The sequence below is a fragment of the Tursiops truncatus genome, chromosome 8 (genome assembly GCF_011762595.2).
Source record: "Tursiops truncatus isolate mTurTru1 chromosome 8, mTurTru1.mat.Y, whole genome shotgun sequence".
Taxonomy (NCBI): Eukaryota; Metazoa; Chordata; class Mammalia; order Artiodactyla; family Delphinidae; genus Tursiops; species Tursiops truncatus.
Window position 1 is genome coordinate 6,904,492 of NC_047041.1, and position 144,179 is coordinate 7,048,670.

A 144,179-nucleotide genomic window follows, 5' to 3' on the forward strand; every position below is an offset into this window, starting at 1 on the left:
GGGCTCAGATCCTGTTCCTGCCACTTGCAGGCGGTGGGAACTTGGACAAATGGCTTAACCTCTTGGAACCTGTTTCTCTTCGGTCACCTGGAGGTGTTGACAGTGTCTGTCTTACAGAGCTGTTGTTTTGAGTTTGCCCATAACAATACTTCCTACAGGGCATGGTACCTGGTAACTGCTGACTACACATCATCCCTCTCATATCATCGTCATCTTCATCTTCATCCTTAAAAACACTCATCCCTTTTCCCCTCCTCTCAGCATGACTAGGTGGCAGATCAGAACCTACCATCCTCCCCTGGCAATAATGTGGTGGCTCACCCTTCACTGCCTTTCCCTCCCCACCCTGATGTGGGCTCCTACCAGCTATTGCCTGGATTAGACACTAGCTCTCAGGCTGGCCAGTGGCCTCCAGAACGTCTCCACCCCAAATTCCTCCTACTCGCCACTTCCTTTTTTAAATAAACTCTGGTCACTCTACTAAATGAATCTTTACTGTTGTGGCCAGTTTGGGTGTCTCATTGCCCCCATTTAGCTTATACCCATCACTGGCTCCTTGCTTAGCCCTTTTTAACTACCTAGTTTGTCTTCCCTCACATTTCCGCTTCCTCTATATAATAAATTCAGTTTAACGACACTTTCTCCATGAAGCTTTCCCTGATTATTAGCTCCAATATCTAATCCTGAATTTCTCTAACATTTTATAGCCTATTTCTCTATTTCAGGGGCATGGCTAATCAGACACTACCTTATTCATGATTAATGTATTATCCATACTAGAAAGCTAACAAGCCTTGGTTCTGTCTGTGTGATGGGGGAAGTTATTGAAATTCTCTGGGACAGTAGAACACATAAAATGGAAGTGATTGTATACACCTTGACTGGCTATATAAAGGAGCAAATCTAAGAGAAGTCACGTTAACACAGGGCCAGATTCATTTTAGGCATTTAGTAAGCAGCAGGTGCCTTGTGTTGAGCTTATGCATGTCTGGAGCCCCTTCAAAGACAGGACTTTGTATTTCTTTGCCTGCTCATGTTGCCTAGAAAAATGCCATACTTGTTATATACCCTTAGTTTATGATGATTAATACCTACTTATTGAATGAATGAATGAATGAAATATACTTGTATCCACAAATCTTTTCTATCTCAATTAATGTGTTTGCCATCCAGCTATTTTGGTGCTGTGTGTGTGTGTGCAATTCCTCTAATAAACCCAGTCTCTAAAATAATTAGAACTCTCTGGAGATATTCAAATAGACTTCCAATACCAGGTTGTCACGAAGACTGAAATTTCACCATTAGAGAGATTTTCATGTGGGTTAAGCATGGGGCTCACCCCGTAGTCTTTTTTTGTAATGCAAAAACCCCATTTCAAGGTCTATATCCATCAGCTCAAGCTGCCATAACAAAATACCACAGCTTGGGAGGCTAAAACAACAGAAATTTGTTTTCTCACAGTTCTGGAGGCTGTAAAGTCAAGGATCAAGGTGCTAGCAGGGTTACTGTCTGGTGAGAGTTCTCTCTGTGGGCTGCAGATGGCCGCCTTCTCACTGTCTTCACATGGCCTTTTCTCAGTGCATGTGTGCAGAGAGTGGGAGCTCTCTCCCTCTCTCTCTCTCTCTCTCTCTCTCTCTCTCTCTCTCTCTCTCTCTCTCTCTCCCTTCTTATAAGGACACCGAGCCTATCCAATCAGGACCCTTAATTACCTCCTAAAATACAATCACACTGGGGGTTAGGGCTTCAATATATGAATTTGCAGGGGACACAATTGGGTCCATAGAAAAGTGACTCATATCTTTTTTTTAACTTTTTATTTTATATTAGCATTGATTAACAATGTTGTGTTAGTTTCAGGTGTACAGCAATGTGATTCAGTTATACACATACAAGTATCTATCCTTTTTCAAATTATTTTCCCATTTAGGTTGTTACATAATATTGAGCAGATTTCCCTGTGCTACACAGCAGGTCCTTGTTGGTTATCCATTTAAAATATAGCAGTGTGTGCATGTCCCTGGTGGTCCAGTGGTTAAAACTCTGTGCTTCCACTGCAGGGAGCATGGGTTCCATCCCTGGTCGGGGAACTAAGATCCCTCCACATACAGCACAGTAAGGCCAAAAAAAAAAAAAAAAGTCATTCATATCTTAATGTAAATTCCATTTTCAGGTACTTTTTCCTCCCTGAAAAAGACAGCAGGCTAAGTGGGGAGTAGGGTCCTGTAAGTGGGGAAATGACTGCAGACAAACTTGATCTGGGGCTTCCTGAGCACACATTCCTTGTTGCAAAAATAGTGTCCTTATCCAAATATATTGTGCCATCACCATAAATTTGTTGAAGCAGCTCAGACCCCCACCTGCCAAACCTTCAGAGCTGTGGGAGAGGAGGATGAGAGAGGGCCACTTACATTTCTTCTCATGACCCCACCACTGCCATTAAATCCCAGCCCTCCAGCAGCTGCTGGAGATGGAGGTCACCTATCTACAGCTAATGGACAGTATAATCAGTTTCAAGTAACTGTCCCCATGCGTGATGGGATACTGTGAAGATCAAAGCCATAAGCTCTAACCTCTGCTCAAAACACAGAGTAGAGAGCTCTATAAGGAAAAGGACGTTCAAAACGAAGGAAAACAAAAAGCGAGTTCCCAAAACTCAGTGTGAATAAACTTCCATAAATCACTGCCAGCCCAGAGGGGTTTCTTTATTATTGTTGTTCTTTGTTGTTCTTTGTTTGTTCTCTAGTTGCTCTTAAACTAGAATCCTCCCCCTACCTTTATGTCTGCTGCTTTTTAGGATAATGATTTTTTGAAGGGTACCAGCTTGTTGCCTTGTAAAATGTTCCTTGTATTAGTTTCTTGTTGACATGAAAAAAATTACCATAAATTTAGCAGCTTAAAAATAATACCTTCCCTGCCTTCCAGTTTCCATGGGTCAAGTGTCTGGGCTTAGTTACTTGGTTTTCTGCTCAGAGCTTCACCAGGATGAGACAGAGGTGTTGTCTGGGGCTGAGATCTCATCTGAGGCTCAGGTTTTTCTTTTTAGCTCACTGGTTGTTAGAAGATTTCAGTTCCTTGCAGTTGTTGGTCTGAGGCTCTCAGGTCCTAAAGGCCACCATCTGCTTCTTGTCCTCTCTACAGTTTCCTTCTTCAAGGCTAAAAGGAGAAGGTCTGCTGCTGCTTCTCTCCCCAGGGAGAGGGCTAAGCCCTTATTTAAGCTTTTCCTACTGATTGAGTAAGGTCCACCGAGCAGAATCTTCTTCCAAGTAATTGTCTAAAAGTCAACTGATTAGGTACTTCAATTACATCAGCAAAATTCTTTCACTTTTGCCATATACAGTGGGCCTTCAGTATTCAAGGGGGATTGGTTCTAGGACACCCCCAAATTCACAAATGCTTAAGTACCTTATAAATGGGCTTACACAAAATTGTCTAGTGCAGTTGGCCCTTCATATCCACCGGTTCCACATCTGAAACCCATGGGTACCAAGGGCCAACTGTATGTAAATAATCAAGGGAAGGACTGTCCATCATCCACAGGCCCTGCCCCTCCAATGCAGGTGGTTACACAGGGAATGCACAACAGAAGGATCTGGGATCCACCTTAGGAATATGTCCATCACGTCCTCCATTCTGGATTTGCCAGATTTGTCTGTTTCCTCATAATTAAAGTCAGGTTATAGTTTTTTGGAAAGGACACTGATAAAATGGTTTAAACAGGTTTTCCTACCTCTAGTATCTCTGGTTCTCCTCTCACCACATTCCCTCTCATGAACACACTCTACTCACCTACCAGAGGCCTCAGAGGACATTCCACTTCTCCTGAAACATGGCAGGAGAGGAAGGCTGACAATGTTTGTCTAATGGCTCTAATCCCATCAGGATATTAGTGGACTTGGCACTTCCCCAGGGTGCCCACCCCCCAAGAGGAAGAACCAGATATTGGTTGAGTGCATAGACCCTGAAGTAAGGCTGCCTGGATCGAAATTCTGACTTCAGCACTTACTAGCAAGTGACTAAACTCTCCATTTTCCATTCAAAAAATATGGATATTCACATCCCTACATAGAGCCCACCCCTAACATTTTTAGGGTCCAGAGGAAAAGTACAAATGGCGACTTCTAAACCAGACGTCAAAATATTCAAAAGTAAAAACTAAGCTAATAAATCTCTAAAGAAAACATGTTTTATCCTCCTACCTTGACAAATGCATGTTTACAATGACCTGGAAGCACAAGGTCTAAGTTCAGAATTCTCAGATTCCAAAGAGGTCCTTGCTGAAGTGAGATGCTGTAGGGGAGACCGTGAACCGTGCTTCTGCTCTTGGCGCACTCTCCTCCCCTTCCTGTCCCACCCCTGGCTCTGTCCACACTGCAGGTCACATGAAAGTAAGTTTGCTGATGTCCCAGCCCACACAAAATGCTCCCTGTGTCCATCAGCCACACAGAGGCCAGCCCTGGATTCGGCACCCGGATCACACTGTGAACACAGCCTGACAGCAGGGACAGACCCAGGTATAAGACCTGCTTGGAAACTCAGTTTAACTCGGGGATATTAGGGAAGGAAACCAGGGTCCCAGGTGCCTGGTAGATATGTCCCCTTGTCCTCATAGAGCAGCTTCTTACCCTCTTGGGACGGACACACCTGGAGGAGAGCCAAAAGAGGTGCACTAAAGCAGGGAGTCCAGGTAGAGGCCTCTCTTCTCTGCATCTAAAGGTGAACCTGACCTATCTCATAAAATTAGAGGAGAAACGGATGAGAAAATGTGTGTTGAGTGCTTAGACCAGGGTCTGGTATGAAGCAAGTTTCAATATAGGCTAACTCATTATTCTCAGATGCACTATAGATTGAGAGAGGGAGAAATTCCCAGCTTCACCAGCATCTGGCACTGGATTCTCTTGCACTCTTGCATTTTTTAGCATCTTCTCAAACCTAAAGGCAAACAGAGGGGAAAAGCTGCAGGCAAGTTGTATTATCAAATCAATTTCTGCAGCCAGAGATGACATCGTGTTCTAAGCCACGTGTGTCAAATTAAATTCCCTACATATTCCTGGACCTCAAATAGAGCCTGCCTGACCAAACCACTGATCACAGACAGGGACAAAACACACATCTCACCGTGTCTGACAACCCGATTCCTTCTTCATTTGGACAGTATTAATTTGCCGTCTCTCTGAATCCTCATTCCGTTTATGAGTTATCCTTCATTACAGAATAAATCACGAATACATGATAATCTGGAAGATCTTGTATTTGAAAGGCTTCTTCCTGCCTTCCAAGTTTTCAGAGAGCTGTGTTGGGAAGGCAAATGCATCCCCGGCTGGCAGGCTTTGTCTTCCTTAGAATTTAGGTGTGATCTATATTCAAATGACAGTTTAATGAGCCTTTTCCTATTTCTAGAAACCTTATCACATCATTAAAGCGTAGAAATGAATAATACATCTAGCAGTTGGATTAAGCTGAACTTGAGACCTGATGCATCTTCAAAGAGAAAAAAAAAATGGAACAGAGGCAAAATGGAGGGATGCTGAGCCTAGGAGAAGGGGTTAAGCGAGGGGTTCAAGAAGGAATATTTTTATTCTCATGCACCAACATAGGTAAATGTCACCAGCATTTTTCTAAGTCTTAATGTGTCACTCCTATTTCTCTGGGCATGGACTAGAAGAGGATTTTGGAATATGATCTGTTGCCAGGCTTCGTGGCTGAGGATGAATGGTTTACCTGCTATGACGTCATTGTGAGCAAGACGTAAGCCGCCTGCATTAGTGTCCACACCATTCCCACCCTCCCTCTCAGAGGTAGGAGAGCTCACAGCGATTTCAATCCTGAGCCCTGGGGTTAGAACTCCTCCCCTGTCTCCAGCTGTGTAACCTTGGGTTGAAGAGCTTGACCTCTTTCAGCTTTAGTGTTTTTCATCTGCAAAATGAAAATAAGTGCACTCACTTTGATGGGTTGGAGAGAGGATCCAATGAGTAAGCCTAGATCCAATTCTTAGCACAGGGCTTGGTAAGCAGGAAGAGCACAATACCTTGTGGCCATTGTTTTTCATTCCTTGGCGTCTTCGCATATGCTATTTCCTCTGCTGGGAATGACCTTCTACCTCCCTGACCATCACCCAAGTCCGCTCTCCAGCCTCAATTCCCCAGCTCTTTCTCTTCTTGAGAACGCCTACTCATCTCTCAAAACCCAGTTGAAATGTTCCCCACCACCATCTTCCCTGACACCCTGGTCAGATCAAGTGCTTCTTTCTGCAGACCGCCCTAATACCCTTACACTCATGATCAAAATAACACTTGGTTGAGATTTTAGAGTGAGTTCTTCAATGTTGGTTGAATGAATCTAGATTCACTTTTCTCTCCTTCCTGATGTGTAAAAATACAGAGGTGAGGGCACCTTTCCAGGTGGCCTCAGGGCTCTCTGTCCAATGCTGACAGAGGCACAGGTTGGTGATAAGAAATTTTCATTGGCCCAGAGCAAAGCCGTATGACAAATTCAGCCAAGACAGCACACATTTTAACCCAAACACACCCCACCCAGAGTGTAGGCATGAAAATGGCAAGTTAAGTCCACCCTAGTACCACTGCTCCGGACACAGTCTCCTAGAGATATTGGAAATAAGTAAGTCATCATTGACAAACTCCCTTTCTCCCACAAACCACATTCAGGAACTGCCAGGGTCGGTAGTCACCACTCTTGGTTCTCTCCTCCACCCCCTCTGCATCCCTCTCATCACTGGGAAACTGTTTGGCCGTTCTACCAAAGCTGATCATTGCATAACCTGTGACCTAGCAATATCTCTCCTGAGTATATACCCAACATAAATCCATATATAAGCTCACCTAAAAAGATGTACAAAGATGTCAGAGCAGTGTTATTTGGAATAGCACCAAAGAAAACTACCTAAATACCTGTAACGATGTAATGGATAAATTATGTTATATTCACATGAGGAAATACTATACAGCAATGATAATACATTTTCTACAGCTGTATGCAATAATATGAAGGAATCTCACAAGTATAATTTCGAGAAAAAAAAGCCAAGTACAAATAGTACAAATTCTATGATTCCTTTTATGTAAAGTAAAAAACAAACAAAAAAAGGTAACACTATTAAGAACCAGGACAGTGTTAACAGTGTTGCCCATGGGGAAGGTGTGACTAAAAGGGGACTGAAGTGGGTTAAACGGTGCCTCCCAGAAAAGCATGTCCACGGCCTGACCCCTGACACTTGTGAATTCGAGCTTATTTGGAAATGGGGTCTCTGGAGATGTAATCTAGTTAAGGATCTCAACATGAGATCATCCTGGATTGGGGGGCCCTAACTCCAATGGCTGGTGTCCTTAGAAAGGAGAGGGGGATTTGAGACACACAGAAGAGAAGGCCACGTGAAGGTGGAGGAGAGGTTGGAGTGATGCATCTATACACCAAGCAATGCCAGGGATTGCTGACCAGCACCAGAAACCAGGAGAGAGGCATGGAACGGATTCCCCCTTGGAGCCTCAGAAGAAACTAACCATGCTGATACCTTGATTTCAGCCTCCAGAACCATGAGGGAATAAATTATTGTTGTTTCAAGCCAGCCAGGTTTTGGTAATCTGTTACAGCAGCCCTGAGAAACTAATATAAGGCATTAGAGAGGTTACGGGGATGCAGGTACAACTCTGTTTCTTGTCCTGTGTTCAGTTTATGAAGATTCATTTAGCTGTACATCTTGCTATATGCACTATGCAATGTGTATATTATACTTCAAAAAAGTTAAAAGTATATAAAATTGCTCTTTATTACACTTTGAAAGAAGCCTTCTTATCACAGTTCAGCAGTAAGAATAAGATAGGTTGTTGTCTAGTAACAAATCATCCCAAATGACCATGACAACAAAGGCCTACATCACACCCATGCGACACATCTTTTGGGGATCAGCTGTGGCTTTACTTCACATCATCTTTATGAACCAGATCAAATTTTCACTCCTACGTGAGGCTTTTCCAGAGATCTCTAGGCAGATAAGTCATACCACAGAAGTGTCTTTCTCCAACGTTATTACTTTTATTTTGACTACTTGCTCGCACATTTATTTCTGTCGCTAGGTGTGAATACCCAGATTGCAGGAATATCATCTTTATAGAGCCTAATGATTGGGAGCACAATTTTGTATAAGACTTGATGTCAGACAGGTTTGGATTTTCATTCCATCTCTAGTGACCTCGAGCAACTTAATCCTGTTTGGTTTCAGTTTCCTCATCTGGAAAGTAGGGAGAGTACTACTACTGGCCTTATATTATTGTGAGGATTAAAAACTATAACATATGTAAAGATCTTAAAATAATCTAAGGCATATATGAGGTGTTCATTAAACATTCCCTGTATAGTTAATATGATTGCATAACTACTGCAGGTCAGGATCCTGATCTAGGGTTCTAGGATTAGTTGTAAACAAGACAAAATCCTGACCCTTAGTGGGGTAGGCTGCTACTGTTACTATTATTAGCTGTTATTTGTATGCCTAGTAGCTAGGGTGGTGCTTGACCCATAGTAGGTCCACGATATATTGTTGAGTAATTCATATTCATCCTCTGACTCCAAAATGCCAAGCTTAATCCTAACTTTTCACCCTTTCAGGCTTCTCCCTTAATATTTATTCTCTCTTGATTTTCATTCTCATTTTTTTATGAGTCATTCCTTTTAAAAAGTTAGCTTTTTGGGTGAGTGTTTGAGCCTAATCACTTTAGCATTGCATACATAATAATCCATGTTAACAGATGCCCTATTTATGGGGAAATGTAAAGCCATGATGTGGGGAAATTATTCATCTCATGTTTTTGTTGAAGAAGCAAAACACACAGTAAATTAAGTCTGGTCTTCCTGAAATTCTGCATTTTCAAAAAAAATGTGATAGGAACTGGGGAGCACACTTGGTACAAGGTGGCATTAATTATTTAGTCATTCTGAACAGGTTTCAACTGCATTACATGGAAAAATGTAAGAGCCCTCCAGTGGCCAAATAATCCCTCTCAAATCCCAAGGGTTGTTTGCCACAGACGGCATCTCCAGCTGAATGAAATGCCTGCTTCATCTTCTGTAGGGAAAGAAAGAGGGTGAGACCCTCTTTTCTTTTTTAATAGGACTTATTAAAGTCTTATTTTCCCATTTTAGAAAGGACTCTTGTCTGATTCCAAACACTGAGACAAGTTTGAAGCAAATTGTTTTATCCCTTAAAGCAGAGATAATACCTTCTCTCTGATAGCTAAGCATTGCAATCAAATAACACTTTTTTATTGAGCAGCTACTGTAGGCCCAGCACTCTGCTGGACTTTGTGGAAGGAACTAGCCTATGGAGGGAGAGGGAAAGATGAATAGAACACACAGTTTCTGTCCTCAAGGGTCTTATGGTCTGTTGAGGAGACAAGACTAACTCCTTTGGACAAGAGGGGGATCATGTATAGTGATAAACTTGACTGTTCTTGTCTGAAACCATGCTTGGCATGGTTTAGGGCAGGGGAAAGAAAGTGCCTCATAAGAATAAATAAAAAGGTATTTGCAATTTACTGATGGTAAGTACTTGTCTAGGTACTGGAGGGGCCAGAATCAATACAGACATGGTCCCTTGCTTTCTTGGCCCTTACAGTCTACTGGGTGAGAATAACCCTGAAGAAACAATTGTAAAGAGACCTAACAAACTATTCAATATCCCGTGATAAACCATAATGGAAAAGAATATGAAAAAGAATGTATATAGATGTATAACTGAATCACTTTGCTGTACAGCAGAAATCAACACTACATTATAAATCAACTATCCTTCAATAAAATAAATTAAAAAAAGAGAGAGATCTGACAAGTGCTGGAACGGAAAAGGTATAGGAGTTAGGAGGGCACACGAAGGACACGTCTAACTAAAACTGAGGAGGGAATAGTGGTCAGGGAAGCTTCTAGAGGAAGTGACAGTTAGGCCAGTGACTGAAATGAGCCAAGTCATGAGGTTGGGGTTAGAATGTTCTAGGAGGAGAGAAGAGAGGATGTGAAGAGCTGACAGGGGTGGGGGTGATGGGCTGTAAGGCAGAAAGACCTTCAGTATGGCTGGAGCTGAGGAAGGGGGTGTGGGGAGAGAAGGGATGGCAGCCGCGTTTCACCAGTGGGAGCTACGCTGAATCATGCAGCCATCAGATCTCGGTCTAGGCTCCAAAGATGCCCCTTCCTCCATTATCTCCCTCCCAATCACCATTCTATCTCAGCAGAACTTATTTTTCCTGGTTCTCAAATGGACACCCAATTTTATTCTGGGCCAGACTTATCTTCCAAATCTGCTCCTTGGCACCAACCTGTCTCCGGTTCCTGGTCTTTACTCTCTCATCCTATCAAGAAAATGCAATTCTTTCATGTGGCCATTTTTCAATCACTGTTCCCAATGCTATTTCCTCCTGCCTTGCAGTCCACATCCTGGTTGAGCCCCTGTGCTGGGTTCAGTCAGTTCCCAGAGGGAGTCATCAGCCAGGCTTGGGTCAGGCAGGAAGATGCTGGAACACCTGGGAAGCCATCCTATTGCTGCCTCAGGTATTTGAGGGGCCTCTTGCTGCTTTCACTCTCACCTGCAAGAATCGCCAAACAAGGAGGTGGGCGGGGGTGGTCCAACATCCAAGTCTGGACAAGAGAAAACCAGGGGTGGTGTGGGTGTGTAATTTGCTGATGGGGTGAACAGAAAATCTGTGCTGAGCCTGGGACTTGGCTGTGAAATGATATTGTATCTAATGTCACTGTGCATAAGCCCCTCAGAATGAATCCATCCATACAGACAACAAGAGAGGGTGACACCCTGTTCTGAATCTGACCCAGTGCACATGAAGCCTTGTCCCAGTAGCCTGGCAGGACTCTTCCTGGTGGCCATTCAACCTTCCCATGCTTCACTGTCACCCTGCAAATGACCCCTGGACTTCAATACGGGAAAAGAATGATTCTCAAAGGGAAGTAAACACATTTTCTTTTATCATCACAGAAAACACTTTGCAAGGGTGATAAGGAAGTTTTAGACCTTTTAGACCTTACATTAGCCTGAAGGGCCAGGATGACAGGCTCATTGTTTATACTTGTGCAGAAACTAATTTGAGCCCAGCAGATTTTTGCACAGTAGAGGGCAAAGCCACAGTTTCCATCAGCCAGGATCGTATTGTTACCTGCTGGCGGGTTACCTACTCAGGTGGTCACAGATCCCAGTGAGGTGAACGCGCAAGAGGAGATGCATGCAAATTTTGAAACTGAGGATGATCTTGAAACCATTAACAACATCCCCAGAATGTGTGCATCTTCATACCGAGATCACCTAGAGTTCTATGCAAATCCAGCTATTGTTAAACTTCCTGCACTTGCAACTCATTTCTTTCAGGACACATCTTCTTCAACATCAGGACTTGTTCAATCTTTGATAACAAGATGGAGAAGGGTAAAATATATAGAGATTCCAGTTCAAACAATTCTAGGTTTTTGTTTCCTGTCTGAGGATCCTGAGAAACAAACGCAGTGTAAATTCCATCATCCTCCTATTGTGCCCATCTCCTCCCCCCTTACTTTCTTCTTATCCTCTTCTTTACAATTTTTATTTTTTATTATTATGGCAAGAACACTTAACTTGTGATCTCCCTCTTAACACATTTTTAAGGACATATTTCATTGTTAACTTCAGGCACATGTTGCATCTCTAGAATTTATTCATCTCCCATGACTAAAACTTTATACCCATTCAACAGTAACCCTCTTCTCTCCCCACCAACCCCTACCAACCACCATTCCACTCTGTTTCTTGAATTTGGAGGAATTCCTACAACTCAATAGCAAAAAACCCCAAAAAAACAGAAATCCTAATTTAAAAATGGAATTGAATGGACATTTCTCCAAAGACAGCATAAAAATGGTCAACAGGTATTTGAAAAGATGCTCAACATCACTAGTTATCAGAGATGCAAATATTCCCCCTTAGTTTCTGAATCATCTTTAGGCCTAAGGAGAAGGAAGAACAATGTCCTAGTGTATCTCCAGGTCCAAGGGTGCCAACACAGCCTGTGTGTGTGTTTGTGGGGGGAGGGGGTGTAGAAGAGGGTCAGGGGAAAGAGAGTGGGACATTGCGGTGGGGAGGGCAATGGCATCCCAGAGATTTTATTATGTGTGGGTGGAGAGAGTAAAGGCTTTTCCATCTGCTAGTCCGAGGTTTGAGTCCTGCATCTGACACTGACCATCTATGAAACGTCAGTCAAATCAGCATTCTGTCAGAGCCTCAGCTTCTTCACCTGTAAAAGGAGGAATACTAACCATGCCTCCCCAACAGTCATTGTGTGGGTTCACAAATGCAGCAGAGTGAGAAAACTCATGGGCACTAAGGCCCAGGATATAAAGGGCAATATCATAAAAGCTAAACTCAGCTGGGTGTAATAGCATAGGAAGCCAGGGACCAGAGCACACTGGCAAGTGAACATCCCATATAAAGCATTTTCATTTCAATTTAAAACAAACCGATCCATGTGTTCCTGGCAGTCAGATACGACCCATAGCCCACCTACCTTTATTCCACAGGAAAATATCTGGCCCTGAAATGAGACTGTGGTTGTATTCTTACGGTTATTTCCTCCAGGGGAAACCCTGGCTCGGACATTCCAGATCCCTCCAAAGATACCTGGCCCGCTCTGGAGCCGGCTTTCTATTTCCAGTGGAGCCAGAGGCTCCCTCACCGAGACCGAGGAAAAACTGCTGATTCACAGCTGGAAACAATCTCTGTTTCCAGATGCTTCCATAGCTTCCTTCTACTGAGGTGGCCCTTCTTCCTCCCTGCCCTCCCCCACTTCTGCTGCCAGCCCCAATCCAGGCACCCCAATCCGGGCACCGACAGGATGGCTGGGAAGGACCCTGGCTGAGGAGGCACCGCAGGAGACAAGCGTCTGTCTGCTCTGTCCCCTTTGGCATCCTCTCCCCTGCGTTTCTGCAGGTAGGAGCCTAACCACAGCATGATTAGGCTTTCAGGAGAGAAGCTTGCCCTATTCTAGCTGTTCAGAAGCTGGACTGGAGTCTCGTAACAGCAGACTGCTGGCCTGTGGCCCAGATCAGGAGCAAATTAGGTGGAATTTTACCTTTCTCCATGGGAGAGCCTTTTATCCTAGAGGTTAGAAACTGCAAATAGCCTTTGACTCATGCTGACCGTCTCTGCATGAGAGCCACGGGCTGCCTCCAACTCAGATTTATCTTCCAATGTTAGGTCTGAAACACAAAGTAGAGAATCAAGTAGGATGCTTTAGGATGCATTCACCTTTTGACATGAATCACAGCATTATGGTTCATGCTTGGGGAGAGATCCAAGCATCATGTGACTGGTCTTCCCCTGTCATTTTCCCTGGAAGCCCTGAGGGCCAAGAGACGAGACCAGCTGGAATGGATGATTTTTCATATAGTAGACGTCCTGGTCTCACATCCCTACAGGCAGATGTCAAGCAGGATATCTCCCAGGTCAGATTAGGAAAGAGAGTAATATGAGGTCCTCTTCTGTCCCGGAGATTTCCTCCAGACAACCATAGAAACTCACTCTCTCTACCTCCCTCTCACCAGCCAGACTTCATTCCTTTTTCTGACCATCCTGGTCAATCATCAGACTGTGGTAGAGCTGGGACTCTGAACAATTGGCTTCCTCAAATCCCCCTGTGGAGGGTGAACAGAATGCTCAGGCCTCAGTCTTCCCCACAGAAATTCTTATTCAGGTGCTGGGGGTTCATTTTTTAAAATGTCCTCTGGTGGCTACGTGGAAGCTCCTGGCTCAGAATCCCTACTTTAGAGAGTAGAGGGAGAGCAAGTGTGAGGCGTGAGGCCTCTTATCTTCTGGGCACCAGGAAGCGGGGGCCATGTCTTCTAACTGCTGTGGTCATTAGACCCTAGCCCACCCAGTGCACATCAAGGGATTGTCTGCGTAGCTATTGCCTAACAGATGCACAACCCAAATACCCAAATATGCCCATTGAATCTCTGTTGCCTGTGGAAATCATGAGTCCAGGGAGAGGGGAGGCCAGAGCACCACGCTGAGATATCTGAGTCCCAGGCTTCATCCTGTCACCACCCGTGCAGATGACCTTGTGCTAGACAGACACTCTTCTAATCTGTTTCTTTACCAGTAGTAAGATGGGGTTGGAATAAATAATAAGTTCCCCACAAGCACCAAAACTATGTAAACAATTATGTGATGGACCTTTCATGAATTCAATATTTTTTTCCTTTGGAGCCTCCATCCTCGTTTCATGGTCTAATAGTTAAACCTAAAGTGATAAGAATCAAGAATCATAAGAGTCAAATCAAACGATAAGAATGTTAACTCTGTCATCAATTCCTATACGACTATGGCTTAGTCTCTCCTTTTCTCAGTGCTCACATGTCAAGGGTATTAAGGAAAGAAACAGGTGCTGGTGAAGTACCCAAGCCCCAGCATTAGGGATGGGACTGGCAGCTCTGAAGTTCATGCCCCGACATTATCGACAGGGCCCAAGCCCAAACCTGGTGACTACGGTTAAGGATAAAAGAAAACACTGCTGAAACTCTTAGCTACACAAGGGCCTTTTCCCTTGCAAAGGTCTTGTAAAAAAATAAGGGAGGGGAAGGAGGGGAGCAAATGGCTGTATTTGAAGTAGAATCATGAATCTATAAAGAATGTTTCCAAGGTTTCTATGATGCATCAGCAGCTTCTTAAAATAACAGCAAACAGTTTAGATCCATTATTTAGATTCCCTGGAAAATAAACAACAGGGTCGTATAGAATAGGAATGGTGGATTTAGCCCTCAGTCCCCATTCATGTTCTGTGTCCATGCATTTTTTTTTTCCCTGCGGTACGCGGGCCTCTCACTGTTGTGGCCTCTCCCGTTGCAGAGCACAGGCTCTGGACGCGCAGGCTCAGAGGCCATGGCTCACAGGCCCAGCCACTCCGCGGCATATGGGATCTTCCCAGACCGGGGCACGAACTCGTGTCCCCTGCATCGGCAGGCGGACTCTCAACCACTGAGCCACCAGGGAAGCCCGTGTGCCCATGCATTTTTAAGACAGGAAACATTTTCCCAATTATAGCAGGAGCAGGAAGGAGGAGAGCGAAGTGGGCCGGCTTGGGCTTGCAGGATGCCTTGCTTGTGTGTCTGGGGTGTGCGGTTAGAACGGATGTGCTATTGGGGGGACAGTAGCTGAGCAGTCTGTAGGGTCAGGGAGACCAATCCCTGTCCAGGCAGAGGTTCTAGAGCTTCACGAGCCCACGCGGGCTGTGCTATAGCAGCAGAGATGTTCAGAACCGGAGTGCCTTGTCCCCCAGGCTTTGTGCCTCATGCCTCAGAGTACCTCCCTGACACCAGGGCAGGGGGCTTGAGGGGTGCTGATGTGCCCTATTCAGAAAGTCTGCAAAATGGGCCCACAGCCCAGCACAAAGGCCTCACCCTACCCTGTCATAGCTCCCCCTGCAAACCAGCACAGTCGCCTCCTGGAAAGCAAGGTGGGGGGACTGGGCAAGCTGTGTGTGTCCCGTGCGCCAGAAGAGCCACTAGAGCTCCTGAATGCGGGCTCTCGTGTCTCACCACACTGCCTCACTTCAGAAATGACTTCACAAACCCAAAATAGCAGCAGCCACGAAACAAAACACAGCGAGGTTCCGGCAATAAGAGACAAATCCAGAAATGAAACTGTACAGCAGAAATGAGCACAACACTGCAAATCAACCATGCTTCAACTTAAAAAAAATGAAAACAGAAATTAAAATGAAACATACCCACCAGGTATCCAAGGTGGGGTTAGGGTCTTCTCGTGGGGCTGGGACAGGGTGAGTTGAAGATCTAGGACTGGGACCCCCAACATGGCTCTGTTCTAATGAGGCAGCAGAGAAATCAGATGGAATTTGTCTCATAGCCGGCTTGGCGGTTTTGTAAAAGCATTTGGAATATGTCAGTGTTAGTACTGGACGGAGTTGTTTGAGACTTTTCACCCATCAGGACACAAGGCACCTAGAATTCCAAAATGCATCCCATTCCTTTAGGTCCCAAGGGATGCACCATATTCTGTCCATGACATTAACCATGGGAGAGAGAACCAAAGTATGTCAGCTCCAATCTCTCTCATCTCACTTTTCAGACTAAATTCCTGTCTAGTAATTACTGCCTGTGATTCTGAGCGGTAATACATAGTTATCAGCAAGCACTCATCAGAGAGGTTAGCAGAGCAGGGCTTCCCACTGTAGCCTCGGAGAAGAGGTTTCATTATGTTTTTGCTGAGTTACTTCACCCTGTGGCTGTTTACAGTTATCTCCTCTCTGCAGAGCTCTTCTGCTATTCCAGGCCTGGATTACAGACCATTTCCCCTTCCTCCACTGGAAGCAGGGAGAATTCACAGGCCAGACTCTCCCCTCGAAGCGGTAAGACAGAGACCTCTGGCACATTCTTGGAGTAAGTCCTTCACTCGGGTTTCCCCTCCCAGACACACGGATCTGTGCAGCCTGAATCCTTACTTTCTAACTTTGGAGCTGAATGACCTTAAGCCGTATATGGAATCCCTTTAGGTCCCGATGTCCCCTTCTATACAATGGGGATCAATAATACCTACCTCATACTGCTTTTGTGAAGATGAAATTAAATGATATAGAGAAAATAAATAGGTCACCTAGTTAAATTTGATTGAGCGTAGCATCTTGGGTCTTGTTGAAGCTCGGGAAATGGTAATGAGATTATTATTGTTTTCTATTGAGGTTTTGTTGTGAAATTTGAAAGTAACTGGTATTATGACTGAAACAATACTCAGCGAACCTGTTAGCTGCCCTCCTTCCTCCCTGGACCACTCCTCCCATCTCCAGCACACATGCCCCACCCCTCCTCCCACCCTGGGGAGGGAAGGCCTGAGTCCGGGTACCACACCCATCTCTGCCCTCGGTCCTCTACGTCATCTCTCTCACTTCACCCACAGCATCAGTACCTTCCATACTGTGATTTCTGAGTGCAGAGGAGAGAGTACTTTTTCTCTCCTCAGCTTGTCTCTTTCTCAGCTCTCACCACACGTACCTCCAAGGAGAGTAGTTGGTTGGTGAGAACCTACACATTCACTCAGCCCTGTTTATCAGCCCATGGACTCCCACACTGACAGACACAGAAGCCTCTCCTGTTTCTGTGTTTAACCTTCTTACCAGCCCTGAGAGGCAGATAATATTATGCCCATTTTACTATGATGTCTAAAAGCCTGGTCTGGTTTAGCAATCTGTCCTAGATGACCTATGTGTGGTGGGAAGGATCAGAGAGGGTCAGGCAAGGTGAGGTAACGTATGTGGAGGGCCCAGCACAATGCTGATATATAATCTCAGTAAGCTGATCTTTTCCCTTCCCGTTGTCACCTTCCAGAGTAAACCACGGGGTAGAGGTGGTCCTGCCAAAATTTCACCTACCTCACCTCCTACCTCTGCATGCCTCACAGCCCACGCTGCAGCCATGATGAGCTTCTTGCCAGTACGTAAGCGTGGTCATTTTACACCTGTGCATGTTGTGCGGAAGCCACCCTCTCCTCCCTCCAGGTGCATTCACAACTTGCCATATTTTTAAATTCCTCTGATAAGAAACGTGCCCTGCAGAAGACCTAAATAGACATTTCTCCAAAGAAGACATACATGTGGCCAACTGACACATGAAAAGATGTGTCTAATTATTAGAGAAATGCAAATCAAAACTAATGAGTTATCACTTCACACAAGTCAGAATGGCTATCATCAAAAAGTCTACAGATAATAAGTGCTGGAGAAGGTGTGGAGAAAATGGAACCCTCCTACACTGTTGGTGGGAATGTAAATTGGTGCAGTCACTATGGAAAACAGTATGGAAGTTCCTTAAAAAACTAAAAATAGACTTACCAAATGATCTAGCAATCCCATTCCTGGGCATATATCTGGAGAAGAACATGATCCAAAAGGATACATGCACCCAATATTCACTGCAGCACTATTTACAAGATCCAAGACATGGAAGCAACCTAAATGCCCATCAATCAACAGATGAATGGATAAAGAAGATGTGGGGTGTGTGTGTGTGTGTGTGTGTGTGTGTGTGTGTGTGTGTGTGTGTGTATGTAATGGAATATTACTCAGCCATAAAAGAATAAAATAATGCCATTTGCAGCAACATGGATGGACCTAGAGATTATCATACTAAGTGAGGTAAGTCAGAGAGAGAAAGACAAATATTACTTGACAGCATTTATATGCGGATTCTGAAAAATAGTACAAATGAACTTACTTACAAAACAGAAACAGACTCACAGACATAGAAAACAAACTTTTGGTTACCAAATGGGAAGGGTGGGGAAGGGATAAATTAGGAGTATGGGATTAATAGATACACACCCATCTATAAAACAGATACACAACAAGGACTTACTGTAGAGCAAAGGGAACTATATTGAATGTCTTGTGATAACCTATAATGGAAAATGATTGAAAAAGGATATATATATTCAGAATATATGATTCTGAATCACTTTGCCATACACCTGAAATTAACACAACATTGTAAATCATCTATACTTCAATTTAAAAAAACCTACTCTATTTCCCCAAGAACAGGTGGGCATTATCTTCCTTTGCTCCAACAGCAACTCACTACTCCATACCTCTGATTATAAATTCCATCTTTGTTTGACTCTCTCTCTTACTAGATTCAGAATCTTGAGTGCCAGAGTTTATAGCTTATTCTTTTTTGTATTCCTGGCATCTAGCAGAAGGGCTGGCATATAGTCGGGATTTAATAAATAGTTGTTAAATGAATTAAAGCTATTGGATAAAACCCATGGAATCCCATTATGTGCTGGTACCCTGCTGACTCCCTTGAACACAGATGATGAAGGCTGAGGTTAGAGGGACAGCAACTGAGAATCTGGAAAGAAGCACACGTAAAATGAAAACCCTGCTTAGACAGTCACCAATTCAGTGCCTTGTCTCTCTGGGAGCAGGAGGGATTTCAGGTCTTTCCAGCCCCTGAAAACTCTGGCCTCCTCTGTGTAGCTAAAAAGAATGGAAGGTGTTCCCATTGGCTGAGGCAGCCTGAAGACAGGAGGACAGAGCCCTGTGTGCAGAGCTCCTCTAGGTCTCACTCTGTGATGGGAAAACCTCCACAGGCACTTCCAGGAGGCACTTTGGATGGTGATTCTGGTCCAGTTTGTGCACCGCTGCAGAGAGCTGTGTGGGTTCCATGAAGCTGCACTGGCATAAATGTACTGGATTTCCATTTTTCTTCTTCTCCTCTCTACATATTCTGTGACAGGACAGGCAATCGTCTGACTAGTTGTTCACAACTGCCCAGGAGCATGGCAAAAAGCCAGACCAAGAAAGCAGGGATTCTTCAAAGGCCAGGAGAAGGAAGATAACAGAGTTTCAGCCAAGTAAACAACACATGGTGGGTGGGAGGGAGCATATGGACATAACCAACCCAGGCTGAGTCTAAAAAGAAGAGGGTGGTCTAAACCCGTAGCCTGGGAGATGGTGTACCTGTAGATGTGCCAGGGTCTGACTCACCCTCTCTGGATGAACTTGGACTTAGCAGAACTCTCATCTGCAGAATCAGGAGAATCCCATTTCATAGTCACACTATAAGAAGGATCTCTAGAGACGTTAGTCCAAAATCCCTCATTTTAAGGATGAGAGGACAGAGGCTGGGAGAAGCCAAGCGATTTGCAGGGGATCACGTGGCCACTTTGCCTTAGAGCTGGGGTGAGGACCCAAATCTCTTTCTCCAGCTCGCGATCACCCTGTTTCTTCTGAACAGCATTTCAGATTCTCAGAAGACAACTCTCTGTGCCAGACAGACTTCTAGGCTTGCTCTATGTTGAACCTGGTGACCAGGAGTTATGTACCTGCTCTGGAAGGCTAATGGCTGCTGAGATCATTTGTCTAAGGTTTGTGTCTACGAATTTGTGTTTGTGTCTTGATGCTGCATTGAATTTTAAAGTCAGGGAGTCTAAGGAAAGTGTAACAGTCAGATATGTCTTCCCTTTTTCATGCTTTCTAACCCCAAACTTGATGAGATCCCCAGGGATTTTTTCCACTATGCTTTCATTCCTGAAGCCTCCACAATTTGACTTCCTATCAGCTCCTGTCCCTTGACTGCCCTGGTTCCCCATGCCCGCATGCCCACTCACACTTACCAAACAGAAATAATTTTATCAAGTGGCCATGCTGCGGATTGCTTCTAAACAGCTGGGCTCAGGAAAAGCTCTGGGGATGAGTTGGGATCAGGAGTTATCTGCCCTGGCACGTTGTATCTGGATTTGTATTCACGTGGGCTGAACGTTTTAATTAGTGCGGGCAGCCAGTCTGGTCAGAGCTCCCCACCAAATGCTTTGCTTCTTAGGTGAGTGGTCGAAAGCTGTTCTTCAGACGCTGAGTGCTCTGGTTGCTAGAAAAGGAAAACAACACCTAGGTGTCTGCATCTTATTTGTTCATTCATGTTCAACAACTCTTCATGGAGGATCTATTAAGTGTCAGGCATTGAGCTAGAATGTGGGGATTCTAAGAGCAACAGGACATAGCTCCTGCTCGTAAAGAGAGCACAGATAATGGACGTTAAATGAACATGCTGTACAGCCAGTGGCTGGTGAACGAGAACATGTGATGATACCGAGATGCACAGGTTGTCAGGAAGACCAGAGGAGGAGCGCTTTATCCAGCCTTGGGTATGTGGCGGGAGGGAGCCAGGGAATGGTTTCTATTGCTGAAAATCAGGGAAGTCTTACTGGAGGAGATGTTCAAAATGAGTCTCAAAGGATCCACAGGAGCTAATAAGACACAAGATGATGTTGGCAAGGCTTTCTTAGCAAAGGGAACAGCACAAAGAAATGAAGATCAGCAGCATGGAGGGGGGTGGATACGCAATACAGGTGGCTTCGTTTTCTAGAAGGGGTTGGCAGCTGAAAATCGTGTTTGGGAGTGTGTGATGGGTGGAGAAAGGAAAGGAGGAGAGATGCAGGCAGGGAGCACATACTTGATATTTGTCCAACATTTCACAGTCTACTGTTGTCACATGTGTTGGTTCATCAGCTGACAGAGCAGCCTCATAACGTGCATAGGGGAGATGCTAGTTCTTTGTGAGTCTCCATCCCGTTCTGTCACTCACTGCCCATCCTGTCAACCTCCAGGATCTTACTCATTCTTGATCTTCCTTAGAGCTCTCTGGTCTTCCCCTTCAGTCTCCTCCACAGCTAATCCACTTCACTGTAACCCCCAGATGTTCCATTCCCTCATATCCTTGGTCCTCCTTTCTCATCCTTCCCGTCACTACAGGTGCAGCCACATCTTTGTGATTACCAAATCCAAACCTCCAGCTCCAACCTTTCTCTTGAGATCTGGTCGTGGATCCCCACCTGACCAAGTGGACAGCTCCGCCTGAGTAATAGGCACCTCACTGAACATGTCCAGATGTGAACTCAGGAGTTCTCCATCAGACCTTCTCTTCTTTGGAAAACTAGAACCCATTCTGCCTTTCCCCTGAGTCCTTCTTTTATCCCCAAACCTCATCAACCTGTAAACCGCGTCTTCTATCAGAGCCATATCCTGCGTCAGCTCTTCTCACTCTGCCAACTCACCTGCTGTTCCCATTGCAAGAACTTCCTGTATGGATGTCCTACTACCCACACTCTCTCCCCTGGGCTGTTACTTCCAGTTTCAAAGGAAATAGATCCTCTTCCCCACCAAAAGCTCTCATTTGGTCTGTTTCCCTGATTAAAGTTCTCCATCACAACAGGGTAAAATTCTAACTTAACTAAGCATGCGTGACCCTTTACTGGCCACCCCTTAGGTGGTTCTTCAGCCTTACCGTCTACTTTTTCACCCAGCAACACAGCACTGGTGCCCTCTCTGCATCTATCACCTTGACACAGCCATTCCCTCTGCTTGAAATTCTCCTCCTGCCCCAGATGAGTTGGAGGTGCTCCTGTGTAAGCTCAGTGTAGTTTTTAATGTTTCACATTGTAGTGACTTCACTCTCTAATCAGACTAAACATCTTAGAGACAGGATATTTGTCTTATTAACAGTTGCACCCAAAAGCTAGCACAGTAACTGGTACATAATAGAAACATACCCACACATACAAACACGCACACACACAAACACACCAATTAAACTGAATTGAACTCCACATCTGGTCCATTTGTAGGTCTTCAAAAGTTGATTCAAATGTCACCTCTTCTGTGAAGCCTTCCTTGATTCCACTAGGCATCCAAAAATGTTTTCAGTCCATATTATTCCACTTGTTTCAGTGAATTATTATTCCCTTTTTAATTCATCTGTCACTGGATTGAGTTCCTAAAGGGTAGAGAACAGCCACCCACCACTGAACTAGTCTAAGGTTGAGACTCAGACAATTGTCTGGTGACGGAATGAATCACCAATTTACAGAAAGGAGAACTGAGGTTTGTAGAAGCCGAGCACCTTGTGAAAAGTCAAACACTGGTACATCTGGGACTAAAACTTGGCTCTGGGTTCACAGATTTTTCGTTTAAAGCCAAAACTAGCATCTCTGATTCTACCACGTGGTGCCACGTCTGGGAAATCTCTCCATAAGGGAAAACTCTCCATCACCTCTTTCCTTGGGGAGCCGAACCTCCAGTGGTTCACATCCCAGTGCCCATGGAGCAGCCAGCCATCCACCGTGAGCAACGCCAGCAGTGACAGCCCTCGTGGCTGTGCAGCAAGCTGCTTTTCCAATGATGCTTAGGAGCAAGTGAGCCGCTAACAGAACAGAAACACTCAGCCACAGCCTGAGCTTCTCATCCTGAGTCAAACCTGCACTTGACTCCAGCTTTGCCATTTCCCAGTTTTGTGGCCTTGAGCAAGTCACACTGCACAGAGCTTTATTCTCAACAATTGGAATAAAGATAACCACCCTCCACAACTGTTGTGCAGAAAACAACAGTAGCAGTGATATACACATTTTTCATATGCCTTGTTACTGTATCTCTGTGAAGATACTGACGTAGCAGGGGCTCCATAAATGCTCCCCATGATGACATCAAGCTACATTTGGTCTCTACAACAGTCCGTTCTTTTTTCAATAATTTCTCTGAGCCCTGGATCCTCCTTAGCCTTCTTGGTTGGCCTTTTAGACCTTGATAGTGCAGAGAAAGAAGAATTCAAATTCAAATAATAATTTAGAGCCTCTCCGATACACAGTAGGCCCATCATGGTCCTCTTTTGCATGGTTTTTGTAATCCTTTTTGTTGTTACTTTTAACCAAATGTTTTGATATCCCCAGTGGGGGGAAAAAGACACTCCAGAGAAATCCAAGATACATGAGAGGCAGAAGAAACCTACGGAAGAGGTGTTCCTGAGGGCTCAAGCTGTTTTCCCAAATGGTCCTGTGTGGATTCCACAGTTTCCATGCTTCTCTTAAAGAAAAAAATGGTGCACTCCTGGAATTAGAAATTCAGACAAATGGTCCAAGCATCCCAGAAAGTGTTAGGTCTATTTCTGAGAATTTTCACAGGTTTAGTCACCCAAACTTTTATTTGCCTATATAAATCAAAAGTTTCTAACCTGCAAGCCAAGGGCCCTTGAAGGATATAAAGTTGCTGCAAGCAGTTTCAAATTTGTGCATTAAGGGTTATCTCTCACCTAAAAAACAAAACAAACAAACAAACAAAAAAAACAGTGCTTTGCAAAAACATCCACACTTATTTTATTTTCAAGTGCATTTCATATTGTCATAAATAAAATATGTATCTGTATAAGATCATTACTGAATTTATAATAGCTGTTTGTCACTATGCATTTCCCTACAAAATACGTATTAAAAGGGTTAATAATACCTTAACATTTTGTTGTGGGGAAATTGGCAAGAGCTGTGTTCTGCAAAATGTTTGACATAAAAAGCAATGCCAATACTAGCAAAGTTTAGGAATCACTCTTATAAGTCAGAACCCTAGGGTCTGAGCGGACCTGGCAGTTGGCTTCCCAGAGCAACTCAGAAACATATGTGTGTTGCAGAGTGACCTTGAAAAACCTTCCTGCTCCCAAAGATGAAGCTATTCGGATCTGTCTGCCAACCTAATCCACCACACAGCCCTGGCACGAGATGCAGGGAGAGCTAATCTTTCCTCCTTCCATCTGGGGGGCCCGGGCTGGGAATGCGGTAGCAGCTGCCAGCCCAGGGCCAACCCGAGCAGAAAAGGGCAGTGGGGCTTCCCTGGTGGCGCAGTGGTTGAGAGTCCTCCTGCCGATGCAGGGGACACGGGTTCGTGCACCGGTCCGGGAAGATCCCACATGCCGCAGAGCGGCTGGGCCCGTGAGCCATGGCCGCTGAGCCTGCGCGTCAGGAGCCTGTGCTCCGCAAGGGGAGGGGCCACAACAGTGAGAGGCCCGCGTACCGCAAAAAAAAAAAAGGGCAGTGGCAGCGGCCCCCAGGAGCATCTCTGCTCAGTTCCTCCCAGATCCCTCTCCATTAGCCCTCATGACAAGGCACTGGCAGAAAGTAAGTCTGGCGAACACATGGCCAGGAGAACACAGCGGTGACGAGCAAGGTGACTAACCTCAACAAGCTGTCACAAATTAAATACTGTCTGTGCAGGAGAGTTCACCTCCCAGCTTGCTTTGGGAACAGAAAGCTGAGATTTTCCTCGCTCTGATTGGATAAGAGGCTGCAAGCCAGCTAGGTCCAGTGAGCTACACTCACAGCAGGATTGTGTCAGTTTGGCAACTAATCAGCAACGGTACACACCAGTCACCCAGGGAGGTCACTGACCACCACTTCGGTGACACAGACATGGACACTGGTAAACTGACTGAAGGCTCCTTTCTTCCCCACTGGGCACAGTAACCAACCACTGGATGAGCCACTGAACTCCCCCATGCCTGGGTCCCCGCAGGAGGAAGTGTGCTGTTAACACCTGCTTACCTTCCACAGGGAGCCTGAGCCCTAATTAAGCACGGTTTGTGAAGTGCTCTGAGGCTGCGGGAAGAAAGCTGAGCTCCGAGGGCAAATTATTATTGCTAATTAATTATTGTCAGCAGAACGATTTACTCTGTGTTTTCAAAGATAGGAGCCCTTGTTTAGTGGTCAAAGAATGCTTTCCTTGTATATTTCCCATCCATTTCTCCCGCCCACAGCTCTGGCCTGTAATCTCTCAGTCTTTCTCCCCTCTTTTCCTCCTTTCACCTTTCTCAGGTCCCTAACTGGAAAGCAAGGTATCCAGCCTCCCCCTCATACCCCAGACATAAGCAGATTTTCATAAAAAGAGGATGAGAAATCCTTAAGAATGTGAATGTAAGCTAGAAAATAAGGGGGGATCTGAAAAAAATATCTGTAGTGTTGGCTGGGAAGACAGAGTCCCTTTGGGAAAAATCCATGATTAATCCTAGACAGAATATAAAGCTGAAATATGGGAGTCTTTCTGCTAAGACGGTTTCTGCCGGTGCATGATTATGACCTCTGAGGGGCAATGATACACATGATCAGAAGGAAGCATCGGAAATTCTTGGAGCAGTGAGCCTATCGAAAAGACCAGCAGCCCTCTTTTTTTTTTTTCTTGGTACGCGGGCCTCTCACTGCTGTGGCCTCTCCCACTGCGGAGCACAGGCTCTGGACGCGCAGGCTCAGGGGCCATGTCTCACGGGCCCAGACACTCCGCGGCATGTGGGATCCTCCTGGACAGGGGCATGAACCCGCGTCTCCTGCATCGGCAGGCGGACTCTCAACCACTGCGCCACCAGGGAAGCCCAGCCCTCCTTTTTATAAACCCTTCCCCGAGCCACCCTCCTCCCCAACGAAAAACCCAAGGCCTGTTCAACTTTAATTTCTATCTTCAATTAGTTAGGATAACAATCCTATAGAATTCCTAGAATAAAGTGCGCCTATGAGATTAAAAAGAAGGAGACCAGAGGCATTAGGAGAACAAAGCAACCAAGATGGAACAATGCGCGTCTTCCCATCTTGCTGCCACCTGGCGCTCACCATGCTGGCATCTGAATCAAGGGCATTGTGGATGCAAGACAAGAGAATCCCCAGTGAACTGTAGCTTTTATGAATAAATTGTACTTGCCAAAATTGGTTGGTTGTTTGTGGACATTGATTTATTTTCTCTGATTCTTTCTGATTGTTATATTTTAGATGGTGCTTACTGATGTGAAAAAGCCATCTAGTATTGCTGATAAATCTAGAGATAACGGCAGAGGTCAAAAAAGGTAGAAAGGAAAGAAAGGAAGGTGAGCTTGCCGTACAATGGGAAAACTTTATGGGAATTGCGACCCTCTATGCCCATTTAAATGCCATTTCACCCCATTTTGTAATTGTACAATTAGCCACGTCATTTTCTGCTTTTTTTTTTTTTCCCTTCTGGAGTTAAGGATAGAATAGAGAACACAGCGAAAGGGTGTGTTTTATCTGAGTGCGCAGACATTTTTGCTGGATTTCTTTGTTATTTCTTTGCCTTTTACTCCCTTGACTCTGCACATTTGTGGGGGGTGGGGAGAAAGAGAGAGAGAGAGGGATGTGGGCAAGGGCAAAGAGAGAAGGAGTGAGGGAGCTTTTGGTGTAGCAATGATTAGCATCCTGGAGGAGGGGACATTCTTCTTGTACAGCACTGAGTGTGCACACCTAACGTTTTCAAGGTCATGCAATGGGAGCATTCAGAACATTCAAGGTGAGCCCAACCTGCTCGATCCCCTGGGTCTCAGTGCTCTCCGTACCGGCATCCTAGTGCCAAGTTTACATCTGGCAGGCTTTCTGAAAAAAGAGCATTGAACTATCCCAGGGGGATAGTTAGGCATGAAAGTTGAAAATGTGAGGGCCCGGGGAGGGAAGAAGGAATGGGAGGGTAGCCAGAGGCTGCTGACTGACTCTGTTTCCACCTTTGGATCACAACTCTTGAAACATTACACCTAAAATAGGTCAACAGGGATTTGGGATAAAGTGGGATAAGCTTTAGTTAATTATCCCAAATGTGCAGAATGCCTGCTTTTAAATCCTGAGTTGGATTTAATCTCAGAAGCTGAGAAGATCTTCTGACATCCAAATCCATTTGAAAATTGACTGGAGGGGCAGTCTATCCAAAGAGATAGCTTGTTCAATAATAAGGTAACAAACGCAGCCATCGCGCGGGGCCAGGAAATTACAATGGCTCATCTGTGGGCTGGTTTCTGATGTCACTGAGGGAGCAATACAGCAGACAGAAGGAAGGAGCAAGTGCTGGCTCTGATCATTTTCCACATCCTCCCTGTCAGGCTGGGTCTCCTCGGCAGAACAAGCCTCGTATTCAATACAACAGAGACATGAGAAGAGACAAAACATCTGCGATCGATTGGTAGGGAGACGTGAATAACAGAGATGCTGAAAATGGGGGAGGGAGGATACTTTCAACCTCACTTTTAGACACATCTTGTATTTAGAGTTATCTCGACTTTTCAACAATCTTACATGAGTGAGAATCCAGTGGGGGTCCATTTTAAGGACGAATGTGAGCCCTCCTGAGGTATATTGTTAAAAAGACTAACTTTTGCGATAGGTCTAACAGCAAGTTGATTTATTTCAAGAACAATCTGAAAACCATCCTAGAAAACGCTTTGGGTTAACCTCTACTGCTGGCTTTCTTTTAAAGCTTTCCATGACTTCATGAAGCAGATCCAAACAGACCTCCTCAATCTAGATTCTTCCCTCAACCACAAATCCATCTCACGCCCTCCACTCACAAGGCATTGCCCATAAGCGCTCTGATGCTAAAACTCTACCCTCAGGTCTCATATGGTTCTGGTAGCTTTGAATTTTAACTCTTTCTTTTCATTTTTCTTCCTCCTTGCTACACATCCCAAATCCCATGTTTGCAGAGGGCTAGAGTCATATCCATTTAGGTTTAGGGGTTCAAAATCCCCAAGAGTGCCAAATATGGCTGCTGTTCAGTAAGTGGGGGTAATGAACTGATCTAACAAACATTTATTGAGTGTCCAATATGCAATGTTGCTGTTGTGTTGTTTGTAAAATTTCAAGAGTTCTTTACCCTCAGGAACCTTGTGAAATGATGGAAGGGAGGAGTAGAAGCAGAAGACATAGGAACAACTCCAATAGAAGTAAAAAATAATGAGTGCCATGTCCATTGTATAAATAACATGCTGGAAGAATACAGAGCAAGAAGGGTTTCACAGACATGACAGGCTTCACAGAGAAGGTGGCATATGAGTTGGATTTTATGGGAAGACTGGGGCTCTGCTGGAATAGGGCAGGAAAGGAATTCTAGGCTGAGAAAGCTCTATGAACAACAGCACAGAGAGGGGAAAGTGATGGTGGTGTTAGACCACCGCCAATAGACTAGTGTCTGCTTTGACATAGGTTGCCTAGAAGAATGTGGAAGAAGCCGATCCAAGGTTCCCTGCAGAATTACTTTACTCGCCTGCTTCTAGAATGAACAAACTCTCTTCAACACCCAGGAATCAGAGAAATAAATTACACTTGCAAAATCACCTTATCACTCCAGGGCAGAATCTACAAAATGATCCTGGGTCCTGGCTCCCAAATATCACACAGATGAGGACCCTGAGTTTCCCAAATCTCACTCTCCTGAAATACCTAACACCCGGCCCCAACCCCACTCCCATGGGTCCTTTGAGAGGCTTTACATAATCACAGACACAGAGCTTTCTGCCAGATTGTAAAACAAGAATTTCACCTCGGAGGTGAGAACGGATATGAGAAATTTCAGCCCAAAGAGTGATTTTCCCCCCAAGGCTGTCATGAGCATCTGAAAACAGGGGTTTATAATGGAAGCGCCATCACAAATGTAACTACATTGCCGCAGAGTGTGACACTGTCCACAAGTATAAGCACTATAATAAGAAGAAGCATTTAAATGATGCTTGGAAGGACAACCAGGATATGCAGTTGTCTTTTTCTAGATTATCACTTCTCCCAATCTCTTTCATTTCCAGCTAAAAAGACACACAGGTTCATGGGGGAAAAACTTAGTGCAAGAACAGGAAGTTTTATAACAAGAGAAAAATCAGTTATGAAGGGCGCTGGTCTGTGACTTGAGGCAACTGTCACCAGGATGCTGTGATAACTTCAGGGGTCTGGGAGAGTTCACCAGCATTGAATTCCCTTCTGGCCAGCCCCTGAGCCTCTCCAAGCAATTCCCAGGGACGGTCCCAGAGCCAGTTATCTTAACATTCCGTTCCAGTTTAGAACCAAGGTGATGGCATCAAGGCCTCCTGGTAGACAGCACAGGATAAAATGCAACTGTTTGCAAAGAAACTGTAGCCTATATTAACACAAGGGAGGTTCTTTCTTCAATAGTTCTATAAACTACTTTATCGATCTGCTTCCATAGACCATATTCTGAGATCATGCGGAATTTCATCAAATTAGTAAAAAGGTCCCAAGTCACACAGGGGGAAAACATGAAATTCTCATGCTCACATGAGACATCAGGGAGAAAAAAGCCAACGGAAAATGAAAACTACCCTTTCATCATCAGGAAACCGTAGTGTGTGTGTGTGTGTGTGTGTGTGTGTGTGTGTGTGTGTACATACATTATATGTTATACATGTTTGTTTCAAAGCTATAAGCAAGTTTCCACATTACACGTGCCTATATGTATATGCTCTTGATAGAAAAGAATACCGCACCAGAAGAAATAGGTCTCTATCTTTCCCTCAGGATAAATGGGGGCAATTTAGCTCATTTTGCATGACATTCTTTCCATTAGTAAGGTTCCAATCCTCTTTGAATGACTTGTTAGTTTAAAGAATAGCTAACCTTTCCCTCTTCCACATTTAGCTTAAGACCTCTTTTATCAAGGTGCATTTGGTGTCTTAAGACAACAAGCCCATCAGTATGGGCAAGTCTGCCTGGTAAACCAACCACTCGGACGCTTGCAGTGCCTATTTGTACACTTAAGAGCTCTGAGAAGTCCAATATTGCAAAAGGAAAACACAAACTTTCCCAGACTTGTTTCTCCACCACAGTGTTTGGTATTCCCCACCCACCCTAGTTATATTTTCCTAACATGACAATTATTCCTTGGTGCGTATTTGGGACATGCAGATGTGAAGTCAGTGTGCACACTGCATAGAGTATAATGCAGGGTTAGGGGCCAAGGTCACTTCCCGGGCTTGTGTTTCTGTGTGGAGGGTCTTACATTAGAGAAATGCAACTGGTCTCCCTCCCTCCCTCCTCTCTCTGGAACTGCCCTCTTTCATGCCCCGATTGGGGCAGCTGGGGCAAAGACTGAGGGTGAGAGATGTTAAGTCCATCCAGTTCTGCAGTGAAGTTTTAGCAAGTGCCCTTGGCAGTAAGTCTAATGCTATAGTTTCCAAACTGTTTCATCTCCAAACAATAATGTTTTTCAACTCCATCTCTGACCTCTGTATCTATCCTTCAAATGATCCCAAACTTGAGAGAACAGAAGGGTAGTTTATATGGTCCCTAAATTAGCCATAAAAGTGTTTTATCTTCCCTAAAGCCAATATCATTGATACAGTGTTGAGCTCGCATCAGAGGTGGTTTCTTTCCCTATCCACTGAATGTTCCCAGGACAAACCTGGTGAGTAGACTACAGGCAAAGATATCCAAGGTAACTTTGCTAATTAAATACATAGTTCACTGGCTTATTAACGTTTAAAGCAAATCCTTTGACTTCAGGTCTTTTCATAATTTTCAAATGTACCTGTGAAGAATACCTTGTAAGCTCTACAGACATCCGTGTTCTGACACGAAACTGGTCAGAGCCTGTCCTAGAAGCAGGTCTGGAGGAGGAGGAGGAAGCAACAAAGCCCTAAGAAAGTATTGGGGGGATTGGAATAGATGGTACTACTCAGCACAGGGATGGAGACAAGGAAGAGGAGGCCAGAGTACTCCCAATAGATAGCTTGACTCAGGCAGGCCACAAGACAACGCCCATTCTCAATCATGTGTCTGCAGGTGCTTTGGAGAAAATTCATCACCACTTCTTAACTAGATGCCTGGGGTGTATATTCTACAGATGGTGGTGAAGCAGGGTCACCTTTACATTCAAAAGTAGCATTAAGCTCGTGCTCTTCACATAAAAGCAAATATCTCCTGATCACATACCACGTGTACCTTGCCCTCTGTTTACTGTGTTATGTGCATTATCTCATTTAATCCACACAATAAGGATAAGGATAAGTAATACCTATGAGGGAGATGTGCTTATTATCATCCCCAGGCCACAAATGAGGAGACCAAGGCTCAAAGAGCTTAAGTAATTTATCCAAGGTCACTCTTAAATGGTTGGGGAGATTTTGCCCACCAGGGAATATCTGAGAACGCCTGGAGACATTTTTGGTTGTCACGACTGGAAGATGAGGGTATATGTGGGGGAAGGGTGCTACTAGCATCTAGTGGGTTGAGGACAGAGATGCTGTTTAAAATACTGTAATGCACAGGACGGCCATCTTTCCCCCAAACAGAATGATTTGGCCCAAAATATCAACAGGGCTAAAGTTGTGAAACCCTGTGTTAATATGATTTCTAGAAACAGCAGATATTTGTAAACGTACTTTAAGACTTACAAAAGGCTTTTGACCGTGTTCTCTCATATGCTCTTATAATATTTCTCTGAAGTCAGAAGAAGAGATTTCACCATGTTCATTCCTTTCACAGATAAAAACCGAGGCTCAGGTGGTAGGGACTTGTCTGAGGTAGCTGGGATGCAAGGCCAGCGCTAGAACCCCTGGGACTTCACATCCCAGTCTACTTCTCTAGTGAGAGCCATGCTCTGATACAGCCAGGGTGGGGTGCAGGTTAGGTGTGACGTAGCCACCTCTTTCCAGGAAAGTTTATGTCCTTAGAAACTCTTCCGATAGCCTATGAAGATAATAGGGACCAGATGTTTATTTCCTTCTCCAAGATATGATAGAGGCTAATAATTTGAAGTTTGTGAGGCACATCTTACATAAATAAAAGTGGTACAATTTATCCTTTAAATCAATGACGATGACCTTAGCGGCAAACACACACAATTTAGTAGTTGTCTCTCTTTGTTCAGTAGCATGCAGTGCTGGCAGATGACAGAAACTATATTCATGTATTTAACTGTTGTTTTTTTTTTTAATTTCCTCCAGCTGTGAAAAGAGTTTTAGTTTTAAAGGAAGCCCAAGTATGCGTCCTTTGTAATTACAATCCACACCCCAGATTTCACTTTCCTATAACCAGCCCATACTCATCCTACCGGAATAGTTGGGGAGAACACAGGGGGAATCATAATGCTTTTTTGTCTTCCCACGTGGACCAGAACTCCCTTTAGAGGGAGTCCAAAGGAGAGAAGGGGAGCAGGGAGGAACTAACACAAGAGCACCGTGAAATGTAATTGCCGTGTTTGTGATGTGCTTTGAGAATTACATCTGGATAGTACCCACCAGGAGGTAATTCTCATTCCTCAAAACTGAAGTTCCACCCTCAATAGCCAACTGTCTAAGCTCAGATTTTCACTTGTAAGAATCTCCTCAAAAATATTCTCGGAGAAGAGGATTGCAAATTTAATCTTTAACAAATCTTAATGCTAGCAAGAGACTCCATTAGACAATTCATGGGCTTTGCAATCAAATGGACTTCAATTCAAATCTTGTGTCTCTCACTTAGAGTGAGATTCAAAATGCCTACAGTGACACAAAAACGTGTATGGATTAAGTTACCTAAGACATGTGGCAGCGTGACCTCCACTCCGTGATATTAACATGAACTAACACATCAGGTTATTGAAGTCAGTGCCCCATCCTCCCCCTAACCCTGGGTATAAGAGAAAGAGCAGAACATTCACACTGGAAGGAGAAATGAGTTCAGAGGAGGACCCAGGCCAAACCCACAGGGCCAGAGAGAGTGTCCCTACATGGGGCAAATGGGAGAGACCCCTGGCGAGGGGTCTTTGACACTAGATACAGGTCCTGACTGTCTCCTCCACTACTCAACTTTGAGCCAATTCTGACTAAATAAGTCCCCAGGCTCCTAATCCTCTGGCCACTAGGATATTTCTTAGGACACAAAGAGGCTGTGACAGGTACAGGGACTAGCTCCAAATCCTGCCCCAAGATTCCTCTAAATATGGCCCCGTGCCCAGCAGCTCCTGCCCAGGCCCCAGGCAAGCCAGGCCAGCCTCAGGGCCTCTCTGCAGACACCCCTTCGGTGCCTTCGAGGGCAGCAGCAGCCCCATTACGGACAAGCATTGCTTGAAGTGTACGTCATTTTAAGTCAGCCCCATCTGTTCTGGGCCCTCATTATGAATTCGTAATGAACATATGTGACAATTACATCTGTAAAGGCGGAAAAAAGTAGGAATTTTGTGATTCAGGTCCAAGTAAATGCTCTTTGTGCAAGCAAGCATACTTTTGAGGATGTTACCTTTGTTTTTATCTTTTTTTGTTTTTTTTCCTGATCCCTGAGAAACTATTTGCGGCAGATAAGGTTTAGTTCTAGGCTCAGCTTAGAGTGACCCAAAATGGGAGACTACTGCTCCCTGCACTAAGAATAAGAAATAAAATTAAGTAAAAACCAGGGTGCTCCTCAGGGATGACACTGGAGTCAGGATTCAGTGAACACCTGGGCTGGAGAGCATGGACCACGGCCCTGACCTCCTCTCAACTCTGACCTCAGGCAAGTTCCTCGAACTCTGTCCCCTCTACATAACAGGAATAATAACAGAAACTCTGCTGTAGAGTCAGGAGGGGGAAGGAGGGGTGCCAGGCAGAGTGACCCACACAGCACACGGTGTAGCTTTCAGTATTGGGTCCCAATTTTACCAAACTTGAAGTGGGAGGAGGGTTGACATCTTATAGACAAAGAGCTGGAAATAGATCTGGCCCTCTTTACAGTGGCCAAGAATCCTATACTGATAAACTAGAAGCTTTGAAATATGGAGAGTTATTAGTGAGTGCGTGTGTGTGTGTGTGTGTGTGTGTGTGTGTGTGTGTGTGTAGATAGATAAATGATAGATCCATAGATAGATAATTATATACATAGATTAGATACACAGATAGCTACACAGATACATAGATTAGATATATATACAGAGATACATAGATAGATACACAGATACATAGATTTATACATAGATATATAAATAGCAGATAAATACATAGATACACAGATATATAGATAAATGATAGATAGACGTAAAGATGTGTTTCACACATGAAAAATTGGGAAACCATGTTTATCATTTTAATAATGATTATCGCTGATAGCGTGATTGGAGAGACAGGGGAGGGAGAAAGTTTAGAAAAACAAACAAAAAAATAACCTGAATAAAGGCTATATGAAGACCCTGGGAATTAGTGTTCCAAAGAGTCATCAGGGGTTCAACACATGGGTGAATGTAACTAGGAGGGATTCTCTGTTCCTGACAGACAGCACAGGGAGACGTTACAGAATGTTCTGGATTTATCTGCAGGTATGTAAGCCAGGTTAGGTTAAAGTGAACAGTTTTGAAATGTGGGAAACAGAATTCATCACCTGGCTCACCCACTCCTCGGGAGTATCTGATGATGTGGAAAAGCTCAAGTTAACCCGCTCCTACTAGCAGGCAGAGGGCACCATGAACATGGCTGGGCGTCTGGCTGCATAGCCACCTCGGCAAAGGTAGTCAGAATGTGCAAGAGTCCAGGAAAACACTTGTGTGCAAGGCTGTGGAGCTACTTAATCCCATCTGAGCATGGCAGAGAGGGGAGCTGTTTGCCTCCTGAAAGCAGTTAGAAAAAGCCCCAGGACGTGCTTATTCCACATGGGGTGGATTTAATGAGCTTAACACTTCAGTCACTTGCTTCTGCCCCCAAAAGCAAAGAAAAAGCTTAGGGCCACCTGGTGAATGGTAACTGCTAGCTCTGCATCTGGGAGCAGATCAGGTACAGCAATAATAGATTTCTTTTTTCCTAGAAGAGGTAGCAATGGACAGCTAGCAGTGCTCAGCCAACCCAAGCTCTGCTTAGCCAGGCGTGCCGTGGCACCCATTAGCGCAGGGTAGCACTGATCGCCAAGGCACGGGGACCTGGATTATGCACCGAGGGCACGGCACAGAGAGTTTGGAGGTGTGCTCGGTCTCATGTGATGGCAAGAGTGCTTGGCAAATGGGAAGTCAGGCTGGGATTGATCCACGTAGAGGTACAGTGATATGTGTTAGAGGTTTGATGTCTCCTACTGTTACCCTTCACCTTGTCCCCTCCAGAGACCTGGAGACACACACAGGTACCAGCTACCTGAGAACTGAATACTCCCCTTATTAACCTAAGAAATTACCGCATGGCCCTACAATGCAGGGCTTTGGGTCAACTCAGTTGCACAAGACAGCTTTTTTCCTTTTTTGTTGACATCAAAATGCAGCATCTTACTTCTCACCCTATATACAAGCCTTGTCCAGGTGTGCCTACCTTGGAGAGATAGGAAATGAAAGCACCCCACTGAACCTAAGCCCAAAAGACCACGATTAGGGAAAAGGATGCTGCTGGACTGAGCCCTGCCCTTTAGGTATGTAACTCCACCCACTAGCAATGATGACCTGGTAGACCTCCAACGCTAAACGTTTGGCTTTGCTGCTTCTCCTCCTGTGGGGAGGAGGGACTGGACAGGGGGTTTAGAAGTGGTTTCTCCAACATTCCTCTGGAGCGGAGAGAGACAGCAAATGATCTTTCCTTTCTAGAAACAGAAAGCAGAAAAATGAGTCTCCCTTTTTAATATGGTCACCCCAGCTAGTATGCAATTAAGAAGATGGGGATTCAGCTGGGGCTTCCTTTCCTCTGGGCCACCCAGGAAGGGGATGCCAAGGAGGCTTTGCCGCCGATGGAGCTATTTCAGGCCTCTGCATTCTGACCTCCACTGTCAGCTGAGCCCCTCACCTCCTTTTGAAGTGTCTTCACTGTGCAGCCGAGAAAATGGGAGCGTGGGGAGAGAAGCCACAACTCAGCCAGTGCTGAGAAGACTGACATTTCAGAGTAGCTCTTGTTTGTTTGGGAACAAATTAAAAGGTTAATTTAAGGAGGACTTCTTGATATGATCACCCGCTTGTACGCAAAACCTACATCATCTTTTTTTTTTTCTTTTTAAACTGAAACTTGGGTGGTTGCATCACAGCAACTTCTAAAAATCCTCTAGTTCAATCCTCCTTCCCCATTGTATAGATAAGAGAAATGAAGGAATCCTCAAGGGTACAGGCTTTCTAAACTCTGTGGAGTGTTTTGCCTGATACCTTGTTGATGAATCAATGTCTCTCTCTTGTTATTACCTTTTTGGTATTCATCTCCCTTTTTTTTTTTTTTTTTTTTTTTTTTGCAGTACACGGGCCTCTCTCTGCTGGAGCCTCTCCCATTGCGGAGCACAGGCTCCGGACGCGCAGGCTCAGCGGCCATGGCTCACGGGCCCAGCTGCTCCGCGGCATGTGGGATCTTCCCAGACCGGGGCACGAACACGTGTCTCCTGCATCGGCAGGCGGACTCTCAACCACTGCACGACCAGGGAAGCCTCCATTTCCTATTTTTGCTTTATTTTATTGAAGTAGAGTTGATTTACAATATTGTGTTAGTTTCAGGTGTAGAGCAAAGTGATTCAGTTTTATATGTATAGATTCTTTTTCAGATTATTTTCCATTGTGGGTTATTACACAATATTGAATATAGTTCCCTGGCTATACAGGAAATTCTTGTTGCTTATCTATTTTGTGCATAGTAGTTTGTATCTGTTAATCTCATGCTCCTAATTTATTCCTCCCCGCTTTCCCCTTTGGTAACCATAGGTTTGTTTTCTATGTCTGTGAATCTATTTCTGTTTTGTATATAGATTCATTTGTATTTTTTTTAGATTCCACATATAAGTGATATCATATAATATTTTTCTTTCTCTGACTTACTTCACGTAGTATTATATTCTCTAGGTCCATCCATGTTGCTGCAAATGGCAATATTATATTCTTTTATATGGCTGAGCAATATTCCATTGTGTATACATATATAGATATGTATCTCTATATATCTATATCCACATAGATATCACATCTTTTTAAAAATTTTATTGGAGTATAGTTGCTTTACAATGTTGTGTTAGTTTCCATTGTACAGCAAAGTGAATCAGCTATACATATATATATATCCCCTCTTTTTTGTATTTCCTTCCCAGTGCTGTCACCACAGCATTGAGTAGAGTTCTCTGCTCTATGGGGAGGAGGTGAGATATCACATCTTCTTAAGCCAATCGTCTGTTGATGGGCACTTGGGCTGTTTCCATGTCTTGGCTTGTAAATAGTGTGGCTATCAACTTAGGGGTGCACATTTATTTTGAATTAGAGTTTTTATGTTTTCAGGATAAATTGTCTTACTTTGTAATGTTGCTCAGTCATCAGTCCTCAAGTTCCTGCTCCCCTAACTTGCTGTATTTCCTCCTCACTCAGGAAAAAGATGAGGTGTGTGACCTGATTAATTTGGGGAAGGGTGGTGAGGAGAGAGGATGAAACGTTACTGTTCTCTCTCAATCACAGTTTAAAATTATAGCAGAGATGCACTTAAAGGAGCCCTGGACTGGATGCATTCCTACCTAGTTCCCTTGTCCCCGGTATTCCTCCCCTCCACACCATGCATAGGTCTGATCCTGCTGGTTCCCTGTCTATTGATCTTTGGTGATGCCCCGTTTGAACCCAGGTACCTGACACCTGGGGGCCTTCAGACATAATTCAATAATACTGGGGATTTTTAATGTACGTTTTTATTTCTGATAATATAAAAATTAACCCAAGCATCTTGGGGGTCACCAAGATGCTCACCTTGGAACAGAAAACTGCCAAGCAATTAAAATGCTTGTGTCTGTGTTTGTGTTTACAATGGTGATGGTGACAAGTTGTACTTCTTTCATACTGAAAGCAAATGAGAAAAGAACAGAGGCAGACTCAATACATAAATTATGCTTTCTTTCAAAGTGAAGGTCAAATGACCTCAATGTTTACCATATGAATGAAGATTTCCCAGTAGCTTGAATAGAGAGATATAGTGGAAAAATTGAGTTATCACACTGCACAGGGTAATAAAAGTATGACAAACACAAGAGCTACACTATGGTAGTCAGTCACCCACACATAACTGCAATTTAGGCAAACAACCCAGTGTGCCATATTAACTTTGTTTAATTTTTATTTCATTGGCTTTTAGTTTCATGTGTATTTAGTTAAACATTTCTTTTGATATTTTTTTAGTTCTATTAGAGCTACAAGGACTGCATCCTTGAATGTGTTTGTACATATAAAGCTATGTTATAATAAAAATATTTTTGTTAACATTAATGGTTGATGGGTATATCAATCAGGGTGCCACCCAGGAAAGAGCTGGCACGTGTAGAAGGGTTGACCTGAAAATAATTTAATGAGTAGGATTCAGGGCACCAACAAAAGCTGGTGAGGAATCCAAGAACTAACAACAGTAGGTTCAAGAAGCAAAGGGCAGTCTCCTGGGGAGTAGATTGGAGCCAGGGCAGCTGGAAGAGGGGCTGCCTGATGGTAACTGTATCCTAGAGATACTGGACCATCTCCAGAACACAGCACCAGAGCAGGGAGGGGACGGGAGAATAAATACTTGTCACTCTTCCCACCACCCTCTGATCACCCCAGTCATCGCCCCAGTCATCGAGAAGCCAGAGGGCAAGGGAACCTGGAGGATACAAGGCAAAGAAGAGTCGAGACTGGATTGCAGAGGGAATGAAGAATAACCAGAATAATGGGGATTTTTATTTTTCCTTTAAAAAGCAGAACATACATTATTCCAATTTAAGAAACACTGTCTTGAAAGCTGAAGCCCGTAAGACAGTCCCCAGGACCCTCCCTTGGCTGGACTTGGCCACCTCTCCATCCTAGTCTCCAGTGCCATGAAATCACTAACAATTCATAATAAACCATGTTTTAAGTTGCTATCCCTTTTCTAAAATTAAACTCCCTGCCCAAAACATCCCTCTTAATCCCACCTGCTTGTTTACCATCAACCTGTAAACAGCAACTCACTTTGCAATATTTGACACAAATGTCAATCCTTCTATAAAACCCCTCCCGACTCCCCTTAGCACAGATGAAACAATTAACTCCACCCTTCTCTGAACTCCTAGTGTAAAATCTGCACACTTCAACTGCACTAGCCAGCTAATTTTCTCCATGGAGGGAAATTTTAGACCAGGCAGAGCCCAAAGGACTTGCTGGTTATATGGGAAGGAGAAGAAAGAAGTCAATACCTGTTGCCTAAAATCAAGTCAAATCAACACAACCATTAAGCTCTTACCTACAAGGTCATTCACAGCTCAAAGAGAATATCTCCACAACAACCCCAAACCAGAATAAAACAAATTGAAAGAAGAAGTACTATGAGAGATCCTAAGGTCTTTCACAAGTTCTGGCTTTCTATGTAAATTCCCAGATATCCAATGGACCTCTATTCTTTGATGCATTTCTGTCCCTAAATGAATGTCAAGTGTCTGTCAGCTGATAGAAAGGGATTTTCTCCCAGGCTCATTCTGTTGGAGACATTGACCAGTTTTGTGAACCTCTGTTGCCATGAAACAACTCTACAAATTCCAATGTTATATTTTATTAGAAACAACATAGTACATCTCAAACATTTTTGCATTCTCATAGTAGGAAACTTACTAGTTTATATGACTTGAATTCCAGATGTGTGTACTTTACAGGTAAGCCAACAAATTTAACAGTGGCTCCTGTGAAATATGAGTTTTTCTGAAGCTCAGTTTCACGTAATGTCGTAAATGAAAAGAGGAGGGAAAAAACAATCTGAGCAAACAGGGTAGAGGCGAAGACTCTCCAGGGATGGAGGAAATTCCTCTGACCCAAATATTTGTGAGGTTGCCTCTTTTAAAATTCTCTAATTTTTCTATAGCTCCTTTAAAATGCAATATGTAAGGGGTCTTCCCTGGTGGCTCAGTGGTTAAAAATCTGCCTGCCAATGCAGGGGACACAGGTTCGATCCCTGATCCGGGAAGATCCCACATGCTGTGGAGCAACTAAACCCGTGCGCCACAACTACTGAGCCTGCACTCTAGAGCCCACGAGCTATAACTACTGAGCCCACACACCTAGAGCTCATCCACACGCCTAGAGCTCGTGCTCTGCAACAAGAGAAGCCACCGCAGTGAGAAGCCCGAGCACCACAACAAAGAGTAGCCCCCGCTTGCCGCAACTAGAGAAAACCCGTGTGCAGCAACGAAGACACAATGCAGCCAAAAATGAATAAATAAATAATTTTATTTTAAAAAATGCAATATGTAAAATCCTAATTGCACAGGGCAAGCTCTTGTGGAAAGATTACTTTAAACTTTTACAGTATCTTAGTACTTTTATTTCCATCTTATTATAGCATCTTATTGTGATTTATCTGCAGCTGTGATTTGGTGTCTTTCAGATGTTTCCTGTGAAATTTCCCAGTCTTACCATATCTTATATATTCTGATTTTCTGGCTTTAAGCGTATTAGCTGGTACCTCTCCAATTTGAGTTTTACTGTAGCTTGCCAATGTCGTTTGAATGACTTGTGAAGGTCATTTTTCATTTTCTCTTTCTTTGAAGTGAGGTACGTGTTAGGATTATTTTCACATTTTCTCACTCTGTACTTGGGACCTGCAATCATTTAACCATCATTAGGACCTCTCTCTAAAACACCACTTGAAAAGCACCTCTGTTCTGCTTTCAAGCTGGCAACAATTACCATTTCAAAATGGTCTTGATCCAACTAACAATCAAGAACATAACTTTTAGCTTATAGTTGAAAATATCATTTATACAATTTAAAAAATCTTATTGAGGTTAAGAAAGATAATCTTCTACTTCATCTAAGTGTCAGGAAACCATATTGGTCTAGAAGCGTCACTTGTCAAAGTGTGGTCCATGGACAAGCAACATCAGCATCATCTGGCATCTACTTAGAGATACAGGATCACAAGCCCTACCTTGTGCTTAAATAAAAATCTGCATTTAACAAAATCTTGGTGAGCTATATGCACATGCAAGTTTGAGAACCAGTGCTCTAGATAAGTTATTTTTTGATAAAGGATCCTATGCTTTCCTAGGTGATTATAATTTGATAAGTTAATGCTTTGCCTTGAGATTGGCCACATATTGATGGGGCTGCGATTTCCAGGGTAATAATTTTTCAAGGATGTCACCACATGTGCCCTCCAGCAGCCCTCAAGAATTTTCTACTCCTACATGATTTCTCTATAGAAATATTTAGAAATTACATTACTGCCTCAATATATTTCAAACTTTACTCTCATTTCACACTCAAAGGAAAAACTTTGAATAGTTTAACAGGTTATATAAAGGAAAAATAAGATTATTGGCTTTCTTTGCACAGGTACCAAGTACCAAATTCTTAACTGATTTAGTGCAATGTTTAAAAAAAATAAGCATAAACACATATTCAGATTTATACACATAGTAATTTGATTCAGAATACACTAAGTCTTGTAATAAACTGTTCTATGATCTCACGGGCAATCTCTCTAATTCTCTGGACCATGAGACTTCACTGTGTAATGTAAAAAGTGTGGGTTGGGAGTTAGAGTGGGGTTGCAACACTAACTCTATTTATTACTAATTATGCGGTCATTGGCATGTTACTTAATCTCCTTCCATTCAGATTTAGCATCTGTAAAACAGAAACAATAATAGTACCTATTTCACTTATACTTATGAGAATCAAATAGAACAATGCATGAAAAACACCCTCTGGACCATATGGAACACTCAGTAAATAATTGTTGTTATTGTTGTTGTTATTGTTCTTATTGTTGTTGTTATAATGAAAAATCAAATATTATCAAGGTTTCTAAAGACTGAGACTCCCCTCCCCCCAGCTAATTCAAAATTTTGTTCCCAGTGCCTGGCATATAGTAGGGTCTCATTAAATATGTGTTGAATTAATGATTTAATAAATGGATGGGTGGATGGATGGATGGATGGGTCTGGATTTCCTAATATGTATGAAAGACTTTAACTAAATGCTTACCAAATTATCTTCTAACTTTGAAATTTTGACCTATGTTATAAGTAATCCCTAGATTTGCGTTTAGCACTGATTTCCAGATATGCCCCAACCTTAAAAACAAGAATATGAGCATGTTCAGGAGAAAAATTGTGCTGTGACCAAGGATAAAGTTACTAAGAATCCTAGGGGAAGCCAGGGGGAAAAATTGTGATATCCCTGGGCCACGTTCAGCCAGTCATTCTGGTTGTGAATGTCATCCATTGTTGCTTTCAGCAAACCAGGGATCCAGAAAATAGGTAAGTGCTAATGACCCCAAGGAAAAAGCAGCCTATATATTTTCATACACACACCTATAAGAAATTACACCTTCCTGACAACTTGATTTAGATGAAATGTCATGAGAAAAAGAATGTGCTCAATTTTTCAACAGGGAGAAAAAAAATCCAGTAGGAAGCTCAGTCAGGTCTTGGGGGTAAGATTTTCTTGATACTAAGCTGACGATGCCCTGTGTATAATAACTGTCCCTTTGAATTTATTTGTATAAAAATAGTTTTCTTCCCAGGCTCAATCATTTTTAATCACTGCTGGTGCTTGGGACCTAATCCTGTGCAAAGCAAGAGCTTGGAAAGTATTTCTTGAATGGAATAACCTTATTTAACCCTCACCACAACAATGTTGGATGGTGGATACAACAGGTTTAGGTATTTTTATTTATAGATGTCAAGGCTCTGAGAGGTTAAATATTGCTCAAGTGCATTTGGTAAATACTAGGGAAGTTAGGTCTTAAACCACTGATAATTGTCCCAAAGTCACTGCACAGACCAGAATACCACACAGCCTTCTGCAGCTGCAGAAGCTGGATTGAGACCAAGAGTCATTCATTCAGTTAATATTCATTTGGGTATATGCTAGGTACTAAATATAGAATGATAAACAAATCAAACATAATTACCGCCCCAGGTTAAGTTGTGAGGGAGCTATATAGGCTGAAAAAAGATGAAGAAATATTGCCTACCTCCCACCAGGGCTATCCTTTAGCTATTAGATAACCCATTTAAAATATTTTGAAAAATACATTAACCACTCAGAGTATCCAGTGATAGACTTTCAAATAGATAGGCTTTGTAATAAAGCAGATTTCCACGCACATCTGTCCTCTACTGCTTAGTTGGCTAAATGCCCTTGGGAATGTCAGGAGGTTCACTTTTCTGAGCATCAGTTTCATCATCTGTAAAAACTGAGATATAATGTACAATCGGAGGAATCATGAGAATTCAATGAACTTTAATACAAGAAAACCTAGAAGGTAGGGTTTATGACAAAAGGAGCCATGATTTCACATCTAAGAGCTTTGTGGATGGTTATTCCCAGAAACCAGAGTGAAAGGGACAACCACCAAGGGTCTGTGGTTCCAAGCATTTTATAGACACATGAGTGTCTATAAAAACTACTGAGGACCTTTAATGAAAATATAGCTATTAGAAATTATTGTGGTGCTTCTATGATTTGTTCCCAATCTGCCTCTCTATTCTGGCCCACTATTCATTTCTCCTTAAACATTCTATACTCAATCCAAACTGAATTATGTGATTTTCCTTCAATTTGTCATGAGTTTCCATGATTTGGATGATGATGTTTTCTCCCCATAGAATGACTCTTTCCCTTCGCTACCTCAAATCTTAACTATCCAACCAGACCCAGACCAACACTCCTTTTCCATCAGACTTTCCCTGAAATACCCACCTCCTAACCCGCTGCCAGCTAAAATTCAACTTTTGCAACTCTGATGTCTCATTACAATTCATATCTATTTCTCGCTGCACTCTCATTTTCTTTCTTGTATTAATGTCATTTCTGTATGTGTCTTATCTTCCCTTTTAGATCTGAACTTCCCCGAGGGTGGGAACCACATTGGATTCATTTTTGTGTCCTGATGGAACCAAGCATGGTGACTACCATATAATGAAAGTGAAACAAGTCCTCATGAGATGAATGGAAATAATGACGGCAGTGATGATGATGATGATGATGAGCAACGGATATTAATTAAAGGTTCCTATGTGTCAGGTCTTATTTTGGGTTCTTTCTATGGCTTATCTCATTGAATGCACTCAGTAAACCTATGTAGTAGTAGCTGCAGTTATTATCTTCATATAATGGATTACAGAATTGAGGCTCAGAGATACCAAATTACCTACCCAAAACCACATAACAAGAACAAGGATTTTAACCAAGTTATTTTTCTTCAGAGACAGGATATAAAAATTACAGTGATAATTTTTTGTGTCAACTTGACTGGGCAATGAGGTGTCCAGATTAGATATTATTTCTGGGTGTGTCTGGGATGATGTTTCTGGATGAGGTTGCATTTGAACCTGTGGACTCAGTGAAGTAGGTGTTCCTCCCCAGTGTGGTCGGGCATCCTTCAGTCCATTTAGGGCTGACAGAGAACAAAAAGGTGAGGAAGGGGGAGTTTGATCCTTTTCTTCCTGCTCCTCTGCTTGAGCTGAAACATCTCATTTCATCTTCTCCTACCCTTGGACTGGGATTTACACCATCAGCTACCCTTGGTACTCAGGTCTTCAGACCTAGACTGGAATTACAATTTTCCTGAATTACAGCTTGCAAATGGCAAATTGTGGGATTTCTCAGCTTCTGTAATTGCAGGAGCCAATTCCTCACAATAAATTTTATTTATATATATATATATATATATATATATATATGTATATATATATATAAAATCTGTATCTATATCTATCAATATCTCCTATTGATTCTGGTTCTGGTTCCCAGAGAACCCTGACAAGTACAATTACCTGATTTACCTCCTTTTTTTGTTCTTACAGTCCCATAACTTTAGGACAGCATGCCTATAATTTTAGAATTATGTAGCCTCTGAAGAAAACTTTCAGATTCATTTCTTCTTTATATTCTTTTTCCCTCCTATTGTTCAAAAAGGAGGCTTTTAACAACCACTTAGTGAGAGGGCATTTGGGGTTAATCCTGACCAGGGCAGAACTAAAAGGACACCCCCAACTGAGTGGACGCAAATCGTTGATGCATACAGAGTCTTGACTGAATCAAGTGCTTTCAACTTCCCTTTAAAAGAAGTTACTCCCCCAGGATTCTATTTAAAGCCCTGCAGACATGAACAAAAGCAGATGGCATGAAGTAGCATGACATCCATTGAAGATGGTGGGACAGGAGGGGATCCCCAAGTTCCTCCCTCATCCCACAGGTCAAGATAATGCAGTAAATATCGTTGCAGGGTGTGGGCACCCCAAAGAAGCAAGTATCTCTGCACCAGTTAGCATCCTACCAAAGAGATGCATGGTACATGTGATCAAGGACTAAAATGGGTGGTTCCAATAAACCTCAGGCAGAGTAACTGGGGAAAGGGAGAGAAAATAACAAAAAATAGCCTGGGGTCTGGCACAAGTGAAGGTGTAATGATGAGAGAGCAAGATGACGGGACCCTAGAATCTCTGAGCTCTCTACAACTCCACTTCCCCATCTGGAATGGTCCTCGTGGGTTCAAAGGCAAATGGAAGCAGTACGATTTGGGGGTTCCTTAAAGTGGCATGAGCAGCATTTCTATTAAAGTTCTTAACACATGGATGGAGAGAAGGATCTCGGTCATTTCTTGACTTCCCCTGACCTTGCTTGCACTGCCCTAGCCCAGCGTCTTACTTCCACTGGGCTCCCTTTCTGGTCCAGGCTCCCATTTTCTCTGTATCCTGAATTTCCTCAGCCATTTCTTTGACACTCTCCATACATGAACACAGCACATGGCCTTAACACCTTATGGGTGCTCAAGAAACATTTATGGGGGGAGGTAGTGATTTGGCAAGGATATCTAGTCTTTGCATCTTTGGCACACAGCTAGTCAATCAATGCTGATTGGAGTGGAATGAGAGGTGTGTGGCCAAAAACAGGTTTTTTGAAGCTCAGTGAGCTCAACTGCTTGATTTGGATAGCTGTTGTGCTTTGGCAAGAAGGTGTCCATTTCCAAATTCGAAGTGTAAATTCCATTTAATTAGTGATATGAACTAGATGGCCACAGCTGCTGTTTCTTGCAGCGGCCAAGGGCCTGGGGGGAGAATAGCAGCAATGAGTGCAAAATGACTCAAATGGGCAGGGACTGAAGATGGTGGGCATAGATGGGCTCTGCAGACCTCTCCCCACTCCACTGGTCCTGACCTCGCAGAAGCGACATCAGAGATGCAGAGATGCAGCTCCTGGTGTATGGCCTTTAGGAAGCCCAGGAAACTTTCATATTTTTTATTCTCACACAAATATTCAAAGAGAAGCTGTGAAGCAACATAGTTTAGTGGACTAAACATATAATTTATTTTATTATTTAAACATAGAATTTAGAATCAAAAGACAGAGCTTAAGAATGTTGTTATGTTGAACAGGTAATTTTTAAAAGCTTTAAAAAAAGTCTACCCTGATAGATGAATGGTATGGGGCTTGACAAACGTTTCTGATGACAAAGTCAACTCTAAAAGAATATCAACTGGTGTGCGTAGTAAAATAAGGCAAAATGATATACATTTCATAATTACAGATGTAATTGGGATGGGAGGAAATGTAATGCAAAATTAAGAATTTATGTACACTCAGAAGTTCTCTCTTTAAGGGGAAAATAAAATCCAAGTGAATGGCTAAATTCAAAAATAATATTAATAACACCTGACTCCATCTGCAAAAGCTAGCCTGTGCCATTAAGTAACCTACTTGTTGGCTTTGAGCCTTAATTTTCCAACCTGTTTAATGGGAATGACAATTCCAACCCTACCTACCTCATCAGTATACTGCAGTTATCAAGTGAGTTCATACATAGGTAAGTGTTCAGTAAAGTATCATATAAGTACAAATGAATTAATAAATACCAAACAAGCACCATGGTCTACTAAATGTCCCATGGTCAGGGACATTTGTGCTCAATAATCCCATCCAGTTTTCATAACACCTCTGTGCAGTTGGTATTATCCTCAATTTACAAGGCAGGCAATTAAAGATAGTTTTTATATTTGCAAGAGGTTACAGACCTCACACATCTGGATCCACAATCCCTTTTTATCTTTCAGCTATTTTCATCTACTTTTTGTCCCTACTCCAGTGTAAAGGGAGCCATTGGGCCTGACTCTAATTTTCCCTGTGGTCCACATTTGGGCTTAAAGCTTTAATCTGCAGTATATTTACAGTTAGCCCTCTGTATCTTGGGTTCCACTTCCAGGGAACCGACTGTGGATCAAAAATAGTACGAACTTGAGGATATGGGGAGGGGGAAGGGTAAGCTGTGACAAAGTGAGAGAGTGGCATGGACATATATACACTACCGAACGTAAAATAGATAGCTAGTGGGAAGCAGCCACATGGCACAGGGAGATCAGCTCAGTGCTCTGTGACCGCCTAGAGGGGTGGGATAGGGAGGGTGGGAGGGAGGGAGACGCAAGAGGGAAGAGATATGGGAACATATGTTTATGTATAACTGATTCACTTTGTTTTAAAGCAGAAACTAACACCATTGTAAAGCAATTATACTCCAATAAAGATGTTTTAAAAAAAAAAAGAAAGAAATTCTGGAAAGTTGCAAAAAGCAAAACTTGAATTTGCACAGCTCTGGCAACTATTTACATAGTATTTACATTGTATTAGGTATTATAAGTAATCTAGAGATGATTTAAAGTATACTGGAGGATGTGTGTAGGTTATATGTAAATATTATGCAATTTTATATGAAGGACTCGAACACCCTTGAATTTTGTTATTGTGGGGTTCCTGGAAGCATGTCCCTCGGATACCAAGAGACAAATATACTATCCTCTGAACTACCAGATGATGCATTCAGCTCTTTAATCCACATGCTCACTGTATTTGTAAGGCATTATTTTAGGTTCTGTGGAATATTTTTAAATGTGTTAGTGGCAGTATCTTCCTTCATGGAGCTTGCATTCTAGAAAGAGAGACAAACTGGGAAAAATATTCATGATATCATATATCACAGACAGATGACAAGCTGTGATATTGAACATTGACTATGTTTACTATATAACAAACTCTCTGCTAAGCATCTTACGTGTACTAGTTGTGGAAATAAATGAAGACCACCCAAATGAAAAAAAAGCAATTTATTCAGAGCTGGCTATGGCAAGGAAACAGTCACCACCACTTCATCAGGCAGAGATTCAAATGCGGGCAACTTTATAAAGGGAGAGAAGGGAAAGCTTCAGGTATGCCCTGACTGGAAGTTGTTGGTATGTGCAAGCTGGCTGGTGAGCCAGCTAGAAGTGGGACACCCTGTGTGACTGGTTAGGGGAGCGTATTTGACATTCTCCAATTGGTCCTAAGTAGGAAGCAGTAGCCAAACTCAGGCAAGCTGGAAGTTATTGCCACAGATGTTGTGGTTTGGACTAGTCACTTCCTGTATTAGTCACTGAGGAGTGTGGGTGTTCTATTTTTAGATATGTCCGGCCATTGTCCATTCGTCTATCCAGTCTCTCATAATTCACTTACAACTATCCTATGGTACAGACACAGTATTAGACAGTGAAAACTGAGGCACGGAGAGATGAATTAACCTGCCCAGAATCACACAGCTACTAAGAGACAGAACCATGATTCTAACCCAAGTTTCCTCCAGAACCCCTACCCTCACCCACTACACAAATACAGCTGAATAAAAAAAAAAAAGGTCAACAACGTAAAAGGAAATGGGCAAAGACCCAGAGCAGAGAGTGTACAAAAAAGAAATGCAATAACTCGGTATTAAAAAGGATGCTCAGACTCCACCAAATTAAGGGAAAGAGAAAATAAATTACAAGCAGATACTCTTATTATTTACCTATCTGGTTGGTAAATATCAAAAAGTTTGATGGCATACATTGTGGGTGAACTTGTAAATTAAAAAAAAGCTGTGAAGAGGAATTTGACAATATCTATCAAAATTACAAAGACAGGGCTTCCCTGGTGGCGCAGTGGTTGAGAGTCTGCTTGCCGATGCAGGGGACACGGGTTCGTGCCCCGGTCTGGGAAGATCCCACATGCCGCGGAGCGGCTGGGCCCGTGAGCCATGGCCGCTGAGCCTGCGCTTCCAGAGCCTGTGCTCCGCAATGGGAGAGACCACAACAGTGAGAGGCCCGCGTACCGCAAAAAAAAAAAAAAAAAAAAAAAAAAAAAAATTACAAAGACAACTCTCCTTGTCCCAGCAATTTTATTGCTAGATATTTATTATACAGATATAAACCCATGAGTGAAACGGTATACATACAAGAATATTCATTGTCACATTTATAAGAGCAAACCCTGGAAACGACCTAAATGACCATCGTTTAGGGCTGGCGCGTCCATAAGAACAGGAGCATACTTATACCACATACGGGGCACTTACTGCTCTCAATGCTTTACGTGTGTTAACTCATTTCATCCCCGTAACGATCCTATGAGGTGGGCACTCTCTATATCAGTTTACTAGATGAGTCAACCAATGTACAGAGAGGTTGAGTAAGTTGCCGAAGGTCGCACAAACAAGATTCGACTCAGGCAGTCTGGTTGCAAAGTCTGTTTTTAAACACTGTGCTATGATGACTACCCCATGGCAGTTACAAGACTGATGTCGTTCTATATGTACCAACATATAATAATCTCCAAGGTATAAAATGAGAAGAAAACACAACACAGAGCAAGCTACAGAATGGCATATATGTGTGTTAATTTTATACATAATATATAAACATATAAAATATTATATACATGATATGTATGATATATATTCAGAGGGATAGACAATCTGGGAGGGGAAAGGGAGCACAAGGATGAAAAGGAGATACTTTCATCATAAAAGCTTATTTTTTTGAATTTTGAGCCATAGACATGTTTTTCTATTAAAAGCATAACTATAAGCACCGAATAAGCTCATATCACTTTCCTGCTGGAAATCCTTTAATTGCTTCTATCGTGCTTAGAACAACCAAATCCAGACTCTGCAGGACAATCAACAAGGCCCCACCTGATCTATACCTTCTCCCTCTGGAGTATGCAAATCTCCTTCTGGCTCACTCTGCCCAGCTTCTCAGGCCTCCTTTCAGAGCTTAAACATGATGAGCTCTTTCCTAGCTCAGGGCCTTTGCACTTGCTGTTCCTTCTGCCTAGTTTCTCTTTTCCCTCATTTTGCAGCCACTTGACTGTTTCTCATCCTACAGGCCTTGCCTTAACTTCCCAAGCAAACAATTTAAAGTTGTTATCCTAGTTCCTGTAATTTATCAATACCTTCTTTTATTTCTTTTTTCAATTAACACTACTCATAAGCTGTGATTCTACCTCCTTCATGCCTTTTTACTTTATTTCCTTTACCAGAACAGGACTGTATTTGTCTTCTTCTACATGACAGCGCCAGCGCATTTCACAGTTCATAGCAAATAGTAGCTACTCAATAAACACGTGTTTAATTGTTTAATGAATTAACTAATTAGCCCTGTCATTCATGTAGAATGAAACCCAGCACATAAGGGGATTTGAAGGACAGGATTTTCCATTCCCAGCCTCCAGTGCAAGTAGGAGACAGGAGGGTTTCACAAAAAATCTTACGTTCACTTATTGAAAGGGGTCCCCAAAATCTTGAAATGAAGCTGTTGCATGATCTGTAAGGGAAAGATAAACACATAAAGTTATATAGGTTGGAATTCAAATTTCTGTCTAGCTGAGAGTTCTGTGGCTTTGGGTAAAAATTATTTAACACCTGTGAGCTTGAATTATGTCATCTACAAAACTGAGATGGTGAAAATATTGTGAGGATTGAATAAAACAAAATGTGTAAATCTTGGCCCATAGTAGTCCTCAATTAATGGTCATTATAAGTACCTCCTAATCCCTTTCCTAAGTGCCTTCAGAGACCAGAGATGACAGCAAAGGCTGCTTGAGGGTCCAGCGTCCCTCAAAGTCTGGGAGGAGGGTCCTTCCCCCAAGACTGCTGTTACTGCTATTGCTTTGAGTCTGATGATGACATGGGACAGTAGCAAACCCTAAAGTGTCATAGTCTTGCATGCACTCAGACCCCATTGTATTCTCCTTGCAGACAAAGTTGCATTTCCATAAACAGTGCACTGTGTTCCCCATGGATTGCGATTTCATTAGTATTGCCCAAGTTCTGTTGTAGTAATAAATTTGGAGCACAATATCTGCATGTTGGGTCCTTTCAAATGCTTTGATTAAAGAGGATTTGGACGTCATTTTTTTCTTACTATTCCATTTCTGCTTGGGTTGTGGAACCAGAGTTGGCTGGATCCTATGAAGCAAACAGATTATCACTGACCTGCCTCTTCCCCAGGTCCCAGAAGCTCAGAGAACATGCATGCACCAAGGAGCAGCAGACCCCGGGACTCCAGGCCTGCTGGGTACCAGGACATGCTGTGCTCAAAATGGGCTTGAGACACAAATCACGATTCCTGGACAGACTGTCATGACTCACATGATCAGAAAAAAAGAGCTCTATGTGGCAATGTCCTTGGAGATGGTATCCTTCTAGCCCACGTGAAAGGGTATGATAAAGACTAAGAGGAGAAGAGGGAAGTTGAAATGTCCTGAGTGGCTTCGCCCAATTCACCCAATTCCAGAGGAAAGATGTGGACTCCTGGGCTACTGTTTTCCTAAGTCAGCCTTCCAGGCCCGTCAGACTTTGTGCCACCATTCCAGGAGGAAAAACTAAGTAAGGTAGCCAGCCAAAGAAAGAGAGAACTCTGCCAGACAAACTCATCAGTCTGTCCTCAGGCTCCAGGAGCATGAAATGGAAATGGATGGTATCCAGTGAGCTCGCTCGGATTTTATTATTCCAAAACGTTCTGGACACTGATTGACTCTCTTTGCCTGGTGTTTAGTTTTACTTCCTTCTCTTTCTTCTTCTAGGGAATGACAACAAGATGCTCAGGGATGAATTCATTGGACAGCACTCTGTCTCCATCACAAGTCCTCAACATGCCTCTCTCATCCCTTCTGGATGGAAATGTTCCATCTCAGAGCCGTGCCCCTCGTTGAATCAACCCAAACACACTCCTTTAATGCCGCCTCAAACAGCCAAGCTACACCCGTCAGGGAGCAAAGAAGAGAGAGCCAGACAGGGTGGCTCTTCCTCTGCATGCTGGGGTGGACGGTACCCATCAATTTCCCAGCAGCGCTTCCCATCCTGAATGGGTTTCCATCCACTTTACAATAATACAGATGGTCTCTCTCTGGCAATGTTTAGCTGCTTTGCTCCCGGCACCTTGAGGAACCCTGGCAGGAGGTGGGCCACCTACAATGAGTGATGATGTTGGCCTCCTCCAAGCTGTAGCTGAGGGATGTCTCACTAAATACTCCAGACACCATCTGTCCAGAGCACAGATGTCCAGGAAGTAGACAGCTCATCCTGCAAAGTAACCATGGTGGCGCAAGGGTTAACTTGAGTAAGGCAGTGCTGGACAGGAAAACACCTGAGTCCTCCTCTTCCAGTGGTAAACTCTCTTAAGTCACTGAGCACATTTGTCAGTCTTAGTTTCTCCATCTATGAAATGGGATGACTGCTTACTGAAAGAATAGCATCCCTTTTTTTCCACATTTATCGTACACTGTTTTGAATCCTTTGGCTTCTTTTAATATGTGCAATATCTTCTCTTCCGAGGCAGCATGTTATAGCAAAAAAGCAGACAGGCTACAAGAGAGTACCAGCTCAGCTCTTTGCTGTCTGACCTTGAGCAAGTTGTTTTACTTCTTTTTGCCTCAGTTTTCTCATTTGTAAAACAAGGATTAGTGCTCTCTACCTTGGAGGAAATAAGGTAATGATTTGAAATAGCTTAACTTAACATATGTATTGAAAAAGCTGTAGCCACTCCTGCTGTTACTAACAACCACCAGGAACTCACATGGCATAAAAGTCCTTCCCCTTGCATGCCTAGCACAACATCGGCAGATAGCAGACACTCAGTAAATATTTGCTAATTGATACACTTTCAAGCTTCAAGGCAGCACAGAACTGTATCCACTAATGGTGTCATTCTTGCAGAATGATTTTATAACCCCATTAGCTTGAGAGGTAAATGGAGCTAAAAATGTTCACACCAAGAGCCATAGTATCCAGGCCACTAAAACATTTGATTTTTCTCCTTTTCTCCATCAAGTGCCAACATGTGAGTGAATTCATCTCTCCTCTCCATTTTGATGTCTGTCTTGACGTGAAACCCATTCTGGGAATGAGCTGATGACACCCAAACCGTAGCCTATTAACACATCTTCCTCTCAGAAGCTTCTGCTATTTTGCAAAATGCCTTTGGGTGCTCTGCAGAGAAAATGCCTGCGACAATGGAATCCGGGCTTTGATCAGAGTTGTTTTCCTTTGCACTTTCTTTAGGCACTGCAGAAAGTTTATTCTCACAACAGATTGACACAGTTATCAGTGATTCTTACGGAAATCCGGTTGAAATATTGCCTCTGTTGTTCCTGCATTTCTGGTCCAAAACACTGTTCTCAAGGCCAGCAAGCCACACAAGCGCTCGTGTCCTGGCCTGTGTGCTGTCCAGCTCTGATCACATTGCATCTGAGGCTTTGACAGTTTCGTAAGGACTGGTCTATTGACCGGGCCCTCAATACCCCTGATCTGTGAAACTAGGGCCACTTTGCCACTTTCTGCAGGTCCAGCTCTACCCCAGCCTCTGAGACTGATCCTGTCCCCAAGCAGGGGGAGTACAAGTTCCCTAATTTAGCATTGAGTCAGAGTTTCTGCAATTTCCATCCTAACAACATATATTGAATCATGTAGTCTGTAAGCAAGTGGCCTGCATTATGTCATTTATTCTTCTCCACAACCCTATAAGGTGGGTAGTGGTAGGATTCTCATTTTACGTATGAAGAAACTGAAGCTCAGAGAGGTTACATCTTTTGTCAAGCTCCCTTCGCCAGGACATATTGGAGCCAATGGTCAGGCATGGGAGCCCTGCTTTCAACCCCTTACACACTGCCATTTCCCAGGGCTGCCTCTGGTGGTCCTGCCATGTCTACCCGCTACTGTAGTCTTCTTCAGGACTGGACTTCTTGATCCTGAAGTCTATGCAGAGCTGCTCAAACTTTAACGTGCATATGAATTACTTGTAGGTGACTTGGGGAAGGAGAGGGCTTCGTAGAGAAATGAGTAATGGCAGGGGTTGGGGGGTGGGAGTGAGAAGCCATCCCAAACAGAGAGGCAGCAGGTATAAAGAATAAAGGCAAGACAAGCACAGTCACTGGGAGACCTGCAAGTCTGGCGTGGAGTCAGTTTTTCCGCAGTTCCCATCCTAATGACATCCTGGATTGCCAGGACCAGAATATCCAGATGAGGCAGGGCCTGACCATCAGAACTGCAGGCCACATAAAAAGAAGCTGGAGGTAGGCTATCTGAAAAAGGGGACACGGAGCCACAGGGCAAAGTGAAAGGCCAGACTAGAAGGAGAGAAAACTGGCTTAATATAAAATCTATGTTACGTTCAAAGGTTCGGATTAAATCCAAGAGGCAGCATGTCTGTCCCAGTCATGATCAGCCAAGCAAAGTGCTGGGTGGCACAAAGCTCCTGGCATCCTTGGTAGAGACACTGGTTCCCAGTGTCAGCATCCAGGCCCACATTCATTAGAATTTTGCTCTTCAAAACATGGCCCGGGACACAATATCACCTCTGTGCTCTTCCTACCAGTAACACATAACCTAAATCTAATTGTGAGGAAACATCAGACAATCTCAGATTGAGGGGCATTCTATAAAATAACTGGCCTCTGCTATTCAAATCTTCAAGGTCAAGAAAGACAACAACAGTTGAGCAATTGTTCCAGGTTGCAGGAGACCCCAAAGTCACAACACCAAATGTAATGCGTGATCTTGGATTGAATCCTGCACCAATGGGGAATAGTGTTATAAAAGACATTACAACTGAAAATTTTTGAATATGACCTATATTAGATAATAGGATTGTATCAGTGTTAAATTTCTTGACTTTGATCAATGGAAGAGAATATCTTTTTCCTTAGGAATTTAGGGGGAGAGGACACATTGTCACCAACTTACTTAAGTACTTCAGAAATATATATATATATCATATATTACTATGAAGAGAAAGAATTATAAAGCCAATAGGGCAAAATGTAAACAATTGTTGAATTTGATTTTGGATACAAGTATGTAGTCTTTCTGGTGCTATTCTTAGAATTTTTCTCTAAGTTTTAAGTTAATATCAAAATAGTTTTAAGTTCCAAAAAATAAAATAAGAAAGACTTAAAATATATATAGTATAAGAAGAAATATTGGGCCTTTAACCAGTAGAATAACAGACTCAGAATTAGAATGACAGACTCTCAGGTCTCATACCAGAGCCACGGAATCAAAACCTACATTTTAACAAGATCCCCATGTGACTGATATTCACATTCAAGTTTGGGAACTTCTGCCCTACCACATCCTGGGCTGGGTACCTGGTCCTGGCTCTCAGATGTCTCAATCACAAGTCATCTCCAAGCTATGTCCCAAACTCCTGTTCATCCCTGAAAACACAATTCGGAAATCATCTTCTCTATGAAAATGTTTTGTACCCTTGCCTATGGCTCCCTTCCAGAATAATGTGCTGTGTTCAGTATTTTTCAAGGAAAATTGACTGTGTCCTCATTTTCACATTATATTGGAATTAAGCTTCATTTTCCTGTTAAGCTAAGATACTTATTTTTTGAGTGCCCTCGGCACTCAGTCAGGCAAATGCCTGTGCTCGAGAAACTTTTGAGTGAATGAATGGATACATATTTGAATGAATAAATTCAACTCTGTGTTGTCAACCCCCATGTATATTGATGGCTCCAGGACTATACTGCTGGAGTCTCAGAAGGAACAAGTGGTCATTTAGGTTTGAGCAGCCACTGGGGTCTCTCACCAGCAGGGAACAAAGGAGTTGGCGTGAAGAGGAATCACAACACATCGATATCCAGCCGCTAAGCCAGCACTGCTCCTATGCACCACGAAAAACAAGGAGCTTCAAGTTTCCTCACAATTCTTAGCAGTCGTATACATTGCTGCTGGCTTTATGACCCAGTAACACATTGTTCTAGTAACAATCCATTGGTAATATCTACAAGATGTGTGGGAGTTAGGAAAATACAATAAATAACAAAAGATAAGCCTAGCCAATAAAATGGTTTAATCATGATTCCTAGGAATAAAGAAGAAAGGCCAAAGAGACAGATGTCAGTGCAGGCTTGTTTGAAAGCATGTGACCTTGTTATTCTAATTGCTCTGTGCCTATAAGAGGCAGCCCTTTCTCTCGCTCTGGCAGGAGCAGGTGGGAATACAGGACAGAGCATCAGAAAGCTCAAGTGACCAAAAGGAAAGGAGAGCCTTTGGTTTGAGAGGCATGATCTCCCCACTTGCCTTCAAATGCACAATAAAGAATGGATTTATAATGAGCTGCTTCTATCCAAGAACAAAAGCAAATTTAAAAGGACCTACTAGTTATAATCCAGCATCCCAGTGTTTTCAGTGAAAGGATAATTTCGGATATCAAACCAAAGCATCCTTGGCTACGTAAGGATGTGTGGACTCCAGGTCTTTCAATACAGACAAGGCCTACTACCACAGTACTCGCAGAAGAAATATTTTATTTTAAATCAACATGAGACTTTTTAAGAGTTCTCCCAGGAACAGGGTTTGGCCAAAAACTGGAGCTTAATTTAATGAAGGTGAAAAGTTTAAGGAAGACATATAATAAAAAGAAAGTCCTGAAAAAACAGAAGGGACTTGCAGCAGGAAAGTGTGTGCCACTAGTTGAAATGTATCGACAAAGGCAGTGAGCATATTCAAGCAATTATGAGGCTCTGAGCATCTCGGGGGATTTTCAGCAAGACTCTCCTCTGGCTGCTGCATGTGCAGGAAGCCTCTCAAATGTTCAAAGAAGAGCCATGTAATAGAATTGCTTGAGGGAATTTATTTATTTTAATACCTACTATGTGCTAGATAACCTCAGAGGCAGGCAAAATACCTTTGTTTTGCAGATACAAAGGCACAGAGTTCCATGGTGTCTGCCCAAGATCATAGAGTCTTCAGAAAGGTCCTCAACCCCAAACTTGAGTGAGGCCATGACAGCCCTTTAAAAAGCTGTCTCTTTGTTTGCAAAGCAGTCAAGTCACCTCTCCTGGTACCTCTTCCTACTTACCCTCTGAACCTTCCAGCCCTGCTGGCTTGCAGACACCTGCTGGGATCTTCACTAGGGACCATTTGCATCTGCTGGCCTCCTATAGATTTTTCACTTCAATCCCCTCCTTCGATTCCAAGCCCACCTTCACTCAAGAGGTGCCTTCAGTTCCTTTTGGTTCCCATTGTAGCAGCCAAGAGCCCATACACCCAGCTCCTTTGTCCAGCCCCAGCTCTCATAGCACCAACCAAGAGAGTACAGTTTCCTAATCTACAGCAGAACCAGAATTTAAATCCAGATGTCTAACCCCAAAGTCAAAACTCATCCTCCTGTTCCATGAAACTTCTGCATAGGGGGTCTTTGTTTCTAGACATAGAACAAGAGACTCAGTAATGCCAAGTAAGTCTGACAACATAGAGATTCTAATGAAGTACTGAGATCTTCAATTTGGACTCCAGTAATTAAGAATGTGTGATTCCTCATGCCTGATAGAAAGTCCATGATCAAAAACATGAGAGATAACAAATGCTGGCATGGATGTGGAGAAAAGTAAACACTTGTGCACTGTTGGTGGGAATGTAAATTGGTATAGCCAATGTGGAAAACTAGAGGTTATAGAGGTTCCTCCAAAAATGAAAAATAGAACTACCATACTACTCAGCAATTCCACTTCTGGGAATATATCCAAAGGAAATGAAAACCCTAACTCAAAAAGATATCTGCACCCCCATGTTTCTAGCAACATTATTTACAATAGCCAAGATATGGAAACAACCTAAATGTCCATTGATGGATGAATGAATAAAGGAGTTATGGGATATATGTACAGTGAAATATTATTCAGCCACAAAAAATAAGGAAATCCTACCACTGGCAACAACATGGATGAAACTTGAAGGCATTATGCTAAGTGAAATAAGACAGACAGAGAAAGAAAAATACTGTATGCTCTCATTTATATGTGGAATCTAAAAAACAAATGAACAGGGCTTCCCTGGTGGTGCAGTGGTTGAGAGTCCGCCTGCCGATTCAGGGGACACGGGTTCGTGCCCCGGTCCAGGAGGATCCCACATGCCGCGGAGCGGCTGGGCCTGTGAGCCATGGCCGCTGAGCCTGCGCATCCAGAGCCTGTGCTCCACAACGGGAGAGGCCACAACCGTGAGAGGTCTGTGTACTGCAAAAAAAACAAAAACAAAAAAAACAAAAAAACCACAAATGAACAAAAACCACCAAACTCGTAGAAAAAGAGATCAGATTTGTGGTTACCAAATGCAAGGTGTGGGGGAGGGGATTTGGAGGAAGGTGGTTAAAAGGCGCAAACTTCCAGTTATAAGATAAATAACTACTAGGGATGTAATGTACAACATGATGGCTATAGTTAACACTGCTGTATCACATACAGGAAAGTTATTAAAGAGTAGATCCTAAGAGTTCTCATCACAAGGAAAAATGTTTTTCTTTTTATTGTATGTATAGGAAATGATAGATGTTAATTAAAACTATTGTGGTAATTATTTCACAATATGTGGAAATCAAACCATCATGCCGTGCACGTTAAACGTATACGGTGAGGTATGTCAATTATCTCTCAATAAAACCAGAAAATATTCAAACAGGAAAAAAAATATGTAATTATTTCAATGTTGGCAGACCTGAAAATTACTTTGATGTCACTTATAAGCAAATGAATGCTACAAACAGAATCAAAGAGAAGAGAGAAGAAAGGCCCAGGGGGAAAGACTCAGCCTGGTTTCCCAGGTGATGGCAATCTGGAAGGGGCCAGAGAAGTACTGGATGAATAAAAGGGTCCACACTGGAGTCTGATAAGATTACAAAAAGGACAGTTAAAAAGGAGGAAATGAGGAGCAGCTTCTTCACTTCTTTCAATGAGGAAACAGTTTTTAAATATTGTGTATTATTAAATATTATTTAAAATTTTTTTTCTAAGCAGGTAACTGAAGGTTTTGATTTGCACAGTTATTCTCCTATTCTGAAATATGTAGGTGCCCCTAAGTGCCCACAGTGCTTGTTGGTCTGAGAGCTGTGATCTAGCCTGTTTACAACATTGTGCTGTGCCTGGCACATAGTAATTACCCAATGAACATGTGGATTAATAAATATGTCATTATTTAAATTATATACTGCTTAACTATGTTGTGTGTTTAATTATCTTTCTTTATATAGACCACAGCCTGTAAGCCTCATGAGGTGAGGACCCATGTCCCATTGTGTTTACCTCCCCAGAGCCTGCCAGAGTTACAACATAAGATAAAAGCTATTTGTCTTACACGATAAACCCCTAGTGACTAAGCCTGACATTCAAGATACTTAATAATCTGATCCAATCCAGCCTCACTAACATAATTTCTCATTAACTCACTACCCAAAGATTGTGCTTTGCTCCAGCCAAATTAGTCTCCTCCTTAGTCCCCAAGTATACCATGGACAGCTCCATTCCAGGCATCCGCATGCTTTACTATCCCAAACTAATGGACCATTTCCACTGTATTCTGTACAGCAAAGACCTACTCTTCAAGTTTCACTTCCATTAGCTTCCCAGGACCACTCTTTTCAACACCTTTACAGCTAAGATCTCTTTGGCACCTAGTTTAACCTGCCTTGAAACATTTTTTTTTTTAAGTGCTCTGATTCTCTCAATGCTGTGGGAAGAAATATGGCAACAAAAACCATTCCTTTTACTTCTTTATACAATACCTGAAATAGAACAAAGCAAAACAGTAAGAACTGAATAACTTTATGGGGTTGGAGATGACAATAATAAAACCACACTTATGTAATCATAAATTCAGAATGTTTTTCATCTAATGTTCAAATTAAGACACCTAAGTTACTGTAAATTACTCAGTGGTTCTAAAGAAGGGATAACAGTTAGAGACATTTATTTGCAGTGCTGCTCATTGTTTAAATATACATTATTGTTAGTTTTGTGTTTTTTTAAGTTCCACACTCCTCTTTTCCCTTCTCCTCATTGTTAACTGAGGATGTGCTGTGATCTCTCTTCTCTGCGGCTGAGTAGTTAAACATATTGAAATGTCTACTCTCAGAAGTTTGTTTTCTAAGCTGAAAAGTGTAATTCTTTCAAAATTCACAAATCAAATCCAAGAATTCTCCTGCTCATATTCCATTGTTCCACAAAACGTTTAAGGACCAAATGAAGTTCTATCATCGCTGAATGGTAATATACCATTTAATGTAAGCCCTGACACAGATTCTGCAAAACAAGATATAAAATACTCATCTCTATTAAATATTTTTTCTAAAAAGAGTGCATTTTTACTCAAGGTAAGGAGTGGGCAATTGAAAAGTAAAATATTGTCAAATTGGGAGGAAGACTGATACGTCAAAACTTGTTTGAATCAAATTCTTTTGCTTTCCAAGGAACTCAATTAAAACAAACTTAAGCAGAATGGGAAGTCATTGACCGATTATAAGACCATAGATAGAGGGTGTTTTGCAGCCGATCTAAGTCAATTCATCCAAAGACTGGATGCTGACTGGGCTCTTGCTCTCACCATGCTTCTTTATGAATATCACTTTCAAATTTTCACGCTAGGTTTCTCCATGAGGCTGGGCCCATGGCCACTCTCTTTACTGCCAGGGTGTAAGATAGTCTATTTCCTTAGATTTATTTTAAAAGAAGTTTGCAGAGAAAAATTCTGATTAGCTTGGCTTGGGTCTCATGACCAGCCCCATGAACAGTAGGACTCAGTAGCATGGTAGTTGCCCATGGACAGAATTTTCAAAGAAGTTTCAAAGGAGAAGAGAGGTGAACGGTCCAGAAAAATACAATCGACCTCCACTATATACTTGAAGGAGAAAAAAAAACTTGTTTTCAATTCAGAAGAGTTGTTGGTTAGGATAAAAGAAAAAGGAAGAAAAAGCTTTACAATAATGAATTCTTTCCTTTTCTACAGTGAGCCCCAATACAGAGATGAAGTACTTTGCTATAATTAAAAAAGCTCAAATCAATATCTACCATAGCTCCATCACACTGCATTATAACTTTCTATGCACAAGACTGTAGTCCCAATGACAGATGAGTGCTTTAAACTCAAGACCCTGTTATATCTTTGCTCTTGAGGCCAAGGCCAACGCCAGCATATAGTAGAGGATTTTCTACAAGTGTGTAAGTAGGGAGGGAAAAGGAGGAGAGGGAGAGAAGAGATCCTTTACTCAAGTTGCCCACCATCCAGTGGAAGATCAGGCATGATGCAAGCAACTACAACTCAAGACAGAATAATCTGTGCTAAGTAGAATTATAAAAACATCCTTCAGTAATTTAGAAGAAGTGATTTACTCTCCTGAGGAAAATCAGATACAGCTTCATAAGGAAGTTGCTTTTGAGTATTTCCATAGAAACTCTATTCAGTAACCCTGAAAAAAGAAATGGGTGTTCAGACAGAAACAACAGGTGGGAACACTGCACCACAGCCTTAAATTGCTTATACATAGAATAGGGTGACTTCAGAGGTTCAAGAAAGGACTTTTTGCTCCTTATCTCCATTAAAAAGATCTCCCTCACCTATTCATATTGCCTGAGAATTATTCATAAGGAGCAAAGCCTTTCACTTCCTAATTAAGGATAAGTTTTCAAAATGCAAATATTCCTTGGTTTACAGTAAGGAGTAAATGACTAATAACTTGGCCTTTCTTGGAAGCTAATTGTGGTAGAAGGAAAAAGAAGGATAAAATGGAGGCATTAGGTTCTGCAGAGCAAAAAGACACTGCTGAGAGAAGGCAATGAAAGGGGAGACAGGACCCTCACAAGGTTGGAAGTTCTTGCATTGTATATTGGACTGGAAACACACAGCGACAGTCCTCCTGATGTCGGGCCCTCTGTTAGAAAGTAAAACAAGCAACCATTGGCTCTGTTTTAGCACGTCTTAGTTTTTGTAGATTAAACTTAGGTGGGGGCTTGGCTTGACACTGAACTCTGTGCTCTACCATGGCAGTGGAAATAAATTTTTTTAATGAAAATCAAATTAGCTCTTAAAAGGGAGTACTTTGGATAACTGATTTAGTATATCAGTCATCTTTTGAAACAACACACTAACAATAGTGCTATGTACCAAATCCAGGGACTTGAGAATAAATTTTATCATTGCTCACTGGTACATGGTCTGATGGTTAATTTTAATGGTCAACTTGGCTAGGCAGTGGTATTCAGCTGTTGGTCAAACACCAGTCTAGCTGTTGCTGTGAAAGTATTTTGTAGATGTGATTAACGTTTACAATCAGTAGGCTTTAAGTAAAGCAGATAATATGGGTGAGCCTCATCCAGTCAGTTGAAGGCCTCAAGGGGAAAGACTGAGGTTCCCTGAGCAAGAGGGAATTCTGCTTCAAGATGGCAACATAGAAACCCTGCTGGAGGCTCCCACCTGCTGGCCCATCCTACAGATTTTTAGACTTATGACCACAATGTCAATTCCCACCAGAATTTCTAGGCTGCAGCCCTGCCCTACAGATTTCAGACTTGCCAGCAGCCACAATCATGCAAGCCTGTTCCTTAAAATCTCTCTATAGACAGATGGTAGATAGATAGATAGATAGATAGATCAATAGATAGATAGATAGATAGATGATAGATAGATAGATAGATAGATAGATCAATAGATAGATAGATAGATAGATAGATAGATAGATAGATAGATGATAGATATTCTATTCCTCCATAGAACCCTGACTAACACACGTAACTGGATAGCTGGGCAATTCTTTGGGGCTCAGCTGCCGGCAGGCTGGTCTTTCATGTTCCAGCAGGTGAGACCAGGCTTGTTCTCAGGGAAGTACAGGCATGTTATAAGAGTGGAGGTAAAGCAGCAAAAGAGGGAATGGAGGATTTCCTGAGGTATAGACTCAGAACTAGCACACCATCACTTCCACTGCTTCTGTGGACCAAAACAAGTCACAAGGCCAGTTTGGATTCAAGGGGTGGGACAATAGACTCTACCCTTTGATGGGAAGAGTGGCAAAACCATTGCAGGAAGACCATTTACTGGGGTGATGAATGTAGTCAATCTAAGACTCTTGGAAAACAGGCCTGCGTAGTCTTGATGATAATACAGTTATGATGTGCAACCTAATATGATGACTGCTAACCCCCTCTTGAATGAGGGCATGTGACTGTCCTCTGAGTCTCAATATTTGCCCATGCAGCCGGGCTGTTAAAAAGAGTAAATGCTGTCAGATCAAAGTATCCTGAATATAATAATAGATATAATCAATATAATAACATATAGATTGTATAGTTCTATCTATGCAGCACTCAACAGTTTACAAACCATTGTTTCATTCATTATCAGAATGAATACTTAAGTCCAGGGAAATGCTAAAGGTATAAATGGAATTAAAGGAAAAAATAAACAAGAGGGAGAAGAAGGTATGAAGAAAGAAGGGAACTGAGTCTTAGAAGTATTTCGGCCTAAAGACAAATGCTAGAAAGAGTATTTCTTTGCAGAATTCTGGACACCTAGGGGACAATTCTGAATTAGATTTGGAGATGGATAGTAAGTAGATGAAGATGACGCATGATTTAGGAGGGATATATGGGCACCAACTCCTGGAGCAAAAGAGCAAAACAATATCTTTGGAAGATGAATTTAGGGAAGAAAGTCTTCCTAGGTGTAAGTAAAAGTATATTAAATGTGGATATGTTTTTATTTGTTTGAAATGCATTTCTTCCTACCTCTCCCCCTTCTTAGAAACAGGGAGCAATGGTGAGGGAAGGAAAGGGACACAATAAAGAGTACAGGAGAGGAAAGGAGAGGGGAAAGACATGGAAGGGGGCCTCCCCAACCTTCTTCAAAATCCCCAGGAAGCCTGGAGGTGGAATCAGGGGTGTGTGATACGAACCACGAGGGTGAACGCGTGAGCTTGCCGTAGCACAACTAGGAAAACAAAAGCAGCCTGGAGATAGTCACAGCCACAGTTCACTCTGAAATGACAAGAGATTTAGTCAGATGTACTAAGAGTTTGAACATCACTGCCCATCTTGGCATGATGACAGAACTCCCCTCACAGCTGTCCCTGGAGGAAGGTCAAGTGTTAAAACATACCCAGGATTGAACAGTCTGATGGCAGCACGTAAGCCCTTTCAACTTCTCAGGGATATCAGGACAGCAGTTGGATATCTATCAAACACCAGCAGGGTCTCTGGTAGAGTACAAATCCCTGTGAAAGCACAGGTCCCAGCTCAGAGAAGTTTTAAAGGCATAAAGCCAAAGGGAGGCGAGGTCTGGGCAGCCACCATCCTCATACAGTCAGGCTGAACTTTTATAATCTGGTCACTGTGGGCAGAGAAGGAGTCTGCTTTCAGAGCAAGGTGTTTTATTAAATCTTCTCCCTCTTGGAAACGTTTCTACAGCCAGCCATCAGAGAAAAATCAGAAAAGGACGAAGTATTTTCTGGAGTGGAGAGTGTGAAAAGAGATTGGAATAAAAGAGGTAGAAGGCAGTAACAGCCACAATCCGCCCACTCCAGCATCTTTGCCAGTTACGTTCGCTAGAGAAAGTCTCTAGCCTTGAGGGAAGGGTCTGACTCAGGACAAATTGAAGGAAAACAAAGACTAGGCTAAGTGAAAGCCGACAGACAAGGAAATCCACAAAAGAAAATCCAAGGAATGAAAGTAATTTGAAAAATTATACCTAACACTGCATATCAAAACAAATATGAATGCACATGATTTGGGGAAAGAGCACAAAACTGAAAATTAGAAGAAACTGGTTCCAGTTCGGCTCTGCCACTTACCAGCTGTTATTTGATCTCTTTGAGTCTCAGTTTCCCCCTAATAAATGGGATCATAACCCTAGCTCACATGATTATTGTATCAAGGAGAAAAGTCCTAGGAATGTGCCTATAAATGTAGCTTTTCAAATGTTAATGTCCGTAATTGGTATTATCATCATGTTTGATAAGAAAAGGTGATTCCAGCATATAAATTTGCATATTCATTAAAAGCTAGGAAAATGCTGATGTTATAACTACGGTCACTGCTGCAGAACCTGTCGCCGGCTAGATCTGTCAAAAAGAAAATTACAGAAACATGCCTGAAGTTGCCCTGCCCTCCCTTTCACGCTGATAAGAGAAATGAAAAACGGACTATATCTTTCGTAGGAACATCCCTTTTACTGTCTTCAAACTAAATATTCATACTTGCCAACTCTCAAAGCTATTCTGAGACAAAGCAGAGATCACAGTTTATCTCTTGGGCTTTTAATATCCCTCATTTGTATGGATAGAAAAGTTGAGGTGCATGAAGAGAGGAAGTGGCTCGCTCCAAATCCACATGTGCTGGGAACAGCTGGCCTTCCCCACCGTAGAGCAGACCCAGGAGAACGTCCCAGCTTCAGGCTAGCGGCAAAACATAGGGAAGATGTAAAATATTAAACAAATAAAGACCAAGGAGGGAAAAGGAAAAGATATATTCTGGAACATATTTTCAAAATAAGAAAGATAAATTCTGAGAAGGAAACATGTTGGGAGAACAAGACAACTGCTGAAATAAATATGAAAAGAAGACAAATTTGGGCCAGACCAAAAAGAAAACTCGAAAATATTAGGCAATGGTTGAAGAAAAGGTAAAACTGGGAGAGTAAGATAAACACCAAAGGGCAATAAATCATAGAAATAACACACCTGAGAATTATTATGAATAAAACACATCCCACAGAGTAAGTCTGCGAGAAGACAAATGCAATGTGACTAAAAAATATAGATATCATAAGGATGGAAACCCTGTTGGAAAGATAAATATCCAAAAGAACAGTGGCCTCCCTGGTCTTCCATAGGGAATCCAAGTTACATGCATTTCCTTAAGCTGTTCCTCTTGGGTTGTACTCGTCTCTTTCTATTCAGTATTGGAATGGAGGTCACCTCTCCTTTACCTGATAGGAGCTCTCATTTACTCTGTAAGTGACAGATGGACTGATCCCCTTAGGAGTGACACTGTTCTCCTTCTGTCACTGATAACTCCTCCCTGGGAAAAAGCCAGAGCACTGCTCTCCTATTACCAAATCCGGACCTTGTCACATGTAGGTGAGTAGCTTCAAATACGGTGTGCGTCACCGTCACCAGCAACTTGCCCACCTTTCCCCAGCTTCCCACAGTCGTCCAGATCACCTGACTCTCCCGTGAAAATCCCTGGACAAGATGGAGAAACAGTAGCTTGTCGTCATGAACTTGAGGCAGGCTTTGAAGTGAGACCGGTGAAGATTTGAAATTCTATAGCCGTTGTAGATCAGCTGTGTGATGTTGAACTAGTTAGTTTAACTCTCTGCGGCCCCTACTGCCTTGTCTGGGAAATGGGAATAACAATATTCTGAGATAATTAGGAAAACGCATGTGTTTTCCATAAAAATCTAGCTGCTTTAAGAAGTCAAAAAGTGGTAGCTTATGGAATAACCACGAGCCATGACAAACATAATCTTCACCTGCACGTGGGTTCTGGGTTCTGGTGGCCTGGGATCACGCCACCACGGAATATATTGGCCAAGGCAGAGATGAGGATGGAGAGGTCCAGAGTCTCATCTCTGAAAGCAGGAATGAGTCCGATTAAAGAAATACTCAGCGTCCAGAACACAGTGCTAACCATGATGCTCACATCTGTATCACACATTACAAACGCATCAAGGGCTTTCACTCAAAGAGGGGCTTAGATTTTGGATACTGGGCATAAATGACAGGATGATAAGGCTACTTACTCTCTTTATATAACAGTTTTTTTTTTTTTTACTTGCAAAGTACAATAGTTTCACATCTATTGTCTAACACAATCACTTCCACACAGTAACGAAAGTTGTGTAGGGAATGTCCATCTCGTTCTCGTACGCGAGAAACCTGAGGCCAGGAGACGTTGTGACTCACCTAAAGTCACGCAAGGTCATGCAACCAGTAGGTGGCAGCTCATGGATGGCTCCAGATCCACAGCAGAGGATGTAGTGCTCCCAGCCAGCCCCTCCAGAAAGAGAAACATTCATTGCTTCCATCAAGAGGACCCTCTTAGCTAAAAATACCTGATGCAAATGAATTCTCCTTGAGGGAAGAGAATACACAACCAAACATTCAGTGGGGGAGTAAATGCAGTTAATATTAAAACAGAAGCCTGGAAATTGCCTCTCTTCTCCAACCAAAGTGTGTTCCTTAGACCAGCAGCACCGTGCCACCAGCGTGCTTGTAAGAAATGCAGAATCTTGGGGTCCACTCCAGACCCACTGAAGCACCATCTGCATTTTAACAAGATTCCCAGGTAATTCATATGCAGATTAATATTTAAGAAGCACTGGTCTAGGTAATTCAGACAGGAAATCATTTCGCCATTGAGGTGGCCTGAATTCACTTTGTCGGGGAAGAGCTCTACTTTGCACAGCTGAACCAAGATGACTTTTAGGATCAACCTACCTAATTACCTACCCTCACCCCCTACCCGAGCACATCCATCCAACTGTCTATATCAGTTTGTCCACCTCAACCCCAGTTGGCTCTGCTCCTGACAGGATGTATAGAGAGACCATAGTTGGGGGAAATCTTTGCTTCAGAAACAGACTTCATAGAGCTGGAAAGGGAATGAAGTAGACCCAACCTACATCATCGTGAAGGTCCCTTGCATTCCTAAAATCCCATGATTCTGTTTCTACATTGCATTCTTGGTTTGAGCTCCTGGTTCTATGTAGCTTTCAGAACTTTTGCTTACCCTGATCTCTGACACATCCCTACTTGTCAGATATTTACCTGGGGATAAATTTACTTTTTAACCTATTTACGTGGGGATAAAATTTACATCATAGTGGACTGCTCTCCTGATTACTTCTGACCTCTGTTATCCAAAGAGACCCCTAACAGCAATTGACTCTGCACGGTCACTCTTATTTGAACGGCTACATCTGGAACCCAGAGGAACAGTTCTTTCAGAATATTCTCGGGAGAGGCATGTTCAGTCTATGACCCAGTTTCATCTGTTTTGCAAAAGTAAGGCAGCTATACCTGGCTCTTTCCCTTGGAGATGTGGGACCACATTACATCATGCATAGGGAGGTCTCTAAGGGTCCCACACAAAGGTTCACCATTATTGAACAGTATTATTACCCTATTGCTCCTCAATTAAAATAAGTGGCACTTTAAAATGCAGTAACAGCTGCTCCCAGCAGTGTCTCCTTGCAAAGCGTTTGTGTTCTCAGTTTTTGCTTTTCCCTACAGCCTTTTACATCTTTGTTTAAACTGTGCTTCACACTCACCATTGTGAAACCCACATAATGCTAAATATGAAATGCCCAATTCAATCCAAAACCAAAAAAAAGAGCTCAAAGGCCAAGAGAATGCCATACAACTCTCATACCTGGACCCTAAAGGCCCTTTACCATAAGAGTATTTTGCAGCAGTAGCTCTATGGGGTCTTCCTGTGATGCAATCAAATCCACAGGCATCGCACTTGGGCCCTATAAGGAGCAAGAGGCATGCAATGAAAGGCAACACAATATGTCAACTACATATGCTTACCGTTGGAAAAAATTCCAAGTGCATCCAACTCAAAAGAGAAGGATGCTTGTGCTTATTTGCTATGGTATATTTCATGGCATAAAATAGTGTCAAATGTAGAAAACAATAAAAAATCTCCAGCAGAAATTAATTCTTCATACCTTCTATTCTCTTCTCAAACTTCCAACAACTCTTTCCTCTTCCTTATTCTTAGCTAATGACCTTCCTTCCTATTTCTCTGAGAGCGAGCAGAGAAGAGCTTTTATAAAGCTGTATCTATTCACATCTGAGCCCTTACTCTGCCCACCCTTACGTTAATCACTGAGGAACAGTGCTTACTACTAGCCAAACCCAGCTCCTAACCCTAGACACCTGATCCCATCACCTCTCCCTACTCAAGAATATCACTACAGAAATTCTCTTCTCTCTCACACATCGTTCCTTATTTCTTAATTCTTCTCCACTGCTGGGCTGTTTCCATTAACATCCAAGCACATTGTAATTTTTCACACAAAAAAACAGACTCTCTTTAAATTATAGCTACGTCTCTCTCAATCTACTGATCCTTTTTTATTTTGTACATTCCTTTAAAACAAAACTCCCTGGAAGTATTTGTCTATGTACACTGTCTCAATTTATCTTTTATTCCCTCCTGAACATTTTCCAATCTGGCTTTCCCTCCTTTTGCCTGTCTCCAATTAAACTGCTCTTGTCAAGGTCAACAGTGACCGACATGTGGTTAAATCCAGCTTCTAATTTTCAGTCCTTATTTCATTTGATCTGTTAGAAGCATTTGATGGGATTGATCACTTTTGCCCCTTCACTAGGCTTCTAGGACTCAAAAGAACATTCTTGGTTTCTTTTTATGTCACTGGTGGATCTTTCTCGGTCTCCTTTTCTAGTCCTTCCTCAGTTCCTTGATCTTTAAACATTTGAGTGCCCATGGCTCTCAAAGGTTCATTCCCTTGATGAGTTCATTCAGCACGATGACTTCAAAATGCCATGTTTACATGGGTGACTCCCAAATTTAGGTAGCCAGTCCTGACACCTACCTTTAACCACAAATCTTGGACATCTAATAGACATCTCAGACTTAACATGCCCTGAACTGATATCTCGATCTTCCTCCTTGAAACCACTCCTCCTGCAGTTGTTCCCTTGTCAGTTAAAGGCAACACATCCTTTATTTGCTCAGGATGAAACCATGGTTTCATCCCTGATTTCTTTCCTTCTCTCAGAGCTAATCCATCAGAACTTTTTTTTTTTAATTTCTATCAAATCACTGAGAAAGTGACCATTTCTCATCAGTTACACTGTTCCCACCTTGGTCCAAGCCATCATCATTTCTCACCTTCTAAATGACCTCTGGCTTTCTGTCCCTGTCCCCTGAAGTCCACATGGCAGTCAAAGTGATTCTTTTAAAATATATGAATCAGATCATGTCACTCTTCTGCTCAAAACTTTCTAATAGCTTCCAATCTTGCTTAATAGCTGAGTCAAGTTACCACTTTCAGGACTCCATTCATGCATCTATGAAATGATAATAGTGGTACCTATCTCATCGGATAATTGTGAAGAATAGAGGCAACAGTGTTCACAGCTTGTTTAAGAGAGTTCCTGGGATGAACTGAAAGCTCAGAAATGTAAACTATCATCATCATGATCACAAATGCATTGATAATATATTTAATCGAAAGGATCAATAGTATTGTAGTCCACAAATTATAAGATCTAAAAGTGAAATTAGAAACTCTGTTCTACTCTCTGTCCATTTATTTCTAAGGAGGCAAACTTTACATCAGGCACGCCACAAGCCCTTTTGGCCACAGGGCATCAGAAGGGATAAATATGATTACTCAGCTGGCAATGAAATTCTCTAGCAATGAAGACCAAAAGGTGATGATAATGGTAACAACCAAGTCAGTGAGGAAGGAAATGTCAGTGACAGCCACCAGGAATTCCGACAGGAAATCCATCCTGGCCATCCAGAACATCCATGGGCATCTGTCTTTCTGGCTTGTCTTCTGTCAACTTCAACTAATGGCAGCTCTACCTCTGGAGTAGAAGGCAGCCAGATATTTCTGAGAGTCTGCAGTTGGACCCTTCAATCCCTCAGGTTGCCTTACCCTTCCCCTGCCCTCTGGGGCCCCCATTTCTGCCCCTTTCCCCAGTCCTCCCTGTTGGGACCTCTCCTGCTGTTCCATGCCCGCTTTTTAAGGAGAGCTGTGTCAGCTCTGTACCGGCTGGCAGAGAGACCCATATGAAAAGGTGAGTGCATCTTTGTGCTGGCGTCTGGTGATTTTTCCCTGTGTGTGTGGTTTCCTTTTTCCCCCTAAATTGACTATTACCATTTTCCTTTTTTTTTTCTTTCCCTTTTGAATAGTACCACTAATGCGATGAGAGAGAAAAGAAAAAAAGAGCCAAAGCCCATTAAAATATAACAACAAAATAACCCAAGGCTCAGGATGCTGAGGCGGCTTAAAGGAGTCCCCCTTCCCTTTCTCATTATCTCTCTTATTCAGCCACCTTCCCCAACAAAGCAGTCCCCTCCCTTCTCCCCCTCCTTGGATGCTTTTATGTTCCCCATTCAGCCGCCTAGATGCTTATATTCTCTTTCCTTTCCTTCCACTGCCCCATCCTTCTCTCCATCCCTCCTTCCTGAAAGATTTTGCTTCACAGCCTCTTTTTTCCTTTCCGCCACTTCATAGGCTATCGTTACAGGGTCCACGTACTATTAATTCTCAGCAAGAACAACATCCTGAGGACATGGTGAGGATAGTGATGGATGAAGGAAGACCAAGGGAAGCAGGAGACTAGCTATTCCTCCCCACAGCAGCCCACTAGCCAGAGGGACCAGATGATGAAAGACAAGTAAACAGTCGGAATGCAAACAGAGAGCCCTGCTGGGGGAGCAGAGAGCAGAGGGTTAAGGGCCAGCAAGAAGGACAGAGAAAACTGCCAACTTGTTGCTTGGTAACTATACACAGGTCATTAAACTCTGTGAGTCTCATCTGTAGAATGGGCATCATGAATTCTACCTACCTCTTTGTGAAGATCAAATGAATGGAAGAAGTTAGCAAAACTGCGAACTGCTATACAAAATAAAGTGGTTGTTGTGATTACTGTGGAATATCTTTTGAGGAAAAGATAGTTGTTTACTCATCCTAGTGGCCTCAGAATCAAGAGATGACCTTGCACATGTCCAGTAGCCAGTGAATTATTGTGGAATATAATTAAATGGAATTCCCATTCTTTTCACATCTTATGTCACCACCTACATGTTTTATTTCAACAATAATCATTTCTTCTACTTCTCAAAATTACCGGGACTAAATAAAACATGGCACTGTCCTATAATGAAATACCTCCTATGTAACCATTAAAAATTACCTGTTTAATGAGTTTGCATAGCCTGACAAAGTGCTCTGTTATACTGTTAAGTTTTAAAAGCAAGATACAAAACTGCCTAAATAGTATGTCCAACTATTTGTGTTGTGTGTATATACTCCAAATATTAATATTAATATCCAAAATATTAATACTCCAAAATATTATTACTCCAAATTTTGATAGCAGTTGTTTCTGGATTGTGAAATTATGGTGTATATATATATATATATATATATATATATATATATATATATACACACACACACATATATATATATAAAATAATATATATACCATTTTATATACCATAATATGTATACCATATTATATAATATATATACCATATATATACACACACATATATATTGTTGTTTAAAAGTCTTCAACAATGATTAAGTAATATTTTAATAATTTAAAGAAAACATAAAATGTTATATTAAACAAAGATTACAATGGCCAGGAACAACTTCATGTACCCTTTCCCCACTCCCACCTTACCAAGAGTACTGAGTTCTTCTAAGACAATTAGAAACTGTAGGGACAGGAAACCCATAAGAAACCAATGAGCATATGAGTTACTTTATTTCCAAGATATCACACCTAAAATCCCAATGTCTCCATTCTCTCAAATACCAACAACATCATCTCTCCAGGCAGAAAATCTGGGGTGGGATTTTATGTTAGTGAGTCCAAAGACGAGATACCATGGAGTAGCAGGCAGAGGAAGGAGATGGCCACATTCATAATTCACCTGAACTTTCTAGCGTCTTCTCTCAATCACCTGGCAGCGAAGGTCTACAGGTACTAATTCATTTTTACGTCTCCTTGAAGGAGTTGTGCCCACTGATCACTGAGGGAGGTTTAACCAGTTGTTTTAACCAGTGCACAATTGACAGAGCTAACACATCAAGGTCTTCATGGAATCATGCAAAGAAGTACAACCCAGGTAGAATACAACACTTGGTAATGGCGAAGAATGAGGTAAGGTTTATGAAGAATACCACCTTTCTGGGCAAAATCTGTATTTTTATGTACTCATTGATCTTCTAAAACATATATCTATCCAAACACTGACTCATTCAATATCAAGCTCCTGAAATTCCCAAAGACAATGGGGACAGCCCCCTCACACTTGTTTTATTTATATACCAATGACTTAAATACTCTCAATCTAACCATCTTGGTCCCATTATTTGTTGGAGGGGGCTTTTGTCTGCTCGTCTGGGACTTTTCCTGTTAGGTGAGGTACACTGAAGGTTTCTGCTTTGAGAAAAGTAAACAAAGGTATGCTCCCAAGGCGAAAGTTTAAGTATTTTAAACTTTCCAAACATTGTGGACTGAATCAGAAAGAAATACAATTGGTAAAATGTAAAATCATGGTCAGAAAGTAGGTCTCCTATGAAGCTATGACTGAAATTTAATTCAACAACTTAGTGGGGAGCTAGTGATTAGCAAAATGAAGCAAGAGCTCGGAAGATATAGAGAAATTGCTTGGGTTCCAGGACTGAACGTGTTCCCCAGAGGCAGAATTTGTGCAGAGAAAATTCCATTATTGGACCTGCCTTTCCTGGAATTCCATCACTGGAAGATAATTTTTAAAGCATCTAAACAAAAATGTGCCTACTTTCTGAAGAACCATATTGGCCTCAGATTTATATCTTTTAACCAGAAAAAACACCTCCAAATAAGAGAATCTCAGGTAATATCCTTCAGTGTTTGTGGGCATTTTTACAAAGTTTAATTTTCTAAAAGAGCTTTGGAAAGGGTACATGGTTTGCAATATGGACCTAAGATTTATCCTAGGTCTTTAATTTTACATGGCACATTTTTGTCTGGTATGGCTACATCTCACTGAGCACCCCACCTCACCTGATCCTTTTCTAATCATGAATTAATGTATAGGACGTCAAACAAAAGTCCTGTGCCAGAATCCCCCAGTCCCAGTGATGATAAAAAACATGGTGATCATTTTCTGTTAGGGTATTTAATACTAGATCGATAGATAGATACATACATAGATACATAGATACATAGATATCATTCCTGGTGTGTTATTTTTATTTCAAACTATTACCTGGGTTCACTCAGCTCTCACTAATACCTGAGCCATTTATCTTAGCTTGAACTGCAACAAAGAATTTTTTAAGGGTATAAGCTTTCGAATTTTGGTTGAATACTGCTCCTTGGACAAGTCTGAACCTTCAAAATAAATCTTTCTTTTTGATGTTGGGTCACTGAGTGCCTCATACCTTTCCTACAGTGCCATTTATCTTAGCGAATGTATTTTCTCATTGGCTGGATAAATACATACATGTTTTCTTGTTTTATTCACCTTGCAGTAGAGAGGGGAAAAATGAACTCTGACAATATAACTTGGTTATTCCTCTTCTGCCACAGTTCCAGGAAGAAAAAGTAACACAGAGAATGTCAAAACCTGGAGAATGCCCAAAGTGCAAAGACTTTTATAACTAGCTTTCACAACATAAACCACTTTGAGAAGCTTCCAGAATGGCAAGCACCATAGTAAATCGACAGTGTCATCTGCCAAATGGCCTGGAGATGCAGACAACCGATGGGCTCATTAATTATGGATGACGATCAGAGTCAATTTGACTTCATTATGGGCCAAGAAGAGGAAATCATTGAGAAGCTTGTTCCTAAGGGGCCTCAGTGTAATGGGGAGTAGACGGGGGTGGGAGAGTCCATCACCCCACCTCCTCTCTCCATCTCTTTGAGGGCAGCACTGTGACCAGAACTACATGAAGTGTCTAAATAATTTAGGCCAAAGTCAAATGGTAGGAGGCCCTGAATTTCCAAAACTTAATATCTATCCGTATGGCTCACAGTTCATCAGATAATTATACTAACCTCTCTGGCAGGGAGGGAGACTGCTTAACCAAAGCTGGGCTTCTTCAAGAATTTTTACCCCTGTTTTTGTGGTCTCTTTTCAGGGGATGATGCCAGCCACCCCCCTTAAGATAAAACATGCCATTGGCCTGTGGAGATGGAGGGAGGTACAGGGCTACACTGAGGTTCTCCATCACACTCACTCAGCTTCCCGGATCTTCAGCCCACTCCTTGTGTGCAGCCTCTATGTACCAGAGCACAAACTGTAGAAGAGGAATGAAGCTGAGTACCACATCTGATTGGACCTGCAGGGGGCTTTCGAGAGACAGGATGTAATTACTCCACTTGGATTGCAGCCAGAGCAAACACTTGTGTGATCACTCAGCCTCCTTTGTGTTTCTCTAGCACCTTCTCTAGCATAACCCACTGCCATTCTCCCATTTGAGCTTCAGAAGAGCATCCGTGCTTCTCCAGCAGCCTCTCTTTTAATCAATTCAATTTAACTGAACAAAATGGAGGCTGTGATATCCCCAGTGATGTGCAAGTCATTCTGGGAGTAATAAGCAAAGTCTAAGGTATAACCTACGTGATCAAGAAATTTAGCCTATTTGTGGAAACAAAATGTAAATGAAAGAAATAATCAGAGAGCAATAGAAAACATATGCAAGTACAAAAATAAGGGTCCACAAGCCAATGTTATTGTTATAGCTAGATAGAAAAGGGAAGCATACACTCTCTCCTTGGCTACAGGGGACATAAAAAGTCATCTTGAATTTAGCTAATTTGTTAATGACCATACCTGTACATTGAGAAATAAATTGGGATAGTTTAGGCGTAGTTTGATTATCTACACTGTTCCAATTCATTTCTCAGTGCATAGACGTGGATTTTCTCTCCATTCTAAACCAGTTTTTTTTTTCAATCATACTTCTCAGGAATCACTCTTTAGCAAGAGGCTCTGTCACTATGATACTCCATAAAGCTCGTCTTCACTCGGAAATGGATGTGATTTTAGCTTCTGAGTGATACGCATCCCCCTTGATCCTTAGCGCACTGGCACTTAGCTCTGATACATAGTCATGTACCTTTCTCATTAGGAGTTACAAGCAATAAACTCGTAAAAATCTCTTCTGCTCCTGTTTAAGTGTCCTGTGCAGTTCACTTATATTTATTCTTTGAAATGATTGTTTTGGACTTCTTTTTAAATGGACATGAAATGATTTGGACATTATTATTAAACCTAATAGGAGGCAAATCAAACGCAATGTTGAGAAATGCACAAGTTCATTAGTGCCCACTATGCGACTAGTGTGGTCCTTCCCAAAATATATATTAGAAAAAACAGGCTCCTTTGAAGAGTATGGTAAGAAGACTACTATTTTTCAATACGATAAAGTACCTTCGCTACAGCTCAGGGTACTTGCACAAGTATTATCATGTTTGATTCTCACAGAGTTACCCTGAGGCAGATGAAGCATATTTTCTTAGCTCCACGTTCCTAGTAAAGAAACTGAAGTTTAGCATGCTCATGTGACTTGTCCAAGGTCACACCACTAGGAAGTATCACAGCCAGCTGTTTAACTGAGTCCTGGTCCAGGGCTCTCTCTGCCACAATCTCTTGTGAAATTTCTAGATACCAGGTGTCAAAAACTGAGAAATTAAACGGGATAGATTTTACCCTATTTGCAAGCTGACAAATTAGACTGCCACAGTTTCATGGATGCTGGCAGAAGACATGAAGCTCCTGGTTCAGAGATAAAGGACTGTTACAGTAATCGTCATAGACAGAGTAATAGCATTATCCCCAGTTCCTATAGCCCAGTTCCCTTAGTGAACTGGACCAGGTGACTCCTGAAGAATGCAATAAGCTCCATTATAGAAGAGTAGCAGTAACTTTAGGGAACCAAGTCTTATATAATGTGCATTAAGCATATGCTTATCTTTGCATGTTATCTTTTTTTAAATTGAAGTATAGTTGATTTACAGTGTTGTGTTAGTTTCTGGTATACAGCAAAGCAACTCAGTATACATATATCTATTCTTTTCCATTATGGTTTATTACAAAATATTGAATATAGTTCCCTGTGCTCTACAGTAGGACCTTGTTGTTTATTTTATACATAGTAGTTTATATCTGCATGTTATCTTTATTATACTGGACAGTGAGAAATTTCCTCTTCTCTCCATAGGGATATTTATATATATATATCCTTAAAAAAGGGTCTAAAACAAAGGCAGTCAGTCCTCTGTAAGATATGAATAAGTATAAGAGACTGATGGTGAATTGTCTCTAATTCTATATACTAATACTATGATGAGCAGGTATTATGGCTTACTTGAGTTTAGGTAACATATTTCATGTGTCGAAAACTAGTAACGGTTGGATTAGTATGTAAACCCACATCTTTTCACTCTATATTCCACATTCTACTATTTTATGCTGTCTGTCCAAGGTTGAGGCAATATTTGGGGACAATTAATATCTCTACAACCATCAAATCATACCTTCTGGTCAACAACCTCTCCTTCAGTCCTGGTGTAGTAGAAATACCAAACACCTATTTCCTATGCACACATGCTACCCCCTATATATAGCAGGAAATGTATCCTAACTCTAAAGGGAGTGAACACGAAACAGATTGACTTTGATCCGATGCTACTTGACAAGAGTGTGAGTCCAAGATTTGGAGCCAGAGAGAATTAGATTGCACTGAATAAAATAGTAAGCAGACATTGAAATGGGTGGATGGGGACCAAGAAAGGAAGGAGAATGCTTGTGGAGCCTGGAGGCTGAAGAGAGTAAAGGCAGATACATAACAAAACAGATTTATCTAATAGGATGTTTACTCTTATGTTGCACCCTAATGCTTTGTGGGAAAAGAGTCTTTGGGAAGAACTGCAAAGGTACTGAGTTTCATTGGTGAGTCTCTATGGTTTAGAGATAGTGGCAAGGCAGGGCCTCTGAAGGGAAGGGAATAAAAGAATCATACCTCTCCAGAAACTCACCAAAGTCTCAGGAAGACTTAGGATGTTTCCAGAGATGCTTTGTGCTACAAAAAGTTGACTTACATGGTCTGTATCAATTGACCCTTTTTCCCTCCAGCTTCTAGTTGGGTTCAGCCAATGGGAGGAACTGACAGAAGATCCAGAGGTGAAGTCTGCCACCAGAGTATTAATTTCCCCAACTCGCTCCTCTAACTGACTGTCTCATTCTACCTAAGCTCACAATTCTTATCAGGCCATGTTTTCCAGACATCTACTCTCTCTAGCTTCATCTCAAGGAAAACCCAGTTACCATCAGGGTAGAGCAAAATGCTTTCTCTTGGATTCTTAATTAGACTTCACCACTTGCTAGCTGTGTGGTCTTGGGTAACTAATTAACTTCTCTGTGCCTCAACTTCTTTATGTGTAAATTTGGGCTAAAAATAGTGTCTACATCAGACGGACGTGTGAGGATTAAATAAGAAAGTCCTCTCATAAGGTTCGGCATATAGTAAGTAGTTGATAAGCATTAGCTAATTGTTATCGTTTTATTATTGTTATTTTTCAACATCATCAGTGTGGAAAAGAAGAAGTTTTGCTCTCAAAGGCCCATTAACTTTTAAAACTGAAAGATCCAGCTACAGATCCAGTCAGTGGCAGTGAACGAATGGCCCTCCTAAACTGGGAAAAATCTAGAACCTATCATATTCAGAGCATATTCAGAGCAGAAGTTGCAAATATTTCAATTGGCATGTCAAATATTAACAGCCCATGTTTGACTATGTCCATTCAGTTCTAGAAAAGATGTCATCTCCATATCAAGGGATTAAAATCATTGCGTGAATGTTTCCTCTATGCTGAGATTTCTCTCATATTATAGGCTTCTCTATTATTAATCATTTTCTTTCATATCTTAATAATGTGATAGAAAAATCAAATTAGGCTGGTAGAAATTTCCCATCAAGCTGTATTAACTTGGTCTAGTAGAGACTTCAGTTTTCTTTCTAATGAGAATGCTAACAGCCAGCTTAGTCTGCACAGTGCATGGGTCAGACAAGCTCCTTCTTTTTTTGGAGGATGTGTCAAGAGTCATATTGAACTCATTCCCCTTTGTTGACATTTACAGCCAATCAGTTTCCAATGTTTGTCAATTCTGCCTTTGTATCAGCTTATTCTCTGTTCCCTAGACCAACTGCATAAAACCCTCACTAACCCTTGTCTAGACTATCAGAGCCTCCAACAAAGGCTCCTACCTGGTCTGTTAACACTCTAATTAATCTTCCACATTTTTGCTATATTAATCTATCAAAGGCATATTTATGGCTATATCATTTCCCTGTTCAAAAGTCTTCTATGATACCCCATTACCTACCAAAGACAAGCGTTAGGGGACATGCTTTTAGCATGTAAAGCACTCCATGTGCTGGTCCTAAATTACTTTTCCAGCCTTATCTCACACTATTCTCCTCACTAACTGTCTTTGGTAGCCAAAATGGATTTTTAAGCTATGCTGAATATTTTCACTTTGCATACTTGTGCAATATTTCCAAATGCACTCTCTACCTTCTTCACCCTGCTCTGTACATTGGGAAGCCTGACCAAAGGGGTCTTTCTTTCTCTCTGGTTTCTAGCTGGTTTAGCCATTGGAAAGCACAAACAAGAGATCGGAGAGCTGGAAGAAAGTATTAAGGTCCCCAAACTTTTGCAGAAAATCTCTTTGTTAAACTCTCTTCAACTACACAGTTTGAAGTAATTTGCACTTATCTGTTTTCTGCTGGGACCCTGGCTGATAAAGTAACAACTACAGGAGTAACATCAAGAAACCAACCCTCCAGTGTAATTCAGGGGGTGGATTTAAAGAGCATGTGGATAACCTTGAAAGAGGGAAATAGGACACTGGTTACCTGGCTTTCAATACAAATGAACTTACTTACAAACAGAAACAGAGTCACAGACTTAGAGAACAACTGGGGGGAAGGGATAGTTAGGGAGTTTGGAACTGAGGGGTACACACTGCTATATTTAAAATGGATAACCAACAAGGACCTACTGTATAACACAGGGAACTCTGCTCAATATTATGTAACAACTTAAATGGGAAAAAATTTGAAAAAGAATAGATACATGTATATGTATAACTGAATCCCTTTGCTGTACACCTGAAACTATCATAATGTTGTTAATCACCTATACTCCAATATAAAATAGAAAGTTAAAAAAAACAGAGTACTCAAATTAATAACACTGGCAACATGGGACAGGTAGAAATCTGGAAGCTCTGACACTAAAATGACAATAGCAATTCTTAAACTGTGAGGTCAGATGACACTGCTGCTGCCAGACATAGCGAGAGTACACGGGGGAAAGGGCAATTCCTAGCTTAGTGCTTGGGTGGAAAATCAGAAAGATGCCATGACAGCTTTGAAGGTGGCTCTCATCCCTGTAGTTGCACGGCAGATACGGCTGAACAGAGAAAGCTAAATATCAAAATTTTCCAGATATCTTACGTCAAGGTAAGGCCACCGGTGGGAAAGGAGTGGAATACCAGGACATGAGAGGGGACATTTAGGCAGATGAATCAGAAGAGTCTGCGAACTCTGAATCTGCTAATCCCTCCGAAACTCCTGAATCCATGGAGACAGAGGCCCCTTGTTCCCAGCCTTATCTGATAGACTCTACCTTCCGCTGCATAAAAACTTTTAGTGATATACATGAGGCAATTACTTTACAAGGCAATACTGATTCTCCTAAGGAACCAACCTCTCTAACCACCAGCTACCCTGCATTGCCTCCAAGACCATAGCAAGAATTAGATCCCAGACAGAGAAAGCCTGATCCTGGAAGGCTCAACCTATGCAGGGAAAGAGTTGAGGACTTTGCCTGTTAGTATTACAGACTATATTTTAAAAAGGATAAAATCAGATTCTATGGGTGTTAGATCAAGTTTGCCGTTAGTAACGCCACCCATCTACAGAAGTTACAGCTCCTGTCAGGCAACCCTCTGCCTATAGCTCCCCTCTCTAGATTTCAGTAATTCCTCCCTCCTCTCAGTCTTTCAGGCTCAGGGGTAGTAAGGGCTCTCCATTATTGTGAGCCCCAAGGTACTGCATTATAACCCTTGTTAACATCACTTGACCCTGCCCACAACGTTGGACTTTCCTTAATTATCCTGTCTGAGTAGGCTGATTCCTGCCAGGACACTGACCAATACACTCTCTGGTTTCATGTTTTCTTGTCGTGATGTTTTTTATTCGTGCCATGCCCTCTGCTCATAATTCCTTCCTACTCATCCTTCAAAGCCCAAATTTAAAATCAGCTTTGAAGTGAAGCTTCCCTATTCCTGAAAGTGATATTGATGTATCCCTCCCTAAGCCGTACTGCCCTTCCCACATACTTCTTTAACATTTCTTAACGATTTCTTCTTTGCATTGTTGCTAGTTCTAAACATGATGTATTTCCTTTCTCCATCTATCAGCATTCTGTGGACAAGATTCATGTTTAATTCTATGTTCATCCTTCACTGGCCTTATCAAGCTGCTGAAAAATAATAATAACCACCTTTAATTTAATTATTTCTGTGTTTCAGGTACCATTCTATGCTCCTGTATATATTAACTTATTCAGTCATCCAACAAAGTTTTGAAGTCACCATTATTACAATGTCTATTTTACAGAGAAAGAATTGAGGTCCAAGTAACTTGCTCAGGGTCACACAGCTACCAAAATGGCAGAACAGGCTTCAAGCCCAGCATTCTGGCTCCAAAGCATATACTTTTTAAAAAATTATTTATTTATGTTTGGCTGTGTTGGGTCTTCGTTTCTGTGCGAGGGCTTTCTCTAGTTGCGGCGAGTGGGGGCCACTCTTCATCGCGGTGCGCGGGTCTCTCACTATCGCGGCCTCTCTTGTTGCAGAGCACAGGCTCCAGACGCGCAGGCTCAGTAGTTGTGGCTCATGGGCCCAGTTGCTCCGCGGCATGTGGAATCTTCCCAGACCAGGGATCGAACCTGTGTCCCCTGCACTGGCAGGCAGATTCTCAACCACTGCGGCACCAGGGAAGCCCCACCACCATTGCTTTTTCACCTTTGGTGCAAATGTAACACAATGAAAAAGAGAAAGAATGTCATAGAATTATTCTGAGAAGAGCTGTGACCTCCCAGAATGGGGAGTTAATTGTTTAATGAGTATGGAGTTTTAGGTTGAGAAGATGAAAAAGAAGATAATGGTGGTGATGTTTGCACGACAGTGAGAGTATGTTTAATGCCAAAAACTGTACACTTTAAATGGTTAACATGGTAAACTTTATGCTATATATATTTTACCACCATATGTTAATCAATTAATCAGTTTTTTTTTGAATGAGTGGAAAGAATAAATGAACAAATTAACAGACTAATTAATTAATGAGGAAATAGATTTTAGAGTAGATAGCAGCCAGCCTGACAGTTGAGGTCAGACCATCTCTTTGCATCCAGTTTCATCAAACCATCCAGGTTGATGTGACCTTGGTGGCTGTGGTTTAGGTTTCAACATACAGGCACTGAACTTTCTCATTTGGGGGCCTTAGTAATCACATAGAGCTGACATCACATAGCTTGAGGGGAACCCCAATCATCTATCCCCAGCCAATGATGTAAACGATTAATTGCACCAAACTATACAAGAACTAATCCAATCATATCAGATATTTCTAAGACACTGGTGTCATTACTAGGACTATGGTGAAGGAGAAGGAAATTTAGTGACTTTTGTGAGGAGGCTCCCTTAGGAAAAGGGAAAAACCCCTGACCCTAAGTGGTGGAAGATCTGGGTTCCACCTTACCTCCCTTCTCTTCTGTTATTTACCTTATCTCCCCAGATAAACTAATCCTATCCTGAGTGTCAAATACTCTCCACCTGCCAGTATTTCTTCAACTTTGACCTCTCCCTAGTTCACACTCCTACTTCAAATGCCTACTTGACATGTCCACACAGATGTCTAATAGCTATTAGAAACACAAACTAACCAAACAGAACTCAAGTCTGCCCCTTATAGAAATCTACTCCTCACCTCAATCTTCCCCAATAAAATAAATGGTACCACTTTCCAAACAGTTTTGCAGGCTTTAGGACTAGATGTTATTCTTAATCCTTTTACTCACTGAATCAACTCACTCCTGTGTTGTAATACCCAAGTTATCTCTACTCCCCAAACTTATCTGAAATTCTACTACCATCACCTTTATCCAACCCACCTCATTTCTCCCCAACGACTGCAGAAACACCTCATTGGTCTTCCTGCTTCCACTCTTGCCCCCTACAGTCCATTCTCTACACACAGAAGCCAGAGATGCTGTTTGAAACATAAAGAATATCATGGCGTTCTCCTGCCTAAAATCTTCCAATGGTGTTCATTTGAACTTAGGATGTAATCCAAATTCCTAATGCTCTCTTACAAAACTGCATAATTTGGACCTCACCTACCTCTCACACTTCAGCTCTCATCACTTTTCCTCTTGCCAGTTACACTGCATCCTGGCTGCCTTCTTACTCTTCTCCCAATAAGACAAGCTCATTCTTGCTTTAGGGCCTTTACACTAAACGTTACCTCTACTAATACTACACTTCCTCCTGATTATTCCAGGCTGACGCCTTCATATTACTCAGACTTTAGCTCAAATATTACTTCTTCAAAAAGCTTTCCTTGACCACCCAATCTAAAGTGGCCACTGACTTACTCATCAATCTTCATTAACTTCATTGCTTGCTTTTTTTCTTTTCTTTTTTATTTATTTATTTTTTTTGCGGTACACGGGCCTCTCACTGTTGTGGCCTCTCCCATTGCAGAGCACAGGCTCCAGACACGCAGGCTCAGCGGCCATGGCTCACGGGCCCAGCCGCTCCGCAGCATGTGGGATCCTCCCGGACCGGGGCACAAATCCGCGTCCTCTGCATCAGCAGGTGGACTCCCAACCACTGCGCCACCAGGGAAGCCCCTTTTTCTTTGATTTTGTTCTCCCTTCCTTCTTCCCTTCCTTCCTTCCTTTCATCCTTCCTTCCTCTCTTTCTTTCTTTCTTTTCTCCTTTTTTTCTTTCTTCTCTTTCCTTCTCCTTTTTTTTCCTTTTTCCTTTCTTTTTGTCTGTCTCCCCAAGTAGAATGGGAGCTCTAAATGAACAGAGACCACTTCTATGGTAAGTGTATTCCCCACAATAGGGAATGGCTGATACATTGCAACAATATACAGAATTACTTTCTTTTTTGCGGTACGCGGGCCTCTCACTGTTGTGGCCTCTCCCGTTGCAGAGCACAGGCTCCGGACGCACAGGCTCAGCAGCCATGGCTCACAGGCCCAGCTGCTCCACGGCATGTGGGATCCTCCCGGACCGGGGCATGAACACCTGCCCGCTGCATCGGCAGGCAGACTCCCAAACAGTGAGCCACCAGGGAAGCCCTAAGTGTACTAACTCTTTATTTTGCTATTTTTTTTTAATCATTGCCAATATACTGTTAAGTTCACTAAGTGAATTTTTTTATTGTAAAGTTTTATTTTACTATATACTTTAATTCTGGAATTTTCATTTTATTCTTCATTATAATTTCAGTTTCTCTGCTTCAGTTTCCTACTTGCTCATTCATTACTGTCTTGTTTTCTTTTATGTTCTTGAAAATAAACATAAAATCTTCTTTGAACTCTTTCTCTGCTAAATCCAGCATCTGAGTCAATCTCTGTAGATTGCCCTTTCTCTTGAATATAAGTTGCTACAATTTTGTGTTTTTTTTCCTATGCTTAGTAAATTTGTTTTTATTTTTACTTGGTTCCAGATTTACTGAGATATAATTGACATATAACATTGTGTAAGCTTAAAGTGTACAAAACATTGAATTGATGAGCACACATATTGCAAAATGATTACCACCCTGGCATCAGCTAACATTTCCATCCTGTCACATAATTACCATTTCCTTTAGTGGTGAGAACATTTAAGATTTACTCTCTCAGCAATTTTCAAATATATAATACAGTATTGTTAACTATCAACAGAGGGCCTGAGCTGGCTGCTCATACAGTTCCTGAGCTTGGAGGATGGGGTGGTGAGCAGATCAGGATGCAGATGAAGGGTGTCAGCAAATGTGAATACTTGTGGAGTAAAAGCTGTTGAGATTTGCAGGGAGTTCATAGCAGCTGTGCTGGCCATTGGCTTTTTTGGTGGTGAAATCTGCTGGGTTTCTCTGCAGAGCAGGTCACTGGGAACCACAATTGCTCCCACTGTGTGATTACTACTGGCAGCCCATGCTTTTCTTCCTTGTCCCCAGCTGTATCTATACATCTCAGCTTTGCCAGTCTGGGTGGGATGAAACCAAAGCAGGGCCTTTGTGCAGTGACCTGAAAAGCTATGGAAACTCTTCTTTTCTTGGCAAGGGGAACCCTTTCTAGCTAGGAAGTCCCTCTTGGCACTGAGCAATGCTGGCTTCGGGGGGAGGGATAATGCAAGCAAAATAAAGCTGTCTTTCTTCTCTCCTTGTGTGGTTATTCCTAGGCTTTATGTCCCGTTCTGTTACTAAGTTTCTTAAGTGGATTCCAGAACTCCCCCAGAGTTGTTTTTGCTCATTGATATTTGTAGGGGGATGGAGGCTGGGGTCCCCTATGTCACCATTTTTGTCTGCATCTAGTAAATTTGAATTGTCTTCTAAACACTGTATAAGGTATGTTGCAGAAACTCTGGACCCAGCTATATCCCTTTAAAGAGTCTTAATTTTTTTGTTCTGGTTTCAGTGGCCAATTAACTTAAATAGACACACAGACTCAAAGCTGAATCTATTTTTTGGTGGGAAGAGGCTGAAACCTCTGTCCATTCTTTGTGTTTTAGCTGAGATGCTTGGAGTCTACCCTGTGAATGCATATTTCAGGGGTTAGTCACAGATTTGGGCAGTTTGTTTACTTACAGAATGTGGGGTTCTCCCTCTCTGGAGCTCTCCTTCAAGAATTCCTCTTCTCCTCACTTCAAGACAGTATGATTACAGTCTTCCATTTAGTTTTTCCCACTTTGCCTAGTATGTACTGGGGTCTTTGCTCAGGAGACAAACAAACAAACATAAAACCAATCACTTGAGAAAGGATTGAATAACATTGCAGAAATTAAATTGACAAACCTATCAACTAATTAGCTATAAGGGGGTAAGAGAGAAATCAAAGATACACACAGAGTATTTCTCTTATCTGGAAAGCTTTCCTCTCCTGCACACATCAAAAGCCAATCCATCTTTCGAGGCACAGTTGAAGTTGCTTTTCCCAGTCCAACACTTCTCATTTCCACCAAAAACCAGGCAGGCACTGCCTTGGGTTGTGTGGGGCTTTGTGGAGTATACACTTTGCACTACCCAAGTTGATTTCAAGCTCTATGAAATTAAAAACGTGCTTTATGCATTGTTGTATAGTTATGGGGACAACCCTAGGGTAGGTGCTTCATAAATACTTTGTGATTAAATGATTCTCCCACTAATCTCATCTCACAGTGTCTCTGATAATAGAGAAATAGCTCCTAAGCATCTCGAATCCTCACCTTGCTTTCTCACTACTTGCTGAACCTCCACTCAGAAGAAACTGGATGAAAATTCCTGGGACATGCAACAGTAAACCACTCCAGGAATCTTGAACTCACCACTTCACAATAAAACCAGAGCTGGATGGAATATCCCTCTTCCAATCCCTCACTTTCTCTATAATTTATGTGGCAGTTGCCATTCTGATTTATTATAGTTAGTTATTTTTAACTTAATAATGAGCTCTTTAGAGCAGAATCTGTGCTTGCTTCACCTTCATATCACTCATCCAACACATATTTATTGAATACTAAAAGTTCTGAGAGTTTTAGAGAATAAAGGCATAAATGAGGCCCAAGCTGCTTCCTCTAGCACAGATGTTGGTCGGGAAAGGATGTGTCACCAGAATCAAAGGTGTGGGGAGTGGGTAGAAGTGGATGAGAAGTAGATAGTCATTATAAGAGCTCATGTTTATTGGGTGCCTGCTGTGTAATAGACACCTTACTAGATGCTTTACAAGCATTATCTCTGTCCTTACAAGGCACCCATGAAATCAGCATCATTATTATTCCTACTTTACAGATGAAGAAACCATCTCAGGCTTAGAATGGTTAAGCAACTAACAAAGTAAAAGAGGCAGATTAGGGGGAAGGATAAATTAGGAGTTTGGGATTAACAGATACACACTGCTATATATAAAATAGATAAACAACAAAGACCTACTATATAGCACAGGGAACTATATTCAATTTTTAAAAAGGGCCAGGAAGACCTTTCTGACTCAAGAACCAATTTATTCCCTCTTTATCCTTCTCTCTCTCTCACTCTCTCTCTCTCTCTCTCTCTCTCTCTCTCTCTCTCTCACACACACACACACACACACACACACACACACACACACACTTCTGGTTGAATTTATATTTTAGTAACAATAGCCTCTATATTACTTGGAAACCAGTCTCACATGTAAAACTATTTTAGTGAATGAACTGGATGGGATAAAGTGCAATCAAAAAGAGTAAATTTATTCTTTCTTCCAGAGTCCCTACAAAATCACTCTGGATTAGTCTTCTCTCTCCCTGGGATAAAATTTCTGGAAAGTCTTAAAGCTGTCCAAGCTCCTTTTTATCACAAAAGCAGTCTCAGTTCAGTAATTGAGTCCAAAAGCATCCAGTACACTATAACCATTGGAATGCCAAACTTCATTCACATTTAGGATTCTCCTTAAGCCCAAGCCTGAGCCCCTGGAGGCTTGCAGCCCTAGGTGACACAGTGGGTGTGCACTGCTTCCTCCCTGCTGCCCACCCTGATCTCTTCCTATGCTCCTCCCCCTGCCCAAGACCAGAGGGAATTAGAAGGAAACTACCCCATTTTCATGGAAGGCACAGTTGTAATCTGGAGACGGGCACACTCTGGATAGCAGAGGTACAATTGTTAGCCTTTTTACTCTATTTTGTTTGCTGTCTTTTGTGTTTAAAAGCCCCCTGCAGAGACCACTCACTGCCTCTCCCTTGATATGAGCAAAATCTTTCCTCCTGAGACCACCTAGGGCTTCCCTTCCAGAAACACAACCATCTAGCTCTCTTTGTGGAGGTTTTGCCCGTTTCAAGCAAAATCTCCTTCAAACATCTCCAGGCCAACTCCCCCTGTGGGATCCACTTGTGGCCCCTGGGACACATCTCCCTTTGTGTTAGAAGAGACATGTCACTCCCAAAAGTTTCTTTGTGTTGGCACCAGGCAACCAGTGCCAGCCTCAGCTTTAGTCTTCCTAAGGTGGAAATTAAATACCAGTCCTTAGGTTTCCCAAGCTCTTACGGGCTCCTGACAGGTGTTCTGGGTAGCCGCCTAGAAGCTTCCCGCACTCTGCCTTGAAGAACAAGAAATGCCTTAGTATTCCAAAAACTCCTTCCCAGCCTCTCCAGTAACTAGTCCTGTTGGGTGGAGGAGGGTGGTCCCTACCAATGAAGAAGCCGTTTCAGAAACTTCCCAGCAGCTCCTGCATAGGTGGGCTAGCACTCTTTTCTGGAAGTAGAGCTGCCTGGCCCTTGTGGTATTATTCTTCTACTTCCCTCTACTTCTCCTTTTGAACAGGAAGACTTGGAGTTTGGGCTCTACCACTTTCTTTCGTCTCCTTTTATTTCTGTTTCAATATATATCTTAACAACAGGTCATAACAGCAACGACAAGAAGATCAGGTGTTCTCTCTGCATACCTGAAATTCTGTTCATCGTGATTTTGTCTTTGCCCCTCCACCCCACCGCACCCCCAAACAATGAGTTTTAGAACTTTCTCTTTCCTTCGGAGGCAGGAACAAGCTTCAATTTGTCCCCGGTACTGAATTTGACTTCCGGGAAAGAATATAAACCTTCAGCCTCTGATTCTCTCCCACTCCTTTCTATTAGTGCCTGTGTCAGCAGGGTGCTGTTATAAGAGACTTTGTTACATCTTATCCAACTGTTGGCAAGTTCTGAATCTTAAAGAGAACTGTTTTGTAGTACAAAGATTAGAGTGCTTCATCGAACACTAAAAAGGGAAAGGGAAAAAACGAAGTCATCAAGAAAAGTTTTTAAAAACCCTCTCTGAGTAGGCTTATTTGAAGAGCCTGTATTATGCACTTGGAATTTACTTTAATTATTAACATTGAAAGAACACGTTCCTTCTAAGCATAGAAACTTCAAAGGGTAAATAGTGATTGGGCTTCACGTACCTTTTTCTTAAAGTGCTGTCATAACAGCAGTTGCAGCCACGCAACTATTCGGAGATTTGGTGGTGGTGGCAGCTTGTTTTGTTTTGTTTTACTCGGTAATCGCAAAGGGCTTTATAAGGGAAGAATAATCAATACAACTTCTACCCAGCTGGAGCAAACTGGGGCACAAACTATGACTTAGTCCAGGGTCATTCTGCCAGCCCTCAGAGAATGTCCTGCTCTGTATGCTCATCAGACTGAGGAACTGGCTTCCATGGGGAGAGTAAAAGAAGGCATCTCTGTGTGGCAGCTTGCTAAGCGATGAATATCTGAGACATGCCAAGGATCTCAATGCCAATGCCAGGAAGAGATGGATTGATTAGTGAGACTCAAAGGGAGGAGGATACAAAGAGCTGGTGGAAACTGCAAAGAATCCAGCCAGATACTTATATACTACCTTGGATGTCCTATCAATAGCTTGGAGACCCCAAAGCAATCTTCATCATTGGTTCAGTTTAAACCTAAACTCTAGGAACACCAACCCTCCTTCCCCGAGACAAGAGAATAACCTGCTAGTTATTTGCTAGTTTCACCTCTTCCCATCTGCAGTACTGGGTGGCTGCAGTTAGATTTTCTGGTGTGAAACAACGGTTCAGAAGTCAAGGAAGCAGAGTCTCAGGTAACACTGACCTCTTGAAAAAGGTCATCATAATTTTCTAAGTGATGGGGTAATTATTTTCCCATGTAGCTCGTATTTGGCCAGGTTTCTTTGCATTCCTTAAACAGCCATTTTCACCTGGAGTGCCCTTCACCTTGTTACCCATAGCTGAAAAGTTTCTTTACAACTGTAGTCTCATGACCTTGTCTCTGCCAATTAGATTCCATCCGGATCTCCAAGAATAACCTACATAGGAGGATGTAACATTTATGCTCATAAATCCCTGCAGGTTGCCAAGAGACCTGTCACTAGACATCCTGGAAATCACCTGCTTGGTTCGGTTGGGAGATACACACACACACACACACACACACACACACACACACACACACACACACAACATACTGAACATTGGTGCTTTTCCGTGATTGGACTATTGATGGATTATTCTGAAGGTGACAGAAGAATGGAGAAGAAACACGAGGTTTAGACGACACTGAGCATTTGCTCACTAATTGATTCATTCAGTAAAAATTTATCGAGTTTGTAAATTCAAAACACTCATTTGTACAGCTTCCTCCCTCAATGAACTTGATTCTATTCAGAGTTCAGCAAAACAATTACCTAATGATATCAAGCTTCGTTGATTGACAATCTCAGCTAAGCAAACTCTGTATCCTCTTTTCCTGAATATTTTGCCTTGATTTTAGATAAATGCAGAATCTGAGGCCCAGTTCTCCTTCCAAGATCACACATTCAGTCTGATTTCAGGCCCCTCATTCTTAATAATTCCCATGTAACTGGTGTCATCATTACTGCTCTCATTGTCATCAAGAAAAATTTATGGCGGGACCACTGGGGATCTAATACTGAACCAAAAGCCTTAAGGATCTTATATTGCAGAGGATGTGCAGTCCGTGCTGCCTAGAAGCTTCAAGAGGTAGGTGTTAAATAGATTAGCTAATTAATGGCAGAGGGTTGTTTAAAAGCTACAGAGCTGGACCAAATCTGGAAAAAAGTTCTCATGCATAATCAGTTATTTTTGATTTATGGAAAATATACTCTCTTCCCCTCTAATAACAAGCAGGAAAATAGTTATTTTCTGGTTCGCCCCGGGGATCTCTGCATACAAATAATTCAAACAAAACTAAACTTTCAAACTTCACGCTCTCCCAAGGGAATCTTCTTTTATTAGAAATAGTCACTTCAAAGGTTTGAATAAATGTGGGGCTTTTTTTAAACACTGCAAGCAATTTACATTTTTGTGTGTACATTCACTAAATGATTCTGATCAGATTCAGGGAATTTATCCAGCCAGAAGTACTATGAAAGTGTGAAACTTCATAGCACAGCGATGTCAAACAATTAGTGACAGAAATTGGCTGGGTGTTCAAGCCCCCCAAGTAAACATTGGATCAGATGAATTCCTGACCCAACTCAAGAAATGATAGTAGGAGTTTGTGTTTATGTGGGTTCCCTGCACTTCTTCAGCAATATCAAAGTCTTTTAAAAACATACTGGTTTCTGACAAATGTCAATTTTGACAATAATAACCTGACATTTTTTTAACATCTTTATTGGAGTATAATTGCTTTACAATGGTGTGTTAGTTTCTGCTTTATAACAAAGTGAATCAGTTATACATATACATCTGTTCCCATATCTCTTCCCTGTTGCGTCTCCCTCCCTCCCACCCTCCCTATCCCACCCCTCCAGGCGGTCACAAAGCCCCGAGCTGATCTCCCTGTGCTATGCGGCTGCTTCCCACTAGCTATCTATTTTACATTTGGTAGTGTATATATGTCCATGCCACTCTCTCACTTTGTCACAGCTTACCCTTCCCCCTCCCCATATCCTCAAGTCCAATCTCTAGTAGGTCTGTGTCTTTATTCCCATCTTACCCCTAGGTTCTTCATGACCTTAATAACCTGACATTTTCTTTAGCACCTTATCAAAGTTTACAAAATGTTTTCTCACCCAATATTTTATTTCTGTCCTATTTAAACAGTCCCCATGAGTTTGATCTTGTTACCTTCTTATTTTATGATCCGAAAACTGAAGTTCAAACTCTACAAGAATTGCACAGCTAAAATGTGGAAGAACAAGATCTTGAAGCCAGATTTTATTTGAATATCTTGGAATCTGTCCTAAGCTGTTTTGGCCTGAAATTTTCAGATGGTTTTATATCAAATAGTATGAGGAGAATAATGGTGATGGTAAAAGGAACCTAATTAACCAGAATGACAGTATGTGCATTACAAATATTCTAGATTAATAGTGACCTTTCAACATCCCTTGATGCTAAGCAGAACTATATCAGTAAAAGACTTAAATCAAAATGCTAACTAGTCCTACCTTTCTAACCACTAAAACCATGCAATGTGACTAAACTAGCAAAACCCTGAGACTCAGTTAATATCCAGAGCTGATAATCATGGGTCTGCACTGGTACAGCTAGTCTAGTCATTAATGACTAGCATCCTTTCTCATGCAATTAGATATTAAATGCTTTCTATAAGCCTGACTCTAAGCTGAACAGTTTCTGATACTGTAGCTCATGGAACACTTACAGCACCATTCTGTGATAAGCATCAGCTTAAATTTTTTGTTCTTCTTTTATTTTTTGGTACATCTTAAAAAAACTGCAGAATGTCTGAAGATGATGTTCTGTAACTCACAGAGGCTTCAGCTATCAGGACACACACTAGGAAAAGCAAAAGCCAGCTATATTTAGATGGAGGGGAGTGGCAGTAGGTATTTCATACTAGGGGCAATTATAATCTACTGTATAGCCAATGTAGGAGAGATTTTTTTCTTAATCTGCTTATCTTCCATTTAGGCTTTATTTGCCTTTGACAAGACCTCTCTCTTAGCATTGTCTTGCATAATACACAGCAGAATGCCAATGAAGCATGGAGAGCTCCGTCCTAGGAATCCTTAGGAAATCATCAATTCCCCACAGTGACTGGAGTCATTGATTCCCTCCTGGGAACTGCCTTTAGAAAGAATGATCTCAGAGGAATTTAGAAGCATTAGCTCTGTCAGTAAGCCAAGAGGGATAAAAGTAGAGACAAATTCCATTCTCAGTTCAATTTAATTCAGCGAGCATTTATTGAGCCTAACACAGTCTTTGGGATATAAAAGTAGAAGGAGACAGCCCTTGTCCTCGAGGAGTTTGCCATCTGAGGGTGAGACCAAGGGAGGCTGACCTGAACAACCTGAACAAGGTCCCCAACCTCTTCGAGGCTGTTTCCTACAGAGTGGACCTACTTTGCCCCCAAAACAAGCCTTCTGCTCCCACTTGGTCCACGGAACCAGCTGCTTATGCTTGCCACCCTGTTCCCTGTCATTGGCACTGTGTCTGGGGTATATCTCAGTGTGGTCCACTGATATTTCCCAGCGGTTCCCTGCTGAAGTCTTCCCCATTCATAACAGTTTGTCAGCTCCCCTTTGCTATGCACATTTGCTTAGCACCGCAAACACAGATAACCATAGCACTGGGGTCTCTTCACACTATCCTGCTTTTCCTAATACCTCACTGCCTTCTCTCTCTTTGTTTTTTTTGTTTTGTTTTGTTTTTAGAACATTTTTAAATTTACAGAAAAATTGAGAAGATAGTACAGAGAGTTCTCATATACCTCATACCCAGTTTCCCCTATTATTAACATATTACATTAGTGTGGTACATTTGTTATAATTAATGAACCAACATCAACACATTATTAATAACTATAGTCCATAGTTGTTTCAGATTTCCTTAGTTTTTGTCTAATGTCTTTTTCTGGTCCAGGTTGCTACATTATAATTAGTTGTCATGTCTCCTTAGACTTCTCTCTGCTATTAAACTTTCTCAGACCTTCCTTGTTTCTGACGACCTTGACTGTTTTTTTGTTTTTGTTTTCATCTTTATTGGAGTATAATTGCTTTACAATAGTGTGTTAATTTCTTCTTTATAACAAAGTGAATCAGTTATACATATATATATATCCCCATATCTCCTCCCTCTTGTGTCTCCCTCCCTCCCACCCTCCCTATCCCACCCCTCTAAGGTGGTCACAAAGCACGGAGCTGGTCTCCCTGTCTCTTTGTTTTGTTTTTCTTGGAAAGGGCAGAGGATCTAGATTCGCTCTTTTCTTTGCAGTCATTTTAGGTCTGGTTTGTGTTGTGCCTACACATGAATCAAATTTCGTAATAAATAAAGCTACTAAAGAATGAGGTTCAGTAGAACAAAGAGGTCTGCCATGAAGGAGCAGTGACTTGGAAAAGAGGCTTAAGGACCAATTAAGAAGGATGATTTTGGGCTTCCCTGGTAGCACAGTGGTTGAGAGTCTGCCTGCCGATGCAGGGGACATGGGTTCGTGCCCCAGTCCGGGAAGATCCCACGTGGCTGGGCCCATGAGCCATGGCCACTGGGCCTGTGCGTCCGGAGCCTGTGCTCCGCAACGGGAGAGGCCACAACAGTGAGAGGCCCGTGTACTGCAAAAAAAAAAAAAAGAAAAAAAGATGATTTTGAAGATGGAAAAAAATGACAGCTTACTTTCTACCAATAAGTGTGAGATGTTTGTGCAGTTCAGAAAATACTCGTTAGATTTTCTTTATTTTCCTGAATTGGAAAATACTAGTTAGATATATGTCCATTCCACACACACACAGGCACACACACCCACATACTCACACACGAAAGACACAAATGATATCAGCCAGAAGTAGTATTGCCTCTATGGGAGAGGAGAAACACATATATGTCTAAATATTTCAAAGCTTTAAACCAAATAATAAACGAGTAAAATCTGTACTATTCTCTTCCCTTAATAAACATAATCCATATTGACCTAAAAGATCAGCTTTGAATTTAGAATTGTTGGTCTGCTCTGAGTTCTATGTTGCATGCTGGCAGCACAGAGAGAACTGGTACCTAGCCTGTACTGCACCTTCCCACCTCTGGCTCTGACCCACATCACAGAGAGCCTCATACACACAGCCTGCACACCCAAGCAGCATTCCTACCCATGGCCAACAGCCTCCCTTGGTTCCCCACAGGGGTGTGCACATCAGAGGCGCAGTATATGCTCAGAGGGACAGACCAGAAAAGAGGGCCTTTCAGATGCAGTGAGTGACCTAAAAGTCATATGAATGGAGAATTTGGGGATCCTGGGTAGCCAGAAAATGATCTAGAAAAGGGATAAATGCTCAGAGTATGCAAGTCTCTTGGCGCCATGGACTCTTTGCCCCATGGGGAGAGGTAGGACTCTACCTCCTCAAAAAGTGGTCCATGAATTGGCATCACCCGCATCATGTGGGAGATTCAGATTGCATTTTCAGGATATCCCCAGATGAACTGAATGCACAGTGGTGTTTAAGAAGTGCTGCTCTGAAGTGTGGAGCCTGAACGTGACCTGTTCCACCTGGGTCTAAGGTCAGTAGTGGCCAGAAGCAGTGTGTATCCCTCTGTCCATCTCCTCACACCCCAAAGATATACATGGAGTACAGAATCAATGTCCCCAGATTCTTCGCTTGTTGCCTGACCACCCCCTGTTATTGGTTGGTGGCTAATGGTAAATCTGATTTCATCTGTGAGTCATTCAGCCACAAATGAGGCTACCCAGTTATTTCAAGGCCATTTCCCTGGCCCGTGAATGGATGTGGAAGGACCTCAGAGATTATCACAAGAAACACAATTTTGGTACCGAAGAGTGTGCCTCCATTGGTGAGCCCAATACAAAGTAGGTCAAGAAACTCAATGATAATCAAAGCATTCTAAACTGGAATCAGCTCTCAGATACTCCATAATGGTTTGCAAATGCAGGCTTATCTCTTCCCTGTTTAATTCCTTTCAGTAGGTGCAGGTAGAGAGAGGCTTACTTTATTCCCAAATATCCTTGAGTCATAGCCCCTGGACTCCAGTTACTAAAAACATTACAGCATTGATCAGGGCTATGATTCTGAGCTAAAGTGTGTCTATTATTGGAGGACTCCGCTGCCAGGCAACATTAAGAGTGCTAGAGGGACTTTAGAAAGATATTAAGAGGTCCTAAGATATGAAAGAGTTCCCTTGGCTGTCATGACTGTAATACACAGATCCCTGAATGAGGAAAGGTAGAGAAAAGGTGCAAACACCCTGTTAGAAAGTGAAGACACTGACTTAGAAGATTCTGTATTTTAGATAAGTTTCTTCCAATCTATGGAATACTTGATTCTGAGGTTTGGGGAAGGATCAAAAGGAAGTGACGTTGGGTCTTAGAAAATTATCTTCTCTGCCATGGGTACCTCTTCTGATCTAGGTAAGGCAGAAAGGCTATTTTTGACATCTCTGTGTTTTTATCTTTTATAAGAACTTTATACGTGTTCCCCAAAATACAGGGTTTGTCATCTGCATTTTTCCAATTCATAACCAAATAGAGACATTTGGAAGATTGAGTTTTTGTTTTGATATTTAGAGTGGGAAGGCATGTTCCAGAAATCCCATCTTTAGAAAAATGACTATCTGATTAGAGTCATTACTAATAGAACAAGTTGACATAACTCAAAGTGGAAAGTAGAGAATTATCAAGATAATTTTTTTTTTTTTTGCGATACCCAGGCCTCTCACTGTTGTGGCCTCTCTCATTGCGGAGCACAGGCTCCGGAAGCACAGGATCAGCGTCCATGGGTCACGGGCCCAGCTGCTCCGCGGCATGTGGGATCCTCCCAGACCGGGGCACAAACCCGTGTCCCCTGCATCGGCAGGCGGACTCTCAACCACTGCGCCACCAGGGAAGCCCAAGATAATTTTTAATTCAGCCCAAATGTGAACTAGAATGCCTGCCTTAAAATCACAATCCACTACATCGGAGGTTCTCAGAGATGGACCCCAGACCAGCAGCAATAACATCACTGAGAAATTTGTCAGGAAGACAATTCTCAGACCCTACCTCATACAGCTTCAAAGTCCCTGGGGACAGAGCCCAGCCGTCTTGCATTTTAACAAGATGGATCACTGGCTCTCAAATTTGATAACGAATACCAATGCAGGGCACACCTTAGACCAACTGAGACACAATCCCTTACATGGAGCCCAAGCTTCTCAGTCGTTTTTGAAGCTTCCCAACCTGTTCTGATATACAGCCAACAGCTAAGACCCACCCTGTACTGGATAATTTTAGTTTTATAGACCTAGCTCTCATGTACCTGCAAGAAAACTTTAATCCGAGAATCGACAGGCCATTTACAAACAGGGGCATGTCCTCAAAGACCTGTAACACCAAAACACGCTCACAGAGTCAAGCTGGGGTTTGGACATATCCAGCTCAAAACTCCTGTATTTCGGGCTACCGAGCATCATTTGCACAGCTACAATTATTTCAACCACCGTTAAAAATGAGAAAGGAATTAAATTAGCTTGCAATCTTTTTGCATGTTTCTAGAGAACATGTCACCTGTCACTCGGAATGAGAAGTGCTTCTCCCTGTCTCAGGATGTGGTATAATGAGGTCTCTCTCTGAGCTCTGAATGCAGAAATGTATTTATGGCACAAAGGGAGATTTATGTATTTTCTAAAAATCCTGGCAGCCGATAATTGCCTTGACTGACTCTCTAGGGCTCCAAATGCAACTAGATTGTGTTTGGATATAAATCTGGATGCACTGTAGTCTTAGCTCTGTTTCCCTCCATTAGAGGCCAGATAGGGCAAAAGGGTCTGAAGAGGGAAAGTAATAAAATTATTTATAGAATGCATAAAAATAAAATACTAAGCCAGAGAAGGCCATTTTGGTATAATCTGTGCAAAATTCTCAAAGATATCATTCATAAGTACCATCTTGGTGACTATGTTAATGAATTCTAGGATAACAAGTATTCTGTACAATCACAGCTTGGTGGGTAACCTTTTATTTTCCTTAATGTTGTAGAAAGTTGTAAGGAAAATATATTCAGTAAAGGATTTGTCCCAGCGTAAGAAAGAGATTCAAAACTGTTTAACATCTTCCATCTGATATTTCCTCTCTGCTCGATCATTTTATCATTCAAGAAAGTATTACTGAGAGAACGAAAAGTTGGGAATGGAATGAACATACTTCTTTACCCAGCCTGTAACTGATGGGGCATTCTCAAGAACACTGGGGTGAAGTCAGGTGGTAAACAGTTTTAAAATCACTCTGGCTCTGAGTTGTGGCATGTATTCCAACAGTTAAATATTATAAGTGCTCAACAAGAACTTAAAAGAGTGGACACAAGTTGGTCTACGAAACTGTGCTAAATAAGTTGCCCAGTCACTTTAGGAATTCAGAGGAGGGGGGCTTGGGCTTCATCCTAGACGGTACCAGAAGTTCCAGGTTCCATTAGGCCTGTCCCTACTCCAGGCCTGAGAATGCTTAGAAACAATCTGTTCTTAAAACTAAGCCTTCTTCTGCACTGTTGAATCTTGACAGGTTGTATCCATTACCCATCATTTGGAACCAGCTATAGATCATGGCCATGGGCAGGATACCAGCAGAGGCCCATATCTATGGAAGCTGGGTGAGAGAAAGCCAAGGGCCACTGTAAGTGCTCTGACAGAGGATGGCAGGTCAGCACTGCCATCAATTCCTATCCTCTTGGATAGGCGGATTCATTTTGGCCACTTTGGGAATTTGACAAAAAATAAAAAACTATTTTTAAGTATCTGTCCTATGGAACAGAGCCAAGAGGAGCACAAATGCCCTAAAGACATTTTTTCCAACTAAATTACATGCATTTATTTTTCACCATGGGGGGCAGAATCGAAAAGCTAACAGGCTCCAGAGGGACAGAGCATGCTAATTCCACTCATATTAAAGGTCCTTTAAAATGCCACTCATGCCCGAAGCACTGATGAGTTTGCTAGTTGCCCAGCTGGAGGGATGTTGCTACGCTCCCACTGGAACCCATTAGACAGCCTATAGATAGATGGACTCTGCACGGCCACGCACGCAGCCACGCCATCCCAAAGTTTTAAAAAATTACTAAGCAATTACACAGATTTCCCAGCTCTAACAATACGACTAATGGCAACCCATTTGTGATCGATTATTTGGCACAAGGAAAATGAAACTGTTTAGCATCGGGCTCAAAGCTCCCATAGAAATCACATTCAATTGCAGTTCATAGAGAATTGTGGGGCAGGGTTATGTTTTGTGGTACACACACTGGGTACCACCCTCACCCATGTAACACCGGGTTTGGTTACTCATAAGGAAGCATACACGTTTAGAGCTGAAAGCAAGCCTAGTGTGCCTACCTCTTATTGCACAGAGAGGAAACTGAGACTTCCAAATGTATGCATGAACGCATACACATGCACATATTTGCACACAGGTGTGCATGCATGCACATGTGTTCATGCACACACACACACACACACACACACACACACACACACGGTTGACCAACTGTCTCAGTTTGCCCGGAACTGTCCCGGTTTCTGCACTGAAAGTCCCATGCCCTGAAAAACCTCTCAGACCTAGGCAAACCAGCACTCTAAAACACACACATCTTTAATGAACACTATCTAATCTAAAAAAGCTACAAAGGCTGAGGACTATTAAGGACCCTTCCAAAGAAGTGTCATGCCAACAAAATTCTCTTCACGGGAAACCTAACCTAATTACCTAGGTCGGCTTGCCCTTGGAAGCAAAAGTGGAGAGACTCTCTGGGTTTCTACCTATTGTCACAAAAATCAGAGCATCATAGCACTTATCACAGTTGTAATTAATGATCGATTGCACAATTGCTTGTTTAATATCTGTCACTTGCTGCTGAAATCTTCATGAGGGAAACGTGTGACCATAGGCTTGTTCTCTATCTGATGCCCACTGCCTGAAACAGTACCTGACCCGTGATAGGCATTCTATAAATATTTGTTGAAATCAATGAACAAATTAAGAAGAAAACTCTGTGGATGTGACGGTAGGGTGCTGGGTGCGTTTCATCTCAGCTACCCGGCAAAGCATTCCTCTCTATAAACAGGAAGCCCAGTTCTCTCCCACAGGCAAAAGCCACCACAACCCATCCTGCCACCCTGATCTCAATCTTTGATTATTGTGAATACACTATTACATCTGATCGTGATAATAATAGCTATAGTAAGAAAGTCAAGTGCTTTTTGTATGTCAAGAAGTATAAGGCAGGGGTTTTATCCTATCTCAGGGCAGAGTCACCGTGCTCATAGCAAAGGATATTTGGGGAAGGTTTGTCATGCTCCACTGTGTCATCATCAGTCAATGGCAGGGACTGGCGGGACTCATTGCAAGGAGGTTAAGTCCATCGCTATCCTGTGATAAAAACATATGGCGTACAAGCCAGGCCTGCATCTGACCCAGGAGGCTGAGCTCTTCTCGAACAGGACATTTGCCATGACCAGCATTGCCAAAGCCTGGAAGGGTGCCCGGCACTGAGCTCAAGAAACATCTGTTGATGGAAAGTGGATGCGGGGTAAGAAAGGATGATGATTAAAGGAAGAAAATACATGAGTGACAACAGAGATGATGTCTCCAGTCCTGGCACAGGACATAGAGGATGGAACATGTCAAGGACACAAAGGGAGCATGTTGGGGATTTCCACACTAAACTCAACCGCATCTCAGGGGAAGAATCCAGAGTGACAGGTGCTGTGCTTCTTCACATCAGTGAAGGAATATTACCTGGCCCCTTCAGTTCAGCAAGTCAGTGGAGGTCTTCGAATATGACACAAGTTCCACATTTGACTCAGCTTGTCCCCTCCATCGCCTCTACAGGAAACCTCCCAATCCAGGGGCAGCCTGTCCACTTTACTTCTCTCCTCGTCTGTTTAATTTCCTCCTACAGGACCAGGAGCAGCTCAGCTGTGGACTATGTAATTCAATAGATTCGCAGATATGTCCTGAGTCAATTTTAATTCTATTTAAAGGACAGTCGATAGAGTCATCTCTGCGGCTTTCTGAGATGAATTTCATATTTCATACACTGAACAATGTGGACAGGAAAAATGGACTTCTCTTTAAAGATATATGACTTAGGTTTCTAAAGTGTTCCATGTCTGTCCCACTTCTCCATTTCAGTGAAACTAGGCTCAAACTTGGGAGCTTATTTAGAAAATCTGAATGGCAAAGGAGGCATGCATCTATACATACAGAAAGCTTTAGACTGACTGCTTTCTTTTGGGTTTGCCAAAATAGAACTGGAAGTCACATCTTTCTCTGGGATTTCTCACCCTTGTGCCTTTCCCTGAAGTCATGTTATTCCCTCTTCCTGGAATGCCATTCCTTGCCTTCCTGTATATTCTCATCTCTCCATGCTTTCAAGATCCAGCTCAAATGCCACGCCCACCATGAGGCTTTCTCTTACCCTCTTCCCTCCCACTCACCTCCACTCCCCCACTGGAAGGAACCTCCCAGGAGCATGGCCTCTCTCATCCCATTTTAGCTCATATTTTTGCTATGAAATGTATCTGTTTGTTTTCCCAGCTCATCTGCAAGTTCCTTGAGGGAAGTTTATATATCTAATTGATTTTGGTATCGTCCTGTATTAGTCTTGTTTTGTTGGTTATTAGTTTGCTATTCCAATGAATATAATAAATATACCCAAAGTTTCACCAGCATACAACAACAAACATTGATTTTCCTCACTTGTGAATCTGACAGTCATCTGGGGCAACGCTTCTGAGGTCTGAGTTCAAGTCTGCTCACTTGTCTCAGCCTGGAATCCAGGCTGAAGAGGAAGCAGCTACTTGGGGGAAGCTTTCCTTCTGGTGAATCCCAGGGAACAAGAGGTCAGGCTGAGCCACACAAGCAAGCCTCTGAGGGTCACATTTGCTCATGTCACATCTGCTTTCATGCCATAGGTCAAAGCACATCACATGACCAAACTCAAAGTCAGGAGGGAGGGGGTGAATATTCTGCACTGCAAAATCAAGTGGCAACATAATTCTGTCCCGTTGGCTCTGTCTCACAGCCTGCCAGCTTCTCACGATGCTTGTCTGAGTGTCTAGGAAGTTCAGTACATGCACACCCCTGTACTGAACTTGCTGTATTTCCAGCAAGCTTAAGCAGGCTGCCCACTGCTTGTCCTTGGCCCAGCACAATTCTGGAAGTTATTTGAGAATTTAATATACACGCAAGTGAGTAGGATCAAGAAAGTGACTTTTTGTGTGCAGCACAGTCTAGCTCCTGGAGAGCTCCTAACCTGGTGGGTATCCACAAAGGTCCAAAAGGGCTGGGAGAAGAAAGCAGACAGCCATTGCTAAATGACGGTTGGAAAGTTTGGGGGAAAGTCATTCATTTCAAAACATTGGTACTAGTGAGAGTATTGCCACTGGCCTTTACTACTAGAGTTCTGGAGATGAAAACAAGATCTTTGTTCTTTAAGATTTTCATCTGCTCCCACTGCTTTTTCCCACCTGAAGTGCTAATAGTCTTCTGGCCACGTCATAACCGCCTCTGTGGCAAGCCTCTCTGCAGTGTCCGAACACCCGCTTGAAGGTTCACCTGGTGAATGACCAGCAGGTGTGTCTGAAACAGACAAACAACTGTAACCCAGATTTCTCTGGGACTATAAAAAATTAAAAAACGAGGGAAAGGAAAACAGATTCTCTAGGGAAGAGCCTCTTGTATATATACTCAGCTTAGCCAAGTTCAAAGTGTTCTCCATACATTAATGCATGAATACTGAGGAGTAAGTAGTATGGAAGGAAGGCTGGCACACATCTGCTCTTCCTCAAAGGATGTAAAAGAGGGCACCAGGAGAGGCCAGTCCTTTCTGGAAGGTCAACAGGGTTTGGGTTGTTGGCCAAAGTCTAGAAGGCCGAGATGCTGGTCCCCAAGGCTTTGTGCTTGTCCCCAGACCTCACTCAAAGAGTGTTATTATGAAAGCACTTATGCGCTATTGGATTTCATTCCAGTCAGTGTTCAAGTAGGTTTTTAATTGTACAATAAAGTCCATTTGTTTGATCCACGATCTCAGCTTTCTAAATTGTTTTCTCCCACACATTGTAATCCGTGCTGCTCACTGCACAGTAATTAGGCAAGTTGATCACAGCCCTCAGTGCAAATTAACGAGGTTCTACCAGAGTGGGCTTCTGAGGTCTCCATGAGATACAGGAATGGCTCTCTCTATCCTCCTCCACTCTCCTGACAGATGATCAATTTCTTTAACTCGAATTGCATGTTCATTAACCCTCTCTTCCCAGAGTCAGCAAGCCCACTGTGACTTACACTTGACAAAGTGAGCCAGTGACAGGGCCATGTGGCTGGAGAGAAGCTGGGTAGAAACAGAAGTGGTTTTTGCAGGCTGCTTTGGAGAAGCACAGTGACGTTTTGAGCAAAGACAACAGAGTCAGCGGTAGCCACCATACTCCTCAGCCAGGAACAATTATCTGGGGATCGTGTGCTGCTCAGACTTTCTGTAAGTTTTCCTGATGTGATGTTAGTGGAATAACACTAACTAATTCCACTAATTATTAGTGGAATAATTAATGTATATCAAAGTGAAGCATGGCCCAAGTGGATATTTAAACAGTGTTGTGTTCCCTTGTCAGATGGTTTCTTTTGCACTGCATAGAAAGCCCAAGTGAACATTTAGTTCCCTATTATGCCTTGGAAATGAACTTAGACGGCACTAATAATAGTATCACTTGAAGACATAAAGTTGAGAGACCATATTCTCCTGTGTCACCAGTATGGCATATTTGTCTTCTGCTTAATTTGCCCTCACTGTGTATTATTAGGAGTTAACACTGTAGTTTTGTTTAATAACGGGCTTCGCCGCCCATGGCTGACTCCAAACTGATCACTCAGGCCTGCTGATGAAAGTCTTGATTCATCCTTGTTAGAGCAATTAGAGGGAAATTGGATAACCGTGCGTCTTCTTGCAAAAGTCTACGTGCAGCTCTAGCCTATCCCCCAAGAGGTTAAACAAATGCTCACTATGGCTGCAAGTGAAATAGATACTTTCCTTGTAAGTGAGATAGACCAAATTAATTTAGACTTCAAGAAATTTTTAAGTGGGAGCTGGAGCTCAGCCTCTCTTCTCCTCACTCCATTCCCCTCTCTGCACACGGCCAGGTTCAATGTTCTCTGCCATTAGAAATCAATTATGCTGCTGTACTACATATGCTGCCCTGGCATGAGCGACACCCCAGCATCCTGACTTCAGTTGCCGTTTCTTCTTGCCCTTGACATTCGAGTAGTCACTTGGAAGTGGAAAACTTCTCAGAGCATTACAACACATCCTGTCTCCCACCGATTCCATTTGCCTGTTGGGAATACAGCCACATACAGCTTGCTTCTGCCTGGGAAGATGGTGTTTCTTCTGTGGATGGATTTTTCACCACATGGGAAAGGTTTTGGGGTAGGGGAGAGGGTTATAATGGACTAGGGAAACTAGAGATGGGAGGAAAAATGCAAAACTTACATGAGATGTGAGGAGAGATATCTGTTGTGTTACGGCAGAGTTGGTTTGGACCCAGAGAACAAAGACAAACAAGAAGCGAGTGCCCTCAAAGTATCACAAAATTTCTAATCCCTATAGGCCGACGTTTCTGTTCATTTTGCTGTGAGTCTCAACTATGTATTTAACTTTTTGGGTCTCTTGTCTGTTTTCTTATCTGTGAAATGAGGTCCTTGTGATCTCAAAAGTTCCTGCTGACTCTATAACATGAAAGTTTTTTGCGACAAGTAACAGAGCAAATGGAGTTTTTTGTGTGTGTCACATCATGAGAAATCTAGAGAGAAGATGCCGTTATCGTTGGTTCAGAAGTCTGTAGTTACCAAAATCAGCGTCTCTGCAATTCTTTGGGGCTTTTTTCTCATCTTGCCACCTGATGGTCACCCAGATGGCTGCTGGCTTCCAGGTGTGACAATCACATTGTTCCATAACAGAGCAAGGGGACAAGCAAGGAAACTCCTCTTCCTGAGGCTTTGCCTCTTTTTAGGAAAGAGACGCTCTCTCCTTAGATTTCTGCCTACATCTGGTTTCCCCAGGACTTGTACTTGGCCAGCCCTGGGGGCGGAGAAGCTGGGAAGTCAAGTATTACATTTTCCATCCTCTGTTGAAAAGGAGGCAAAGCAGGAGGGTGTTGAGATAGGTTCTGAGTCAACCTGCAAATCTGCCACAGGCTTTGAATCTTGAAGCGTGGTCGCCTGAAGCTTGCCTGTCTCAGACACAGAGAGGAAGGCAGTGGGCAGGCATTATTACTGCCCATAAATATTCCCATTTCTTCTCCCTTTCCAACCACACTGAGAGACAGTATTTCGCCACCACACAAAGACAGGTATAGCCAGGTAACTTTCTCTGGCCGATAACATACATGCCAAAGTGGTGTGTTTATGTCCCAAATGAAAGCATTTATGAACCAGTGTGAAATTCTTAGTGTCTTCTCATCTCCTATAGCTAGAGATGTTCCAGGGGTCAGAAGCTCTGTTAGCTTGTGTCTAGATGTGAGGATGAAATGGAGCAGAGCCCCCTGATGGCACACGAGGGACACGTAGTAGGAGTGGGGTTCGGGGAGTTGCTAGTTAACATAGTATAACTTAGAGTGTCTGGACTAAAACACATGGGCAGAGAGGATGTACTTATTGTTGAAAATTCCACAGCTACTGTGAGACCCCAGCCTAGAGCCTGGCATCTCCACCTTTTCCTGCACTTCCTTTGCATCTTCCTTCACTTCTGCCCTGCAATCTTAAGAGCTCCTCAAATGACCAAGTGCTATTCTGGCCATGGAGATGTGATGATGGAAAAATCTGTGGAGGGGAGCACCTTTTAGAGCTCGGTGGCTTTGTGCTGCGATGGGGACCACCTCCAGGCATTCCTTTTAACATCTGTTGATTAGATTTCTCTCTGGCTCCTCAAGGAAGGGGAAAAGGGGGATCTTTCCCAGGCTGCAGCACTTGAAATCATTTTTGTGCTCTGGCAAATGTGATGATAACAATAGCCATGGTTTTGTAACAAAGTTTCGTGGAATTCATTTTCACCATCATCATTATCGTGGCCACCATGGCCATCATTATTAGGATAGGTGCCTCTACCAACATTTCAGGTTTAGGGAGCACTGCCGTTGGGCTGGGGATGGGAAACATATAATCTCTTCTCATTGAACCTACATCTTTTAAAAAGCCACTGGGATAAGCAAGTCATAGAAACCCCAGGAGAGATGGATTATTCTCACCTACAAATGCAAAGCAAGGCAGTGTAGGGGTGTGGAGAAGGGGTAGATTAGACATTCAGGAAAGACATTACTTGCTCATTTATGGACTTCCCTCTGTGACCTAAACAAGGCTCCTCTCTTGTTAGGGTGCCACTTACTCCAATTTACTATTAAATATAAAGAATATATGTACTCAAATCCTGCTGTATTTTACTACATCCATAGAGACAAACATTGATCTTAGAAAAATCTACACAATGGTCGTCCTGTCCAAGCCATGTCTGTGGGTGTGGTGAGTGTCCTCAGAGGCACCAGTTTCTCTAGACCATAGGGGATCTGATGCTTTTCCAGCCCTGTAGGAGCTATTTGCTTACTTGGAAGGAGAGAAATGGACAGGCAAGCAGGAAGGGCTAAATGGCACTAGACTATTTATTTGCAGATATGAGCAGTCCTGCGGTGTGTGTTTATACAGGAAGACGTTGGATGGGGAAGAAGCAGCAGGGCTGGCCACAACAGTTATCAGCCTGCAACTCCTCATTTCTGGCTACAAACTCTCACACGCCACTTAAACACATTAGCACTCAGCGTCCTTCCCTATATAACTTGGTAATGGTCTGAGCTTCGCCCCACCCCCACCCCCATCCCCCGCCGGGGACCTGTCACATGCCTGTACAAAGACGACAAAGAGGTCCTCTGAGCCATCTGAGGAAGGGACCTCTTCCCCATTCTGAGTTCCAGGGGCTGGCATCTTCCACGGATGGATAGAACATACGGCTGGTTGAGTCCTCTAATGACTTACAAATATCATTCGGAGGTCAGTTTCACTTTGAAAGGAAATACGGAAATCAGGACTCCTTCCTGGGAGGCTGCTCTCTCTTAATCTGTTTTTTATCAGTTTTTTTTCATTTGTGTCCGTTTTCTGTTGAGAAGTACCACACGGCATTTAGTTGTCATGTCTCCTTTGTCCTCTCCAGTATGTGACATTATCTGGCTTTCCTTGTTTTTCATGATTTGGGCAATTTCCAAGCATACCAGTCAGATAGTTTATAGAATGCCCCTCAATTTGGATTTATCTCAAAATTACTCTGGAGTTATGGGTTTGGGGAATGAATATCACAAGAGGTGAAGTGCCCTCTTATCATGTATCAGGGGCAGTATGAGGTCAACATCACTATCACTGGTGATATGAACATTGTGATATCTTGCAGTTTCTCCTCCTCACAAAGTCACTACCATTCTGTTTCCATACGCTATGCTCGGGAGGGCCAGTCCACACTCAAGAGAGAGGGCAGGGGGGAAATAAACTCCACCTCCTGGAGAGGGTATTGACATGAATTGTTTGGAATTTTTTTTTTAAGGAAGATTTATCCCTTCACCACCATTTATTTATTTGTACTAGTATGGACTTATGTATATTTGTTTTAGACTCTGGGTTGTAATTCAAGGTTATGTTATTTCTTGTGCAAAGTGTTCCAGGCTTGGTCATTGGGAGCTCTTTCAAGTTGGCTCTGTTTTCTTTTGATATGCTTCAATTTCCCTTCCTCCCATCCATTCCTTCCTTCCCTCCTTCCTCTCTTTCTCTCTCTCTCCCCCTCTACCTCTTTCTTCCTTTATTGCTTTTTAAAACGTTTAGCACTTTCTTGCCTTCTGCCACTACAATATACTTCAAGCTCATCCTGCTTTTTCCCTGCCCAGCCCTAGAGCAGGCATTTCTCCAAGGAGCCCTAGTTTCTTTAATTGGAGAATGGCATATAGAGACCAAATCTTCGTATTGAGTGTGCTCCTTGCTGCTGAGGTGTCACTGCTTTTAGGCCATCTCAGCTAACTGAGCTAGAAAATATACGTGCGTATACTAACCCATGTATGCCCACATATCTGTATATGTGTGTGTGATCCATGTATGTGTATATATATAAACATGAGTTAATACTGATGTCTCTGACATGAATCCGGGATCACAGGGTTCATTCTAGCCATCCTCTGCCCCTTACTTATTGGACACTTCTTTCTCAGATGGTTATCTCTCATTATTTTTAATCCATTTACTTATTTGTTCAGCTCTTAACCTCCTTCTAAGTCTCCCTAATCCTTCAGTCTCTCTTGGGATCTTATGTATAATTTCGCAGCACACCATTCACATCTCATTCATAATATTTGGCACAGAGTGACTATGCATTTGATGTCTACCGCTGCTGCCAGGTTCAGTTGCCCTGAAGGCAGGACCATGATGCCTTGCTCTCCATTGTGCACTGTGCAGAGATTTACTGAATCAATCAAAGAGAGAAGTAAGAAGACTAAAGCGACAGCTGCTTTTACACAGGCCCTTCCACTCAGTCCTCATTTGTACTGTTGCCACATTAGACAGATGGAAGCTTTCCTGTTCCACTCTCCAACACTCAATTGCTTCACCCAGTTTTATCATCTTCCTAGCAACTACTATTATCTGCCATCATCTTGATTGTTTTCTGTCTCCCCTACTAGACAGTAAGCTCCACATTGGCAGGGACCTTGCCTGTCTCCTTTATCTAGAACAATATACAACGCAAAGCCGGTACTGCATAAAAATCAGTAAATAGGAATGTTATTAACATTGTTGACTGTCTTACATTGTATCAACACAGATATCAACCAGATGTGTGATTAGTATTGTTATTTTTGAAATGTTTTGGTGACTTTATCACAAATAAAAAACCTTAAACAAAGAAAAAAAAGAAAGAAAAGAAAAATAAATGAAAACCCAAAATAGCCAATGTTAGGCTTCAATAACAAAACAACTTTTAACAGATAAATAGGTTTTGGAGATCAAAGTTGGAGTCATTTACAGCCTGGTTGGGGTTTTCTGACATTTTTCTCTAACGTTTCTCATATTTATTTGCATAACATTGTCTGTGCAAATGGCTGGTGTATGCTCTTTCCCATTTCCCCTCCATCATCTGTCTTTCCCTCCCACAAAACTTATGAAGAAACATAAATCATTCTAAATACAAACTATCTGGAGATTTGTTGGTTGAAGCAAAACAGGAGGTTGTGAGCAAGTGTGCAAAATTCCCGTGTCGATAACTCCAGTCTGTGGTCCTCCACCCATGTCCTCTTTGTCAGTTTCACTTCATTTATCTGTAAATGGCCTCACTTTTAGAATCGAAGCTTATTAATTTGGACATTCTTAAATTCACTTTAAGAAACTTTGGAAACACCCCAAGGTAATGATTGCTTTACCACCATCTGAAGAAATTGTTCACTGCTCTGGAGGTGTACAACCCTGGCCATGCATCAGAACCACCTGAGATACTCATTAAAACACAGGTTCCTGGAAATCACCTCAGTTCTCCAGAGCCTGACTCTACAGAGGGTTCAGCCTTAAGATATAGGCTCTAAGCCCACTCCCCCTGGTAATTCTTATTCCAGCAGCGCAGTTTTGGGCTGGGCCAAGTAATATCATATCAGTGTAAACAAGTTTGTAATGGCACTGTTTAAACTATAAGACGATCTATTTTCTAGAGTTGGAATTCTGCTTATTCAAACCTCTAGTCAATTAACTTTTTTCCTCTTTTTATTTTTTATTATTTATGATTGTCAATTTTTAAATATGCCTGTTAAATAAAAAGAAGTCAAACTTACTTTTTACCATGACCCACAGGAAGAAATACATTTTAAATTGCATTCCAGTATACAGTACAAACATACAGATGTGGGCATGTACATGTATATAAACCAATAGAAAATTCATAAAATAATATGATAAAGTAAAATGTAATTAATATTATATATGTTGATATGGTCAAATATCAAATAAAACATAGAAATAGCCCCAAATAAATGATATAAGAATAGTCTAGTAAAAACCCATAAATATTGACTTTGTGACCCACTAATGAGATTCAGCCTGTGATGCGAAAAACACCGAACTAACTAGTCACTACCCCAATAGCCCTGTTACCAATACTCAAGAGACATTTCAAGGACTTGAAAAATAACAAAACTGCAATTTTTTTCAATCCAAAATTTAGAAAATGAGCCCTAATTGTGAGGTGCTAGTGGATTTGTGAAACTGCCTTAGCACTTTGGATAAAAGGAAACGTACTAGGCACAATGTTTCACTGTTGACAGGACTACTAACTTATTCACACTAAAGCCTAACTTAACAGTTCTCTGGTTTCCCACCCTGGTTTCCTTGCTCCTTGGTGTACTTTCTCAGTGTGGACCCACGGTTCTCTGCTATTATTCACTCTGTAAGGACCAGAGTAGAACGGCCTCTGACCACACACTTTAGACGTAGGCTGTAATGAACGAATGGTGTTCTCTATTAACGGTCCCTGCACTTGAACTCGGACTTTTCTCATTTGCATCATCTCTGTAAAACAGGCAGCAATAGCCCTTCTGATGTCACCTGTCTCCTCTAGAACTCAGCTTAATTTCTACCTATTCTGCAAAGTCTTGACCAAACAACGTCTGTCCAAACCAACTACCCTGGTCACAAATCTTTTCTTTTCACTTCCCATTCAAACACTATTTTGTGTTCCTGAAGGCTGTTAAGTCCTCATCTGCCTGCTCACTTTTGATTTTTCTGTCTGCCCTCATGCTGTAAAGTTCATGGGATCAGGGATATTAACTTCACTTTGCTAAATAGTATAAATGCTGATAATGATGAGGATACATTAAATTCCTTTCAATTCCTCCTCCAGCACCTGGGGGTGCCCCAAGCTTACAAAAACACTATATACAGAAAACTCTCATTCTTTTAGACTAGAGGAAGGGGGGAAAGAATGATGCATTCTTTAAAATCTGAATGAGATGCAAATAATAAAGAAGTTCAGCTGAATTTCTTTTAAATAGAAAAAAACTAAAATCAGTTTTAAAAATTGGTGTTGAATGTAGGTTCTGAGGGACCTATTTTCACAAAAATAAATTTTATATATCTGGCATTTCACATTTGATTCTAAATCAATTTTAAATGGCAGTTTTTATAAGTAATCATGGAAATAGCTAACTTTGACCAGATGTGTGTTATGGATTGCTTCATTTGAGAGTAACCTACATTGCATTAGAATTATGCCCATTTACAGAAGCCACTGAGATGTCAGGAAGTTACTTGCCCAGAGGGGCACAGCTAATAAATGCTGGGACACAAACTTTAATTTCGGAGCCCTGCCCTTAACCTCACTTTCTAAAACCTTATTATTTTTATTAACTTGCTTTGAAACCTCTGTAAAAATTAAACCTAAGTCCAAACCTTTATCCAAATCTTTAGGAATTCAGAGGGTGATCAAAGGTGGAGAAATACTACCATACCTGCCTGGGGATATTGGAAATAAAGGAATGAACTGCTATGAACAGCTCCATCATTTTGGGCTCTGAAAACAATTCCCCTGTAAACCTTTATTTTCAACTCTTATAAATCTTAGCAGATCAATTCTGCGGGGATGCCGCTCGCTCCCACCTCACTTTGACTCAGTAGAGAGTCATTTCGGAAAGTTTCCGCTGAAACAGAGGTGCCCTTTGTGAGTTACAGGCCTGAGAAAAATTAACGTGTTTTGGTTTGCTTGTTTTGTTTTGTTTTGAAAAAGTCAAGACCTTTTTTCCCCAGCTCCCCATAAGTCACAAATAGCTTTTCTTTCAAAGTTCAACCTTGTCAGGCCGTTAATCCTCCACAAGGAAAAGTGCATGTGATAGGCTTAGAAAGGTTTAGCTTTCAAAGAAGGAAGTTATTAACTTTTACATTCCTGGTTGGCACGTTCTGGATGGCTCTGGAAGTCTCTTGGGGACTAAATACCTGAGGAGCTGCAAGATTGATGCAGCTGGGCAAACCTTTTCCTCTGTGACCCTTTGCTCTAGCCCTGTACTTTCTTCATTAGGAAGAAAGGTGTCCTGATGCAAAAAAAAAAAAAAAAGTCATCATAGAGCACAAGACAAGATGGAAAAACGGAGCAAAGTCCCGACAGAACACTCAGGTACTACCAGTCTCTGAGGGGAGTGGTCTCAGCATCTGAGCCCCAACTCACCAGCTCACAGGGGAATACTGTTTGTGTAGGTTGAAGCATGAAATTTAGACCTCAGATATTCTTGGACATATCAAGAAGTTAATAGTACCCTTCAAATTCATTATCCACCAGTAAACTAGATTCCCCAAGGCAGCTTTGGAAAGAAGGTAGAAATAGAATGGGGATTTTAAGTCAAAAGATCTGGCTTTGAATCCCAGCTGCAGTTTAGGCAAATCAGTGCTCCTGAGATGTTTGGTGTTTCCTCACCTATGAAATGGGGATAGTTTGGGGATGCAAACTATTATATACAGAATGGATAAACAACCATATCCTACTGTACAGCACAGGGAACTATATTCAATATCCTGTGATAAACCATAATAGAATAGTACATGAAAAAGAATATATATATATGTATGTATATATATATATATGTATAACCGAGTCACTTTGCTTTACAGCAGAAATTAACACATTGTAAATCGACTATACTTCAATAAAATAAATTTTTTAAAAAAGAAAAAAAGTTTAAATAAAATGAGGATAATATCCACACTTCTTCAGGTACTTATGAAAAGAGTAATAACTGGCATTTATTGAGTGCTTACTATATGCCAAGCACTGTGCTTTATGTGAGTTTTTTATTTAATCCTCTCAGAAGGCACACACTGTCATTATCTTCATTTTCCAGATGAGGAAGCTGAGGTTTACAGAGATTAGACAACTGTTTGCCAAGAGAATGGAGAAAGTTTCCCAGCTAGTATGGCTCAGAGCCCATTCACCTAGCCATGGAATACTCTGCATCCTAAGGTAACGGGTGTCAGAGCATTCTGTAAATTCTAAAGAGTGGTACAAATGTGGTTATTTGTACTGTCTTTATCCATATATGACATCCTGAGTATAATTCCAGGCTCTCCAAGTGACCTCAAAATAAACCCATGAGAGAAAGAGCAGCCATGAACCCCTGGCAGGTGAGTGTGTGTAATGCAGTGATTCAGACTCGAGCATACTTCAGAATCACCTGGAGGGTTTCCTGAAACACAGATGACTGCGCCCCAAGCCCAGAGCTTCTGCTTCAGTAGACCTGAGGTGGGGTCCGAGAATCTGCATCTCTCACAAGTTCCCAGATGCAGCTGGCGTTGCTGGCCTGAAGCCCACTTTGAGCACCACTGGTGAACGGTTGAAAGCACAGTCTTGAAACCAGAAGTCAGTTTTGCCCCTTACTGACGGTACCAAGTTTGCTGTCTCAGTCTTCTCGTCCACAAAATGTAAACAATACTGGTATCTACCTTGTAGATTTTCTATGAGGGTAAAATCAGTATAACACACGTACAGGCCTTCGACTCAGACTTGGATCATAGGAAACGCTATACTGGCTGTTGCGTGTGTAGACACCAACACCTTCAGCTCCTCTGAAGCTTTCTGTCTGTCCTTGGAGGGGCTTTACCACCAAACCCTGCAAGAGTTAAATAGACCATGAAAATTTTATGTCTTTTAAAATCTGCAATTTCATTTTTTATCGAAAGGGAAATGAAGTCATACTAACATGTATCTGTCAGGGTCTCAACAGGAAACAGATGGTACACTCAAAATAGGAAAATTCCAGGAGGGTTTATTTACAAAGGGACTGTTTATGATGTGCGGATGTTGGGGAACCACAAGGGATAGTATGGTGACCTGGGGCTTAATAGCGGTTAAGTTGCTATCGCTCCTGGGCCCGAAGGAATGAGGAGGAAAGAGGCAGCTATTGGAACCTGGTGAGAAACAATTCCTCAGTGTTGGCTGCCTTGAAAGCAGTAGTCTCGGATCAAGGAACACAACCAGCTATGTAGGCTTCCTGGGAAGAAGAGAGACCAGGGGATTAATGCTCACTCTCCTCCCAACCTCCATCCCTCCAGGGCTCCCAAATAAGAGCAAAGTTGACTCTGTTTTGTCCAACAGAGACCAAACCCAACTGCAAGACAGATGCATGGGAAATGGGATGAATCCACCAGATGTGTTGACATGAGTATATCAGTTAGTCCTTACTCCAGCCCTATACTCTCCCCATTTTACAGATAAGGAAACAGACTCAAACTAGTACAAGTAACTTGCCCAATGCCATACTGCTTGGAAGTGGCTGGGTATTCAAGCCCAGGCAGTCTTACTCTAGAGCCTGTCTAGTCAACAACTATAGTAGAGGAAGCCTCTGGAGAGAAATAACAGAATTGAAATGCTTACTCTTTGTTAGTATAAAAAATAAATACTGTAAAGGGTGAGTACTATATAGTTGTCAGAGCTAGGGCCCCAGTGACCTCATCTGTCTTGTTAAGTCTAAGAATAAAAATAAAAATAAAAGGAGACAAACTTACCTGTTACACTGCGATTACACATTGGTAAAATATGCATATGGCCATTGATAATGTCGGCTATAATACAACAGTAGGATGATGGATGCTTTCCTTTTTATTTCCTCCCTTTTCTGAAGTTCAGTAATACGGCCAGATTGAACTTACATCTTTTTAGCATAAAGGCAATCAAATAAAATTTTTAAAAATAAAGTAAAATGAAGGGCGAACCAGACAATCTCCAAGTTCCCTTGAGTGTTTTATCAGCCTACAATCTCGATGTCAATCTCTTTATCTCTCCTCCTTTAATATTAAGGCAATCTTACACTTATGAATAAAGGTCCATAGAGTCCACGTCAAGCCTGCAGACATCATGCTTTATGAAAACTGGGGTGATGGGGGTGAAAGAAGAGAAGTATCTCAAAATTGCCATGAAGTCCTCCAGAGCAGAAACTTTTTTGTGTGTGTGTGTTTTTTTTTTTTAACCCTCTAGCTGCATCTGATTCAACTTCTGTAACATTTCTATGACTTTTGGAAAGATCACAGAGATTTAGAGCAGTGCTGGGCAGAACCAATATGGGGAGGTATCTGCTTTTGAGGGATCCCTGTGGAAGTTCTCACTAGAGTCTTCGTTCTTGAAATGAGAGTTGGTGTGTCCCAGGATGGGCATCTTGCTTGGTATGTGGACATTGGTGGCAATGGGGAAAAAACCTGAGAAGTGAGAGTAGGATATCTCGGAGATGCCCCTGAAGAGTCTCCTCCAGGCTGTGGATCATCTTCCACAGGTATCTCCCTACAGGTGGGTCACAGAAAGTCACCCCAGTGCTTCTCCCCTGAAACAAAATTGCCCCATAAAGACAACATAGAAGGTCAAGTTTCTGCATTTCTGATTGTGATGCCAAGTTTCATAGTCACAAATAGGGGAGGCTAACACAAGACTAACTATCAGTTCTTAATACAGAGACGACATCTTCTTCCTTATGTTCTCACTTGTCCACCATCCATGTCTAAAATGGTTTAGCTCTATCCTAAGCAAAGAGATTATCTAATCTATCCAATCACCCAATTTCTACTCAGCATCTCTTCGAGGTCACTGAGTCAATGATCTCTCATTGACCTTTTGCTTTGTAACTCTTCTCAAACCAAGTTTATATAAGAACAGCAAACTCAGGCCTTCCCTGGCGGTCCAGCGGTTAAGAATCTGCCTTCCAGTGCAGGGCATGTGGGTTCGATCCCTGTTTGGGGAACTAAGATCCCACGTGCTGTGGGGCAACTAAGCCTGCACACTGTAGAGCCCGAGTGCCACAACTAGAGAGAAGCCCGTGCGCCGCAATGAAAGATCTCACGTGCCACAACGAAGAGCCTGCGTGCTGCAACTAAGACTTGACGCAGCCAAATCAATTAATTAATTAATTTTTAAACAAAGAACAGCGAATTCGCTCTCAGCAGGCAAAGGGAGTGCCCTCTATTTATTAAAGCTCTGAGGAGTTCCCAACATAAGACTTTGTATTGGGGACAGATAGAGGTGAATAGACAGAAAAACTAATAAATCTTAAATTTCAGGGCCTCTCACTTGCAAGACCCCATTCCTAGGCCCTAAAACTGATGTTATGATTGTAATTTTGCATTCTTCTTTTTGAAGAGAGTCCCCCAAATTGTATACATTTCAGACATCGCAAAACCTAGATCCACCTTGTGTGTAAATGTAAAGCTTTCAGATTATTTCAAGCTCTAGAATTCACCTAGGTTTAAATCACAAAGCCAGGGATATGTTTTCCTCTACCTCTCCTCACTACCTCACAGCTAGTCAATACCTAGAAGGAGAGGAACTTGGTGCCTGAACAGTTGAGAACTGAAGGGTGCCCACACTAAGGGACTGTACTTCAGTAATGAGGTGGGAAATAGGTTCAGGATGAGGGACAGTGACAGGACAGAATGAGGACAGAGCAGAGCTGTCTGCCAGGCACCTGGCTGAGCACAGGGACGGAGTCCAGCAGGGTGGTTGAGACAGCATGCTTTGGGTATCCAAGGGCTTTCCTCCCTACCAAGCCTGTGATGTTGAACCTCACAACTCAAACACTGTGAGCCTCAGTTTCCTCATTTATGAAATAAGAATGGTAATACCTATCCCTTGAGATATCTATGAAGACAAAATGGGATAATACCTGTAAAATGCCCAGTGTGTAGTCTGGTCCATCATAACTGCTCTGTACACAATAGCTACTTCCCTTACCACTAAACCAGAAAAAATAATAATGATGATAAGCAGATCATCTCAGTGAAATGTGATGTACAACGTGATGCTTTACTTAACATCTCATATTACTCCTTTGCCCCAACCTTCTCGTGTCTTTTAACAGTACATCATTATAACCACTGTAATTTTAAAAATCTTATAAATGGGAAAATATGTCATGGAATTAAGAACAGATACGGAAAATGACTTGTTCAAGTTGACATAACAATGAATTATAAAGCAAGAATTGTGAAATATTCCTAGGGAGCCCAAATAGTTCCTGGTGTCAATAAAATTTATTTCAACTTATATTTATTGAGCACTTACTATATAATAGGCATTTTGCTTGATACTATGGGGGAGTCAAAGATAAGAGAGATTCTCTACTTTCAGAAAGCTTGGGATAAACCAGAGCAGATTTCCCAAAATGAATTGTTTCCATAGAATACTAGTAGTCAATAAGTGTTATGTGAAAAATTGTTCTACGGACAAATCAATTTCAGAAGCTTCAGGTTAAACAGTTTTCTCGACTCTACAACTTCTTAGAATCTTTATAATGATGATTTTCTTTACAAAGCTCTCGGTGGGGGGCGGGGGTGGAATTGTCTGCAGCACTTTCCAAACTTATTTAACCATAGAACTCTTGACTACTGTAGAATCCCATGAGTCTAGTGTTCCTGGAATATACGGAGGGAAATACTGGATTAGGGAATTAGAGACCTGCAACTAATCTACAAGTGACTCTAAGACAGATTGAGGGGCTTCAACATATTATACAAGCTGGATGGAGAGAGCAGCTGTCTTAGTTAGTGAGATTCTGGAAAGGCTTCCAGGGGAGGTATGGTTTGTGATGGTCCTTAAGGGCTGGATCAAATGTTGTATGATGGATACACAGACAAGAGAATTTCAGGTGGCAAGACTAGTGCAAACCAGGAAAGAAGTGAGGCCCAAAGTCTGGAATGATGGATTGGCTTCATTGAATTAGCTCATAAAATGTCTGTAGATATTAATGCATATATGTGGAATCTAGAAAAATGGTACAGATGAACCTATTTGCAGGGCAGGAATAGAGACGTAGACATAGAGAACGGACACGTGGACCCAGGGTGGGTAAGGGAGGGTGGGATGAATTGGGAGATTAGGATTGACATATATACACTACCCTGTGTAAAATAGATAGCCAGCGGGAACCTGGCGTATAGCACAGGGAGCTCAGCTCGGTGCTCTGTGATGACCTAGATGGGTGGGATGGGGGAGGGGGTAGAGAGGTCCGAGACGGAGGGGATATAGATATACACATAGCTGATTCACTTCATTGTACAGCAGAAACTAACACAACATTGTAAAGCAATTATACTCCCAATTAAAAACAAAATGTCTGTAGATGATGCAAGGGAAAAAAGTCAGAGAGACTGGGTGGAGACTTGTTATGGAGTAGCGCGAAAACCACAGCAAAAAAGTCCTTGGAAGTGACGGGACTGAGACTGATCTGCACTCCCAGAAGAATATTCTGGCAAAATGTGCAGCCTGCATTGGAGTGGGGAAAGTTAAGACGTAGGGAGACCAGACAAAGGTTATCTCATTAAGCTCAGCAAGAAGCAATATGTTCTGAACTAAGGCGGCAACAACTAAAAGGCTGGGACTGAAACATTTCTGAGATAAGATCTAGGCGATTTGACAGCTTTTGTGTGTTTCATCACATCGAGTAACATCTTTTTATAGTCATAAATGGTCAAGTTGTGTGTATTGAATTTACAAGATTGAACTCAGCTTATGTGATTCTCAACATGGCGTGAGCTATGAGAACATGAGCAAGTTGCTAATGGACAGGTATGTAAATTCTCACAACAGAAGACTTCACTGGCAAGAATTGGTGACACCGGATGTGACCAGATCATGACAAACTATTCTGATCAGCCAAAAGGTGATTGCTGGGTGAAACTGACCAGGAGGCAGAGCTGAAATCCCACATGCATTTCTTTTCCTTGACTCTTAGGGCTACCAGTATCCATGTGGGTCCCTGAAACACCACTCACTTAGAATTCAAGATTCTGCAAACCTGAAACCATATTTAAAATTGTTCCGCCCGCAGTACACAAACAGACCCTCAGAGCAGTTAAAGCCCGGGGCCTCTGCTTTCTTGCAGACTAACTGGCCAACGTACAGCCTGTGACGTTGTGAGTCTAACTGCTCAGGGAGCAGCAGGCTCTCTAGGCCTCCTGACCTGGACCCACCACACAAAGTGTGGCCATCCCCGCCGTCTCTGGTGAGTACATGTGCACAGAGGCCTGTGCTCCATCCGTCAGATCCACACCCTGGTCATCCAACCTCTGAGAGGCAGATGTTTCCCTTAATTGCTGAAGATTAAAATTTGCGAACCAAAAAATGAAAACACCTCCCCCAGGCAACAATAGCCAATCAAATCACAGGCTTTGGGAAGAAAGATGATGATGGTGTCCTCCCCTCTCTGAGTGAGTGAATTGCCTCCCCTGAGTTCCTTTGGCCACACGGAGGCTAGACAGTCTGTCCTTAGGGACTTGGTGCTATTCATCCTCTCACTTAGTCAAAAAAAACCTATCATTTACTGTCCCCATGCAAAGCACTGTGCTAGGCACAGTGAGAGAGATTCAAGAGTAAAGAGATTCAAGTGTGGAAGACACCTCATCCCAATGAGAAAAATCAGGAAAGTCATCTTTGAGCCTCATTTGAAGACCAGGAAGGATTTGAACAGGCAAAGATGAAAACCAGGGCATTCTTTGGGAGAGAAATTGTCTAAGTAAGAAAACATTAGGCCAATAATTAAAAGGCATGTTTGGGTCTTTGGGTAAGCCAGACTGAAGGCATTGTAGAGCAATTATATGCATTTTATGACTGAATTATGTGAATAGATGAATAGATGGATCTTGGATTATTTGCATGACTGATATAACAGTAATAACCCTTTTGTATTTTATGGAAAATGTGCACAATCTAAAAAGGCTTCAAAGAATTAACTTCGTCGCAGAACAATGTGCAAAATCCAATTCGAATTTAAAACACACACATACACACACAAATTCTAATTGCCCTAGAAGAGGAAAGAATTGATTTATCAGCAATTGTTCCTAATTAGACAAGTCCACTCAATTGTCTGGCTACCCAGCTGGCAGATGCAATCTTTACACATCTACACTTGGCAAAAATGAACTACAGTTTATTTTCAATTTCCAGGTTTGTTTTGGACATATACGTCCCCCTTTGGATATAATGAGATACAATCCGAATGATAAATATCAGTTGATTAATGTATACAGGGCTCCAGTTTAATAACTGTTTAAGGAAAAAATATTTGGCTATTGTTAAATCTTAATAAATGTTTTAAAAATAAATTGGCTTGTATTAACAGCTGGCTATTAGCTTTCATACTTATTATGTACTAACGTAGTGCTTTAGATTTAATACCGTATTTATCATTGTTTATTTTCACAGTTATTGCTTCGACCTAATACTGTTGCTTCGACCTAATACTGTATTTTTATTCCTCCAGATTCTCAGAGTTCTTTTCTAACGTTAACAATGACTTCTCTCTTTTTCTAAACTTCTGATGACCTCCACCCAAACACAGGTGCACCACCAGCTTCACTCAAGTGCCTACCTACTCAAATGAAGACTCTGTTTCCAGAATTTTCCAGACTCTTGTCTTTCTAGGTCATGTTTTTGACTAGGTTTCCATTTCAATCAAGCTTTGGAACTTAGTGCAACCTATGACTCCTGGGGATGAAGAGCACCTGTTGAAAAGACTCTCCATAGTGTGAATTCCTCTTCTGTCCTCTTATCCTAATGTAGGGATTGAAGAGTACATTTAATGAGAAAGAACCTGAGGTGTCACAGCAGAAGGAAGGGTCCACAGTGCATGTGACACTAGATCCAATGATGGTAGGGCCCAGCCTCCCGCTGGAGCATCTTTTCCACTTGAACCCCTGGAACAGGTCTCGGATCCTTTAAGAGCCTCCCGTGAGAATTCAATAATTGTCTCTGTGGAAAGTACGAGTTCCCCCTAGTGCAGCGTGATAATCATGGATAATAATAGCTCTTTCCAAGATAATCCTTAGGCAGAAGCAAAATCCAACTGAAAATGTTGTTCAGAGTCAAAACATGAGACCTGGATCTGTCTTCTATTTAGCTCTCTAAATACATCGAGTGTTTCTTTTGTCACTGCTGTTGGCATAATGTATTAGTATTACTATTCCACTGTTATTCTCTTAATGCCTATATTTTTGTCTCTTTGTTTCCTGCCAAGCCTTCATTCAATGGGCCTACTGTCCACTTTTAACCCTTACTTATCTGCCAACCAGATTACAGTTCTAAGCCTCTCCACTTTTACTACCAAGAGTCAGGACCAAACTTTAGGGATATTTCTAGAAACAATATCCTAGTGTGAATGGAGTAGATCCAGGTTTCTAAATTGCCCTGATTTTCACTCCACTGTGGTTGGACTGATTAGGGATGGAATTTCTTTTAGGCAAAATCTCCATCATATTTGTTAAGTCATTTTCACAGTATAAGAAAAAGTTGAACTTTATATGTCTATAGGCAAGAGCCCTCAGAGCAACTTCCAGTGTTGTTCTGATTATAACTCACTGTGAAAGCTCATCTTATGTGTCCACTTGCCTGGGGTGAGGATGCCCAGATAGCTGATGAAAGTTGTTTCTGGATACATCTGTGAAGGTGTTTCCAGAAGAGGTGAGCACTTGAATCAGTTCACTGGATAAAGACCTGCCCTCCTCAGTGTGGGTACCATCCAACCTACTGTGGACCCGAGTAGAACAAAAGTGCTGTGGAAGGGTGAAATTTCTCTCTCCCTTCTGGAGCTAGGATGACCATCTTCTCCTGCCCTTGAGCATGAAGCTCCTTGCAATTTAATTGGAAGAGATATAGAAGTTTTGTCAGAAGATTGTTCCAACAGAGAGTGACTCACCATGCAGTTCACATTCATGGCTGTTAGTGGTACCACAGCACTGCATGGAAGATCGGGCACCCCATCCTGAAGACCCATGCCCTCTCCATTTCTGCATACCAAGTTCCCCCTATTCTCTCAGGTGTCAGAGCTATCCATAGCTCAGTAAGTCAAGCCCCATCACTGGGAACTTGAACTAAGCTTCTAAGACCCTGGATATTATATCACCCACAAGTTCATGCTTTGCTTCTTTTCAATTTATGGGACAAACCAGATTCATAATTCTATTTTAAAATATCATAAGGCATATTGTTTCATTTTCCTTCTTTAAAGTGTAATTATTCCTAATTCCACAATTACTTTGCAAAGTGACAGTGTAGTGATTAAGAATGCTTGCTTTTAGAAAATTTTTCTTATCACCAAACTCTATAAAAATTTAACTTCCTCCCAAAATTATGACGTTGTTGGGTAGTTTTTATTAGACAATTTTGGGACTTGAAAGTTCTTTGTGACTAGTTCTCTCATATTCCAGCACATATATAATTATAATTAATTGCTTCTCTGCACATTTCCTTTTTCTCTGGAAGGAAAGAAACAGTTTTGGGGAAAATAAGAACAGTAGGAAAGGCAGGGAGGGGCCCTTTTCTTTGTTAATTGTATGGTGCTAACTGCCTGTCTGGTATACAGTCAGCATTTCAAAAGTGCGTCTTTTCAAGTGGTGTTTCTGAAGAGCTGAAATACGCTATGAGACACAGGCCAGGATAAAAGGCTAGGGCAGTACATGGCTTCAAACCAGCAGCCAGTCTATGTCTGTCTCACACACGCATACACACGCTCACACACACAGACTGGGAACTGGACTCCCCCAGAGTCTGTTGTTCTGCTGGATGACATGTGCTTTGTAAGCATATGAATTGGCAAAACTATGCTCTTCACCTTCTCTGAATCCCAAGTGAGGTCTGAACCCAAAGTGAAGAAAAACCTAGGAAAACCTAGTAGCCTCATCACTCAGGACATGTCTCCCAGGGACCCCATCATTGATCATGTAGGCTCATGGTTTGGGAAATCAAGCTGCAGTTCTCAGGAGCCTCACCCTAATGTGAGCCTGGGAACGAGGATGAGAGATAAGGTTCAGATGCCCAAAGAGCTTACGGCCATCATAAGAAGAGACTTTCCTGGTCATTAGTTTTCTCCCATTACCACAGCTCAGTCAGCCTCTTTTTGGGGACCATTGCTACAAGTAAAGAAGAGAACAATATGCCCTTTTATCCAACCGTAGTGGAAGGCTGATAGAAAAAAAATACGTAGCCTGGCATTTGATGGAGACCAGAAAGATACATAATCCCTCATACGTGGGTCTCTTAATTATCCGAGGGTCAATGAAGTCTACCTAACCTTCCCTTCATTATTTCTGACTTCGGACAATGGAATTGGAAACTGAAAGCTGGCTGAAGGGCAGGGAGCAGATCCTCAGACTATTTCCAGGAAGAAGTGCCAGAAAGAGCTTGTGAAACTTCCGTTCTAGCAAACCCAAGAGGTGGCGATAATAATAGCTCAGTACTCTGTGTGCGAGTGTGTGAGTGGGTGTGTGTTTCTCAAATGCGCTAAGTGCTTCCTAGATATGAGCTCATGCAGTTTCATGGCTCCCTGGTGAGTCAGGTGAAAAGCTCTGATGTCTATTTTGCATGCGCTGAACCTCAGAGAAAGTCCCAAGTACTGAGGGACTTGTTTCCATTGATATGCTAAGATCGGATGGACAAATATGGACTACGTCCCTACTGTGTGCCTCGAATGGTTCTGAGTGCAATAGACACACCCGGAAAGTGGGAGATACAGCCTTTCTTCGTGAAGATCTAGCACTTTGAGATCAGGAACTAAATCAATACACACAGGAAAAGAGGGCAACATGGCCCGTGGGGAGAGCCGGGCAGCGACTAAAAGTGCAGCTGAAATCCCCACATTTCGCATCTCAGGGCATCCTTGATGGGAGACTGTTGTAGCCCTTTGGGCAATGCTACAGATACATCATTTGGGATGTGTTGGTCGCTGTAGAAAACTGCCATCATGGCTTCAACTGGAGGAAGACTTCGGTGGTTTTGTTTTTGAGACTCTGGATCTGTTCTCAAGACTTGATCCGCCTTGTAGTCCTCCAGCCCAAACAGCACAAGGACAAATGCACGTCCTAGAAATGCTGATGGCCCCTCAGAGATGCAGTCGGAGCCCCTAGATGCTCTGGGTGGGGCAGCTGATTGGCCTGCCGTGGGGAGGGTGCACTCCTTCCCGTGAACTTGCGGCCGCGGTTCTTCCATTAACGAGCCCGTGGGTCAAACCGAGAGGCAGAGGTGGACTGGGACCCCCGCACCGCCCTGGCCTCCCGCCTGAGGGTTGCGGAGGGGAGCCTGGAGGGTCCGGCTGGGCGGGGAGAGGCGTTCCCCCCTGTCTCTCTGTCAAAAATAAAATAATAATAATAATAATAATGTTGAGGCTGAAAAGCCCATTATGGCTGGAGGGCGAAAGTAACATTTTCATTCTAAAGTCTATATGAGACATCTTCCCATAGAAAATGATGAACTTGCACATCGGGAAGTGCAAAGACTATTTAATCAAAGCCTTTAAGAAGATCAAACTTAATCACGAGATGTTAAAAAAATATACAAAAGCAGATAAGAAGAGGTTTTGGCTGCGTGACCAGAATCTGAAAATCAGAAAAGAGCCCTTTAGGTCCTTCCACGGCAAGGGAAATATGTCATTTTTTTTTTTCTTGCTCAGCAATCCAATTTACTCACCCCACTGGTATGAGATGGGACTTAAATAGCATGGCCAGTCAGACAGCCTTGGAGACCCGCAATGCTCTGCCAGGGTCTTGTTCTCCATGTGGTCCTTCCTAACTGTCCCCGTTTTCTTATTTTGATTCATCTTAGGCACGGTTTTTAAAAGAAAGAGAGATAGTAGAAACGTTCCACAAGATACGAATGAGTAGGTGCTATAGAAGGAATAAACAGGTCAGAGAAGGAGATGGGGTTTGGGGTTCCCTCTTGCTGACCCCAAGAAAGGCCTGAGGGTTCAGATCTTCACTCTTAAGACTAGACCAGGACCAGCTCCACTGAGGGCCCCATGCAGACAGTGGGATGCAGGAACACAAAGAAAGCCCGTAGAGAAAATGCGGGTGGAAACAACACTGTGAGGGCTAGATCAAGGACTGAGGATAGGCCAAGATTTTTTTTTTTCCATTATGCCACACAGCTTGTGGGATCTTAGTTCCCCGACCAGGGATTGAACCCGGGCCACGGCAGTGAAAGCACTCAGTCCTAACCATTAGGCCCCCAGGGAATTCCCAAGGTCAAGATTTTAATGCAGTTTTGATGTGTACTTTTGTCGATTCAAAATGAAGTGCACTGGGCCCAGTGTACACGGGGAAATAGTAACACCAAGAGCTACCACTGAGCATTTTCCAAAACAGGCATTTTGCCCAGAGTCAGAAAGGTGAAGTCACTTGATGAATTGAAGTAAGTCATAGCTAGAAAAAGCCAGACCTGGAATCCACCTCAGATCAGCATAATTACAGAAGCTTTGCTCTTTTACTTGCTGAATAATTCCCAATTCTTTTCAAATATAGAAACCTTTTTTTATACATACCTCTCCCCCAAAAGAAAAATTCTAGAAATTTTACAGAAACGTTGCACTTTCACGTGTACAGTCTGCAGGCGATACTTGGTATGCACTGACATTCAGAGGCCCTGAGCAATCCCTTTACAGCCCCAGAGAATCCCTTTTCAGGCCTCATCTCAAAGAACTTACTATCGAAACCATTCTGAGGAAAGCAAACGTGAGCGGTGGGCAAGGATTCACACATTTGGGCTCCTACTCCCCTAGTGAAAACGGAAAGAGGTCAACTAGCAAGTAGGCTACAGGAGGTGGCAGCAGCCTCCAGCCCCCCTGGCAGCCCCTCAAGCCTCTTACACTTTTGTAATATCTTCTTCCTCCCACATGTTTGCCAGATGACTGCTTTCCTGCTGTTTTCTCTCCAGGCTCCCTTGATTAAGATGGCACTGTTATCTAATCAGATTCTACCTGTAAGAAAATCACAGGGTAATCTCCCAGGTCCCTCACAGCCTGCTAGGAATGGTTCCGGGTACAGTTTGATGGACCGGGCAGACACATGAAACACACAAACACACACACAAATACAATGAGGTATCAGTGCATGAAACACACACACATAAAACACAATGAGATCTCAGCGCATGTAAGGAATATATATATACACATGTATATACATAAGATATATATTAATAGTACTAATTATTATAGCATAAAAATGTGCAGATGTAGCTAGAGGATGGGACAAAATGGAGGAATGGTCGCCGTATGAAGTTATTTAAAGAGGTTTTATGTATGGAAGGAAATGAATTAAAAGCAGATTTTGAACAGAGGAGAGAGAAAATCAAACGAACATTCCCACGATAAGAAGTAATCATTAAGTAGTAATGAATCAGGGAGAATATAGAATATGAGTTTTGATATGTCTACAATGTAGCCGAGGATAAATAATCCACATTAAAAAAGAAAAACTAAAGCAAACACAATAAGGCATATAAAATGCCACTGCTGTTTTGCTCTCTCCATGACCTCCCAGGGGAAGGACTGCTCTAGGGAGGAAAAAAAAGGTCCCAGGACGAAGGCTGGGCTTCTCTTCCTTGGCTTCTATCCTGGCTTCTTCTGAGCCCAGGCAGGCCCAGGAGAACCCAGCAGGAGACACGCAGGGCACACACTTCTGTCCCAACATCGCTTTGACTCCTACTTGGTAAAGGATAAAAGGTGAAAATAAGAGATTGTATAATGTCTGCATGTGCCTTTGTCTCTCTCTTGTTCAAACCTGTCACCTCCAAAGGAGGAAGTAAAAACAGGAAACAAGGAGCCTTTCAAAGGGGAGCAGTGCTGCATTCTGTGATGCACCTGGTACCTGGACTCCCCTCCCAGAAGGATATGGCCTTCTGCAACTTTGGGATAGCTATTTCCATGCTTGTTAGAGCAACTCTATAATCAGCAAATACATCTGAGGGCTCCAGGCTTTAAGCAGCCTCCCACTACTTTGGTGAAATTGCCTTTAATCTTCTCATATCACATATACATAATCGGAGACGCTTAGGGATTATGGATCCAAATCCTACAGGAAGCCACTGGGACTCTGGTGACCAGAGCAGGGGTTTTTGGATGCCAGGATATTTAGACGGTTATCTCCATAGATTGTCTCTCTACTTTCTCATCTCAGTAGCTGATGTGGCTTGGGGACAGAAGTCTACCCAGGTTTACTGAACACCCCTCCTCACTAAACTCTTCCACATTCACGATCTCACTTAATCCTTACAACAAACCTTCAGGGTAGACAGCTTTATTATTATCGTTACTTTATCAAGGAGGAAACTACCTTGCCTAAATTCAAACAGCCAAAGGGGTTTGGGTCAAGGGCAGATGAGCCTGATCCCCACCCCAGACTTTGCACCACAGTGTGCTGGAGGCAAGAACACTTATCCCAGACACAGATAGAACGAAGGGAGGCATGCTCTTTGGAAAGTACTTTGGAAAAGGACTGTGTAGGTAGTGCAGGTGTGATAAGTCAAGCATCCAGCAGACGTTGGCTCACGTTGTAAAACCAAAACTGGTCCTGGTGCTGAGGGTGTGGGGCAGAGCAGCGAGGCTGGCTCCAGCCATGTCCTGGGGACATGGTGATGCCCTGCTGGGCACACGGATACCCATCGGGCCAAAGCCCTAGTTCCTTTGGCCTTCAGCAGAATAGCAAAGCAGGAAAGCTTGACCTTGGTGTGCCCTTCTGTCCATCTCAATACCCCCTTTTTCTCTGCAGTCCTCCCTCCCCACCAGTGATTTAAAGATACATCCCCAGTAACATCTTCATCGGGTGATCTTTTCATCAACATTTTACTTAGTTAGCGGTGCCTGGCCTTTGTTTATGCTCTCCTCCTAACCTTGGACCTTTTCTTCATCCTTCTCTCTATTCTCCCTTTTCCTTTCTGTAATAGTCCCTTACTTCCTGCTCTAATTTCTCATCTATTTTTCACTCCTGAGATAGCAAAGAGAACAAAAGAATGAGAATGGAAGAGATACTTTGCATCTCCCTGAATGATTCATTATTTGATTTTTTTTCATTACATTCTTTGAATGAGCTTCATAAGATCTATGGTAACTAGATACCCCATTTGTGTCAAATGCTCTTTTGATATTTTGGCACTGACTAAATAAGCATTTCAGAGCATCTTCATTTCCCTTTCTCTGTTTCACAAGTCTGATGGTTGGGTTTCCAGCTAAAGAGAGGAGAAGAAAGGAAAGAGAGAAAAGATTTGCAGAAAGGCAAGACACTCAGAGAGCCAGCCCTTGTCCATTGCCAAAGGACTATTCAGGCCTTTGCATTCCTTTGAGCAAGAGGGAAGTGATCAGGGAAGAAGTTTGGAACATGCCACCCCAAAATATGCCACTTTGACATGTTGATTATTTTGAGCTGAAGGCACTTGAGAAACAGCAAGTACTGGAAGGGCCCTCTTCCCTCCCCTTTTCTACTGTTAAATAACCAAAAAAAAAAACAGTAATTTAAAAATTTCAAGATCTAATTGGCTTTGTTGAATGATTCATGAATAGGGCAGCATCCCATCTAGCAAGTAAAGAGGAGTTCCAAGGAGTTATACAAAATGGAAGAGGCTTTTATAGGCAGAAGGGGGAAGAGAGTGGGTTGTTTCAGCCTTAGGTAGCCTACCTACAGGGGATGGAAGGGAGCTATGTGGCAAATTTCCTCACTGGTACTGACCAGAAAATCCCAGACTGACTTGTTAAGACGACACTCCTGGGGGAAGTTGTGACTGCAGTTACATTAGGTATTAAATCTTTGTTTGCTGACGTGGGGCTTAGCACAAGTGACTCCACATTGGGCCTGTCATTTCCTTTTTGAAACTATCTAAAAGCAGGTCATAAAATTTCCTGTGAAAAATGTGCCCACTCTGGACTAGGAAGGAAAGAACATTCTTATCACCAGAGACTGGGAGTCAGCACCAAAATGGACCCATACAACCAGATCTACCAAAATAACCCTGATCTTTCCTTATATCCCCCATATAGTTCCTAGTCATTTTCTCACAATTTACCACCCCTAGAAGCTTAACCCCCTTTTCCTTTGTCTTGTCACTTCCCCACAAATTTATCTTTCCTTGTTAAAAATGTATATAAGCTCTCAGTCCTAGCCTCTCTTTTGGATCTTCAGTTTTCCTATGAAGGCTCCCATGTGCATGAAAAAAAAAATTAAATAAAATGTGTATGCTGTTCTTCTGTTAAACTGTCTTTTGTCGGTTCAATCCATAAGCCCCAGCCACAGAACTAAGAGGGTAGAGGAAATTCTTTGTTCTCCCCTACAACATCAATTCATTGTTCTGTATACACACACACACACACACACACACACACACACACACACACACACACACACTTCATTTTCTCTGGGAATGTCAGGGTTGGAAATGTACAAAATCTGTAGACCACCCATTCATTTTGGAGCTGCAGAAACTAAGAGCCAGAGGAGCAAAGTGACTTGATTAAGGTCATAAAATCTGTTCCTCTTTAAACTGGGACTAGAATCCAAGCATCCTGACTCCCATTTTACAGTGTTCTTTCCACTGACCCACCTAGAAATGGAGCTAAAAATCTTTCTGCCTTTCCCTATAGTATTCATTTGGGGCTCTATTTTCCATGAACTTGTCTGAAGTCTTCTTAAAGCTATCTGGTTTCAGTGTTATGCTCCCAAGGAAGAGCCTGAAGCCATAGGGACAGAGGAAGGTGGGACCAGGAAGGGTTTTATTTGTGTCCTGTCTCAGATTCATGACCTCTTTCCTCCTGAGAGAGTCATAGGCCTTACCACTTAGGAAAGCGGTCTAGAGGCGAAGGACTTTGTTTTGGGGAGGGGCCTCATGGCAAGCTGTTAAATTTCCCCAGAAATGAGTTATCCTTCTTCCCACAGGTAGAGGTTGGCAGCTGACAGAGATAGAAAGGGTAATCTGTTCTGACTCTGTCTTGGACACCTGTCTAGATCTCCCACTACAGCCATCAGTGAGCTTAGAGTTGGAGTAGCTAGTCAGTGGATGTCTCAGCTGGGCCCCCACTTGCATCAAAACTTTCATTAACCCCTGGCAGATGGACATGGGGCCAAACTACTCAAGAAGCTCCTAAATATTATAAAGATAGCCAGTGAAAAGCAGCCAGTTATCTCTAGCACAAGATCATAGGAGAGTCAGGAATAGGACCCAAGGGTCCAGATTTCCAGGCAACAGGGCAAGCTCAGCTTTGTTCTTCGCCTCATTTTGTTTTCTTTGCCTCGGCCAGCTGCTCAGAACTGAGATATTTTTCAAATGTCTCTTGAAAATCAGAAGTTGGGAAAGGTCTTCTTTTTAATGATCTTGGCCCCCTCCTGTTAATTTCCCAGCAACGGGGCCTTTCATTTTACTTGGGGTTCAATATAAAAGGGCTTGGCTAGGGTGGAGAAAGATAGAGGAAGAAGATAATGCAGGGCTTGTGGCTGGATTCTTTCCCTTCAAACTTGGAAGATATCAGCTGCTTGGGGGATTTGCATAATTAGAGGAGCCTATGGATGCAAGGAAACTGGGGTGACCGGGGCTGAGGAAGTCTGAGGGGTGGGGGGAAGAGTCAGGTGGGGAGTGCTCCAGTGAAGAGAGATGGGTTCCTTTCTTCTTATGGAAATAATCATTTCAACTTTGCTCTGTCTTCTCTGTGACCATTTAGAGGAAGGAGGGCTCCCAATCTGCATTTTAATGAAATGATTTCAGGAAGCACAGAATAGAGTGTAGGCTTTTCATCCTCCCATCCAGGAGAAGGCCTTAGATGCATTAAAATTGACGGTTGCTCTTTGCAAAAGCAAAGGGCAGTTCCCACCCACTTCCAGTGCCCTGACAGGCCACGGGCTTCTGTGGTTTGGTTTCGGGGATGGAGAAGGTCCTTTGCTCAAAGGAAGGGTCGAATGTTGTCTGAAATTCCACCATTGAATTGAATGGAACTTCCTCCCCTGTCGCTTTCATCTGTTTTTTTTTTTTTTTTTTTTTTTTTTTTTTAACATCTTTATTGGGGTATAATTGCTTTACAATGGTGTGTTAGTTTCTGCTTTTAACAAAGTGAATCAGTCATACATAAACATATGTTCCCATATGTCTTCCCTGTTGCGTCTGCCTCCCTCCCTCCCTCCCCATCCCACCCCTCCAGGCTGTCACAATGCACCGAGCCAATATCCCTGTGCCATGCGGCTGCTTCCCACTAGCTATCTACCTTACTGCGTTTGTTACTGTGTATATGCCCATGACTCTCTCTCGCCCTGTCACAGCTCACCCTTCCCCCTCCCCATAACCTCAAGTCTGTTCTCTAAGAGGTCTGCGTCTTTATTCCTGCTTTACCCCTAGGTTCTTCATGACATTTTTTTTCTTAAATTCCATATATATGTGTTAGCATACGGTATTTGTCTTTTTCTTTCTGACTTACTTCACTCTGTATGACAGACTCTAGGTCTATCCACCTCATTACAAATAGCTCAATTTCGTTTCTTTTTATGGCTGAGTAATATTCCATTGTATATATGTGCCACATCTTCTTTATCCATTCATCCGATGATGGGCACTTAGGTTGTTTCCATCTCCAGGCTATTGTAAATAGAGCTGCAATGAACATTTTGGTACATGACTCTTTTTGAATTTTGGTTTTCTCAGGGTATATGCCCAGTAGTGGGATTGCTGGGTCATATGGTAGTTCTATTTGTAGTTTTTTAAGGAACCTCCATACTGTTCTCCATAGTGGCTGAACCAATTCACATTCCCACCAGCAGTGCAAGAGTGTTCCCTTTTCTCCACACCCTCTCCAGCATTTATTGTTTCTAGATTTTTTGATGATGGCCATTCTGACTGGTGTGAGATGATATCTCATTGTAGTTTTGATTTGCATTTCTCTAATGATTAATGATGTTGAGCATTCTTTCATGTGTTTGTTGGCAGTCTGTATATCTTCTTTGGAGAAATGTCTATTTAGGTCTTCTGCCCATTTTTGGGTTGTCATCTGTTTTTAAACTACAGATATCCCAGAAGAGGTAAAGCTCTAAGTGATTATCAGTCGTTTACATCTAGGGATGACTGGGGTCTTTGATAAGAGGTTTCCAGTCCTTTAACAAATATCTGAAAAGCGGCTGTTGCCAGGCAGGTGCTGTGCTGGTCCCCGGGAACGAGGCTGGGCATGGCCGAAAGAAATCCCCAGTCAGAGGGTGGTTTTGCTGCTCAGGACGGGGTGAGAGGGCACCCTGTGGAGAGAGAATTTAAGCTCAGTGGAAGGGAGGGTGGTGCAAGAAAAAGGAAGCTGGGGAGCCTTGACCATGCACGTGTATAACATTTTTATGATTTTCCTTTCTTGTCCTAGGCTGGTCCTGTCTCTCATAAATGGCTCCTTGCTTGACTTCCAGGATAGGAGGCACCTGCCCTTATCCTGCTATCACTGAAGGGAGAGCCAGGGGCCAGGAAGGAACTGTTTCCATAAACCAGGATGTCATTTTCTAAGTCTCCTCCACCCCAAACCCCCAGGGCGGCTTTGCCGCTGCTGAGAGTCCCATCCTCTTATTAAAATCTCCCCTCCAGTCTGCTTGGTCAGCACGTGAAGGACCAAGGAATATGCCTTTTCATTAAGATTATTTCTATTCCTGACAGGCCTCCGGGTGGGTCACGGGACGGACTCCTCAGGCGGTGCTGACAGATGTGGTCCCAGCGCCATCGGTCCTGGTAATTACTTTTGGAGCTGGCACTCCAGAAACCTGCATTGCCTGGGGGCCGGGAGACCCTGTAAACCCTGCAAGTCACAGTTGGAGACAGTGTGTGTGGCAGGAGGAAGCTGGTGGCAGGTGGGGGATGGGATATGGGGAGGGGCCGTTTAGGTGAGAGAACCTGGCGAGCACCGCATCCTTGGCTTTAAGAAGAGATGGAGGGCTTCCCTGGTGGCGCAGTGGTTGAGAGTCCACCTGCCGATGCAGGGGACGCAGGTTCGTGCCCCGGTCCGGGAAGATCCCACATGCGGCGGAGCGGCTGGGCCCGTGAGCCACGGTCGCTGAGCCTGCGTGTCCGGAGCCTGTGCTCCGCAGCTGGAGAGGCCACAGCAGTGAGAGGCCCGCGTACCGCTAAAAAAAAGAAAAAGAAAAAAAAAGAAGAGATGGAGCAGGGCTTCTTGGTTTGGGGGCGGCGGGGATACAGGCGGGGGTGGGGTGGGGTGGGAGGGGCGCGTCTGTAACAGCCTGGAATATCTCTAGCTCAAAAGCAGTACCTTCGGAACAGAACCGGCTTCTCCTGTCACTGCATTTGCCCCAGAGCAAAGATCGTCACTCCATTCTTTTCTTCTGAGAAATGACTTCTGGGTTCTGGCTTTGCTACAGAGCACTGAAACTTTTACAGGTACTCTGGGGTCGTGTGTGGGAAAAGGCTTGTTGTCAGAGGATGGTGGAGTATTGGAATGTCCCAGGAAGGACCCCCTTGCCCCTCACCATCTGCGGGAGGGGCATTGCAAGAATTTAGGATTTGCCAGCTAGATTAGTAGACTTTCTGGGTGGGGACCGACAGTCACATGGATCAGCAGCCAGGCTAAAGCACTTCTCCCAGCCGGATAGCACTGACTGGATCTGCCTTTAGGAAGAAAATGTCCTTGTTATGATTTTTTATTTTACAGCTAAGTAAGGTCCTAAACAGCTATGGGATTTTCCCGAGGGCCCTCAAGGATAGAAGAGGCCACCAGAGCCCTGGTCTTCCTCCCACAAAGCAGGGATTCTGCTAAGCTTGCGTTTAGGGCTTGGATAACTAAGAGGATACAGGACCAATGCCGTGCCTGCCGGGAAGCCATGCTCAGATTCTGGGAGGAGGGGTAGGGCTGAAGTCCTACTGCCTCGGCTCCTAGCCTCGTGCTCACCTTCGCTGGGCAACGGCTGTCCAGGCTCCATGGGGAACACAGCACTGGACAGCGGGGACACAGTCGGCTCCACTGGAGAGACGTGACGGAGCTTCTGTAGCAGCTTTTCTTGGGGCCAGAAAAGACACTTCTCACAGTTGCTTCTCCTACAAGACATCTCTGTCTTGGGACAGGTGCCGGAAACTTGTGGCCACAAGCCAGCTGTGCGTATTTGTCTATACATTCACTTGTTCTTTGGTGTTGAACACAGCTGGGCTGACTACCTGGGCTTCCCGAAGTGGGATGCAGAGATAGACAGGACCAGACCCTGCCCGCAGGGGGCTTTCCACCCCTCTCAGGCTATGCATCCCCAGCTCTCTCCATCTTTATGGAGCAGCCCCGTCACGGTCCTTTATGTTTCACGGTTGTCATGTCCTAACTCAGAGCAAGTCCATGGGGTGGGCGCTGAGTGGCCCAAGGTCACACAGGTGGCTGGGGCCAGATGCCAGCAGAGTGCCAGCCTTCAGCTACCACACTGAACATAGATACCCGGACCAGGCTAGGAAGGGGTGTCCAGGGAGTGCTGTGGTGGCCTCTCAGAGAAAGGAGCCATCTCTCCTGCTGCCACGGACTCCTGCCAGGTGTCTTTGCGAGCTGCTTCCCAGGTGTCTTTGCGAGCTGCTTCCCAGGTGTCTTTGAGAGCTGCTTCCCGATGCTCCACCAAAAAACCTGGCAGCTTTCCTAGGACAGCTTACAAACAGGGACAAGAGGATGCTCCATTCAGATCGGCCCCTGAGTCCAAGAAGAGGAAATATTCCCCACTCCTGGCTTCTGGATACCAACCAGGCTTTCTGCCTCTAGAAGTGAGATAAACAGTGAGGCTGGGAGGGGCCTTAGAGATAACCTAGTCAACTAGTCCACCCCCATCCCCTGTTTACTGGGAAGGAAACAGAGGCTCAGGTCAACTTACAAAGGGTCACAGCCAGCAGAAAAGCAGGAGCCCAGCCCTGTTCCCCTTTGTTCCAACACTCTGCTACTTCCCAGGTTGGAGCTTACCAGGGAATCACCAATTCTGTCTTTTTTTTTTTTTTTGCGGTACGCAGGCCTCTCACTGTTGTGGCCTCTCCGGTTGCGGAGCACAGGCTCTGGACGCGCAGGCTCAGTGGCCATGGCTCACGGGCCCAGCCGCTCCGTGGCATATGGGATCCTCCTGGACCGGGGCACGAACCCGCGTCCGCTGCCCCGGCAGGTGGACTCCCAACCACTGCGCCACCAGAGAAGCCCCCAAGTCTGTCTTTTTAAGGAGAGGGACTGACTTTAGCTTGTAATATCTATTAGGTGAAACTGGGGATAAACAGAGAAACACTGATTTGGGGGTCTTATCTTCTGTCAATCTCACCTCTTTCGCTAGCCTGGTATTCGCTGAACACTGGATTCTGAAAACTCTTTTAAAGGAAATCTCTCTCTGCTGATTAGTGCTGTGCTTTGTCCTAACCAACAGCCTTTATTGAGCACACCCCACTAAGCTAAGGGTCTCCGGGGAATTGATTGTACAATCCTTGCTCTCCTTGTCGAGGGACTGAGTCTCTGGGAACACCTGGACTGGAGTTTCTCTCCACACTCTGGTTTCCACATTCTGTCTTCTCAGCTCCATCAGTGAGGGTACAGCCACAAGCATCTCGGGAATATTTTGAGACTGACCACATCTGGCAATCTGGGGGCTGGGGTGTAAAATTAATTCCTGCTGCCCCAGGTTTTATGAATGAGGACCCAGAATCATGCTGGATTTTGAGTTTGAGGAGGATGCATTAGCGAGGGTCATCTCTGAGTAGGAGAGTTTGCGCAACTAGCAGGGGACCCGAATGGGACGGCTCTGGCGGAGATAACATCTCCAACCTGAAGAGCAGGGGCTTTGATTTACAGGCCTGGGAGTCAAATGCCTGATTCAGCAGAAGCCCTCTGTTTTATTGCACCAGGTGAAATTCAATCATTCCCAGGGAGGGCCTTTGCCCGGGAAAGGGGAGATTCAGGCCCTTGTTAAGTTAGGATTAAATTGCTGATTTCAGCAAATGAAAACTAATGACCACTGCTGATCTCCCATTTGCAGGGGGTGCCTGCAGAGGAAACTCAGCCTCCCCAGTGAGGGGGGCTTGAACAGGATGAGGGTTTGGATGAATTTCTGGGGATGGCCATGCTTTAGGGCAACGTTTGGGGTCTGACAGTTCAAAGGACACGTTTCCTGCTGGGGCTTACTTTCTTTCTGAGTTGGCACAGAGGGGAGAAACAGGGTGAAGATGGGAGCCCAGGTTTCCCAGGAACTGTTACCCTGGGCTGTCTTGCGAGCTTGTGCATAGGTGGTAAATCAGTTCACCTCAGCCCCTGGCAATGGTGTCACCTGTCTGAGTTTTCTTTTTGGGAAGCTTGGCAACGTCTCCACCCTCCTTCCCTGATCGTGCTGCAAGGGTGTGCCTAGCCCTTGTGGTCTTTGTATATTTCCTGCCAGGGAAGGTGCGGGACGGCTGCCCCCACTTAGTGGCAGTACACATTCTCCTCTTCAAGCATCTCCAGCTCAAATGCAAATGTAACTTAGGCGGATGCCTCATCAGACAGCACATTAGCTTGGCTTGGTAACAATCAACTGAGACTAAAAATGAGGCTTAGCATGCACAATAATGATAATATCTATCATCTATTGAATAATTACTATGTACCAGGAGCTATGCTAAGCTCTCTACAAACAATATCTTTCTGCCTTCCTTTTTTTTTTTAATCCCCAGCTCTGAGGCAGGTGTTACATTTCACGTTCAGAAAGGTTCAGTCATGTATCCAGGGTTACACACTAAATAGTCAGTTAGGAGCCAAACCCAGGCCATCTGACCGTCTCCCACATTGCTACGGGTGCTGAGGGTTGCAGCAGAAGCTGGGGAAGGAAACTTCAGAGGCGGGGAATTTTGCCTCAAGGGGAGCTGGAGACAACAAAAGAGAGCATCACGTGACGGAAACATGCACGTCCTTAGAGTGGCACAGACACCGACTCCCATCTCAATTCTGACAAGTCTCCCCTGCTTTGTGTCATCTTAGGCAACTCACTTGTCTCTGATGGTCAGTTTCTTTATTTCGTAAATAAGGACAATGATGCCCTCTTTTACCGACCCATCCTCGGGTCTCTGCTTACGGTTTCTTTGGAAGACTCCCTGACCTTTCACCCCACACCTGCTCTAACCCTTTAAAGGCAGGGATGTATCCAGTTACATCTGCAGCATCTCATAAACATTGAATGAATGAACGAATGAGCTCACAATGAGGCATAAAATAAGCTGGAACACAGAAGACATTCAAGAGATTGGCTCTGTTCGCCCCTTTGGTGATTCTGCCTGGGGTCAGCTTCCTTGTTAAGACTTGGAATCACCACCGTGTGCTCCTGTAAGGGAAGATGACAGCCCTCCAGGACAAAGCGACTTTTATTAACATTCCTCAGTGTCAGTCACTCTGGCTTTTGGTCTAAGGCAGCAGCGTTCAGTGCAGAGACAACATGGTACTCGAAGAGTTGAGCTTCTCAAGGCAGCCGGGGTCCTCCTCAGCCTTCGTCTAACAGCCGCTGGGTGAGTGTTGAACAGTCTGGGGAGGTGGTCTCCCTCTCTTGGCTCACGTCCACCAGAGCACTGACCTCACTCTGAGCCAATGTGGGGTCCTCAGGGGCAGAGCTGAGAGAGAACAGCTCTTCTGTGAAGGAATAACCACAGCCCTTCCAGGGAGTCAAGTGCAACCTCTGTGAAAGTGGATGCAGAGGAGCTTACGGGAAGGATCCGCTGCGCAGAGCCGTCCAGCCAAGGCCGCGGCACTTTCTGAAAAGGAGGGGGCTACATACAGCATCTCGGGGAGGTGAGGGGGAGGTACGTGGGGACGGAGGGTCGGGGCAGGACAGGCTCTACGACCACTGCCTGTCCTGCAAGAGTCCCTGCTGCTGTCATGCAAGCAGAGCAATCCCTCCAGGACCAATCCCTCCTCTCCCTCCCAAATCGCTCCTCCGACTCCCAGCTAGTTCACCTCCACATTGTGCACTTCCCGTCAGGCTCTCTGCTCCACAAAGCACTATGTGGCAGCAGTAATAATAAAAGCGACTATAGACAGAGATCACTCTGTGTCGAGTCCTGATCTGAGCTCCCACAATAACCCCCTGAGAAGGTACTATTATTCTCCCATTTTGCAGATGAGGAAACTGAGGCCTAGTGAGGTTATGTAACCGGACCAAGGTCACACAGGTGGAGAAGCCTGAAATCAAACCCAAGCAGTTTGGCTTAAGGGTCTGTGACCCCAGGAGACAGAGGAAGAGAGGACAGGGAGGAGAGAGGGCGTGCTGGGCAAACAGGAAAACAAGAATGTCCTGGTGGGCAGCGGTGGCCCCCTTGAAAGCATGCCCTTCACCCTCAACCTCTGGTTTCTGCGCATCTGTTTCTCCCCCTCACTACCTAGTGCTCTGCTGCTTAGGGAGCAGGACATCAGTGATGAGCCCTCCACCCAGAAGGCAGCTGACCGTGTCCTCTGTCCTCCAGGTGAATGTCAGACCTGTTCCCTCACCTGGCAAGTCCAGTGTGTGGAGACACCCATCTTCCAACTGGCCCGTGGGTTCTTCAGAGCAGGATGAAAGTGAGCTCAGACATCGAGCCCCCTCCACCTACCGTTCTCCCCAGGTACACACACACATGCACGCGTACACACTCATATACACATGCAACACACTCATGCAGTACACACATGCACACATACACATGCTTGTACACACACGCGCATGCACTCACTCATGCACACACCTCCACCTTAGGGCCCCGCCACAGACCTCAGCTACTCCCCCTCTAGGGAACCATGAGGTTGCCCTGTGTCACAAGGACAGCCTCCTTCCTGTGCACCTCCCTCGCCCGCACTGGCTTTTGACAACCCGGCAGATATTTTTCAAGCCCCTTTTGTTTTTTACTGAACAAAGAAAAGAAAAGTGTTCCTGTCATTGCTCACTGTGCTGTTCCTTCCCCCTATTAGCTCCACTAAGATGCACCCGAAGAGAAGAAAATACAATTGCATAAAATTAGCCATGGGAATTATTAATAGGAGCAAGAGATTCAATCCATTCTACAAGCAATTCTGTAGTGATTTAGTAATTGATAGTAATTAAACACTAATTAATTCATTTCCTAACTAACGTATTTACTTTATTTATGGGTATTCACTTTAATTATACTTGTTTGCATTCCTTGGGTTAAGTCATACATTTTGCCATGTTTTCTGAAAATATTTATTTGAGCTTCTTTGAGTCATGCTTTGAGAACATGAGGGAACACAGACTAATTGTTCCGGATTGAGCTGAGCACGCGTCTCTCATGTTGGAAGGCAGAGCTGAGGGAAGGTGACGATTTGTTACCTCCCGGATTAAGCCTCACCTCCACCCTCACCTCCACTCCCCGAATTTTTCGTGCAGCTTTCTGACAAGCACTTTCTGAGTTCTTCTTTGAAAAGATCAGAATCTTGACTATGGGAATATGTTCCCCATGGACCTGAAATGTCAAGGAATGAAAATCCCATCTTTGGGCCTCATTTTGGAATGAGTGTAGTGACCCTAAAGAGACATGGCACGCATGTGTCTATTCTCTGGATGCAGTGGGTTTTAGCTAGGTTAGTTAGACTCCCAGACTGGAGTACAGTGTAAGGCCCCCGCAGTCCAGCCACTCAGCTGATGCTCATGTGTCTTTATCAATTGGCCATGCAGCCAGTGTTCAGATAATTTCATTGAAAGGACATTATCCCCAGTATTCCATCTCTGAACAGTTTCAACGATTAGAAATTCTTCCTCACACTGGACCTCAAACTGTTTCCTTAAAAATATCTTCCTCCCTGACTACCCCCTACCCACAAGTGCTCTACCCACAGGGCCATAAAGAGTAAGTCCACTCTCATCCATCAGTCCATCTAATGCTTAACAATTAACATGGCAGCTCTAGACACTCCAATCCATTTACCATTCTCATGTAGAATGCATTTGTAGCCCTTCAGCATCCTGTTGGCAGAAGGAAATCTAGCCTCTTTTCATCACCCCTAAAATATGTGAATGGCTGTTGTCTGACCATCACAATGAAAAATGGAAATGACCTCACTCAGTCAAGATTCTGTACTTCTGTTAATGAGTGCATTAGCTTGGGTTGACCATATAGCAATAATGACTCACTGAGTTGTTGGTCCTTTGAGGAGCAACAGGTGGTGTGCTGAGTGTTTCAGGGGACTGTTATGAATAGTGGGTAGGTCGCAAGTATGAAAGAGACTTTTTTTTTTTGCAGTACGTGGGCCTCTCACTGTTGTGGCCTCTCCCATTGTGGAGCACAGGCTCCGGGCGCGCAGGCTCAGCGGCCATGGCTCACGGGCCCAGCTGCTCCATGGCATGTGGGATCTTCCTGGACCAGGGCACGAACCCGTGTGCCCTGCATCGGCAGGCGGACTCTCAACCACTGCGCCACCAGGGAAGCCCATGAAAGAGACTTTTGGTCATAAAAGAAGGTCTGGAAATCCCAGCCCTGGCATCAGCTATACAGAAGGAGAGGTTTTCCTCCTTGTGCTTACCTTTTATACAAACTATGTTTTACTGCAGACTGGCCGGGAGCAAATGTGTGTGCAGTCAACAGGGGAAGCAAAACATGTAGGATGAGGATGGCAAGCAGGGTCACACTCGTGATGGATTCTTCTGGCAGCAAAGTTGCCCTTTAAGGCCCCATCCTTCTGGACCCCAAACCTCCACTCTATTTTGGGAGGGAAGGAGGATGAGGTAGGGCAGCAGTGGTTGAAGTGGGAAGGGTTGGGAGAGTTGGGGGTGACCCTGGGCAGAATATCTGTGAGAAGCACATGATCCTGAGAAAAAGTGAAATCCCCTATATACTTAATTCCTATATTCAGGGCTTTCCATAAGACCATGATTGGATGTGTCATTTTTTCACTGATGGGTCTGGATGAAGACAGGATGAGAAGCTGCGGCTGTACAGCCGGCTCATTGCCCCTTCGCTGGCCTATGGAAGGGAGCTGAGCTCTCAGGCAGGGAAACTGCTGGATCAGCCCTCACCTCCGAGCACAGAGGGTCTGTGAAAGTTGCTGCCAGGGCCTGACTTCTGCTAATCGACCTTTCCAAGGAGGGCAGGAGGCGATAAAATAGCCACACAACAAAATTGTGAACAGAACCCTATTCAGGGTTTGAATTGCTAAAAGAATTGTGTTGCAGAAGGGATTGGGGCAGGGTTGTGGAAGAAAACCCGATTCCTGCCTAGACGACACACGTGCTGCGTTGGATAGTGAACATCTGGGTACACAAATGAGGCTGCAGGAATGACCACGCTCCCTTCCATGGATGACAGAGCATCTTCTTCCATTGGGAAGAGAACCCTCCACTTCCAATTCCCCTGTTACTGTTTGGTCCCTTAAAAACTCCTTTCATCCTATTAAGTAACTCCTGCCTGACTATTTTTGAAGTTGCAAAGTGAAGGATTTACAATTGTGTAGAAATGAATGTATCAGTAATATGGACAGATGTGGATTTTTATGACAATGGTGTGTGTGTGTGTGAGTGTGTGTGTGTGCACACGCACATGCCATCTAGAGATACACAGATGTGTGTGGTTTAGTTTCATCGGCATGCAGTGCAGGATTTGCATCTGCTAATCAGTTCAGGATCCAGAAAATTCTCTTCCAGTAGAAGAATTCCATTACCAGTCAGCCAGCTGTGAAATACTGTACCTGTTCCATACCTTAAAGAGAAAGGCCTGTTTTCATCTCCTGCACAGACACACACACACACACACACACACACACACACACACACACACACACAACACATGACCCTAGCATACCACAAGGGAAATCAGGTAAGAATTCATGAAAAAGTCTCTGGAAGGAAAAAAAATCAAGGTTCTTTGACTTTAGTTTTTCTATGAACTGAAATGAGATTTTCAGGACCAGAATCTTTAACATGCTGTTTTATAATTAAGGAAGGAAGGAAGGAATGGAGGAAAGAAGGGAGGAAGGAAGGGAACTCTTGCAGACACAGAGGAGGGTGAGCTCTATAAAAAGCTGTTAAATGAATTATAATTATTATGGGAATAACAGGCATACAACAAATATATAGGCGAAATTGTCTCACCCTCTCTCTTCTCATCATCTTTGGAGTGGTGACATTTAAGCGTTGACTGGAGTTACATCCCCTGAGCCATTGGTCACTGGGATTTGGCTCTGAGAGTATAATGTTAACTAAACTTTAAGAAAATGAGAGTGTGAGCGAGAAAAGAAATCAGATGGAATATAAGGGAAGAAAAATAATGAAACATTATTGAGAATGCAAGTCTAGTATCCTATTTGTTGCTAATAATGATCCTTTGGTTTCTTGTCCCCAAAACAGACCCTCTCTACATTCAATGTGAGTTGTGTATTTGACTAAATTTAGGTAAGGAGATTCCTAGCCCAGAAAAATGTGGGACATAGCCACTCCTCTTTGAGGGGAAGAATTCAAAATGGCACTCAAGCCACCCCACCACTGTGGGTGTGTACAGTCTGGAACAAGCCCGGTGCTCTGACCAGCTTTCTAAAGTGAATTTCATAATTAAGAGTCTAATTACTGGAAGAGTCTCATTGACATGAGATGGAAGCTGGAGCAAAGTAAATGACCTGACAATTCCATACCGAATAAAAGTCCAGGAGCCTAGAATGAAGCAATATTAGCGAGGATGCCAGACAGAGTCTAATCAAGGTTCAGAACCAAGTTAAGGGTTTGAGGAATCAACATAACAATCAAAAAATATTCAGTTGGATGTATATATGTTCTGAAACATGATGATTCCATTTAGTGCATTGCTCTCTCCCTGTTAACAATTTCACTTGATTTCTATTCCCTGCTTATGCAATTCTTTCCCCTCCAAACAGTCGGATGTACATCCCTAGGCATGCACGCGCTTGCACCCCAGTGAGCATACCACCTTCACCTACAAAGCCAGCTGTGTATCCATCCTCATGTATTGATCATTCCTCTCCCCTTTGTTACTGAGACACGACCTCTCACGTTTACCTCCAACTATGTGGAATCGAATGTACCAGTAATCTGGATGTATGTTCATTTTAACCTCAATGGTGTATGTACTCATGATAGCTAGGGATACAGCTTATTTTTCTTTTTCTCTTCTTTCTTCCTGAATATAGAGATTTACTTCCACCAGCCCTTTAGTCCTTTCTCTGTATGTTCTCTCATAGCAATTGCTTTCATTTATAAGTCTTCAATTATCACCTCTACACATATGATTATCAAATTTAAATTCTATCCTGAAATCAGTCCCAAGAGCTCCTTCCAAATGTCCAATGGCTTGTGACATCCTCCATCTGAATGTTCCCACCAGAACTTTAAACTCAGTACCTCCCAGACTAAACTCACCATTTCTCCTATAGTTCATCAAAAAAGAAATGAGCTTCTCTGTGTACAGCTGTGTTGATTAAGACCCCTCTATCATCTCAGGGCCCAAACCCTCATCATCCCCCTTCCTCTTCTTCTGCAGCTGATTCATTTTCTGAGCTTTGTCAATGTCGGCTCCATGATGCTTCCTTTACCTGCCTCTGCCACCACCCTATTCAGACACCAATCACTTGCCTTCGGGGTTACCGTAATAGCCTCTTAACTGCTTTGATGTCTCTAGTCTCTCACATCTTTAATTTGACTTACAAATGCCTGCCAGAGTGATCTTCCTAAAGCACTGCTCTGATCATCTTACTTACCGTCTAAAAAACTTCCATGTCTCCTGACTCACTCAGTCCACACACACACACAAAACAGCTTCCTAATCTGCATCCACAGCCCCCCTCCAATATAACATAAATTGACCACATCACCCACTGATCCCTTCACCTACCCTGAGCGTTTCAGTCGGACTGGACCACTGCTGTTCTCTGCACACTGCCATTTCTATCTCTGTGCCTTCGTTCCTGGCCTGGGGTGCAGTGCCTATTTCCACAGACACAAATCTCTGACTCAAATGCCATCTCCTCCTAGAAGTCGTCCCTGGTCTTCGGCTGCAAGCAATGTTATATTCATCTGATCTCATTTATCTGTTTTTTTCTTTTTTCATGACCCTATCAATTTCAACTTTGTATTAAAGTTGCATGATAGCATCTCATTTCTTTTAGAAAACAGAAAGTCCTTGAAATTGAAGCCAATATCTTCACACACACAACAGTTGTTTATCACACAAGCACTTACCTCATGCCTTCTGCACAGTCAGTGCTTAATATGCACTGGATTAATGATCCTATATGAATAAATACAGGTGTCTGAATGCTCACACTTGCTCACTAAATACGCAGCCATTCATGACGACAAAAATATGAATCAATCACTCTATCAATTAATCTCTCAACCACAAGTTTACAATGTTCCCATGGTGAGAGCTGTGTGTATATAATTGCCTGCCCACATGCATTCATGCTTAAAAAGACAGAAAAACGAACTCCTTGAACAAATGGGCAATGACTCTTTCTCCAAACACTGTGAGTCACCCTAGCATGGGCACCTGCATAAAAGAAAGTGGAAACACCGATGTTTCTCTGAGAATACAGACCAGATGAAAGAGCTGCGGGGACTGGAAGAAATCCACATGCGTTGGATAGACGTGAGAGCAAGGACAGGGGCCAACCCAAGCTGTCGCTGATGGGAGGAAGAAACCCAGCCCAAGAATGTGCTTTAGAGGGAAGAAAACCAAACTGCAGACAATCCCAAAATGGCTCTATATGAAAATATACAGCAAACAGCATTAACATGGCTGGCATGGAGCTGTGTGTGTGCGTGTGTGTGTGTGCATAGAGTAGGGAGGAATGTGGGAAGGAATGAATGAATGAATTCAGGGCACCCT